Below are 144,179 nucleotides of genomic sequence, written 5' to 3' on the forward strand. Positions count from 1 at the left end.
CCAACTTCAGACTGTTCAATTTGGGGGTAACAATGATATTTGCTTCTAATATGAACCACTGAATATGGTTAAGTACTAGAAAGTTTCATTATTATTTCAGTTACCTTTGGGCTTTTGAATGTTTGACCATTGGAAGTGATCTGAGGCATTTTTCAGTCTTATCTTTGGAGCATTGTCCTGCAGTTTGACAATTTTGGTATATGCCCATGATGCATTTATGATATATTTTGAATTGAATATGTTTGAATACTATTTTGTGAAGGAATAAACACTGTCTTATAAGAGGTAAGACCTTCCTAATGGCTAACATGAGTAAGATAGATGGTCATTCTTTCCATACTTCACAAACCAAGGTCAAGTTCATTCTCATGATATGGAATATTGGTTGTGGAAAGAAGAAGAAACCTTCAACAAGAAAAGGTGAAATAGCATGGACAGTAAAAGATGAAAAGGCTCTAGCAATTATTGCTTTGGGTCTTATTGATGAATATATTCATCACATTGATGGGAAGGACACTTCACATGATGCATGGAAGACACTTGACAAGATATTTGGTGCCAAAGGTAAGCACTCAAAGATGAAGATACTTATTCACAAAATATTAGAATGCTTTTGTGGAAAGACCGGCCACATTGAGAAAGAGCTTGAAGACAAGAAGAAGATCAGGGAGAACAAGGAAAAGAACTACATCAACAAAGGTTTCAAGAAGAGCTTCTACAAATACAACATCAAGTATAGCAACACTTTTACATCCAACTTGGTGATATTGAAGCTTCTCTTTTGGAAGAGGAAAGAAATGGCTCCTACTACAACTCCAAGGAAAGTGAAGCATATCTTGTGAAAAAGAGATACATCAACAACAAAGAAAATATTGCTGAAGGAAGAACTCCATCAAAAAATGAAGAATCAAACTTTGTGGTAGAAGATAAAGACACTGCCTTTTGAGCACTTTGTCTTTTGGACTTTATTTATCATCACTTGGTCAAATTTTTTAGGTTCTCTGCCTGGAATAGTACCTAAGAGGGATTATTTCTAGCCTTATGCAAGTACAAGCAGAGCTTTATTGCTACTCCTACACACATATTCTGTTCTCCCTAAGTCCATGTTGGGACAGAGACAAGAAGGTTCATCTTCTAAATCTGCTTCAAGGACTTGGTTCCCTTCCTGTGGTGACGATGTAGGTTTTTCTGATTGTTCTAGCAAAATTTCCTCCATTTGCTTCGTCGGTTGTACCATCATTTCCTGAATTGCATCATTCCCTAGCATCTGTAGCTCATCTTGTTTCTGTCCTTCCTTCTCCGACATCTGCTCTAAATCTTTCTGTTATTCGGATATTGGAATGAAAATTTTCTCTCTTTCCTTTGGGTCGTTGGGCCTCTTTAGTGGAGCTTTTACCCTGATATTTTTCTATTAATCTTTGGCTTTTCATCCTAATTTTCTTGAATCTTGAGGACATCCAGAGGCTCTTGTAGTCCTTTGTCCTTATTATCCAAATACTCTCGAATTTCTTTTTCTGTTATCCTACCTTCAATAGTATCATGTTGTCTCAACACTGACTCACGTAAGCAAAGCACGAGCCATCCGTAAGTGTCACTCAAGCGACTCCCAGATTGTCACAATGTGTTTCCATGAGAGAAGGAGGGAAAGGAGAGAGGGGAGAAGAGAGGGAGAAGGGGAGGGGAATGAATGGGGATGGAGTGGCAAACACAAAGGCACTACAAAGGAAACAAGAGAGCATCCAAAAACACTCTTGGAAGAGAAGAGGGAGCTTACATTCCAAACTTGTGTATCCAACAATGAAGACCAAAGTCAACAACTTGGCCTTTTATACATTTCACCTTTTAAAGGGAGGGCCAACCCTATTCCCTTTACACCAATCTCTTCCCTCATTCTTTTAGAACCATCTTGGGCCTATTTGCATCCAAGGCACAATCCTAGCTCTATGAACTTGCCACTATCCATCACATGACATCACTAACCAGTAGTGGCATATTGTTAACCAATCGGTTAACATGCCCCCTTCCTGATCTTGATCTAGTCCTTTGGATCACGCAAAGTTCATGGTTGTTGATGTGAAAGTGCATGGACCGAGCTCTCCTATGGACCCTAATCTACTATAATGACAACACTAATCTAAGGTGGATGAATCCTAAGAGTGATCATGATCTATAACTCAAGTCAATTAGGTTCTAAGATAGATTAGCTTGGACTCATAAAGAGAATCTTGAGATAGTGCAAAGTGCTTGATTGATATTGCTTCAAATGAACCTCCCTTTTATAGGAGTGGGTACTTACATCCATATGCATGCTCACATATGGGATATTTCCTCCATGCCATGTGGCAGCTTGCCCTTTACTCATAACTTTGCTCTACATGTGCTCATGGCACCACAACCCTCAACACCTCCCCTTAATGCCATGATCCTTTGGCTACTGCAAGGTGGTCAAATGTGAGTTACAAGTTCAAATCCTCTTTTGGGTGCTTACATGGCTACTCTCAAGTGGTCAAGTTTGATTACAAGAATATGGGCTAAAGATGGAAAGGCTTTTGTTTCTCAATACATGTTGTTCTTGTCATTCTGCTCATGGCTTGATGATGAATCCATGTAGTGGACCTGCTGGTTCTTCAATCTGCAATCTTTTTCCTTGTGTCCCAACTTCTTGCAATGCTGACACTTTGGTTTGTTCTTCAGTCTGTAGTCACTTTGATAGTGACCCATCCTTCCACAATGGTCCAAGCTAGGTTTAGGCAAAATGTTAAGCCACTAGAACTTGCATGTCGATGCAATGATGGACATGTGCATTTGGCTAAATCAAACCTCAATTCTTTTAATTTCAAGCCTCATGGGAAGAATCAAGCATGTAAATTTTCTTGGATTTCATGATGGATTTTGAAATTTGGTGCTGCATGGGCAACAAAAACAAAGACACATTGGATTGCAAGCTATGGGATATTCTTGGACACTCTTTGTATCACACGTGCACTAAATGTTATCACATATCAAGATATCATGTGGACAAGAAGCCTTTTGTGTAATTCTCCATAAGGTGGTTGATCACCCACGTAACTGGATGACAATTGAAAATCTCATGGCATGTTTTCATGTCATTTCTTTAGTAATTATATCAAATGTCTATCAATAGTTTCTAATTGGCACTACAAGTAATGATGGTCATTATGCATGCTTTCTCATTCCCTAAATAACATAAACAAAAGAGTGGGTTTGATCATCCTTCCCTGCCCCATGTACATAGATATGCATTATGCTATGAATAAGTGGCCAAGAGTGTGAGGTTGCATGTGCATGAGAGTCCAAGGTGGGAGAGTAGTTAAAAATTAATGACAACAATGTATGTGTATGTGTATTGTATGTTTATGTGTGCATACATGTGTATCTATATGTGTACACATATACACATGTGCACATGCGTGGACATGTGTGTATGTGTGTATTGTATATGTAAATGTGTGTGTACATTCATGTATACATGGGTAGGTGTGTTGATGTGTACATGCATATGTACATGGGTACATCTGTGTACAAGTACATGTACATGTGGGTATGTATGCATGTGTACGTGTACATATGTACGTGCATGCACATATGTACATACATGTGTGTGTATGCGTGCACACATGCATGTGTGTGTGCACGCGTGCACATGTGGTAAACATGTACACATACACGTACATACATACCCACACGTACATTTGTGTGTGTGTTTGCATGCATGCATGCATATGTGTATGTGTGTGTGTGCACACACCTTAAACATGTACACATACATGTACATACATACCCACATATACATATGTGTGTACACACATGCAAGCACACACACAAATACATATAGTGTATACCAAGGTACATGTGCATACATGTGTACATATGTATGTAGGTACATATGTGTGTATGTACATGCATGTATATGTGGGTGTACATATGTGTATACATGGGTACATGTGTGATAAATATGTTACATGGGTACATAACCTATCATGGTTGCAATTAGAAAGGGCTTCTCAATTTCCCATATGTGCAACTCTTGGAGATATTGGACATGAGAAAAAGGAGTCAAATGTTGAGGTGCTTTCAAAGACTCTCCAATTGAGAATCACACTAGAATGAGAAAGGTCAAGAGGTATGCCTCTCCTCCCATTGTGAAACCCAATGTATCTTTAAATTGAGGCAAGTCATATAGCTCATCGGTACCACACATGGGTAAGGTTGTCTATACACCATCCCTTTAGGTGGCATTTCTTCTCCTTTGGAAAGCATAGATGCAAAAGCACAAAAGGAATTGTTTTCAAGACCCTCTGTATCAAAAAAGACCTTGGCCTAAAAAAAGCCTTACATTGAAGATTTAGATCCCCTAATTGCATTAAGGAATCAAGGTCTCCTAAACTGGCATCTATTGAACCATCAAGCCTACTCCATTTAAAAGCTTTGATTGGCCTTTTAAGCTGACTGATGCATTCCCTAGAGTGGCACCAACAAAAACAAACAAACAAGATTATGGTCAACATTACTGAGAGTGCTCTCAACGGAAGCAAGAACAGAAGAGGGAGAGAGAGAAACAGAGAGCCACACAAGTTTTGGTGGGTACAGAACACCCTAATCTTCTTTTTCATTCATTTATATATGTGTTTGAGTATTGTACATAACCGGGGTAAAGGCACAGTGACCTTTAACCCCCACAACCTCCCACTTAAAGGACGATGTGCCTTTAAGGGAGAACAACCAGTGAGCATACTATCCAATGCCCATCAATACACGACAATACTCAAACCGCTGACTAGGTAGACTCTTCGTCAGCATATCTGCAGGGTTATCATCTGTATGAACCTTGACAAGCTCTATGCGCTTGTCCTCAATTACCTCCCTAATGAAATGGTACCTGACCTCAATGTGTTTGGTCTTTGCATGAAAGACCGGATTCCGTGCTAGCTGAATAGCACTCATGGAATCACTATGCAATGTTGGTACACCTGTATGAATCCCCAAATCTCCCACTAGCCGATCAAGCCATATAGCCTCCTTGCAACCCTTTGTGGCTGCAACATACTCAGCCTCTGTGGTAGACAAAGCAATGCACTTCTGTACGCGAGACATCCACGACACTGCACCACCTGCAAAGGTGAGCACATAACCAGAAGTGGATCTCCTACTATCCACATGCCCTGCATAGTCTGAATCTGTGTACCCAAGTACACGCATGTCTCCTCTACCAAAGCAGATGCACATCTCCTTGGTACCCTTCATGTACCTCATGATGCACTTAACTGCCTCCCAATGCCTCTTTCCTGGATTAGCCATATACCGGCTTACAACTCCCATTGCAAATGCAATGTCTGGTCTAGTAGCTATCATAGCATACATAAGACTCCCAACTGCTCAAAAAATGACTTTTTCTTTGAAAACACTTAACAAGCTCTCAAAACCACTTCGCAAAACCAAAATGACTTTTCCAAAGGTTCCTCCAAGGTCTCTGCACACTCGGATGCAAGTAAAGTCACCCACAAAGCTTCCCGCAAAGCTTCTCCTTCCTCCCACAGAGTTGCTAAGCTTCTAGGCATTCACGCACGCTCAGCTAGATCACCCGGGCTCTGATACCAGTTGAGAGTGCTCTCAACGGAAGCAAGAACGGAAGAGGGAGAAAGAGAAACAGAGAGCCACACAAGTTTTGGTGGGTGTAGAACACCCTAATCTTCTTTTTCATTCATTTATATATGTGTTTGAGTATTGTACATAACCGAGGTAAAGGCACAGTGACCTTTAATCCCCACAATTACTTGCTTAACAACTACCATTCTAGAAGTAAGGTTAAGTTTAGTTGGACTCCAAAAGAGGAGTTTTATACTCTCTAACACAAGAGCTAAGTACTGTGAGGGAGGGATGCCCCACCGACTTGACAACCCAAATATTTGACAAAGACAACCCCTTTGGATCCAAATGAAACCAAAGTCAGCTCTCCAACCTAGTGTGTCCAGTACAAAATCCACTAGATTTACTCCAATGAATTTGTGCAACTATTCAAATGCAAAATAAATTCAAGGTTTTCTTGAAGGACGTAAGAGTTTGGGAGTGGCATCCAGAATGTTCTCATCCTACTTAAGGGAAATTCTTAGCCCAAAAGTATATGCCTAAGATCTCAGGAGTGCTCATTACTTCAACCACGAGTATGTATAGGAAAGAAATAGAGGGCATTGAGTAAGTACCAGAAAGGAAATATAGGGCATCTAGTAAGTACAAGAAGAAAATAGAGGGAATCCATGATGGCTTGATCTAGAATTGTGAAACTTCACTCCTCTAACCCATGTGATAAGCACTTGGCTATGGGTTGATCTGTAGAAGAAAGAAACCCCTCTGATTTAAGCATTTGAAAGACCAAACCATAGTAGGGTATCCTTTGAGAAATCATACTCTACTTTATTATAAGCTTTCTTGAAATGTAAGAGAAGAATGGCTAACCCTAGCTACTATGCATATCCCACTCCAAAGCCTCACAAAAGAAAATATATTATTGAAAATCCTTTGGCCATGCACAAAGTTAGTTTGTGTATTGTGGATAAAATCTAAGGAAGGGTTATAGTCACAAGCTAATTACCATTTGCCAAGATCTTATAAAGTGCCCAACACAATAATAGGCCTCCATTATGAATTGGTGACTGGTGAAAGGGGATCGACGAAGGATACAGAGGCGCAACAGGGATACCACCTGATGTGGCTACAGCAAAGCATGGGAGAAGAGAGATAGAATCTTCAGAATGCTCATGAGTTGTGAGAGCACTATTACTGGCTTCCTTGTAGTCCAAGGACTCAGCGGATTCCTGAGAGCAATGTAGTTCATGGTTTTTATAATGAGCTTCACATCACAGACATGTACCAAAAGGGAATGAAAACAATGTGGTTGTCAAAGTGTTAACGAGAGTTTTGCTATGTTAAGCGGTCTTATCGATACAACGTTTCACATACACAGCCGCGAGCCGAAAATGAAGCAAATGGGTTGGGCAGTTTAAGAGTACACATTCAAGTTGAGTTGCTTAATCACACAATGACGAAATATTGAAAAGAAACACTGTTAAACACGGAGACAAGGTTGGAAGCCGGAAACAAAAATGAGAAATACAGAGCTCACAGTTCCCTACAGAGTACTATGACTCAACGAACGGATCTAACTTAGCAAAGTCATTTGTATTTCAAAGAACAACATACAAAGAGGGGCAAGGTGCCCCCTACTTCCTGCCAAGATGCCGTGGGGTTTGAACTAACAACCGTTTGAATGAATGACTATGGCTGCGCAGGCAGCGCTGCATTAACCAGGGGCGATGCTGCATTGAACACGAAGCAGCGTGGCACTATCTCGGAGCGATCGCCCAATTGATTGCACCTTTAAAGGGCCTGTCAGAGGCGGGTCGGGTGACTCCGACGGTCGGACGTGCCGTGTTACTTGAACACCTTCCGATCAAGTTATAGGATCTCCAGTTGGATGAGTTGGACGTGTGGTTAACAGCAGATACTAGGCCTGCCACCACCAAGTCAGATCCGTTGATCTTTATTAAGAGAGATCCTTCCACTTGGCCGACACCCCTGCTCGCCCGGAGCTCAACATATCTTTTGACAAAGGGACTATTGTATTCCAAAGAGCAATGCCGGAAAGGCCTAGGCCTCCATGCAACTTGGAAGATCCAAGGACCCCACCTTCTTAAGCCGAGAGAGACACTCGGAAGAGCATCTCATCTCATAAGCTCTAAAGTTCTAGACAGAAATGGTAAGATGTGCAAACCACCAAGACTCATCCGATGCCAAAGCTGAAATTTCTGCTGATTTTATTCTTGAACCAATCAAGCTTTACCTGAGAGAACCTCAATAATGAACAATTTCTCCCCTATGGATCCACCTGATAGGAAGAGCAGAAGCTTTTAGGGAGTTTCTCCAAAGCCACCCTTGAGAGCAAAATTCTTGTTCCCGCTACACTCTCACCGGGATGCCTCACAAAAAACTCGGAGTGCCTCAAGGCTCAAGCATCCAATCCTACTTACCTGACTGAAGCATCACCCCTATGAATGTACCCATCCTTCATCCCAGCTTTAATGAAGCCAATCAAAGGAATTGTACACAAGGCAAACAACAACGGAGCCAAAGGCGCACTGAAAAGCGACCCACAACCTCTCCATTCAAGCAGAGAATGGCAGATGCATTTCCCATAAGTATTAACATCTTACGAACAAAATCGGCCCCAAAGCCCAACTGAAGCAAGACCGTCAGGATAAAATCCCATCGTATTTGGTATTATCCGCAAGGTGAAGAAAAAGGAGTTGCGAATCTTAATGGTGTAAGCTTGTTGCCTCTTGTCACACATCTAATCCATCACACATGTCTTTGTGGCTTAATCGCAGCTCTTTCGCTTTTGTTTCTTCACGCCATCCCTCTCGGAGTCTAGGATGAATTTGACACTCCACCATTTCAGGGGGCTTGACAATGCGGGGAAGACTACTATTGCGAATAAATGGGGAGGATACAAGTGGCATCAGCCCTACTCTCGGGTTCAATATCAAGACAATGCAATACAAAAGGTTTGCTTTTGATTCCATGCAGTTCCAATCCTGGCGCGTTCTGTTACAGCTTACAAGAACAAAAACCGGGAATCGAAGCACCATTCCATAAAAAATGTGATGCCTTTATGAATTAATATTAATCAGTCAAGCCGTTCGCACCCATTTAGACATCTTTGTGATGTGATGTACTTCCAAATCCTTCCAAATCCTCTTCTTACTTTGTTGTAAGAGCAAGGATTGAAGACCCGTAGAGAGGAACTCTTTGTTGCCACTCCCAAACAATAAGGCCTACAAGATCGATGATGAAGTTCATGACTTTCAAGGAACTGGGTGCTACATAAAAAGGGCTCCAATCAGCTGGCAATATAATGACTTGCTTGTATCGCATTACTTGCATGATGGATCTCTCTTTAAGAGGACATGGGTCCATCATTATTTTCTTTTGATTGGCTTTTCTCCGTACCGGCAACTAAGCCAGAGTCCACCTCTTCCTGTTCTGTAAAGTGATGGAAACTCACTATATTGGCCTACGTTTAACTGACTATATATTAGAGTGTCCATCTTTATAGTGACCTCCATGTGGATGGCTGAATGAAGGTGTCATACACGATTGTTTTTCATTTTGTGATTGATTATCAAAGGTTTAAAATTGCACTTTGTCTTTGCATCTACATGATAAGTTTGGGCATGTTCATATATGTGTTTATATATATATGTACATACCTCTTTGCGGGCAAGCATGAGCACATCTGCATATGAGGATGTGCACGGCTTGTTCATCAACTACAGATGTGTGAATACTAAATGGTCATCATAGATTTGATATCCACTTGTTTTGGTGCACTATTGGCACAATGAGGAGTTTAATTGCTTTTTTGGGAAAGGGGGAGAGAGAAATTCCTTGGATCTGACCATAAGGTACTATTACAGCTCCAAACAAATGCAGATCGATGCTCTGAATCTCGTAGACCCCATCCCCTATGTAGGGGGGCCACCAGATGCCCGTCGGGGGCATATCAAAAGCTGCTCATCTCGAACCCAAACAGTGCAAGTCAGGGTCTCGGTGCTTTGGATCTCATAGACCCCATCCCCCTATGTAGGGGGACCACTAGCGGCTTGTCAGGGGCCTATCAAAAGCCGCCCATCTGGGACCACTACCCACCTCCCCTCCTTGCGGACTATGTCCTATTGCTGTAGAAGGGTGCGCTGCATAGAGGGGTGAGGTCCTTATCCAAATGGATCTACGGGTGATCCCATAGAATTGTACACCTAAGTGAGCCCGAGAGTTTCTAAATTTGATGAAAAAGTCTGCTCTTGAGTGGGGTCCCATGCTATGTGCTAGGTGCCCTCAATCCCATGCCCCGGACTCCTAGGGTGGAAGCCACAAAGCTGGTATCATCGCCGATGGGAGTGGTGGATGTGTGAGGGATCCTCGGGACTCTCACGTTGAGAGCCTTACTGGCTTTCTACTACTGTTCTAGAATGGTGGCCAACACGGTGGCCTCCGCAGGCTCCCGTTTTGTGATGTCCACCCATTTGGAGAGACGTCAGCTACATGGTGGCTATCTGTGCCTCCATTGCTGGCCCACTGCTTGGGGCTGTTGCTATGGACACAATTTCCTTACATAGCTGTAGTACCTCCTAACTGAGGCTATATATAAAGTGATCTTGCTCTATTTTCTCCTGCTCTGTGTCTCTTGTTTACGTAGGTGATGAACCTTCAAGCTGCTTCCAAGCCTCGAGTGGAATTGGGTGTGCCCGAAGTGACTAATATGGGTAAGGCATGAAGGAGGCTGAGTGATTGGGGATAGGATCATAGGGGTGAGGATGGCTGAAGATTGAAAGTGGTGGGGACATCTGGGATATGGCTGAGGTGAGCCCGGATGTAGAGGGGACGGGTGGCTGGCTGAGGGGTAGGGGTGATAAGGAGGAGTACTGTAAGGACTCATAGAGGGTTTACTGTATGGCATGTCGGGGTCAGACTAGCAGGGCATGTTGGGCTCGGTATTGATGCCGATGCCGATGCTGAAGCTGGTGTTGATGATAATGCTGTTGCTGATGCTGCCATGGATGATGATGCTGATGCTGCCATAGCTGTGGGCTTCTGCACTGCCGTACTATCCATCTGCAAACTGCTTCGATTGCGGGGCTTGTTGATGTCACCTGTCCTCTGGGCTGTTGTTTGGCTTGTTGATGTCACCTGTCCTTTAGGCTGTTGTTTGGCTTGTATTCTTTCTTCTCTACTTTTGCCATATCGTTGTGCTGTTTTTTTTGCAATTTAAACCTGAGTTGCAAGGGGAACAGGGGCTTAGTGCCCTTCTTCCCCTCATTTCTGCAGGAGCACAATGGTGGACTTCTTGAAGGGGCTTTTCTTGGCAAGAAAAGGGCTGGAAATGGTCAAGGCTTGAATCCTGCAGAATGCAGAGGCAGGAGAGGGGGGGGACTGGGCGGGCGGAATGTTGGGGCTGGTGGCTTGGGGGTGGGGGGGGTGGGTTGGAGGGTTAAGCGTGGGCTGGGGGAGCAGCTAGGGGGTTAGTGGGTGGGCAGTGGGTGGAGAGAGTGAGGGGAGAACAGATGAGCAGCTAGGGGTTGAGCAGGGGAAGCGGTGAGGGGGTGAGTGGAGGAGCAGCAGGAGGTGAGTGGCGAAGCATGAGGGGGTGAGCGGGTGGGGGAGGGGGGGGAGAGAGAGCGAGACAGACAGAGCACGAAATAAAGTGCCTGGTACAACTGGGTAAGCCTAGTGCTTCTCTCAAGAATACTAGAAGGTCCAGCGTGAGGTTTCCAGGCAGTTTCCAAGCTAGAACAATGATTAGTATTGCTATAATATTTTTAAATCTGAGGAGGGACAGTTCTTAGTCCTATAATGGAAGAGTTGCAGCTAATGTCTGTAATCACCAAGGGCCAGCCTTGAATGCTATTAATTCTTTTTTATCGTTTTTGTGTGGAACTCATATCGTTTGTGATTCCTGTAGGTTGGGTAGTTGATTATGGTATGCTCTTTTGGAAGTCTGAAAAGGCTATGTAAACTGGGACGGCTTAAAGAGGCAGTGTGCAATATGGACCTTATGCATCAGCAAGGATTTAGCATCCCTGTGAATATTCTTTATGACCTTCTGCATGCGTGCATAAGAAAGGAAGACCTGGCATCAGGCAGATATGTGCATAGGCTGGTTGTGAGAGTGGGGCTTGAGTCAAACACGTTTTTGGGGAGCCACCTTATTCGCATGTTTGCATCATGCGGGAGTTTGTCAGAAGCAAACCAAGTATTTTGCAAATTGCATAGACCAAATATATATACATGGAGTGCAATTATTTCGGCACATACAAAGCTTGGGCAAGGTGAGGAGGCTCTCCATTTATATCATCAGATGCAACAGTTGAATGTGAAACAAAATGGACATTCATTTGTAGCAGTTATTAAAGCATGTGTGAGTACAACGACACTAAGGGAGATTCATGGTCATGTTATTGAAAATGGTTTAGAGTCAGACTTGTTTATTGGAAATGCCCTTGTTGATATGTACTCAAAATGTGGTTGCTTGAAAGATGCATGCAGTGTGTTTGGTAGACTGCAAAAGCGAGATGTGGTGACATGGAATTCAATGATTGCTGGATATGCCCAGCACGGGGAAGGCCAAAAGGCTCTAAGATATTTCCAGATAATGCAGAGTGCAGGCATAGAGCCAAATCAGGCCACTTTTGTTATTAGCCTGAAAGTGTGTTCAAGTGTAGAAGCTCTAGATCAAGGGAAAGCTATTCATGTCCGTGTTAATGAGAAGGGGTTTGGGTCAGATCTGTATGTCAATAACGCCCTTATTGACATGTATGCAAAATGTGGGGCACTGGAGGATGCTCGCATGACATTTGATGGCTTGCTAAATCGAGATGTTGTTACATGGAGTGCATTGATAGCTGGCTATGCCCAGCATGGATTTTGTACAGAGGCTTTTGAACTATTTGGTCAAATGGAGAAGGATGGTGTGGTACCAAACCAGGTCACGTTTGTTGGCATCTTGAAAGCATGTTCGGGCATGGAAGACCTAAATCAAGGCAAGTTGATTCATGCCCACATAATTGAAAGTGATTTCGAGTCTGATATGATTCTTGGAAACTCCCTTGTTGATACGTATGCCAAATGTGGCAGCCTTGAGGATGCACAAGCAGTATTTGAACGATTGCCCCAACATGATGCCATGACATGGTGTGCTATGATGGCAGGATATGCTGAGCGTAGGCATGGCCATGAAGCTCTTCAGCTTTACAACCAAATGCAACAGCTGGGTGTTCAGCCAGATGGAGTTACTTTTGCAAGCATTCTTAGAGCATGTTCTAGCATAGGTGCCCTGGGTCGGGGCAAGCTGGTTCATGTGCGCATTTGTGAAGGTGGTTTTGAGGAGGATGTATTTGTTGGGAGCACCCTGATTGACCTTTATGCACAATGTGGGTCCCTTGACGATGCTCGCATGGTTTTTGACAGATTGCCGAAGGAAAGTGTGGTTGTATGGAGTGCAATGATTTCAGGATGTGCTCAGCAGAATGACTATATCACTGCATTGCGGTATTTTGAGGATATGCAACATATTGGCCTGAAGCCTAACAAAGTAACATTTGTTTGTCTTCTCTCGGCATTAAGTCGTATGGGCCTAGTCAATGAAGGCTTTTGCTGGTTCAAGTTAATGATAAAAGGCCATAATGTTGTACCAACCCTGGACCATTATAATTGTCTGATTGATCTTCTTGGTCGTGCAGGCAGTTTGAATGATGCAGAAGACTTGCTCAAAAGCATGCCGTTTGGACTGAATATCATTGGGTGGAGGTCTTTGCTGAATCACTGTAAAGTATATGGCAATGTAGACGTAGGACATCGATGCTTTGATCATATTGCTGCAATGGATTACAGAGAAGCAACTGGGTACATTATTATGGCATATATTTATGCCCATGCAGACATGCAAGAGTATGCAGACAAAGTAGAAGAGCGGAGAAAATGTGCAAATGCATGGAAGGCACCCGCCCAAGCCTTTCTTGAGATTGACAAGAACATGTGTGATTTCACTGTGGGAGGCAAAAGCCTTCCAGACAGCTGTGATGTCTTTGCAAAGCTGAAAAGGGTTAATTTTGAAATCAAAGAGAAAGGGTATATGCCTTTCTTGGACTTTGTAGTGCCATCACTGTCAAAGGAAAAAGAAGATACATTGTGCAGTTTGAGAAATTGGCTCTAGAACTTGGGCTTATCAGTGTGTCTACAAATGCCATGCCGACCCAGCTCAACTTTGCCTGCTCAGTTCCAGCTCTGTTTGACCTGCGACGCCTGACTGGCTCAGCTCACAGTCGTCTTCTCAGTTCGACCTGCTTTTTTCCAGCTCGCCTCTCAGCAGAACTTGCCCAGCTTGAACCTAGTTGTTCCATAGCACAGTGCCGAAAGCGCAGCAGCTCGTTCTAGCCTCCATTACAACTCACCATGTGGGGCACGAAATTGAAGTCATTTGCTTAGGTGGTGGCTTCCCCCTGCCCTGGTATTAGAATGAGCACCCAGGTTCCAAGTCCGCACAGCAGATTGGGGGAGTTGAAGTGGAAGACCAGCAGCTCAAAAAACTCCATGGGATAGCGACAAATGCATTTATGCATTTATCTACTCTAGAGAATCAAGTCAACAAGCAGCTCTGCTTCAATTCAATCAACGAAGTGGTACATCAATGCATGAGTAACAACAACCCCCCCACACCCCGCCCGACTTTTATGGCTAAGCTTGATTCTCTGATCTCCCATAAGATTGAAACCAGGTCAATTCAACTATCAAAGTGGAAAGAGAAGCTAACACATTGAAAATCAGGGTAGGTGGACTCCTGACCTTTACTTAAAGCTTTGAACAGATGAAGGCAATGACACCAACCATCGAGTGGCCAGAGGATGACTTGATTAAAATCCAGTTAGATGGTACACTTGCAGTATTCACTGAACAGATGAAGGCAATGACACCAACCATCGAGTGGCCAGAGGATGACTTGATTAAAATCCAGTTAGATGGTACACATGCAGTATTCACTCCAACAAGAGCTAGTAGAGTTCATATTCTCAGACAATCCAACAAGTGGAAGGGTACGAAAGTATGGATAGCAGAGGATCCCAAGTTTGGCAAAAGGCCACTGAGTTAGCAAAGGTGAGGTCAGCTGAAAAGGAGGGTAAGTGGGCTGTCGATCATGAAGGCAAGGCTCTCACCAGGGTGGTAAAATTGAAAGCTAAAGATTCTTAGTCTATAAATGATGTTAGTAAGTAGGTTTGGGAGTGGTGACCGCGTTAGTGGCTCTGCTCTTCAATCTTTCTATTGTTTCGGTTTTTCAGTCTCATAGACCTTTTGGTCTCCCATAGACTATAAGATACTCTCTCTCTCTCTCTCTCTCTCTCTCTTGTAGTGAGCACTTGAAGGTAGGGAGATGTATAGATGCTGCTCTGGCTCAATTTCTAAAGAGAGAATTCATTCCTGCATTTTATTTGTTTTTATGTATGGTGCTAGACATGCAAATTGTAGTTAACAGTCATTGGGATCAAGCTATTGAGCTAATCCTCATTTTATATGAGCAGTTATGGATAGGACTCATTTTATATGACCCTAACCTCGGTAGAATATTTTGACTCATCTAGCTGCAAGGAACACAAAAATAACTAACCTGTAAGGATTGAGCTAGTGAGCTGAACTCCCAGCCATAGGTTTGCTGTTTCAGAACCCCCCTGAGAGTGAGGTAAGCCACACTACATGGGTGGTACATTACATGGCAGGTTTGGTGCCTTGAATCATTTGAGGTGCAATGTCGAAGTCTACACCACCTGTTTTATCCAGCAACATTTGGGAGAGGGCCCTGGTGGTAGGAGGCTTATGGAAAGCTAGTCCACTTGGAGGTTAGCTTATACATCCCATACCACATGCCCCTTTTGCCAGGCTTCTACTCCTAGGTCACTAGGTCCACATCTCTAGGAAACACAGTCCACATGCTTTATAAATAGAAGCCAAGGGCTCATTATCCAAAATATCGAGAAGAACTTTCAGACGTCATGCTTAAAGTAGCTTCACTTTCCATATGTCTTAAAGCCAAGCTTTTGCCCGAAGAGCTTGTTTTTTTGGGATTAGCTTTGTCTTTCTTGGATCAGTTCTATCCATAAGATCAAAACCTCATCCATGCTAGCACTAGTTTCAACCTTAGATTATTTGAAACTCCTAGTTAGACTATGCCCTAAGCACCAGCCATCATCAATAGTAGGTCATTTTAATCGTAATCTTGGCTATGACCAATTGTGGGCTAGACATACTTTTAACCCTAGACCCATTCCAGACCTTAGGTTATTTTAGAGCAAATCTTAAACTAAATATTTCAAAATAATTTGCTGTTTGCTTGTGTGAGGGGTATCTTGAAAGAGAGACAGAGAGAGAGAAGTATTATATATATTTTGAAATAATTTTTTGCTTGTTTGTGTGAGAGGTTTAGTTAAAGGAGAGAGGGAACGAGGGGGGGGGGAGGAGAGAGAGAGAGAGAGAGAGAGAGTTGCAGAGAAAGAGAAAGAGAAAGAGAGGGATAAAGAGAGTAGAGAAGACATAAATTTTGAGGGTCTATGGAAGTAGAAAGAGGTTGAAAGAGCTAATTTTAATCATATGGTACAAGGGTAGAAACTATGGAAGTAGAAAATGTTGGGGAGTGGGAGAGGAGGAGGACACCATGGAAGAGTGTGTGGGAATCAAATGGCAAAAATGTTCCATTGAGTTGAGAGAAGTCCTCTCTTTTATAGAATGTTAGAGAGGGTGGCCTAAATCAATGGCACCTCTCTTACATCAAAGGAGGTAACTCCTAAATCATAGGAACCCCACAATCATAGGCAGCACCCCATGTGGGGACCTTTGCATTACATCATCACCTGTGTCATGGCCTATGGCACTAAGTGTGCCTCTTCTACACACACACACACACACACACACACACACACAACCGTATGATTGCTAGTGGATGCACGCATGCACCTAGCAAGCCCTTGATCACACATATTCCAACATACCTCCCCTCAAGGGTTTGCCTTATGCTATGTCAAGGATATATCTAGTCTCATAGTTTCACATGCCATCTCATGGTGGTCAAGGATAAATCTATGGCTAGGATCTCATGCTAACAAAGGTGCCCAAGGGTCAAGGTTTACAAAAATGGGATAGACCCCCCCAAATGGTTATCTCCCTTGCATGTATAAGGATGAATCTTAGGCCTTTGTGTAGACCTAATTTCTCATGTTTGCAAGAGGTACCATGGGGTTAATCACATATCACATGGCCTACATCATATGGTGACCAGATGTGATTTACAAAAGACAAAACGCAGTTCTACATGCAAATTCTACATACGATTCCTACATGCAACTTCTACATGCAACTCCTACATGCAAGTTCTACATGCAACTCCTACATGCAACTCCTACATGTGAGTTCTAGATGCAACTCCTACATGCAACTCCTACATGCGAGTTCTACATGCAAGTTCTACATGCGACTCCTACATGCAACTCCTACATGCGAGTTTTACATGCGAGTTCTACATGCAACTCCTACATGCAACTCCTATATGCGAGTTCTACATGCAACTCCTACATGCGAGTTCTACATGCAACTCCTACATGCGAGTTCTACATGTAGAGAGAGAATGTCTTACAATTCCTACATGCAGAGAGAGAGCTCTCCAACTTGTATAAATACCCTATAATGGAATGAAGCCCACACTCTTTGTCTCTCCTTGACACAACAAAATGAAGACTGCTAATTTCAGGATCTGAACTCTTTGTGAAAATATCCATAAAAGTCTCTTTGTGTTGAGTTCTACTTTGGTATTCCAAGCAATTGTCTCAAGTGTCCATGCTTCCTTGCACTCCACGTCCAAAAGCATGTTCTAACCTTGCAACTCCTCCTCTCCTCTCCTCCAACCTTGCAACCCATTCTCTCTCTCTCCTCCCTCTCCCTCCTCCTCCTCCTCCCTCCTCCTCCCTTCTCCTCCTCCCTCCTCCCTCTCCTCCTCCTCCCTCCTCTCTCTTCTTTCCCCCATGCTCTTACACCTTCTTCCTCTCCCACTCCTATGCTCCCCCTAAACCCTTAGTTCCTCAACCCTTAATCTCCATGATCTACAAGGGAGATGAGTTCTCCACCATGTACTCTACCCTGAACCTTGGAACTTCTTCTAAACCTTGGAACCTCCTTCTAACCCTGGAACCTCTTCTAAACCCTGGAGCCTCCTTCTAAACTCTGGAACCTCCTTCTAACCCTTAAACTCCTCCTAAACCCTGCAACCCCCAATGAAGACGAAAGCCTTCATTACCTTAACCATGATGATACTGTTGAGAGTTCATGCTCAACGTCATGTGATCATGTGTGCATAGCACCATCACGTGATCATATGTGCACAGCACTAACCTTATAGAGTACTATAAAGGAAAGGGTTAGATCCCCTAACCCTAACCCTAAATGGGTTTGTATATATTCTATTTTTTCAACTAAATCTAGTGTACAGTTAGTCATTTGTGGTGTGCTCTCTAGGTGTGCCCTCTCTCCTCATCTCCACTCTTCTCCTCTCCCCTCTTCATATTTTGTCATGGTATCAGAGCTCCCTTGCCTTCTGCTGAGGCATTGTGATTCCTAAGAGTGCAAGAGAGATTGTGAGATTGAGAGTTCTCTTGAGTGATTGTGAGATCCTTCCCTTCACTTCCGTTGAGAGAAATTTCCGTCCATTGAGAGAAATTTTCATCCATTTCGAGAGAGATTTCCGTTCTCCTTCGAGAGATTTGTGAGAGTTTCTTGAAGAGAGCTCCCTTTACTCATTTGGTTCATTGCTTCTTGTGAGAGAAAAGATCTCAGCTCTTACAAGAGCTTGTGTGAGAGAGAAACAGAGGTACTTGTGAGGTTATGAGGGAGAAAGAGATCTTTTGAAACTCCTTGACTAAAGCTCCTGAAAGCTTCCTACAACCGTGACAACATGAACTTCAAGATAGTGGTCCAAGCCTTCGATTGAGGCAAATTGACTTCTCAGTTGCCATAGCCTACCTACTTTGACCTTCTACAGCTTCGAAGGTAGTCGAGCATCTATGGCCAGCTCTTAATCAAACTCTTAATCAAAGACTACTCTATCTATGACTCCTATAGGTCTCCTACAAGCAAATCTACACTCTAACAGTGCCCAAGCACCTCCTCAGACGGGGACGGGTCACCAACTACAGCACTTGCAAGTTGTAGCATCGTCAACAGCACCACAGCTGCAATGCGAGCGACTCCTCTGAAATCTCCTACCAGCTCCCAAGTTCAAGCAGCTCATAAAGGCCAGTAGCAGCAGCAGCAGCTCTAAGGCCAATGCCTCTCTAAGGCCAATGACTCCAAGCGTGTCTCCTGACATGGCTCCATCAGCACTCCCATAGCAACAATCTCCAGGCCTTGAGACGGGCGACCATAACCTCCTAATCAATAGCACCAACGAGCAAGCTCTAGCCTCCTTCTCAAGACGGTCAACAATGAGCTCTGCAAGCAGCCTCCAACGAGCTCAAAGCTCATGATCGGCTCTCCAACGCCCGTGACTCAAACGATCGGCTACTCTAACATTGCACGCATCCTCGACGACCTCTACAACAGTGCTCTAGCAAGGCGACTCCTACGGCCAGCCAGCTATGCCTTCAACCTCTAGCATACTTCGATGACTGCCTCTCCAGTGCTGCACCCATAACATACCTAACTATTCAGCCTCACGGGAGGCTCTCTGACAGTGCCACGGATGAGTAGCCAAGCCCCGGCTACATCATCAAGCTCTAGTAGCTACGTCTAGCCATTAATGCATCTCCAAGCCTCACGGGCCTCTCCAAGTCACACAACACTGCACATGATAGCCTCCATGCTCAAGGCGATCAGAAAAACAAGCTTCGACACCACACAGTGAGCATTGATGGAAATCCGCACGTGGACGAAATCTTTTTAGATTCTATCAGAATCTCCAAAGATTATGGTTGCTCTCTTAGCACCACGTGGTAGAGAGGGAGGATATCCCTTATCCTCAACCTCACCACACATTGAGGTGTGGTCAGCCAAGTGACACGTGGCCTATGTGCCACATCATCACCTTGTCTCCCACTGCCACGTCAGTAGCCCAATGAGGCTACCACGTCATCAACTCATCTGATCTACCATGTCACCCTGCCAGCTCAGCTACCACGTCACTTGTGCCATGTCAGCAAACACATCATTTTACCACATCATCAGCCACGTCAGCACAGACACATCATCATCGACTGACACATCATCACCGACTACCACATAAGCAAGCCCATCATTAAGCCATGTCATCATTGCCATCTCAGCTATCCAGTTAGCATTGACCCCTGCCAGGCACACACAATGCTCCACAGGCACTTCATGTGACCAGTCTTGCCACCTCAGCACAGGCTTCATTGGCACACCTCTTGCTAGGCACAGTACCACATCATCACTACATGTAACTCACAGTGACACATCATCATTAAGCACATTTGCACTCCTTTTGCCCCTCTACCTAGATCAAGTCATATCTCTTGATCCAGGAAGAATTTGAGGGTGCTCCAAAAAGAAAAGTTGCTCGTTTTTTTGTGCTCTATGCACTTGTCACATCATGCGCAATTTCGACGCAAGTTACACTCACATTTGAGCCTCGCCAACAAAACCACTTCCTTCACGCACATTTGCCTCTACATCAATGCATCTAACCTAGCACTTAAAAAGAACAAAAGAAAAGGAATTATTTACTGTTCTTTCATCGATCGACGGTTGGTTTAGATCTAGATCAAAGTAGACTAGATCACCATAGAGGGGACGCTTTGAATTTCCCCAAGTTGCCAATCTAAGCCATGCCCAAAATTCTTGACTAGTACCTACTTGGAGTCAGTCCATACGCTCACATATGGTTTCACATCATGAATACCAGAGAAGAAATGTATATTGGAATGAATATGTTCAGAAAAGTTAATGAAATAAGAATGACTGTCTTCTCGTATTTACCTATTTGTTACCTCCGATTATCTGTTTTCTGAACTTTCAAATTATAATGAGAGAGAGAGAGGTTTTTTCTATTATGTTTGAATTCATAATGCTTCCAATTAATATGGTAGATCAACGAAGACACATTAATCCTTCACCTTGCAACCCATTCCATCTGGACTAAATGCAGAGTACTCAACCCTATTAACAATTACATGCTGTTGATTTAAACGCAAATTATAATATCCAAGCATCTGACTTTCTCTATCTCACCAAATCCAAGAGTGCACATCCAACAGAATATATAAACAAACAAAAGTTTGCTACAATCACGACATTCTAAGGAATGGGTACGTGACTCCTATACAAATGTAAGCTTTCCTTGTCCTAACATAAAATGTTTAAAGTCCTTGGCCTCAAAATGATTACAACACATTTCCAACCAAATCCAAGGCAATCAATGTTTATTATTTCAATATACCGGACCAAGGCGTGCCACGTTCACACTTTCTTAAAGCACCTAGCACAAGTATTGCTTACAAAACCATCTAGTTACCTAACTTTTGCTTCATGAGATTTCAACATCAACATGCTTGAACATTGTCAAAAGCAAATGCAACTACCAAATCTCATGGAACAACATCATTTTCCCTTAGTAAACAAAGACCCAACAACAATCTATGGATCTCAAATTGACCATATGTGGACAAACACACCATATTGACCATAGTCTTGTTTACATTGCGTATCGATTCCCTCCATGCCTGACATCGTTTATGGCACCTTAAAATTCCATGCTTATGTAACTGAACTTGAAATGATCATGCCATGCTTCCATTATGGAACAATATACACACCTAAAATCCACTATGTCTAAACAAATACACCGATTACCGATAATTACTCTCCAATTACTTTGGAACAATAGATGCGCGAGCAATTTTTCCTAGCATTTCTAGCCCTCATCAGTTCTTGTGACCATCTAGCTACCCAACTTTTGCAGTGTGGCATTTCAACAACAACATGCTCAAATGTTTCCAAAAGCAAATACAACTAACAAAACTCAGACAGATGCATCGATTCCCAATAGTTGTGTTGAGACAATGCAAGTATACTCGAGTGCACCTTCCATTATTTATAGCACCTTGCAATTCCATACTTAAGTCCCCAAACCTAAAACAATCACAACACATTTCCAATTGACCATTAACAACTAATGTAACTGACAACCAAAGTACAAGTGATAGAACTAGTGCAAGAGATTGGAATTGTTGCAAAGATGCCAATTGAGATCTTGCAAAATGCAAATGTCATTGCTTGTTCAAGTGTAACCATGAGAACACATCAAATGCAACAACAATGCTAGTGAGTGCTTTGTGTGTTTTGGTTGAAGGGACCTATATAGGATATGATTTGCCATATTGCATAGCCAGTATTTTTAGTAATCTCATGTCGACATTGATGTAGTTAGTATTATTGGTCTTATGCCTAATTATTGATGTAGTTAGTATTATTGGTCTTAATTCAAATCGACATAGGCTTTTCTCCCAAGTATAATAGACTTGAAATTTACTCCATTCCACTATAATAGGCTTTCCTTTTCTCTCAAGTACAAGGCACAGGACTACACTAGCTTCATAGAATTCTTTGGGAGGATGTTAATGTGTGTCCAACATCAAATATAATATTATATTATTAGGGGAATAATAATCTTGGTCACAATTTAGACTTTCAGGTTGCTATCTCGTAAATTTACATCACTAATTTTTCATAATCTTAAATGAGGTGCACCTTTTACTCAAAGACAAAATGTGATGTATTAGAGTGATTGCTTATCTATGAGACAAATTTTGAGTCTTTAATTCTAATTACAATAGAAGTCCCTCTAGAAAAGAACAAACTAGATCACTCATCAATAGTATGAATTTATATGTGGATTTATTAGGCCCCTCCCTCATACTAGTCACGAGGAGAGTATTTAGCCAATGTCTTAATGCAATTTTCAATTCCTTAGTTACAGAGGTCATGCATTGCATTGTAAATCAATGCAATGCCACAAAAACATTGCACAAACTTTCCTACTTCCAAACCTCAAAAAAAACACTTTATTCTATAGTAGAATGGATCCAATTGTTGTAAACATCATATACATGTGCAACAATGCAATGCCACAAAAACATTGCACAAACTTTTCCTACTTCCAAACCTCAAAAAATACTTTATTCTATAGTAGAATGCATCCAATTGTTGTAAACACCATATGAATGTGCAACTTTTCCCTTTTCGCAATACTAGTAATTTCTATTATGATATTAAATTATATACCAAATAATAGGGGGTCATAGGTAACATGTTAAACTTCTAAGGAGAACCAAAGTGCCACACACAAATATATTAAACTCGTAAGAAGCAACAAAATATTGCACATAAATATATTAATCATGAAGGAAGGCACTACTTACAATGGCAAATTCACCTCCAAATAGCAATTCTTGCATATCATGCCTAGAATGTAGCACCTCACATCATATATTAATCATAAAGGAAGGCACTACTTACAGCAACAAGTGCCGCTCTAAGTAACAATTTTTGCATCTTACTAAAATGTAGAAAATGAAAAGGCGCATAAGTGGAGAGCATCCGTGGAGTCTCTCCCTCCCGACTGGGCATCAACTAAGTGCGCAGCTATTTGCAGATGACATGGTATCCTTCTTAGCTGAAGACCCAGATTGTGGTAAAAAATTCTTTGAGATTTGTCCCAATTCTACAAAACGTCGAGCTCACAATGTAGCCATGCCAAGACATATGTGATCAAACCAGATTGTGGACCTCACCCTCGTCTTGGTTGAAAGACCTCCAAGAGGGCATATTGTTCACTATCTTGGCACTCCATTGGGCATAGGATTGATAGTCCATCAGGATGGCCCATAGCTTGCATGGAATGCAAGATTCCTAATCATCCAACATATCCCTATGGCATCAATGGATTTCTGCAATTTAGAATTTTGCAAAAATTGAGAGATTGTTCATATCATTCCTATGGGTAGAGGAGGTAAATCTATCATTCCTATGGGTAGAGGAGGTAAATCTTATAAGGATGCATCACATACTATGGGACCCACTTAAAGCACCAAAATTACAAGGAGGTCTTGGCCTCGCTAATATCAAAGCTCACAATCTTTCATTAGTATGTACGTGGCTTTGTCCCCATTGATGGTGATTGTAAGGACTTCATCGAAGAGTGCAAGGGAAAAGGGATCAGATCTCTCTTAGTACGATCGAATTTGCTCTAGTTTCCCTATTTGAATTGTGAATTCAGGTCTTGCCTCTGGGCTCGCCATGGCTTGGTGTTAGCCTACTGCCTTGGAGAGGCTGTAAACGGGCTCAGAGGTGATTCAAGCCTTGCAAAAAGTATCTAGTGGAGCATGCCATTTAGGAAGGAGCCCTTTGGCCTACATGACATTGCCTGGGGGCCCCACAGAATATTTAGAAACGGCATCAAAGTGTGGGAGCATATTTGGAACAACCGATGTGCAAATTGGTTTTATGGGGTGTGGAGATGGCAATTCATAAATCGGGACCTATGACGAAGTTCTGTATCAAATTCGAATGGAGAATGGTAATCAGTGGGGATATTCTCTATGTGCCATCCACAATTGCACCCTACTGGCCCTTCATTCGTGCATCCATGATGCTAGCTAGCTATTTGGGAAACTTGCAATAAATTAGTCTTTCATGCCAGCGAGGGGTGGAAGTCTAGGGAACTTATCATCTTAATCTTCGTTAAGGTGTTACTTAGGGACTTTGGTTGGTTATTGGGTAGTTAGGATCCAGTGGTTACCAAGGACTAGTTAGTCCTGGGCTCTTTCATCTTGGTTTAATCTTTGCTGCGTGCAATGTAGGCCGAGGCTATGCAACCCTATAAGTTAGCTAAATTTTGTATATGGTCTCTCTTTTTGGGCCTAATCAACCACTTAATACATCCATCACATTTATTTATTTAGAAATTGTAGAAAATGAAATGACATTGTTTGGAATCAAGTGTCCAAAACTTGAAAGCAAACGTATTGCTTACATGAGATTTAGTTTGTGTGTGTGCATGCGTGCGTGTGCATGCATGCAAGTGTGTGTGTGTGTACATATATATATATATATATATATGTATGTATGTATGTATGTATGTATGTATGTATGTATGCATGCATGCATGTACACACACACACACACACACACACATCTCTCTCTCTCTCTCTCTCTCTCTCTCTCTCTATCGTTAGTATCTTAACTAGCAGCAACAACTCAACCCCTCTACACAGTTTGGCTGAATACATGCTTCAAAATAATAGCTAGCACTCAATGGCTCAATAGACACATAAATTTGTGCTTTCAAAGTCATGGTTGAAGGAAGGCCAAGCCATTTGCTCAGGTAGTGGCTTCTCCTCCCTAGGCTCATACCAGAATGAACATACATTATTGTATAGTCTACAGCAATAGGTTGGAGACCTCAAACAAGAAAACTTAGTGTCTCAAAACATATATGGTAGAGCTCCTATCCACCTTGGGGAATTAAATCAATGAATAATTTAGCTTCGATTCAATTTGGAAAGTTGTACATCAAGGAATGCATATGCCCCCCTCCCCCAAATTATTATTTATAAGCTTGACACTCTACACTAACAAGGTTCGAACCACGCAAGGGAAAGAAGTAAACTTAGCACTCAAGGAAGACAAGGGCAGAGGCCTTGAAAATTAGGGTAGTTGGATTACCTAAAGATTGGTATCAAGTGGAAGCGACATTCAATGCAAGCTATGATGAGATAAAGGTAGCAACAACAAGCATTCAATGGCTAGAGGAGGACTTAATTAAAATCCAATTAAAGGGGACTCATGCAATACTCACTCTTGCCAACAAGAGCTAATAGATTTCATATTCCGAGACAGTCTAAAGGTACAAAAATATGGATAGTAGCAAAACTCACTACATCTTAAGCTAAGTTAGTGAAGGTGAAGACAACTTTAAGGGAGGGCAAGTGGGTTGTCTAACATGAAGGCAAAGAACTCATTAGAGAATTCAAATTGAAACCTGAAGACTCCAAGCCTATAGTTGACATAAGTAAGTAGGTTTGGGAGTGGATGCTCGCTTTAGTGGTTCCACTCTTTAGTTTTTTCTATTGTATCCTAGTTTTCTCTAGTCCCATAGAACTTTTGGTCTCCTATAAACTATAATAGAGTCTCTCTCATCTCCCCAGCCTACCGGATACAGGGTCATAGCATTCAGAGAATTGCACTCCATGAGGCAGTCCCCCCTAACACCCTAGCTCCTCCTTCTCCTAGGGAGGATAGTGTTTGGGAGGTGGTAGCCAGCATCACGGCTTGGAACATCTGGGTGGCTCAATGCAATCTTCTGATGGGAGAGCACCTAGTTCCAACCTCAGCTACCTTGGTTGCCATCTGGCAAGATATCATCTACACTCTATAGTCCACCTAGGAGCGCGGGACTCCAGGCTCCAGGGCGACTATTGAGAGGCATGCTCATTTCTGCAAGGCTTGGCATGCAGGTGTTTTCTACATCTTCACTCCGCGAGGGATTCGCTGGCTGTATAGTCCCCCCACTTGGTTGTTAGCCCCAGTTCTAGAGATCCCCTAGGCAGTGATCCGGGCTTCTCTGGAATACACTGGTTTTTCTTTCAGCCTTTTCCGGTTTTTTTCATACTCAGCACCTTCGGGGCTGTTGTTTTGTATGAAATCTTTCAAGCATTGATAGAAGGTTCCTTTCTTTGAAAAAAAAAAAGACTCTCTCTCTCTCTCTCTCTCTCTCTCTCTCTTTGTAGTGTGTGTGTGCGCGCACGTGTGTACATGTATTACAATCTCTCTCTCTCTCTCTCTCTCTCTCTCTCTCTCTCTCTCTCTCTCTCTCTAGTGTGTGTGCGCGTGCACATGTGTGTACATATATTACAACGTGTGTGTGTGCACGTGCACATGTGTGTACATGTATTACAACATCAATTTCTATTGACCGAACTGAGCTTTGTTTTTAAAAATACATAGTTGATGAAAAAACACGGCATTGACCATAAGTCAAGTCCTTTGCACAGGCTATGATTTCTTATTAGGGGCCTCTTTTATAATAGGCTGAACGAGGCAAGGTGAAGTCAAGCACACTTTGCATTCACAAGAACAAATCAAGAACCTCCAAAGGGCGAACCATGAGTTGAAAATGTAGTTGGAGGATGTACTCAAGCACCTAGCCATATTACATACCCAACTAGAGAAGCAATCTGGCCAAGAACACATTCAAGTACTTGTACACTAGTGTGTGAGTGATCCTCTTCAGATGTTATTTCTAAGCCTAATAATTTGATCTCACATTTGATCTAATCAAAACTCAACAAGCATGTGGATTTAACATTTAAGGAGGAGAAAGCCTTGCACGTAATGTGCGAATCAGGGGTTTGCCTGAGGATTGTTGAAGCAAGGATTTAAAGGTTTCCTCGTCGTTTGAGGAATGTCTTGATAACATAGTGGATGCCATGCCCATGCTCACTTAGGGATACTATAGTAGTAGCTGAGGCATTCCAATGTACACCACAAAATTATGCTGTCATTACATTCAAGATATGAGATTACAGGTTGGCAATCGTTTGTCAATCCAAAGCCTTAATAGGCACCAAGGTAGTAGAAGATCTTACACCTCAACAACTTAAGATGAAGGCTAATGAAATTTAGAAGCGTGAAAGAAAAGCAAGTGGGTAGTAAATCATGAAGGCATTGCTCTCATTAAAGATTTCAAATTGGCTAAGATATTAACATAATGTGGAGACACTCGGTCCATAGTTGATGTAAAACATAAGTCTTTAAAGACACTAGGGTGGGCTCTTAGTCCAAGTCCTTCACTGATTCAAGTAACTTTAGTCTCATAAAACTTTCAGTCTTTTGTAGACTATAATATACTTTCTTTCTTTCTTCTTTCTCTCTCCATACCTATCTTCACCAACTCAAGTTTAGCAAGTATATCTAGGAGTACCTGTTTGATGCATTTTTGCATGGTTTCCTCAACAAGCATCACAAGGAGAGGTTGTTTGGCTTTGTAGAGGATTTATACATCCATAGTGTGACATCTAGCTTTTTTGGTACCCCTTTGGCATGCTATCTTCAACCAAATCATAACCATTCCTACAAGTAGAATTTGAGCGTGTGGGTAGTACCCAACATATCATTGAGTCCTTGTAACTCAAAACTCAGAGCCTGGAGGTTACTTGAGGTCGATAAGCAACTGGCCCAAACTGGTGGGGGCAAAACTTGGGGTTGGTTTCAAATGTCAAGGCTCCTCGAGCCCTACAAAAGTCAAAAAATTAATTGGTTTTCGACAAGGCTTAGGTTGGGTTGCCAATGAGGGGCACCTAGATAGAAATCTTGATATCAAGCAAGGGTTTCTTGCTTGAACATGGCCTCTTAGTGGGAGTTACTCAAATAATTCACAACCAAACATGTTGTTGTCAAATATTGTAAACATGCATTTGAAATACTTAATAAGGTGAAGGATTGCCTTTATTTCATAAGGTGTGTAGTTTTTATCTTATAGTATGAATGCTTTGAATTCCAAGGGAATCATGTGCGAAGACTATTTTGGAATTTCGAGGGAGTGCAAGCCCCAAGACTCTTTTTCCACAATACCTGCACACATATTTCATCTATAAAGTCACACACACAATGTAATACCTAATAAGTTCTCTCACGCATGCATAAATTAGTACATTTCATGGATGATTAGCATCACTTGGATTTTTTAAACAAATACCAAATAAAGATATCTAACTAGATTCACGTAATATCCTAAAGTAATAATTTTAAAAGCATCAATACCATATAGATTATGTAACAAATAACATATATCCATTGTTATAAAAAATTATACTTGTTATATTCAATCAAAGAATGCATAACCAACGTACTTGGATGCTTCCATCCAATGAACATTGTTTTTATCTCCAATTGTCATCCGAAGAACATAGTTGTCATCTCCAATTGTCTCTTTATCAACTTTCCATTGGATGTAAGGAATTTATAGAAATACAACTTGAGATCATGAATAATTGTTTTCAAATGTGACTTAAGTTTCAACTCCTCAAATCAAGTATTATCATCGGCATACATACCTCTAAGTTCATTCTCTTGACATCACATTACAAGGGAATCCATGCCCTATGATTCCAACACCTACGCATATATTTCATCTACAAGATTCCAATGCCTAATAAGTACTCTCACTTATGCGCAACCTAGTAGTTATGAACGATACACATCACTAGTTTAAAAAAAAACTCTTATTAGCTAACTAAACACACAGAATTTCCTAAAGTGGTATATTTTTAAAGCATCAATACATAAATTATAAAAAGATATCCATTGTTGTAGAAAATGCTACTTGGTATATTTTAATCAAATCATATATAAGCAATTTATACGGTGGCTTCTTGGCTATCGTATCTAGCTTCCTTCCCACTAATATATTTTATGAAATAAGAATCATTATAAGAGATTACCAGTACTTATTTCCAATATGCTTCAAATTTCCAGTCCCAATATCTTCGTTACCCAGATCACCATGGGCATACATATATGTATATTTATTTGTATCAACATCATATTCGACGGAGTCCATGTCTCATATTCCTAATCTAAGAGGCCCTTTTCGAGTTCAAATCTCACTTAATGGAATATGTTAAGGTGAACTATATTGGGTGGTACCCAAACAAGCACAAGCAAGCTTGCAGCCTTGAACCCCACGCCCACTAAAAGCACACTAGAGGAGAGTACATTAAATTTAATGTGCATAAGTTTGGGGCACTATGGCATGAAACTAACAAATGATGCTACTAGCATAGTGGTATTAGAGGACCCCTCTCATTTAGTCAACAATGCTAATAGTGCTTTCGTAACCAAGCACAATCAACATCCTAGCAAGTTGAATGCTCATTTAAAGCTAGTGCAATGTCATATTAGCACTCATTGGAGCATTTTGTGCTAGTAGTGCTTTCGCAACCAAGCACAATCAACATCCTAGCAAGCTGAATGCTCATTTAATGCTAGTGCAATGTCATTTAGCATTGCATATTAGCACTCATTAGAGCATTTTGTGATGGTCCCCAACCATGGACGGAGGCACTCTTGGCTATTAGAGTCACGGAGTGGTGTCAACACCACAAATCCTCCCAATTGCTCGTCTTATTGCCCTCTTGGTGGTAGCATGCAATGGTCCTCTTAGAGGACATCCCTAGAGGCTAGTTTAGTTATCCATATGATTTAATGTCCTCATATATGGATGCCAGCATTGCTATGCGTAAGTTGCGTGGTGGCTAGATTGGGTTTGCAAATTGGTTGATTGGAGCAATATAATGCCCAACAAAGCTATCTCATAGTTGTCTACTACTAGAAAGCCCATGCTCTCCAAATATTGGTTACAACTACAATGCCCTAGCTTTCTTGAGCTAGGGCCTCCCTTATGGTACGCGTGCTAGGAACTTATTCAATGACCACATTAGTTCCAATGATAAAGAGTGATAATTATAACAACTGTTGTCTTTGGATCTTGTTAGGTTGATGTTGGCGCATTCCAATAGAAAGGACCAGGCATCCCCACCTGGGTTGATGTCCCACCTTGTCAGCGGCAGCTTTGGCATTTTTCTAAAAAGGGGACGATCGTGTCTCATTTTCGGCCACTTGAGGTCTTTTGTGAACCCTTTCATGACATGGATCTCTGGTCCAGTAACTTTTTTCCACCTCACTTTGTTCGAGGCAACCTTTGTTTGCTACCTTAGGCTAGGTTCACACCACCTGGCAACCATCGTCCTATTAGGCCAACTAGGACAACAAGAAGTTTTGGGGACAGTGGCATAAAAGATTTGTGTCCAATGGGCCACACACTAAAAGGCCAACTCCAACTCCTACATGATTGCCCATTCCATCTCCTCCAACTACTCTACCAATCACATAAATCAGCAGCTTGATGGTGGCTATCGGCTCATGTGGACCACCACACCCGGCGGCCATCCTCAACTTCTATTTTCTCGTCCATGGGTGGGCGGGAGGTGTGAACCCTACACTAAGGAGTAGTCTAGGCAGAAAAACAAATGTGATCACACTGAGAAGGCGACTAGTGTGTTGAAGGGACACTCTTCTGGTGGGACCTTCGGCTCGTACGGTCCTTTGATTCGATCCTTCCAATGGGTCGTGTGGTGTGTGTCCATTCTATTAGAAGTTGGCTCTAAAGAATGTGCATAGAATTGGGAAAGCAAAAGAAAGGAACCTTGGCCGAATGAAACCACTTTACATAGAATTGGCCGAAAGGTCGAGTAGAGAATACAGAAGGTCAAGCACCATGGAAACAAAGCGAGGAGAGGATGGCGCTGGCGCTGGCGCTGGCGATGGCGATGGCTATGGCGACTGTACACGAATTCCGTAGAGCGTTTTTCTTTGCTTTCTCTAATAGAGAAACCGAAGCAGAGCCCTCCTCTCAGGTGGAAAATTGGGAATCTCTATGAATGGCAAAGAGCCAGTGGAATTTGCGGTGCGAAATCCTGTCGGCGAGAACTAGGAAGCTCATCAGCCGGCCGTGGCCCGTGACTCGAATGAGTGCTCGCTACAGTGGCTTGAGGTGGCAGCCACTCGATGGTGATTCCAGCAAGCGCAATGCTGCAGATCTGCGGTTTTTGATTTCTTGCTGCGTGTAGAGCTGCCGTTTCGAACAAGAGCAAGCCCGCAGTTGACGGCGAGACTTTGCTGCCATAAGCATGAGAGCCAGGTTTGAGAGCAAGATTGCAGCTTTTTGGTTGCTCTGCTTCCCTCTCTAGAATGCCTGATTCGAGCAAGCAGGGAAGGGGCTTTTCTTGCCCGACGAAAACGCTGAAGGATGCATCATACGGCTAGCAGGCATTGAAGTGTGATTGGAGCAAGAGCAGGACTGCAGGCGAGCTATAAAGGTTTTGGCGGATCGAGCGGTGCTAGAGCGGGAATGATTGAGTATCTCTCGGTGGGGAGGAGATTGAATGAACGTTGTGTTGGGACGACAGCCAGGGACCCACGGCGAATCGCGATTAACTAGGGGAAGAGCTTTACGGTGGACGCTGGAGTATCAGGAGGACTAAAAGGAGAAAGATATAGACAATGGATAGACGTGAGGCAAGTCTAAACTCTGGGGGATTGGGAATTGCGCAGAACGATGCGGCAGAGTGGCAGTGATTGCAACGGTACTGCTGCGTGCATCTGTCGCTCAGAAAGCGCGCTGCAGAGGCAAAAGTAGGGGCGACGGGGGAGGCAGCCTGCAGGGATCACGATTCACAGGGCAAGGCACAGCGAGGGAGTGTGTAGGTGGACAATGTATACGACCAGAGGAGTGAAGCAGGGAAGGCAAGCCATGGCTGCAATCGAAAAGCATCCGGATTGATGAGTCTGGAACGAAGAAAAGGAAGCGGTGCAACGGTGACTACCACAGCGGCAGACTGCAGACGAAGAGCATCCCTGCTATGGCGTTTGCAGCAGGTTAAGGCAAGGAATGAAGCAAATCCATAGCACACTTTCGTCTTCATCTACAACACCATCTGCTCCGCCATAGCTGCTGATTTTTTGCTCGCACCTCAAGCATTTTCCTCACCGCTCGCATTCTCCATCCCCTTCCCTCCTCCCTTTCACGTGTATGGCAAGCTTCCCTCGTGAGAGTCTCTGCACACCTCGCTTGAATAATGCCTCATCCCGCCCCGTTTCGCAGCTCCTTCATCGACTCACTCTTAGCCATTGCAACGATGGTCCCGGCTCCTGGCTTCCCGTAGTTAGTTTTTTCTTCTCTCCCGCAACACTGCAATCTCCTCCTCCTTCACGCAACGCTCGGTGCGACGAATGCCGGAATCCGCAATGAGGCACCGGAAACATCGCCTTCTTCTACCCTGGCTGCTCCTCTCTCAACGTCCACAGCGTAAGGCTTTTCTCTAACCCTCGGAATTGGTATCTCTTTGCCGTTTCTGTTTCTGGTTTGCCCCCGATGTCCGACGTTTCTGGCAATGCAGCTCTTGCCCGCCTCCTGCTACCAATTACTGACCCTTATGGCATAGTTACGGCTTTTCCGCTGCCGCACGCAGATATAATGCACCGGATAGTTGCCGTTCAAGATAGCCTACACAATGCGAACTTTATGAAAATGTACTAACGATAAAACAGGCAGATACTCGTGAAGCTTTTCGAAACCTAACAGTGTCATACTGTTTTATTAAGCACAAATCTAAGCGTGCATGTGATCCGCCGGCAAGAATTGAGCTTGCGTGGCAGGCAGAGAACACTCCAGGAACTTTGGAGAAGAGGTCAGGTCCTCCTAGAATGTATTGACAACTGTACAAATGCGCAAAGGCTAGTAGCACTCATGGCAATTAGAGCCTTCCTTGCGTTTGATTGTCATTTAATAATTAGGTTGACTGCATACATTTCGAATGGGAAGATAAGGTAGAGGGGACAGCATCTTGAAAGTTGGAGCCCGAATGGGAATGCCATTTGACAAGGTACATCATGAAGCTCACAGCCCTGAATTTGGAGCTTTGGAGCTGTCCTCCAGTTGTGATGAAGGCGTTCTAATATCTCAACGACGTGCTTGTGGAGTCTTAACTTCTCAATTTGAGGTTCAAACATGTACATGCAGCAGGGGGGACATCCCTTGTTCCCGAGTTCCCATTAAGGTGGGAACGCTGCAAACTCATATTGGCCGCTGCTTCCATGTGCAACAATCCAGAATATCGTTGCTTGATCATTTCTTTGTCTATTGGATATAACTCAGTCCTTTGTAAAGCAAATGGATATTGTGATCAAAGCTAACCACTCTTAAGACACATTTCAGAGCAAGCCACAATCATGCTTCAATGTGGTGACATCATTTGCAGTCCTAGCATGAAAGTTGATCACTGCATTTAGTCTAAGACTTGCGCTGTAATAATTCCATCATATTGTGGTTCCTTGTTGGGGCTCTTACATGCCCTGTGTTGGGAGGATTAGTCAGGGACTAAAGCTTCTATATTGGACCACTTCTAAAGAGTCTACATTTAAATCATGTAGATGATAATTCTTTTGGGAAAGAGAATAAATGACACTGGAACACGATGCCCCAAAGCTTTGCAAACTAAGGGGTGTAATGCTTGTTGTGTATTTCACATCAAAGTAACACATCTGTCGGGGACAGATTCACACTCCGAGTATTGCATGCTGGTCTTGTTTCATTGTGATTTCTGTGTGTGACAGGTTCTCTATCTGCATGGTTGCTCCTGTTATCGATATTGTCTCCAGGAATCCTTGGGCTCAGAGAAGCTGCAAAAGCATCAAATGCGCTATCTCCTGCAGTCGCCGATTCACCTTCAAGCCTATATCCGGCTAGTGCTCCAGACCCTGTTGTTCCTTTCTTACCATTTTCACCAATATATCCTTTCTTGCCCAGTGGACCTCCGACAACGGGTAATATATTCCATGTTTGAGCAAACCTCTTCGAGTCTCTCTGTTGTTTTGCATTTTTTATGCATGCATTCAATTCTTCACTTCCATCTTTCTGGGTCAAGTCTTGTTATAAGTGTAACCTTGTAGTGCAGCAATATTCCCCTTTGCGGGCCCTCTTTAAGAATTTTCAATTCCTGAAATGGAGGGAACATTGCTTTGCAGGTTATTATGCTCGTATAGGCTACTAACTTGTTAATAGTGTATGTTTGGTTTGAGCAGGTCTTTGCAACCTCAACTTTTCAGGTATCAGTCAGACGCTTGATAGAACAGCAGGAGACTGTACGGCACCTTTGGCTACGCTAGTTGGGAATGTCATTTGTTGCCCTCAATTTGAGAGCATGTTACGGATTTTGGAAGGAGAGCTAAGCCTGATGTCTGGCTCATTGGTTTTAAATAAGACGGACGCATCACACTGTCTTGCAGATATTGTGGGTTTTCTTGTCGACAATGGTGGGAATAATACAATTACCGAGCTTTGTCAGGTTCAATTCACAAACCTGACTGGAGGTTCATGTCCTGTGGCACGAGTGGAAGACTTTGAGCAGGTGGTAAATACAAGCAATCTGCTAGCTTCATGTTCTTCTGTCGACCCGTTAAAGGAGTGCTGCAAGTCTGTCTGCCAACCAGCCATTACGGATGCTGCAGTGCGGCTTGCATCCAAAGTGTCTAGTTCACTTGAAGCAAATGGGAGCTTAGCACCCCCTGGCATACAAGAAGCGCTGGACGATTGCCAACGTGTTGTACTGGCCTGGTTAGCTAGAAAGCTTGGGCCAGAGGTGTCTAATTCGGCTTTTCGAATCATCTTCAGTTGCAAAGTTAATCAAGGTTTGTCTTAATCTACGCTAACTTGTTAAGTCATGCCAGAGCTTGCAAAAACATTTTCAAATTCTCTATAGAATTTACATGCCTCTCTCTGCTACTTCGATGCTCTGGACTCCCAATGAGCCATGTTGTTGTCTTTGGATCGGTCAAATGTACACGTATTCAGATATCTTGATTGGAAAGATTTGTCAAAGCTTCACGAAGAGGTCTATCTTCCAAAGGAAACACTCCCATCTTCCCAAGCTTTCAGATTTGTAGGTCTCTCCTCGTCATTGCTTGATGTGTCAACACCAGATCCCTCCTCTTTGGCTATGCAATCCTCCAATGTTCTCTTCTTGTATTGTTTATTAGCTCAAGCTTGGTGGACTGATTACTATCATGTACCCTCCAAGTTCTTCATACTCATCTTCTGGTTTGTCACACTCTTATCACATTTAATCCCATCACAACTTGAAAGACACTTTTGGACTGATTACTATCATGTACCCTCGAAGTTCTTCATACTCATCTTCTGGTTTGTCACACTCTTATCACATTTAATCCCATGACAACTTGAAAGACACTTGCATACACCTAGACTTCTTCTAAGAGAACTCTGTAGTTTGTGCAAAGAAAAATAGCTTAAAATGTTGCTCCCCACCCATGTGGCCATCCATTTGGAATTGAGATTCTTTTGAGGTTTGCAAATATGTGGAGTGTGGCTACACGTTAAACCTTTTGCCTAATCAGCATTTGTATATTCTCTTTCGTTTTTGTTACATGCGCAATGATTTGGGACTTTCAACCCTTGGCAGCTGCTCTCCAGTTGTGCCAAAAGAGATGATTGTAACATGCAATGGTAATCTGATCGCGTAATTCACAGCAAGACCTTCTTTAAACTTTTAGCGAGGAATTAGCGTTGTACACCATAGAGAGAGAAAGGTAATGAGGGTAGAGAGAGAGAGAGTAGAGTCGACAACCGATTGGGTCCCTGTACCCACTGAGGGCCCCCTCCCCCAATTAGGGGGAGAATTTGCTTTATACTTGGAGAACTGAGAAAGACAAAGAACACTCTTCGAGAGAGCACGGAAACCACACTTCTGAAGAGCTCACTGTGCACACACATAGTAGACTGTGAGAAATCCCTACTTTTCGAAAATGCAAATGTGTGCAATGCATGCAAAATTTGAATGCCGATTGGCCCTCCAATGGGAAAGAGCGCCCTCGTGAGGGTACTTGTTTCTTTTTCGACCTACATGCAAGGTGGGAGAGAGATGACGGATGAATACAATGTGGTAGAGAGAATGCTACGTGAGATTTCCAATGAAAGGGTGATACCCTTTCATTAATGTCCAAGTTTTCGTCCAAGTTGCGGCCTGCTGGTATTGTGATAATTCTTTCTATCTTAAATGGTGCGTTGCCCTATCAGCTAGATTTAGATTTAGATGCTCGTTGGGGAGAGACTAAAATGAAAATGTTTAGACTTCACAAGCAGTTGTAGCTTGAATGAAGAGATTTTGGACTACCTTTTGATTAGCCTTCTCCTTTAGTGCTAGCCTTCATCATGGCTGAGTCTGCCCTTCACCTCCGGAGTGCCGACAGAAACTCAGTACGAAGACTTTGTATAAATGGATGCTCCAGTATGTGTGGGTGTGTGGATTTGTATGTGTGAGAGCATATTTTTATACTATGGTCTACACCCACTGTTGGGCGCTGATGACGTCAGTGGGGATGTCATAGTAGCTAGTCCCTGCTATGCATGATGGAGTTTATGGTTTTCAACCTTGTGAGTGACTATCATGAGATTGAAACTGCACTATGTTGTGTTTTTAGAGGATGAGTTTGGGAATGTTCCTGGATTCATCTAGGTATATACCCTTTCATTAATGTCCCTTGAGATCACTCAAGTTCCATCTTCCCATTTACACCTACCCTTATCCTATGACCCATGCACTTACCATTCAATGCACTCTAATGCACCCTTTCCCTTTCCTATTGCCCCTAGGACCTAGACGTGTGTGCACATCTTTATTACTAATCATTGGCCAATGTTACGTAGTTTTGGCGGTACTATTTACACCGCTTGATCGATCATAAATACAAACATATAACCGCACCATCAAATTGGCGCCTAACAATAATAAGGTTCTAATGACTATTAATTAACTAAATAATCATTTCTCTTGTCATGACACTCCCTCCTGCTTGAATGAGCAGAAGTCCTCTTCTGGATTATTGCTTGTCTCTTCCTCTTACGTGCACTTTCTCTTGTTATTTCCGCAATTGCATCGCCTCTTTATAATCTGCGAGTATCTGTGGAAAATCTGTAAAGAACTCTTCTTCCATCCATTGTGCATCACTAGCTGGCTGGTTTTTAAACTTCAGTAAATACATATATCTCTTCTTTCCACGAGTACTCTTCTCTTTATGGTACACGATCTGTTCCGGAGTAAGAACTTCAGTCCCATCTTCAAGTTCAGGTTCTTCTTGATGCTGAGTATCCAAAAACGCAAAAGTATCGCCATGGTATCTCTTCAAATTGCTCACATGAAAGATGTTCTTCATAGGCCAGTGGGCTGGTAACTTCAGCTCATACGCTCTGGATCCTTCTTCTGGATATAAAGCTGCTGAAATCTGAAATGGACCATAAAACTTCGGTGCTAACTTGACATGTTTTGTACTTCCTCTCACTGACTTGATTCTTCTTTTATCAATCTTCAATAAAACCCAATCATCCTCCTTGTTTATTTTCTTTTTTTATTGGCTGCCTTGGATTGTTGAACCTGGGCCTTCTTAATATGTTCTTTTACCTGCTCAATAACTTGTGACATATCCTCAGCAAACTGGTCAGCAGCAAAAATTCGCTCCCCCAAGTGTGTTATTGGAGTGGGTAAACATTGCCCATAGATGATTTCAAATGGGGCTTTTTGTTAGAATTATTGCTATAATTTAGCACCAATGTAATGTAATAAGTAGGTTAGGGGCACTTTTCCCTCACTTAGAGGTTTTTTCCCCTAACCACTGTTAGTTCACTAACTATGGTTAGTGAAGTGATAAGGTTTTGTCACTTAGACAAAACCCATCACTCCTTTCAGTTGTATCTCACTCATCTATTTGCAACTAAGCTTTCAGCTCTCACTCTCTCCTGCTTCTTGCTCTCATCTGCTCTCTCTCTCTCCCATTCTCACATTTGGTATTAGAGCTTCGTTGAGCTCTTGCCTCCAGCCCAAGCTCCTCGTGCCCGTACAGTTGGTGCTCCTGCTGTTACATCCCATCCGTACAGCCTCTATGTGCGTACCTGTTCCGTACAGCTGCGCTCAGCTCACGTGCGCCGGTACAGCTCCATCGCCGTATCAGCGCTTGCATCAACGTACGGCCGTACAGCCCCGTACGTACCTGCACACAATACTATCTGTTTCGTTGGTGGTATCGTCGATGTACAGCCTACAGCCGTACAGCTCCGTACACAGGCGTCGTACAGCCTGCAGCCCCGTACGTACCTACGTCGTACTACCTGCTCCGCAGGTATCTTCGCCATACAGACCGTACGGCTCCTGCACCAGATTCCATACATCGTCGCCAACCTTCGTCCGTACAACCTGCGCGTGTGGCGCCGTACAACCTGCATCGACCGTATAGTACCTTCCGTACTTTCTGCGTGCAGCCACTGTACAAGTCGTACAGTTGCATTTGACCTTTCCTGCAGGCACTCTTGAACTTGCAAGAAGCCATTGTTTGGCAGAGCAATCTTTGGACAGATTTGAGCACAACCTGTGAATTGGGCATTTTGTTAGATTTGGGGCTTTTGTCCATTTTTTGGCACACATTGCAAGCAAATTGCAAAGATTGGCCAAGAAATTGGGGCTTTTGCAGGAGATTAGCTATTTGGGTGAAGTTTGGCTCAATTTCAACTCGAAATTTGGGGCTTTTGTAGATCTAATCTAAAATTTGGGGCTTTTGTTCAGAAATTGCAGATTTGGGGCTTTTAGTAAATTTGCCCCTTTCTGGTTGCAATTTCAAGCCACAAATTGGGGCTTTTGTGTTGGGAGAGCAATTTGATAGGTTTCAGTTCACACTGCCTTTTTTGTGAGTGCTTTGAAGCGCTTTTGGCAGGTTTTGGGAGAGATTAGATGCTCTGGCATATTTTTGACAGAGACATTACAGAGATCTGAGTTGCATTTTTAGCCAGTGTTTGGCTGTGTTTTTTTTTTGGGGATTTGTGCACTCCATTCCTAGCAAGGGAATTCAGATTTGCATTTGTTGTATTTTCTTTCTCAGACATGGCCCAGCAAAATCAGAATGATTTCGGTTTCAGTGGTCTCTCACAAGAGGACAAGCTGGATGGTACCAACTACTCCCTCTGGAGTTTTATGGTACGCAATATTCTGATTTCTCGTAATTTGTGGGACTATGTAAGTGGGGATGAGTTCCGGCCAGCAAATGTGGCACCTAATACCCCTCCCCAACAAGGAGGCAGAGGTCGTGCACAGGGTACAGCTGCAGCACAAGTTATTGGTGCAGTTATACCTACCACTCCGTAGCAAAAGAGATAGGATTCACGTGATGCTTTAGCTTTGTCTTGTATTTCTCTTTCAGTGAAAAGATTCATCATTCCGCATATCCGGTCGTGTAAGACCTCAAAGGCACCATGGGATATTTTGGAGAGCATGTATGCAGCTCGGAATGATGCCAGGGTGTCTTTTTTGAAAAGAGAATTGTCTCATACACATATGGAAGAGGGTGACTCCATGTCAGTGCACCTCACAAAGCTACAGGATTTACGAGAGCAGTTGCTGAATATTGATGAGATCATTCCTAATTCAAAGATGATTACCACTACTCTGAATTCTCTTCCTGAGTCTTATCTCAGCTTTCATACCTCGCTGAATTTGTCTTTGAGGGGGGGTGCAAATCCTCTCACTTTTCACGGGTTGATAGGACTTCTGCTGCAGGAAGAGCAGACCAGGAAAAACATGGCTTCACAAGCAGGTGAACATACCATGCTCTCAAAATTCAAGCCTAAAGCAAAGGGACAGGCAAAGACTTCAGCAAATCAGCCTTCCAGTGGTTCAGGACAGCCTTCTCAAAAGGCTAAAGGTGATGCAGGTAAACCCAAGAAGAAGGGAATATGTCATTACTACAAAAAGCCAGGTCACTACATTGGAGAATGCAAGAAAAGGCTTGCAAAAGAAAAGAAAAACAGATCCGGTATGGCTGTCTCAGATTCAGCTCCTCATGCATCTGACAATGAGCCGGTTGATGCATTGCCTCCTCTTGAAACACCTCCTCCACATGCCTGTGAAGGGTGGATTCTTGGTAAAATGCACAGATCTCCTTTTAAGAAGGATGGATCAGTTAAAGCTGTTCGAAAATTACAGCTTATCCATAGTGATGTCTGTGGTCCCGTGAGGACTATATCATTGGGTGGTCATCTTTACTTTGTCACTTTTATAGATGACTACTCCAACTACACTTGGGTTTATGGGCTGAAATGCAAATCAGAAGTGTTAATGGTCTTCAAACTCTTTGGAGCCATGGTTGAGAATGAATCCGGACTCAAGATACAGACATTACGCACAGATAGAGGAGGGGAGTACTTGTCTGCAGATTTTGATGCTTTTTTGAAAGACAAGGGCATTGTACATCAGCTTACAGTGAGGCTAACTCCTCAGCAAAATGGGAAAGCTGAGAGAAAAAATCGTACTCTTATGGAGATGGATAGATGTTTGCTGAAAAGCAAAAAATTGCCTCACAAATTTTGGCTTGAAGGTCTCATGTGTGCCGATTATGTTTTGAATTAGGCACCCACAAAAGCTTTGAAGACCAAGACTCCCTATGAAGTTTGGCAAGGGAGAAAGCCTTCTGTGGATCATTTCCGTACGGAGTCTTTGGATGCCTTGCTTATGCTCATGTGCCTGTTGAGTTTCGGCATAAGTTGTCTATTAAGGCAATCAAATGCATTTTTGTTGGGTACAGTGCAGAGAGCAAGGGCTACTGTCTCTACAATCCTGTCACACGCAAGATCATTGTCAGTAGAGATGTAATATTTTCAGAGAATTCAGCTCACACTCAAGCTGAATTTGATATGTCTTTTTCTTCCGGTGATGTCTTTGAGGGGTTACTACCCATTGTCATGGGAGTCAGCCCACCGGATGGAGCTGAGGAGAGACAACGGGGTTCGAGGCTCAGGAGGGGTAGCTATCCTCTTCAAGACACATCTGATACAGCTTATATCGGTGGCACAGAAAGAGGAACATGCCCGACATATGTGGATACGGATCCAGCTGCCAGACTCCCATCCTCTCTTCATTGCAATCTGTTACTTCCCTCCCATGACGTCTCGATTGGGTGACACGCTCCTCTTGGGAGACTTCAATGCACGGACAGGGGATAGACAGGTAGGCCTCCTGGACTTCGCACATGAGGGGGACCCCCACCTAGTTCCAGAGCTCGATGCAGAGGAGCTTGGGATACTGAGGCACTCAGCAGACACTGCATCTATGACAGGATATGGACAGCACCTACTAGAGTTGGGCGCAGTAGACGATTTGATCATCTACAATGGCCTTCAAAGATGGCCATCATCTAGGGGACTCACATGTTTCCCCCATGGTGGAGGATCGAGCACTATAAACTATATACTACGGCCACGGCCCACTAGCCTTTGCGCCGAGGATACTCGACTTCACAGTGCCTCCGCCCCCACTCAGAGCAGACCACATGTACCTATCCTTCTGCATTTCTGTCACTATATCCACCACAGTGAGGGCCCCGCAGAAACCGCCAGCTATCCAGGTCCATTTTGATAGAGTACTTGACTCAGACCTACTCAGAGACGATGATGACATGGACCTAGCACATGCCTCAGACGTGCTGGTATCAGTAGTGCAGGAGGCTTCCATAAGGTCCTTCCCCGTGACCAGGCCCGCACGGCCCCGTGATGGGAAGATGCCACAGAACCCATGGTTTGACGACGAGTGCAGGGCTCTGAGAGCACACTTGATACGGGAACGCGCCTTGGGCCATTTGTCTGCATCTGCGGATTTATCGACGCCTGACACGGCGTAAGAGACGTGCATTCCTTACACACAGGATGGATGACATTATTAGCTTGTTCCGGGGGGGAGACCCCACCATCGGATGGGGGTTCCTATCAGAAGGGAAACCACCCATTCCCATCACTGGTGACTGACCCTTCTGTGTGGCACACATATGCATGCTCCCTATATGATGTCCCCGGGCAGGCACAACCTGACATGTTTGGTATGCCCAGGCCTACCACATGTTATTTGTTCACCACACAAAATGTACGGGCTGCACTACGCCGTCTACACAAACAAAGGCACAGGATGATGAAGGACTACGGACATAGCATTTCTCACATGGGGATGAGGTCCCGGCCCCGATTTTAGCACGGATGTCCAATCACGCAATATGCCTCGGTTTTCCACCTACCACCATCGTACCGATACACAAGGCAGGGGGCCCCATGGATACCTGAAACTACCACACCCTCATGATTGGTCATACTTTGGCCAAGATCTATGGATCAGTGTTGGAGAGGGAACTTAGCAGCCACATGGAGCTTCAGGGGCAGCGAGCACTAGGATAGGCAGGCTTTCGGAGACAGCACTCTACTTTGGATCACATCTTCACTCTACAGACTATCATTGAGGAGGCTAGGTCCAGACATCAGAAAGTCTAGACATGCTTTGTAGACTTTCAGAAGGCCTTCGATACCATCCCGCGATCTCATCTGATCACGAGACTACGTGAGCTACATATCCTGGACTCCATGATCTGGGGAGTCATGACCTATACGAGTCTGTTCGAGGGAGAGTTCGAGCCCCAGGAGTTATATCAGATTGGGTGGACTGTACTATAGGGGTGAAGCAGGGCTGCCCACTCTCCCCGACGCTCTTTGGACTCTACATTAATGAAATCACATCTTTCTTAGACCGTCTAGGGGGGGGGGGAGGGTTCGCCGCTGGCTGATCTCATGATGCAGATACTGTTATATGCAGATGACATAGTACTCATATCATCATCAACAGAGGGCTTACAGAGACATCTGGATGCCTTGGAGGTGTTCTGTAGAGAGAGGGACTTGACAGTCAACCTTGGGAAAACCAATGTTATGATCTTCAACACCTCACGGCCGGTGCTTCACCGACACAGTTTCACATACAGAGATGCCCCAGTGGAGATAGTGCAGTCCTACACATATTTGGGTGCGGTTTTCTCAAGACCCCTCTTCATGATGACCCACACTGCTAGAGCACGGCTCACATGAGGACAAGGCGCATTGGCCCGTCTAGAGAGAGAGTGTTTCCAAGCCCACTTTTAGGACCCTCCAACGAAGGGCTGCCTTTTTGACACCCTCGTCCGACCGACAGCCATGTATGATGCACCCTTTTGGGGGTGTGACCTCCCGATAGCGGAATGGAGGACATTTGAGAGGTTGCAGGTTCTCATGGGCTCCAGGATGATTCGGAGTAAGCCCTCAGTCCCACATGAGATCATACAGGCAAAGTTCACGATGACACCCCTTCATATTGATGCCATCTTCCAGACAGTGACATACATCCACAGAGTTTGGGCCCTACCTCACTGGAGACTACCAAGAGTGGCCTTACAAGCTTCCATACGCTTGGCAGAGAGCGGCGCAAACACCTGGTATGCACGCATAGGCACATGGCTGGCGAGGCATGGTATTTAGCTAGATAGGCTTCCCCCCCGTTCAGTACAGTATGGATCCACCCCTGGAGCGACTCCCGTGCAACGAGATCAACCGTATAATACGACTAGATCTCCTACAGCTTCACACATCACGGATATGGGGGGGGGCCAAGAGCTCCCCACTAAGGATACGCTTGGCTCCTGCGAGCCCTCCTCCCTCCTTCCCTAGCCTCTACCTCCCTACCCCCCTTCGCCTCACCCCCTCGCCCTCGCCTTACCCCCCTCGCCCTCGCCTCACACCCCTCGCCCTCGCCTCACACCCCTCGCCCCTCGCCTCGCCCTGCCACCACGCCCTCACCCCTCGCCTCGCCCCTCGCCTCGCCCCTCGCCTCGTCCCTCCGCCTCGCCTCGCCCCTCGCCTCGCCCCTCGCCCCTCGTCCCCCCGCCTCGCCCCTCGCCCCTCACCCCCCCGCCCTCCGCCCTCGCCCTTCACCCCTCCGCCCTCGCCCCTCGCCCTTGCCCCTCCCCCCTCCGCCCTCCGCCCTCGCCTTTGCCGCTTCCCCTCTCCCTTGCCTTCGACCTCCGCCCTCCGTCCCTTCCGCCCTCCGCCCCCGCCATCGCCTCCGCTTCCTCCGCCCGCCTCGCTTCGCCTCGCCTTATCCTTCTCCGTCACACCCAGGCTCCATCCCTCGTCTATCTCCCCCCTTTTTGGTGGCAGCCTCTTCTTCATCGGAGGTCTCGCAGTTTGTCTTGGCGGTATGGCGGCTCCCTGCCCGGAATCGGAGGCCCAGCCGGACCCTCCCTCTCCAGATGCCTACTGCGTGATCTTGACAGAGCAACAGTTGTCTCGGGTACAACAGGTTGCCAATGACTTTGCTCTCACTTCCGTCTATGGCAGAGTCATTGGACACTCTCCCTCCAGATCAGCCATCAGGGACTGGCTCCAGTCCACTCTTATGCTAGAGGACAGTCACATCGAGGAGGTGGCCCTTATGGGAAGGGGCATCTTCTGGCTTAAACTCTCCACTGCGAAAGCTGCGAGCAACCTGATTGCTGGTTCCCCCACATCTGTGGATGGAAAGATCATCATGATAGTCCCTTGGTACCGAGGATTCAGCGCAGCGGACTTTGATGCTCGCTTCCGCATACCTCGCCACCCAGTGACGCTAGTTTTTCCAGGCCTTGCTGCTGAGTTGCGGCCGATAGTCAGGGACCTGGGTTCCCACTTTGGCTGGGTGATGCATGACACTTTCGTTGACGCGGTTACTGCAGCAGGAGCTCCCAGAGTCTGTGTGGCTGTGGCAGACCCTGCGTCCCTCCCTGCAGTGATTGAGATCGTGACAGATGCTGGCAGCATTACTCAGAGCATGGTAGTCACAGGACAGCCAGGCCAGTGCCTGAGGTGTCACGGCTTTGGGCACCTGGCTGCTGCTTGTCCACGCTTCTCCAGCTCCTCTCAGCCCCCCCCGCCCCCCCCCTCTCAGCCCCCTCCCCCCCCTCCGGGCAGCCACGTCAGGAGGAGCAGAGGCAGCCGGAGTCCGGCCGAGAGGTGGCTGGCGGCTGGACCGAGGTCAGAAGCAAAAGAGGAAAGAATAAGAAGACTTCTGACAAAGGCAAGGAGGCAGAGGTTACCCAACCTGCAGCAGCGTCTCAAAGACCTGACAGGCAGCCGCCCTAGGGTCCTGGGAGAGCTTCTTCTTCGTCTATAGCCCGCTCTCCGCAGCCTTAGGTCCCCCTCTCTTTCGATTCCCAGCTCCCTTCCACTCAGCCCCAGCCCCTACCCCAGCGGCAGCCCCCTCTTCCCGACCCGCAGCATGAGCCCCCACCTCTTTCTCTTCAGCCCCCTCCTCTTCCTCTTCAGCCCCAGTCCCAGCTCCAGCCCCATTCTCCCTCCCCCGCCCCTCTCAGCTCTTCTGCAGTGCCAGCTGCACCGGTGGTTCCTCAGCTGCGGGCAGCCCCCACTCCCCCTCCTCCGCCCCCCCCGCTAGTCGCTTCCGTGGAGTCTGAGTCGCCTTACCCCTTAGCCTCCTTCCCCTTCCCCACCCCAGGCAGGGCATCCCGAGTCTGCACCACCCCTGGAGCAGTCTTCCGAGCACGGCAAACACCAGATGGGTCACAGGTTGTAGGGGCAAACCCTACCCAGAGGCAAGTCACGGATTTTTATACATTTGAGTCAGCCCCAGGACATAGTGGGATCGAGGAGGAGGAGATAGTTGATACGAGGACAGCATGGCTCAGCCACCGACGACCACACACGATGCGCATAGCTGCCAGACCGCGCACCATTGAGATACGACCCATTGCTACCCTCCTCAGAGGGGACCGCCAAAGGCGTGGGATCACAGTAGATATAGCCCGTAGGGTCCTTAGATCGAGACGATCGCGTACCACGCGAGACTACTCGACAGATACAGATCCGCGACATCTTCACGGCCCACAGGAGGGACGCTCTGATACCAGGTGCCGGATCTTGATACCGGGCCCTAGCTTGAGCTTTAGCTCCGTTGGAGAATTTGAGCTTGAGTTCTAAGTCCGAGCTAGGAGTTTTGTTTAGCTTGGTTTTCAGCAAAAGGCCCTAGCGCGCCCTTTTGCATCAGCCCTTGGTGGCATGTATGAGTTTCTTTTTTATGATGCTGTATCACTCTGTCCCATAGGCCTGCGAGGTCTTCCGTGGACGTTAATATATCTTTCTTTCTTTCTTTCTCTCTCTCTGGCATGGTGCATGGTGCTTTGGCTCGACTAGAGCGACAGTGCTTCCAAGCGCACTTCCAGGATCCACCGACGAAGTGTTGGCTTTTCGACACTCTAGTGAGGCTGACTGCCATGTATGTGCACCTTTTTGGGGGTGTGATCTTTCAGCACAGCAGAATGGAGGAGATTTGAGCGGCTACAGGTGATTATGGGCTCTAGGATGATTCGGAGTAAGCCCTCGGTCCCCCATCAGATAGTACAGGCAGAGTTTGCCATGACCCCTCTCCAAGTTGATGCCATTTTTCAGACAGTGACATTCCTCCACAGAGTTTGGGACCTACCTCGCGAGAGACTTCCAAGGCTAGCACTAGAGTCTTCCATACGACTAGCAGAGAGGGGTAGGTACAGCATGGTATGCACGCATCACCGCATGGTTTGCCAATCATGGCATTTAGATGGATCGGCTTCCCTCGTTTCAGTATAGCATGGATGCGCCCAAGTTGATCCCACGAGATGAGATTAAGTGCATCATACGGTTAGATCTCTAGCTCCACACATCTCGCACTTGGGGGAGGGACCAGGAGTTCCCCACCAAGATCCAGCTCTACTATGACCATTTTTTGAGAGTATCGGAGGATGGGCTCATCATCAGACCTCAATATCTGTGGACAGAGGAGTCTCACATGCGCTGAGGATTGCCATCGGACAGATGCGGGTATCGTCCCATCAGGTGAGGATCGAGGCAGGGAGAGCTACAAGCATACCCAGAGAGCAACGGACTTGCAGGTTGTGCACGATGGGGGCACGCGAGACAGAGGAGCACTTCCTATGTGTCTACCCAACCTACTATGAGATCTGAGGGCGCTACCAGTGCCTTTTTCAGGAGGGCCACGGCTTTGGCTTACTCTCACGACTGATCCACTTCCAGGATCACGTCTATATTGGGCTCTACCTGATGGAGATGCGACGACACTGAGAGACGCTACTACAACATATTAGAGAGCAGCAAGATGGGACCACCGTGTGAGAAGATGGTGAGTGAGAGAGAGCAAAAGAGAGTGAGAGCTGGAAGCTTGGAAGCTGAAAGCTGAGTTGCAATAGAAGAGTGTGAGAGTACAACTCAATGAGAGAAAGATAAGGTTTTGTCCTAGTGACAAAACCTTAGTAGTCACTAACCATAGTTAGTGAACTAACTGCGGTTAGGGGGAAAAACCTCTTAAAGAGGGAAAAGTGTCCCTAACTAGCTTATTATATTACATTGGTCACTGCTGAATTATATCTATAATTCTAACACCCCCCTGCAGTGCCAATGTCATGTACAAGGCTGATCAATCACCAAACGGATATAAGTTCAGGGCACTGCAAAATGCCTCAAGCTTTTCACGTGGTAGTGCTTTGGTGAAAATATCTGCAACGTTGTCATGTGTGGACACAAAGACCATACTGATCTCTCCTGCATGCAACTTCTCTCTGACGTAGTGATAGTGAACCTCAATGTGCTTCGTGCGAGCATGAAACACTGGATTCTTTGCCACTGCAATGGCACTCTGACTATCAGTGAGAATTGGAGAAGGACCCTCCAAAGACAGATGAAGATCAGCAAATAGACGTCGCAGCCAGACACATTCAACTGTTGCTGTGAAAGCTGCCTTGTACTCAGCTTCACATGATGAGGTAGCCATCATTGTAGATTGTTTCTTGCTCAGCCACGAAATGCAAGATTTACCCAAAAAGAAACAATTGCCACTAGTGGACTGCCTAGTGTCATAATCACCAGCCCAATCTGAATCACTGTAGGCATGCATCTGCAAGTCACCCCCCCTGGGAAATAGCAAGCCAAAAGACTTTGTGCCCTGCAAATAACGGAAGATGCGCTTAACTACCTGCCAATGCATAGTTTTTGGGCTGTGCATGTACCTGCTCACCTGAGATACTGCAAACTGAATATCAGGTCTAGTGTTGCAGAGATATATGAGGCATCCAACAGCCTGACTGTAAAGTGTGGCATCAACTGATTCTCCTGCATCATGCATTGTGAGTTTCAGCTTCGGCTCCATGGGAGTGGCTATGGGCTTATACTCATGCATGTTAAATCTGTCCAAGAGTTTCTGAACATACTTGGACTGAGACATAACAGTGCCACGTCTCTCAGGAGAGAACTGGATCCCCAAATAAAAGTGAAGCAGCCCCAAGTCTGACATGTCAAAGTTGGTCTGCAAATCAGCTTTGAAATCTGCAATTTTTTCTTCATTGGACCCTGTGAGCAGTAAGTCATCGACATAAAGAAGGATGACTAAAATTTCCCCCCCATCCATCTTGATGTAGAGGGTGCTCTCAGTAGGACTATTGTGCAGCCCCTTGCTGGTCAAAAAGGCATGTATCTTGGCATACCATGCACGAGAGGCCTGTTTCAGCCCATATAAAGCTTTGTTGAGCCTGCATACTTGAAGTGCTGTTTCAGCCCATATAAAGCTTTGTTGAGCTTGCATACTTGAAGTGCATTTGCTGTAACTTCAAAGCCCGGAGGTTGTTTGACATACACCTCTTCCAGCAAGTCCCCATTCAAGAAGGCTGTTTTTATGTCCAACTGATGAACATTCCACTCAAAATGTGCAGCCATTGCAATAAGTGATCGGATGGTGGTCATCCAGGATGTAGGAGCGAATGTCTCCTCATAATCTATGCCCTTTTTCTGAGCATAGCCTTTAGCAACCAGCCTTACCTTATATCTGTTAATGGAGCCATTTGGCTTCCGTTTGACCTTGAAGACCCATCGTGTGCCAATGGCATGTTTACCCTGTGGCAAGTCTACAACATCCCAAGTCTGATTTTTTGCAATGGACTGCAACTCATCGTGCATGGCATTCATCCAATGCACATTATCCTTTGCCTCTTCGAATGTGGCAGGCTCCTCCTCATCAAGGAGAGTACCTGCATATGCTGATTCCACTGAATTAGCACCTTCCATGTGCCTTGCTACACTGTGAGTCCTGCCAGATAATGAAGCATCAATTTTACTCTCCCTGAGAGTCTGTAACAGCCAGTTTGGGACTGTTTTTGCTGCATGTATGTCTGCAATTTCTTGCTGCACCACCTGTTCCACTGCATGTGGAGGGGGCAAGACATCCTGTGGCGGAACTGAAGCATCTAGAGGTTGCTGTAAATTCTGATTTGCATCAGAAAAATCAGCAGGGGAACCCAAGGCAATGGGTAGTAACCCCTCAAAGACATCCTCTGAAGACGAAGGCATTTGAAATTCAGCCTGAGTGTGAGCTGAATTTTCAGAAAATATCACATCTCTACTTACTATGATCTTGCGTGTAGCAGGATTATAGAGACGGTACCCCTTGCTTTCTGCACTGTAGCCAACAAATATGCATTTGATGGCTTTATCTGACAATTCGTGCCTAAATTCAACTGGCACATGTGCATAAGCAAGGCATCCAAAGACTCGGAAGTGATCCACTGAAGGCTTCCTGTCATTCCAGACCTCATAAGGAGTTTTTGTTTTTAAAGCCTTAGTGGGAGCCCGATTCAAAATGTAATTGGCACACATCAAACCCTCTAGCCAGAATTTGTGAGGCATGTGTTTGCTTTTCAGCATACATCTGTCCATCTCCATGAGGGTTCTATTTTTCCTCTCAGCTTTTCCATTTTGCTGAGGGGTCAGCCTGACTGTGAGCTGATGCACAATGCCCTTGCCTTTCAGAAAAGCATCACATTCTGCAGACAAGTATTCCCCACCTCTATATGTGCGTAATGTCTGTGTCTTGAGTCCAGTCTCATTTTCAACCATGGCTGAAAAGTGTTTAAACACCGTGAACACTTCAGATTTCTGTTTCAGCCCATAAACCCAAGTAAAATTGGAGTAATCATCAATACATGTAACGAAGTAGAGATGACCACCCAACGATGGAGTCCTCATGGGACCACAGACATCACTGTGTATAAGCTGTAATTTGCGGACAGGTTTAACTGAACCATCCTTCTTGAAGGGGAATCTATGCATCTTACCTAAAATGCACCCTTAACAGGCATGTGGAGGAGGTACCTCAAGAGGTGGCAATGCATCAACCATGGAAAACTTCTGAAGTGTCATCAAGCTGTTGTAATGCATGTGACCATATCTGGCATGCCATAATTCTGCATTTTGCATGGCAGCTGTAGGGGTAGAAACTGCAAGAGCATGGGCTGCTCTTTTCTCAAAAATATCAAGCTGAAAAAGCCCACGCAGCAGAGTACCAGATAACCTTAAGGCATAGTCATCTTCCCTGTCTCGGACAGCACATTTGTCATCCTCAAAGATGACCTGAAATCCCCCTCTGTTAAGAGTGGACACTGAAAGGAGATTTTTGGTTATGCCAGGCACATATAAGACATCTGAAAGTCTGAAAATTGAGCCATCAATGGCAGTGAGCTCAACCTCTCCTGTGCCACGTACTGAATATGATGAGTTGTTGGCACAAGTGACTTTCTTACCAACGGGAGGTCGATGCAAGGAAGTAAAGAGACACTTCCTAGAAGTGATGTGCTTGGATGCACCGCTGTCAAAATACCAAGTGTTCAGTGTTTCATTAACACTGAAAGCGGATGCATCTGTAGAAGAGTCATAACTGCAAGTCAAAAATGCATATGTATCATCACTGCAAGTGGCTGTACTATCCCGAGCATCTGGAACAGCCAACCTAGAATCTGAAATGCAAGATAAAAAGGCATAATCCTGTCCAACAAAGTTGGCTGCACTGTCAGATGCATGAGGAGCTGAATCTGAAACAGCCATACCTGAGCTGTTTTTCTTTTCTTTTGCAAGCCTTTTCCTGCATTCTGCTATGTGATGACCTGGCTTTTTGCAGTAGTGACAAAAACCCTTCTTCTTGGGCTTACTTGCATCATTTTTAGCCTTTTGTGAAGGCTGTCCTAACCCACTCGAAGGCTGATTTACTGATGTCTTTGCCTGTCCCTTTGTTTTTGATTTAAATTTTGAGAGCATGGCTTGTTCACCTGCACGTGAGGCCAAATTTTTCCTGGTCTGCTCTTCCTGAAGCAGAAGTCCTATCAACTCATGAAAAGTGAGAGGATTTGCACCCCCCTCAATGATAAGTTCAGCGAGGTATGAAAGCTGAGATAAGACTCAGGAAGAGAATTCAGAGTGGTTGTAATCATCTCGGAATCAGGAATAATTTCATCTATGTTTAACAATTGCTCTCTGAGATCCTGTAGCTTTGTGAGATGGACTGACATGGAGTCACCCTCTTCCATATGTGTATTACTCAACTCTCTTTTCAAGAAAGATACCCTTGCATCATTCCGAGCTGCATACATGCTTTCCAAAATATCCCACACTGCCCTGGAGGTCTTACACGGCCGGATATGCGGAATGATAAATCTTTTTACTGAAAGAGAGATGCATGACAAAGCTAAGGCATCCCGTGAATCCCATCTCTTCTGCTCTGGAGTAGTGACTGTAGCTGCACCAACAACTTGTCCTGCAGCTGCACCCTGTGCACGACCTCTTCCACCTCCTTGCCGAAAAAACAGTGCTAATTATATTACTTCGAGAACAAGATAGAAAAGGTCAGCTTGTAGCTGACGGGCTGCGTTCACAAATCGGACACAGCCCTAAAAGGTAACACAATAAATCACTCTCTCACGTCGGGATAAGGCGAGTGTGAATGAACAGCCATCGGGGTGGTGAGTAGCGCCACCGAAGGCCCTGCGAAGTCTGCTCGAAGAAGAGGCCCTGAGTGTTCCAAGCCCGGAGGAAGCGTCTCCGCTTCTCTTGACCGGACCGGGAATCTCCCTGAATCTGGTCCCACTGGCCTCTGAGGGTATGAATAATCTCGCACCAAATATCAGTCATGATCTGGGCAATCGATAAGGAGGTGCCACCGAGGATCTGTGCGCAACGCGAGGTCCAAATGTGCCACCCTGCTATGCTGCTAATAATCTCCCAGACTGGCTGCCTCTCCTGAACTCCTGTATCCGCCTCTGCTAGGTGCTGCGGGATACCCTCGAGCGGCCCCCATGTACCCTGCGTGATAAGGAAAGTGGGGTCCTGCTGGCATGCCTCGAATAAGTGATGTAGACCAGGTGCGGTGCTGCACCAACAGAACGCGCCCCACGTGATCAAGCCTAGCTCTGGTGCTGCGCGAGTGAGAATCCCGAAAGTCCACCTCCACACTTCCTGGGCGCGAGTGCAGCTCCACAGGCAGTGTTTTGGTGACTCCTTAACCTCATGGCAGATCTGACAGCGTCCGTCCTGGCCTATCTGTCTCAACCAGCTCCCCACCGGAAGACCTTTGTGGGCGAGAAGCCACAGGAAGTAGGAGATCTTCCGCGGCCGCCAGCTCTCCCACAAGGCCTTCCAGAAGGCCTGCAAAAAGAATCTGGAAATACCCTGTGTATACCAACTGGGCCGCTGGGTGGGGGGGCGGCTCTGCATCCTCCCAAGAACTCGCCTGCCCAAAGTCGTGCTGTAGGCAAAGGAGGTCGGCCCCTGTCCTGTCACAACCTCTGGCCAGCTCCACTCTCCTGGGTCCCAATCAAGCTCTGACAAGGCCCGCCCCTCCCAGAGCCAGAGTCGCCAAAGCTGCAGCTGATCCTGCTCAATGCTAGGATCGGTACGCCAGACCTTCCCCAAAAGGCCTACGATCCGAACCCTCTGCCATGGGAGTAGGGGGTCGATGAGTGCATCCTCTCTCCTGAGTCGTCCATCCCCCATAACCGCGAAGAAAGAAATAGAGGAGTCGTCCATACGTCCTGCGACCACCAGTGGGATGCCACGGGGGGTGAACTGTCCCAGCCAACGGTCGTCACCAGGCATGAGGATCTGAGGCTCAGGTGGAACCAACCAATCAGCTGGGATCGCGCCATCGATCTCCGTGCATCTCGCCTGGGCTCCACGTGCACCTCCAGCTGCGTCTGCGAGATCAGCCGTCTCCAAATGTCTGTACGTGTCCCTCCAAACTCGAAGGGACCGGGCTGGCCCCCTCATCCAATCATCCCACCTGATATGTGATCTCTCCCCCAACTGAAGGCCCTCGGCATCTCTGACTTGATCATTCCAGATAAGCGGCTGGCGATCGATCTCCTCCTGACAGCGGGGAGGGGACTGAATGAGACTGAGGCGGAGCCGCCTCCAAACCATGAGGAGGCTACGAACGAGTGGGGAACGGGGCTGAGTAAGCGGGGCGGAAGTGAAGATCCACCTGAGGGACGGGAGCCACTCTCCACCTCGGCGCGGGACACAAGAAGCGACCCCCTGCTGAAGTAGCATCTTCCACGTCTGCCCCCCCGGGGTCAAACCGTGGATGACTAACTTGCCTAACAAGGCCTGACTCTGCAGCTCTGGATCGATGACTCCCAGGCCTCCCTCAGCCTGCGGAAGAATAACTGTCTGCCAAGCAACCCTGGCTCTGGTATCTCTGAGGCCATCCTCCCCGGACCAAAGGAAGTTCCGAACCAGCCTCCTAAGCTGTGCCACATTGGATCTCGAGAAACACCAACAGGAAGCCACATACCAAGCCGTGGCAAGGAGGACTTGGTTGACTACCAAGGCACGACCTGCAAGGGAAAGCTTAGCAATGCTCCAGAAAGCCAGCTTCCGTCGGATGGAATCTAGCACCGGGAGAAACTGCTGAGCTGGCGTGATGTCCAGGCCGACCTGAAAACCCAGGTATCTAGCTGTCTGTCCCCGCGGGATCCACCTGAAACCCAAAAACATCCCCCACTGAGAACGCGCCCCGGGGTCTGTGAGAAAACCAACTGATTTGTTCCAGTTGATTTTAGCACCAGCAGCCGAGCAGAAGACCTCCAGGGCCATCCTCACCCTCTCCAGCATCAACTCATCGTCCTGGACATACAGGGCTGTGTCATCCGCGTACTCCGAGTCCAAGAGCTCCGTGTCCTCCGGAGGGGAAGGCGAACACCCCTGATCCCTGTAGACCTCCCCCGGAGGTAGTAAGTCATAGCCTCGGCGAAGAAGAGAAACAGGTAAGGAGCAAGGGGGCAGCCCTGACGCACTGATCTCTCCAAGCTAAAACGCTCACCCATCCTGCCTCCAATGATGACTCTGCTAGAAGCTGTCCTGTACAAAGCTGAAATACCCTGAATCCAACCTGCTGGGAAACCTAGCCGCTCCAGAGTCCCCTCCAGAAAGGACCAGTCCACCCGATCGTAGGCCTTCTCAAAGTCGAGAAGTAGGATGGCAAGGTGTGATCCGCTGTGCTGAGCCCACTCCGCCGCCTCTGAAAAGGTGAAGACATTATCCAGGATACTGCGATCCTGGACAAAGCCTGTCTGAGTGTCATGAATGAGGTCTGGAGGTAGAGGCCGAACTCTGGCGCTGATCATCTTGGCTAGGATTTTGTAGGCAGTGGTAAGGAGAGTGATCGGGCGCCACTGACGGATCTCCTGTCTATCTCCTCCCTTCGGGATGAGTTAAATCAGTCCCGAGGAGAGGCTCTCTGGCATATAACCGCTGCTGAAAATCCTCTGAAGAGCTGCTAGGAGGGGCTGATGGATCTGGTCCCAGAAGGAGGTGAAGAATGCCCGGGATAGCCCATCCTCACCTGGGCACTTCTGTCCATCGATGGCCATCAAGGCCTCTAGCATCTCATCCGTGGTAAACGGTGCCAACAGCGTCGCCTGCATGCTAGGCTGGACCAAGGAAGGAGTGTGTCTCCACACCTCCTCACGGGCACGACGAGTACGAGGAGCAAGCGGCTCCTGCTGGAAAAGGGTCCTGTAGAAGTCGGTGGCCAATCCCAAGACCTCTCCCGGATCCGTAACGATGTGTCCCTCCGCTGTCTTGAGACTCCGAAGCTGATCACCTGCAGCTCTGTGGCCATGTGTCCTGAAGAACTCCCTGCACATCCGGTCACCCTTTCGAGCCCAGAAGGAGAGAGAGGCGTGATAGGAAAACTCTGAGCGACGCTGGAGTGTCTCCTCAAGAAGGGCTCTGGCTCGAAGGGCCTGGATCCGAAGCTCCTCCGAGCCCGGGGATGCCTGCTGGAGCCGCTGAATGGAGGCGAGGTCCCTTCGAAGAGCTCTCTCTCTACCCCACCACTCCTGTCGAACCTGTAGGGCTGCAAGCTGGCAGATCTGGCTGGACTCCTGCAGAGCCTGCGCCACCGAATCAACCAAATCCGCGCACTCGCCCCAGTCTCTATCCCAAAGACTGCAAATACTGCTGCGCACATCCTCCCTCGAGAAAATGGAGTCGGGAATCCGGCATGAGCGGGAATGATAAGAGCACAGGCGCATGGTCGGAGAGTGTCATCCCTGGAACTATACCGGCCTGACCGCCTCTGCTGATGGCCCAATCACTAACATAAAATCTATCCAGCCTCTCCAGGAGTCTGCCTCCTTCCCTGCGGAAACCCCACGAGAAGTCCAAGCTCCCGTGCCAACGCTGGAAGGACGGGTCTCGCCAACAGTCCCTTCCTCCTGTCGCAAAGATAAAAGAGTCCCAAGCGGACTGCTCTGCCTGAGACATACCTGTAAACTCCGGTCCTCTGCCCTGCTGGTCCTCCAAGGTCTCCAAATTGTTGAAGTCACCTCCAACAATCGAGGAATCCATGTCTGGGAGAATCCCTGTAAGTGTCCTCTAGAAGGTGGCTCTACAACGGAGATCTGTGGGAGCATAAATGTTGAGGATTCCAACTCTGGAGCCCTCCAATTCCAGGCCTACCCAAAGGGCACGACCTGGAATCAACGTGCCATGACCGAAAACTCCCTGGGCTAGCTGCTCTCCCACGGAAGTACAGACACCACCACTCCTCCCCAGTGCGCCGATCAAGGGCTCCCAATAAGTGTGAGAGCGACCAGGGAGGAGCTTCCCGCATCTACGGGAGTGAGCCGCCGAAAGCTTGTGTTCCTGGAGCAGAAGTACATCCAAACGTCCAATCACTGCTGGCTGAAGTTCCTGTCTCAAAATGAGCTTCCTAGGACCACGGGTGCCAGAAGAGTGAAACCCGTTCACATTCCAGGATACGAGGTGTAGGCTCATGGTGAGGACTGGGAGGCAGCGAACAACTGTCTGCTCGTGGTCGAGGTCAAAGAGGAAGCTGACATTTCGGAGTGGAGGGGCTGGGGCTTATGGGAAGGTTTGGAGGGGGAGGCGGGGTCGTCCTGCCCGTCCTTCAACACCTTCAGCAAAGGCGAGAGGCCTTTGGTACCATGAACGAAAGCTTTCTCGAGCCAGCTCGAGATCTCTGAGGTGGATATCCCGTAGAAGGCACGGAGTTTCTGAGGAGTCCAGGCTCTGACATCTTGGGGGAGGGGCCAAGACAGGGGGGGCCTGAGGATCACAATCAGTCTGAATCGTTTGGCGGCGCAGCGCCATCGCAGGTGCACGTCACCCTCGGACCACTGAGTCTCGAGAAGCTGCCCACCGGACGGGCCTATCCAGGAGCAAATCTGAGCATGCGTCTGCTCCCTGAGAGCCTCCCAGACCGAGTCGTCTGTCCAAGTCTCGGTGCCGTCGCTAAGGAACGTGAAAGCAAAGCTAGGGCCATCCCTAGGGGCCAAGGCGGCTATCTTCCCATCCGCCCCTTTGCGGAGCAGGAAGATACTGATGTCGAGGCAAGCAGGGAAGGTCCCGAGGTCGGCCACATCCAAGTAGTCCCAGGGGCCAGATCTGTAAAAGTCGCGGGGGAGCTCTCTCCTGAAGCTGAGGCCCGTCAGAGTCTGCCACTGAGGGGCTAGCAGACGGAGAAGCCTGCTCTGGTGGTGGTGTAGACTCAGGGTGTCCTGCCAGCAGAGGGGGAGGGGGAGGAGGCTGGGGAATAGGCAGCTCAGACTCCTCAGGGGCGGCTAGCGGAGGAGGAGGAGGGGGAGCGGGGGCTGCCCTCGGCTGAGGAACCGTCGGAGCAGCTAGCTCTGCGGGAGAGCTGAAAGAGGCCGGGGGGGGGAGGGATGGGGCTGCATCTGGAACTAGGGCTGAGAAGGAGGGGGAGAAGACTGAGGAGGACGAGGGGACTGAAGCTGCGGGTCGGGAGACAAGGGGTGCAGTTGGGGGATGGGCTGGGGCTGGATGGGAAGAGGCTGGGGAGAGGAAGAGAGGGGGATCTGAGGCTGTGGAGGGCGGGCTACCGTCGAAGAAGATGCTCTCCCATGTCCCTGGGGCGGCTGCCTGTCGGGTCTCTGAGGTGCAGCTACAGGCGGGGTAACCTCTGCCTCCTTGCCTTTATCAGAAATCTTCTTGTTCTTTCCTCTTTTCCTTCTAACCTCAGTCTAGCCGCCAGCTATCTCTGGTCCGGGCTCCGGCTGCCTCTGCTCCTCCTGGCGTGGCTGCCCGGAGGGGGGGGAAGGGGGCGGAGAGGGGGGAGGCCGAGAAGAGCTGGCGAAATGTGGGCAAACAGCCGCCAGGTGCCCAAAGCCGTGACACCTCAGACACTGTCCTGGTTGTCCGGTGACTACCATGCTCTGGGTGATGCTGTCGGCACCTGTCACGATCTCGATCACTGTCGGGAGAGTCGCAGGATCCGCCACAGCCACACGGACTCGGGGGGCTCCTGCCGTAGTCACCGCATCGGCGAAAGTATCGTGCATAACCCAGCCGAAGTGGGAGCCCAGGTCCCTAACAATCGGCCGCAGCTCAGCAGCAAGACCAGGAAAAACTAGCGTCACTGGATGGCGAGGTATACGGAACCGGGCATCAAAATTTGCTGCGCTGAATCCACGGTACCACGGGACTATCATGATAATCTTTCCATCCACTGACGTGGGGGAGCCAGCAATCAGGTTGCTCGCAGCTTTCGCACTGGAGAGTTTAAGCCAGAAGATGCCCCTTCCCATAAGGGCCACCTCCTCAATATGGCCGTCCTCTAGCATGAGAGTGGACTGGAGCCAGTCCCTGATGGCTGATCTGGAGGGGGAATGTCCAATGACTCTGCCATAGACAGAGGTAAGAGCAAAGTCATTGGCAACCTCGTGAACCCGAGATGATTGCTGCTCTATCAGGATGACGCGGTAGGCATCTGGAGAGGGAGCGACCGTCTGGGCCTCCGGTTTCGGGCAGGGAGCCGCCATACCGCCAAGACAAACTGCGAGGCTTCCGATGAGGAAGAGGCTGCCACCCAAAAAAGGCGGGGGGGGTAGAAGCGGGAGGGTGGAGCCTGGGTGTGGCGGGAGCGGAGGTGGCGCGAGGTGGAGGCGTGGAGGCGGGGAACGGGTGAGGTGGGGAGGCGGGAGCGGAAGCGGGGGCGGGGGAGAGGCGGAGCGGGGGCGAGGGGGCGGACGGGGGGCGGGGGGAATGGAGGGACGGAGGGGGCGGGGTGGAGCGAATGGACGGGGGGGCGGGGGTGAAGGCGGGAGGGGAAGGCGGGGGTGGAACGGGAGGGCGGAGAGGCGGGAGGGGGCGGGGCGGGAGGCGAGGGGTGAGGGGGCGGAATGGGCGGCGGGGGTGAGCGGAACGGAGGAGGGCAGAGGCATGGAGCGAGGGGGTAGCGGGGTGGAACGGAGGGGGTAGCGGGGCAGGGGTGAGCGGAGGGGGTAGCGGGGTGGGGGTGAGCGGAGGGGGTAGCGGGGCGGGAGGCGTGGAGCGAGGGGGTAGCGGGGTGGAGCGGAGGGGGTAGCGGGGTGGGGGTGAGCGGAGGGGGTAGTGGGGCGGGGGTGGAGCGTGGCGAGGGGGGGCGGAGCGAGGCGGGGGTGAGGCGGGGAGTGAGGGGGGAGGCGGGAGGGGCTGCGGTGAGGGGGGGGGGGAGAGACGGAGGTGCGAGGGGGGGGGGTGAGAGCGGAGGCGGGGGTGAAACGGAGGAGGGGCGGGTGAGGCGAGGGATGGCGCGGTGGCAGCAGCGGGTGAGGGGAGGTGAGGGTGGAGGGGTAGGGGCGGGAGAGGGCGAGGCAAGGAGGGGCTAGGGGGAGGTAGAGATACGGCGGGGGAGGGGAAGCTCGCCCTCTTCCACCTCCTTGCTGGGGAGGGGTAGCAGGTGCAATATCTGCTGGTCGGATCTCATCCCCATTGACATAATCCCATAAATTGCGAGAAATCAGAATATTACGTACCATGAAACTCCAGAGGGAGTAGTTGGTACCATCCAACTTGTCTTCTTGTGAAAGACCACCGAACTGGAACTCATTCTGACTTTGATGGGCCATATCTGAGAAAAAGATTGAAGCAGATACAAAGCTGAATTCCCTTACTGGGAATGAAATGCACAACTCCCAAAAAACACAGCCAAGCACGGGCTGTAAATGCAACTTAGATTTCTGTACTTGCACTGTCAGAAATCTGTCCAAGCATCAAAATCTCTCCAAAATCTGCCAAAAGTGCTTCAAACACTCCAGGAAAGACAGTATGAACTGAATACTCCAAAAATTGCTCTCCCAACACAAAAGCCCCAATTTGTGGCTTGAAATTGCAACCAGAAAGGGGCAAAATTACTAAAAGCCCCAAATCTGCAATTTCTGAACAAAAGCCCCAAATTTCAGACTAGATCTGCAGATCTGTCTGCAAAAGCCCCAAATCTGTAATGTGTCTGTCAAAGCTCCAAGTGTATTTCCAAAATAACAGCCAAACAATGGCTATCTGCAAACAAAGCTTGCCCAAAAAACTAACTGCTCGAGTACCTGCAGAAGTAAAACTCTGCACAGAATGCCTGTAGCAGAAATGTACGAACAGTGTGCTAACAGTACGGAACTGTCAGTGTACGGAACTGTCAGGTACAGAATTCGTACGGAGTACGGAGTACGGACGACGGAGTACGGAGTATGGACGGCGTACGGACGATGGAGTATGGACGGAGTACGGAGTACGGACAACGACGCTGCCTACACACGTGGTGCAGATCTGTACGGAGTTGTTTGGCACAGATTTGTACGACGCTCTAATGGTGAGGTACGGAGTACGGACGGCGAGGTACGGAGCAAAGCTGTACGGCGCTGTACGTCGCAAATCTGTACGGCGCGCGGGTGTACGGACGAGCAGTACGGTACGCTCTGTACGAACGACCACAGAGAGTTGTACGGTGCTGTTTGGCGCAGAACGGTGAGCAGGTAAGCAGTACGGTGCAGTACGGTAGGATTCCGTACAGTCGTACGGACTGTACGGACGAGGTGTCGCAGACTGTAGCTGGAGCTGAACGAGGAGGTTGGAGTTGAAGGCAAAGAGCAGGAGCTGAAAGGAGCAGGGAGCACGGAGCTCTTGAACCCGCTCTGATACCAAATGTGAGAAGATGGTGAGTGAGAGAGAGCAACAGAGAGTGAGAGCTGGAAGCTTGGAAGCTGAAAGCTGAGTTGCAATAGAAGAGTGTGAGAGTACAACTCAATGAGAGAAAGATAAGGTTTTGTCCTAGTGAGAAAACCTTAGTAGTCATTAACCATAGTTAGTGAACTAATTGCGATTAGGGGGAAAAACCTCTTAAAGAGGGAAAAGTGCCCCTAACTAGCTTATTATATTACATTGGTCACTGCTGAATTATATCTATAATTCTAACACACCGCACCACAGGGTACTGAGGTAGACCGAGTGCACATACAAGTCACGGATTTCTATGCATTTGACTCAGCTCCAGGGCACTCTGGGATAAAGGAAGAGGAGCTAGCCGACATGAGAGAGATACGAATCGATGGAGAGAGCCGACACAACACTGCTGGATGAGGAACACAGAGACCATACATGATGCGATAGGCGACCAGACCACACACGATCGAGGTTCCACCTATTTCAGCTCTCCTCGGGGAGATCGATTGAGGCGAGGTGTCACCCTTGACATAGCCCATCGGATCCAAAGATCGTGGAGACCACGCCCTCCACCACCACGGGAGACAACCTGACAGATGTAGATACGTGAGCTCTTTGCATCTCATCAGAGAGCCACCACAGAGCCTGGATACGTGGAGCCGGTTCATGCACTTGGGACTCTAGCTCTGAGCACTTAATATTTTCATGCCACCCTCATGCTATTTTGCTACTTTTTTACTATTTTGTACTAGTATAGCATTTTAGTACTCAGCAAGGGCCTTAGTGAACCCTTTGCCCCAGCCCACAGTGGTCTATATGAGTTACTTGATTCCATACCTTGTCCCATAGGCCCGCAAGGCCTCCTGCGGACGTTAATATATCTTTCTTTCTTTCTCTCTAAAAACTCCCTCCCCTCCTCCCTCTCCCTCTTTCTCTCAAAACTCCCTCCCTCCCCCTCTCTCTCTCTCTCTCTCTCTCACACACACACACACACACACACACACACACACAACTCATATCTGGCCTTCAGTGTTCTTGCTACTACGCCAGTCACAGGGAGAGTTTCTACCATAGCCCATACCCAAATCCACTTTGACCGTGCCCTTGATCCAGTGTATGTGTGTCACTTAGCCAGAGAGCTTCCGGCCCTACTAGAGGGTGATTAAGACCTCACTCACGCTTCAGCCACCCTTGTCACAGTGATACAAGATGCTGCCACTAGATCATTTCCTACGACCCGATCTGCACGGGTACGAGATGGGAAGATGCCTCAAAACCCATGGTTCGATGATGAGTGTAGAGAGATGCGAGCCCACCTCACACAGGAGCGAGCCTTGGGCCAGGTTACGTCATATGAGGCATAGCGGATCTTTCAACGGTTGACACAAGCACTTCCTCACACACAGGATGGATGAGATCATCAGATCATTTCGAGGAGAAGTCATGACCACTGGATGACCTCTCTCCAGGAGTATGGCACATTTATGCATGCTCCCTATATGATGTCCCGAGGCAGACACTGCCAGACATGTCCTCTATGCCCAAGCCCACTACCTGCCATCTATTCACTACACAAAATGTGCAGGCTGAACTTCGCCGGCTCCACAACCGGAAAGCACAGGATCACGAGGGCCTACAGACATAGCATTTCGCACATGGGTAGGAGGTTCTAGCCCCGATTCTTGCACAAATGTTTAACCTTGCAGTTTGTCACGGCTTCCCACCAGCATGGAGCACCACCACTATCGTACCGATACACAAAGCAAGAGACCTCATGGACACTAGGAACTATCGCACCCTCATGATTGGCCACACATTGGCCAAGATCTATGGATCGGTACTAGAGAGGGAGATCAGCAGTCATACAGAGGGTAGGAGGTTCTAGCCCCGATTCTTGCACAAATGTTTAACCTTGCAGTTTGTCACGGCTTCCCACCAGCATGGAGCACCACCACTATCGTACCGATACACAAAGCAAGAGACCTCATGGACACTAGGAACTATCGCACCCTCATGATTGGCCACACATTGGCCAAGATCTATGGATCGGTACTAGAGAGGGAGATCAGCATGGAGCACCACCACTATCGTACCAATACACTAGGAACTATCGCACCCTCATGATTGGCCACACATTGGCCAAGATCTATGGATCGGTACTAGAGAGGGAGATCAGCAGTCATACAGAGGCACGGGGGCAGCGAGCACCAGGGCAAGTAGGATTCAAGAGGCAACACTCTACTCTAGACCACATTCACTTTGAGGGTCTGTCATTGAGGAGGCGAGGTCCAGACATCAGAAAGTCTATACATGTTTCATAGACTTTCAAAAGGCTTTCGACACTGTCCCACAATCTCGTATGATCAGGAGACTACAGGAGAAGCAAATTCCAGAGACGTTGATCTAGGGTGTGACAAACTTATATGAATTAGTCACGGATAGGGTCCGTGCTCCAGGCGGTCTATTGGATTGGGTCGAGAGCACAATTGGGGTGAAGCAGGGCTGCCCTCTCTCACCGACTCTCTTTGGACTTATATCGATTAGATCACATCTTTCATAAATCACCTAGGGGGTGAGGGTTCATTAGTGGGTGATCTCCTCATACAAATATTGTTATATAAGTAGATGAATCTAGGAACATTCCCAAACTCATCCTCTAAAAACACAACATAGTGCAATTTCAATCTCATGATAGTCACTCACAAGGTTGAAAACCAGCACAGACTAGCTACTATGACATCCCCACTGACATCATCAGCACCCAACAGTGGGTGTAGACCATAGTATAAAAATATGCTCTCACACATACAAATCCACACACCCACACATATTTGACCATCCATTTATACAAAGTCTTCGTACTGAGTTTCTGTCGGCACTTCGGAGGTGAAGGGCAGACTCAGCCATGACGAAGGCTACACAAGGAGAAGGCTAATCAAAAGGTAGTCCAAAATCTCTTCATTCAAGCTACAACTGCTTGTGAAGTCTAAACGTTTTCATTTTAGTCTCTCCCCAACAAGCATCTAAATCTAAATCTAGCTGATAGGACAACGCACCATTTATGATAGAAAGAATTATCATAATACCAGCAGGCCGCAACTTGGACAAAAACTTCACAAGGTGAAACTAAGGTTATGATCTTCAACACCTCACGAGTAGTGATTCGCCGACTTAGTTTCGCTTATCGTGGCGAGCCAGTGGAGATAGTACACATATTTGGGAGCAGTCTTCACAGGACCCATTTTCACAATGACCCATGCAGCCCAGGCACGGCTCACACAAGGGCGTAGTACTGGAGACTTTCGAGGTTGGCCCTAGAGTCATTCAGAGGGCTAGCAGAGAGCGAGGCAGACAATGGTATGCACGCATATCTACATGGCTTGCCAAGCATGGTATCCAGATGGATAGACTTCCCTCCTTTCAGTACAGCATGGATGTGTCTCATGAGTCAATCCCATGAGATGAGATCAACCATATCATACGGTTAGACCTCCTCCATCTTCATACATCCCGAACTGGGGGGGGGGGGGACCAGGAGCTCCCCACCAAGACCCAATTCTACCGCGACCACTTCTTAAGGGTATCAGAGGAGGGATTCATCATCAGACCCCAGTATCTCGAGGACAAAGGAGTCTCCCATGCACTAAGGATTGCCATTGGTCAGATGCAGGTTTTGTCCCATCAGTTGAGGATCGAGATAGGGAGAACAACAGATATACCCAGAGAGCAGCGGGTCTGCACACTATGTACTCTAGGGGCGGTTGAAACACAGGAGCATTTTCTTTGTGTTTGCCCAACCGGGGGCATTACTACTGACTCAACCTGGAGAGGACTGGCTTCGGCTCTCTATCACAACTACTCCATTTCCATGACCAGGTGTATCGGGCTCCATTTGATGGAGATGTGTCGGCACAGGAAGACACTACTACAACAGATCAAAGAGCAGCAGGGATGGTCAGACCACCACAAGACATAGAGGATGACCGGGCACAGCGACGCATCACAAACTTCTATACATTTGAGTCAACCCGAGGACACAATGAAGTGGAGGAGGAGGAGCTAGCCGACATGAGAGCAGTCTAGATTAGCAGCTGACACGGTACCACCGAGAGAGGGATGCAGAGACCACATGCGCGAGAGAGTCCCCAGAGACCCTAGCACCAGGTTTGCCGACTTGACCAGTCAACATAAAAAAAAATGATGAACCAACTAGCTCGTTGCATTTAAGAATGTTTAAGATTGTGAGTAGTGGAAATAAAAACCAGTTGGCTAAGCAAAGGACACAAAACCTAATAGATTGGCTAGCTTTATACCTAGATGAATCCAAGAACATTCCGAAACTCATCCTTTAAAAACACAACATAGTACAGTTTCAATCTCATGATAGTCACTCACAAGGTTGAAAACCATAAACTCCATCATGCATAGCAGGGACTAGCTACTATGACATCCCCACTAACGTCATCAGCGCCCAACAGTGGGTGTAGACCATAGTATAAAAATATGCTCTCACACATACAAATCCACACCCACACATACTTGAGCATCCATTTATACAAAGTTTTCGTACTGAGTTTCTGTCGGCAGTGCAAAGTGACACACACTGGCTACATCGACAAGTGCATATTAGTTCCCTAATAGGAGATTTTGTCGTATGTTGTGACCCCTTTGTGAGCCCTTGTCCAGGGACAATCAGGCACAAGCTAGGTAAGTAAGTCTCTCAGCCTTAGGTCAAGTAGAAAGATCAGTCCTTGTTCACTAGTACCCACTAGAGAACCGTAGGATAGTGTTTCCGTCTTAAAATTAGGGATAGGTTTAGGTCCAGCCTAGGATAGGAGCCCTTATGGGCCCCCTCAGGGCTGGAACAAGTGAAGAGAATGGCAGGGGAAGGGCTGCCTTTATAGGCTACCCTGCATCCCTCCCTAGGGCTGCCTTTATGGGGCCTAGGGCTGCATTTATGGGGCCTAGGGCTGCCTTTATGGGGCCAAACAACCAGCCCCAAAAGCCCTATAAATAGGGTGCCTCCAAGCCCTCTTTCCTCATTCAGTTCTCCCAGCACTTCAGCCTCCTACAGCTCCTCCTCAGCCCCCTCTGAACAGCCTGACACTCACCCCCAGTGGCCCTCTCTCTAACCAGCCTCAGCCTTTGGCATCAGTTCAGCCCTCTGGGAAGGTGTTCAGGCAGCTCATCAGACAGGGAGTCAGGACAGCGAACGAGTAAGGTTTGGGGTATGTTTCAGCAGCTCTTTTCAGTTATCTCTTCCAGTTTTACTCAGCTCATTCTCAGCTCTTTATTTCAGTCATCTCTCAGCTCTCTTATAGGATCTATCACTCCTAGCTTTCACTCTCACTCACGCAGTAACCGTGCATTCCGGTGGACACCACAAGCCTCTCCCTTGCCTTGCAGAAGTGTCCTACATCGTCAGTGTGGACAATCTATCACTCCTAGCTTTCACTCTCACTCACGCAGTAACCGTGCATTCCGGTGGACACCACAAGCCTCTCCCTTGCCTTGCAGAAGTGTCCTACATCGTCAGTGTGGACAGCATCAAGGTCTTGGTATTGGTCGGTGTTGCCTCTCAAGTCTTTGGGTCTGCTATACGTGTGCACAATGAGCTCTTCAGAAGCCTGTTTTCCGTGCTCTCTCGAAGAGTGTTCTTTGTATTTCTCAGTTCTCCAAGTATAAAGCAAATTCTCCCTGATTGGGGGAGGGGGCCCTCAGTGAGTACAAGAACCCAATCGGTTGTCGACTCTACTCTGTCTCTATCCTCATCTCCTTTCTCTCTCTATGGTGTACAACGCTAATTCCTCGCTAAAGGTTTAAAGAAGGTCTTGCTGTGAATTACACGATCAGATTACCGTTGCATGTTACATTGGTATCAAAGCTTCGGTCTGTATCCAGCTTGACTACCGCGAGTGTATGGTTGTGTTGAGATCCAAAAAGGACACACAATCAAGCGCCATGGAAGGGTCAAAAAATGGATTCCCTCTTGAAGACTTTGAAGAGGAGAAAGGCTACTAACAAGATCCACTTCCACCAAGTGCTCAAGAGGTGATGGCGAACCTTCTAGAGCAGAATTGGGTCCTCCTACAGCAACTCAAAGAACATTCATCCCAGCTAGAAGAAAGAAGAAGACAGCTGGACCAGACAAAAAAACATCTGGAAGAAAAAGAACCAGAAAAGCCACTGGAAGAAAGAGGAACCACAGATTTTGAAAAACTACTCTTGTTGATGCGTGAGGAACGCAAAAATGAGGAGGCACTGTGACGCGCAAAGCTCGCCCAAGCAGAGAGGCAACAAAAGCTAGACCGAGAGGCGATGCTTCTCCAACACAGAGATGTTAGCCACTATGCAAGCAAGTTTGAGCACAGCAGCCATCACCGCCACAGCTTCGTCATCGACAAAGGTAACACCACTCACTCGGTCCACTCCAAATTTTGTTAAGTATGATGGTAAGTGTGACCATTCAGCAATTTTGCAATTTATTCATTAGTTTGTAGCTCATTTTCCGGTAGCACGGATTCAAGATGAGCAAGACAAAGTCCACCTCGCAACCCCTCATCTTACGGGTGAGGCGGTGACCTAGTGGCAACATTGGGCTAGTAAGCATACTAATCCAACAACGTTTAAGACGAATTTCGTTTGGGCAACGTTTGTGGCCAACCTCAAAGCCCGTTTTCTCCCACCCCAATATATGCTTAACCTAGAGGATGAGTTTTTTCGTCTCTCCCAGAATGATTTGTCTGTGTTGACATATAGTAACAATGTCATCACGCTGGCGCAGTAGTTCGGCATGACGGAGAGCACCAAGATGAAGCAATTCATTCGAGGATTGGACACCAACATCCGCTATACCATTCAAAACTTCGACCCGCCGGATGACGAGGGAGCACTGACTGTCGCACAGAATCAGAAGATCATGCTGAACGGGGGAAAGCCCAAGCAGGTCCAAAAAGATTCCAAAGCCTAACAGCAGTCAAACAACACAGCAGGTAAGGATCAGAAGAAGGACAACCAGTTCCAAAAGATAGACGGCCAGGCTTTTGGTCAAAAGAAAAAGTCCAAGCCCAAGATGACTTCGGATGAGAAGGCTAAAGCAGGCATTACAGGCTATCTACAGCCCGACGAGCAAAAGTGGTACCATCAAGAACATCGCTGCTTTCATTGCCACCACATCGCTGGGCATGGCAAGAAGGATTGTCCGAAGTGGCTTGCCGAGAAGGCTGCGAAAGCACCTACTTCGTCTGTTGCCAATGTATTGGCGCTTCTAATCCCGCCTCCATCCTCAACTACGAATGCCTTCTTCCCTGCTTTGAACACCATTCTCACGGTGGACTTTCAAGGTAAGAAGAAGAGCGATTTCTCATATCAAAAGAAGGCGCTCATTCGAGCATACGGTGCAGCTAACGGGCATCATTTCATTGTCCTGTTCGATATGGGGAGTTCAGAAGATGCCATCTCCCCTCAGCTTGCCAAGACAATGGGGTGCACCTTGGTGCCTCCAAGCTTGCAATGGATAAGTTCACGCCTGGCTTATGCACACACATCACGCATAAGGCCATCCATTTCACTTTTTCCGTTCAGAAGGCCATGTTTACGCAGGATTTTATTTTGACTCCTTTGATGGGATGCGACATGATCCTTGGGATTCAATGGTTCTGTGAGTATGTACCGATGCCTGATTGGTGGTAAGACACCTTTACTATTGTGGAAGGTTTACCTGAGCCCGCCGTGATACGCGGCGATCACGGATTCCGTTAATCTCGCATATTTAATCTTAGAAGATTATCACATTGATCTACTTCCGGACTCAACACCTCCAAGTAAGTTCCCGTATTGACTTTCCAAGTCTATGGAGGAGGAGTTCGAGCAACAATTGTCTCAATTACTGCGCGCAGGGTTTATTAGACCTTCTTCTTCGCCTTTTACTACACCCATTCTATTTGTGGCAAAGAAGGATAAGTCCGCACGACTATGTGTCGACTACAGAGCACTCAACAAGCTTACAGTAAGCAACAAGTTTCCTATGCTCCGCATCGAGTACAGCTTGGAACGACTCAATGGTGCAAAAATCTTCCCAAAGATTGACCTCAAGAGTGGCTACCATCAAGTCCGAATTTTTAAAGCTGACATCCCAAAGACACCTTTTCGAACAGAGCGAGCTCATTACGAGTTAGTCGTCATGCCCTTTGGTCTGAAGAATGCACCACCAAAATTCAACAAGATGATGTCACTGGTATTTGCAAAGTATATTGGGAAGTGCATGTTCATCTTTCTCGATGATATCCTTATCATTTCCGCTACAGCCGAGCAGCATATTAAGGATGTGCGATGTACCCTACAATTTTTACGTGATAACCAGCTATACCTCAACGCAAAGAAAAGTGAATTCAGCTTGCTGGAAATTCAATACTTGGGCTACGCTATCCCCACGACGGCTCATGAGATCCGATGCTTTGTGGGTTTGTGTCAAGCATACAGCTCACACATGGATGGTTTCTCGACACACACAGCCCCTCTTATAGATTTACTCAAGGGGGTAAAGACACACAGACAAAAAGTTCAAGTCACAGGCAAAGCTTTGCAGGCCTTCCATGACTTGCAATGGCTGGCCACGATAGCACTAGTTATGAAGATCGCCTCTTGGGATGATCCCATTTTTGGTAATCACAGACGCTAGCAATGTCGCCATTGGGGCAGTTTTACAGCCCCGTGGCATATTACAGCAGAAAACTTAACGATGCCGAAAAGAACTATTCAGTTTTTGATAGAGAGCTCCTCGGTGTCATCCAGGCATTAAAACATTGGAAGCCTTTCCTACTTTCACGGTTAAGACAGATCACCAAGCCCTTGAGTGGCTTCAGACAATGCCTAGTGCACAATGGAGCGATCGGCAACAATGGTGGAGCCAGATATTCCCACATTTTGGGAGAATGATCGAGTACGTTCCCGACAAAAACAACCTGGGTGCCGACGCTCTTAGTCGGAAAGGTTCCATCTAGACCATTGAGCAAGCCACAGTGCTCGAAATCAAAGTAAAGGATCGTGATAGCATGAAGGCACAGTACGCGGAGTCAGCAAAGTTTGGAACGCAGTTCCAGTTAGCGGCAACGCTTGCTCCAGGCCATTACTCATTAGAGGACGGTTGGCTTTTCTATAAGAAAAGATTATGTGTACTCAAAGACAAACGGCAGTTGCTTCTTCATGATGCCCATGACGCCCTTACCGGTGGTCACACAAGTATCAACGGGACTTTGGAGAAGTTAGAGCGCTATTTCTATTGGCCAAAGATGTGAAAGGATGTATACGGCTATGTTTAAAATTGTTAGATATGCCAAAAGGTCAAGGCTTCCCACAAGAAAGCGGCAGGCTTACTTAATGCCATTGCCAATCCCCGACGGTCCTTTTCAAGACATAGGTATGGATTTCATGGGGCCACTTCCAACATCCGCACGTATGCATAATACTCAATGTCTTACTATTGTTTGTCACTTCAGTAAATATTGTTTGCTTATTCCCTGCAAACAAACGGCCAGCGCTGAAGATGTAGCTCTTTTGTTTATCAAGTATTGGTATCCTAGTGGAGGGTTGCCAAAGACCATCACATCCGACAAGGACTCCAAATTTATGTCTACCTTTTGGCGAGCCTTGTTTGATAATTTTGGTACTAAGCTGCAAATGTCCACAGCATTTTCCATCCGCAATCGAACGACGGTCCTTTTCAAGACATAGGTATGGATTTCATGGGGCCACTTCCAACATCCGCACGTACGCGTAATACTCAATGTCTTACTATTGTTTGTCGCTTCAGTAAATATTGTTTGCTTATTCCCTGCAAACAAATAAACGGCCAGCGCTGAAGATGTAGCTCTTTTGTTTATCAAGTATTGGTATCCTAGTGGAGGGTTGCCAAAGACCATCACATCCGACAAGGACTCCAAATTTATGTCTATCTTTTGGCGAGCCTTGTTTGATAATTTTGGTACTAAGCTGCAGATGTCCAGCATTTTCCATCCGCAATCGAACGGCGAGACGGAAAAGTATAATGGTGTGGCGTTTGATATTTTGAAAGCATATTGTCATGATGCTCAAGGAAAGTGGAAGCAATTTCTTTCACTTGTACAAGCCATTATGAACGATACCTATTCTTCGAGTCGCACACCTTATGAAGTGGCCTTTGGACGGCGGTTTACATCACTTCTCACCCGGATCGTGTCTCCATCACTTGAAGCCGAATCAATGGCAGAGATTACGGAGTCCGTGAAAAGCCACATCGCCAAAGCTCAAGCATCGTATATGCGCTAGGCTAACAAATCTAGACGAGATGTCCAGTATAAAGAGGGGCAATGGGTGTATTTACGCATTATCGAGCAAAGATTGATGCAGGTGGGCAAGCGATGCCCTAAGCTGTCCTTTAGGAGCTTCGGACCATTCCCTATTATTCAAAAGATCAATGATGTCTCAATGAAGTTACGTCTTCCAGACAGTTGGACTATGCACAATGTGTTTCATGTAGCTTGGTTGAAGCCATATTTTGTACCTCCTCTTTGAGAGAGATTTCCAACGAGCAACAACCTGAAGTTCTTAATGAAGCCGAAGTTTTGCAGCCATAACAGATCCTTCTTCATAAATTCAAGCATGGGTCAGGACGCAGGATCCGGGAGTTATTCCATGATCGAGGTATCCATGAAGTAGTGTGGTTGGACGAAGATTTTCTCCAGGAGTTTCCCCAAATATTGGTGGACTACTTAGAAGCAATGAACCTACCGCCAAGTTAAGGAGGGAATGTCACACCCCTGCACTTGGGCGCAAAGTGACACATTGGCTACATTGACAAGTGCGTATTAGTTCCCTAATAGGAGATTTTGTCATATGCTGTGACCCCTTTGTGAGCCCTTGTCCAAGGACAGTCGAGCACAAGCTACGTAAGTCAGTCTCTCAGCCTTAGGTCAAGTCAGAAGGTTAGTCCTTGTTTACTAGTACCCACTAGAGAACCGTAGGATAGTGTTTCTATCTTAGGTTTAGGTCCAATCTAAAATAGGAGCCCTTCTGGGCCCCCTCAGGGCTGGAACAAGTGAAGAGAATGGCAAGGGAAGGGCTGCCTTTATAGGCTACCCTGCACCCCTCCCTAGGGCTGCCTTTATGGGGCCTAGTGCTGCCTTTTATCAGGCCTAGGGCTGCCTTTATGGGGCCAGCCAACCAGCCCCAAAAGCCCTATAAATAGGGGGCCTCCAAGCCCTCTTTCCTCATTCAGTTCTCCCAGCACTTCAACCCCCTACAGCTCCTCCTCAACCCCCTCTAAACAGCCCGACGCACACCCCTAGTGGCCCTCTAACCAGCCTCAGCCTTTGGCATCAGTTCAGCCTTCTCGGAAAGTGTTCACACAGCACATCAGATGGGGAGTCGGGACAGCGAACAGAGTAAGGTTTGGGGTATGTTTCAGCAGCTCTTTTCAGTTATCTCTTTTAGTTTTACACAGCTCATTCTCAGCTCTTTATTTCAGTCATCTCTCAGCTCTCTTATAGGATCTATCACTCCTAGCTTTCACTCTCTCACTCACGTGTACTTGTCGGCGTTGCCTCTCAAGTCTTTGGGTCTATGTCATGACAAGAGAAATGATTATTTAGTTAATTAATAGTCATTAGAACCTTATTATTGTTAGGCGCCAATTTGATGGTGCGGTTATATGTTTGTATCTATGATCGATCAAGCAGTGTAAATAGTACCGCCAAAACTATGTAACATTGGCCAATGATTAGTAATAAAGATGTGCACACGTGTGTCTAGGTCCTAGGGGCAATAGGAAAGGGAAAGGGTGCATTAGAGTGCATTGAATGGTAGGTGCATGGGTCATAGGATAAGGGTAGGTGTAAATGGGAAGATGGGACTTGAGTGATCTCAAGGGACATTAATGAAAGGGTATCACCCTTTCATTGGAAATCTCACGTAGCATTCTCTCTACCACATTGCATTCATCTGTCATCTCTCTCCCACCTTGCATGTAGGTCGAAAAAGAAACAAGTACTCTCACGAGGGCGCTCTTCCCCATTGGAGGGCCAATCGACATTCAAATTATGCATGCATTGCACACATTTGCATTTTCGAAAAGTAGGGATTTCTCACATTTGGTATCAGAGCGGTGACGATCCACGAGCGGGACGAGAAGAGGGCGATAGTTGCGGACGATGGAAGTCGCAAGAGAAGTTGCGGAAGAGGATCACGACCGACCGATCTCCAAGGTTCTGAGACAAGGGATTTTTTCTGAAAATTTCTAGTATTGAATGGTGAACGGAATGTACCCTTAAAGTCCTTAAACCGTGAGGAAAAGGGATCCCCCGTTCTCCCCAACGGAAAGTCGGATCGGAATAAGATTTTAAGGGGGTGATCCACCCATCAAGTACCCCCTATAACGGTATCTAGAGCTCCAATCTGCTCAAAACAAGTAGCCCAAACGGAGCGTATCAGTTTACAGCAGAAATACAAGAAGAAAAGCTTGAAACATACCAGTTTACAGCAAAAATACAAGAAGAAAATCTTGAAAGAGAAGGGAAAGGAGGTCATTTTAAGTGTCTTCTCAACACAAACGAAGCGGGAGTCGGATAAGTACCACCAACTCTACAACACTTGACTTTTGCTGTAAAATAAACCTCTGTTTTTTTTGAAATTATAGCAACACATTTTCTCTCTTGTATTACTAAAAGGAAAGAATGGAAGGGGAAGGGACATATAACAATGAACTTATTCCTTTTCCTCCATTACCCCAAGGAGAGAGAGAAAGAACACCTTCACCCCCTCTTGAAGAGGATGGATTAGGTGAGAGTTATACACATCTTGAGTATGATAACCCACAAATAGATTTACAGCAGTCTGTCCTTCAAGAACCTCTTGATAGGGAGTTCTCCTTTCCTAATGAAAGAAGAAATGAGACCAGCCAAGAACAAGGTGATGAGTTCATGCCTTCAACTCAAAACCCAGTACACATGGATTATAATCCAAGTGCAAAAGGAAGAGAGGAGACTCCTATTGATAAGCTGATTTTTCAGCTTAGCAATATGATTGAGCAGTCCATTATGACAAGATTAGGGACTAAGAGGACTTTAAGCTTCGGGGATGAAGAGTTGAGTACCCCTTCTAAGAGGTCCAAATTCCAACCACGAGAGAGAATTGAGTTCCCCAAATATGATGGGGCAAGGGAGGCTGACAAAATCCTCAATTGGATTCGCCATTTTGAGCTATACTTTGCCCATCAAGACAAGACCGAGCAAGAGAAGCTTGCTCTTGCCACATTGCATCTGCAGAAGGATGCTCTGATGTGGTGGTCCTTGTCACAAACAGGAAAAGAGCCTATTCATGAATGGGCTCAATTCGTGGAGCAACTGAAAGCCACTTTCATGCCACCGAGACATGAAGAGAATCTAACCTTTCGTTGGGAGAGGTTTAGGCAGTTCGATAATGCAGATTTTACAGCCAGATTTTGGAAACTCTCTCTAGATTTACCCGAAAAGAGTGAGGAAGATAGGAGAAAGAAGTATTTAGCAGCTTTAAGCCCAAAAGTAAGGTACGAGGTTGAAATGTTTAACCCGACCACACTTAAGGACCGCACTAAGCTGGCTGAAATAGACGAGAGGAAATTGAATCCTCGTAAACCCTTCGATAAGGAGGATGGGTCATCATCTAAGACCAACAATATACCCACTTTTAGGAAACCAAAATAATAAAGGGAAGGGTAAAGCTCTTGTAAGGAATGTGAACAGCCAATCACATCCTAGATGGGTGCCATTTCCTTCTATGACTGACGAAGAGAAGAGGAAGTTGATTAAGGAAGGAAAATGTTTCGGGTGTAAGGAATATAAGCCAGGGCACATATGGCATAAGTGTCCCGTTCTCTTGGCTAAGATTGCAAAGACGAATTCAATAAAAGGGAAAGCCAAGGCATCCAAGCAGGAGGGTGAGGCTTCTACCTTGTCACCCTCGAAATCTACTGTGACTATTGAGCCAATAGTGAATGATGTCCATTCAGCCAATACCTTTGGGCCTCATGATCTTTTTAAGGTGTATGGATTCGTGAATGGACAGAGAATAGTGGTTCTCCTAGACGATGGATGTAATTATGACTTAGTAAGTGATAGATTGGTAAAATTACTCCATCTTAAACCAGAACCTATAAAAAACATGTCGCTTTCAGGAGCTTTTAGGGGACACAATGAAGAAGACACATCCATAGTACGGAATATTCCTTTTCGTATACAAAAATATAGAGATCGAAGGGATTTTCTAGTAGCCCCTTTACAAGACGTTGACATGATGCTAGGTAAACCATGACGATATGAATTTTAACCCTGCTATTCATCCTCATACTCATCATTGTTGCTTTGTACATAAGGATGAAAACATAAGGATCGTAGGGGATCAGGACGTGTATATAATTCCATTGATTACTCCTACCGAAGCGAAAAGATTGGTAAAAAGAGGGGTAGATTGTAATCTTGTGTATATACGGAATTCACGAGATCTTCATATCTCAAAAGAAGATCGGAAGAGAAATGAGTTCCTTAGAGCTTATGAGAATCGATTTTCAAGAGATGACTCATTCGAATTGCCTATGGAGAGAGAAGATGATCATGCCATAGACTTAGAGCCAGGAGCTTCTCCTCCATGTAGAGCCCCATACAGGATGAACAGGATAGAAATGGAGGTAGAAAAACAAATTGAAGATCTGTTGCAAAAAGGCCTGATTCGACCAAGCAGTTCTCCATTTGGAGCACCTATATTATTGGTTAAGAAGAAGGATGAATCATATCATATGTGTATAGATTACCGTGCTTTGAATAAACTTACGATTAAGAACCGGTATCCGATTCCAAGAGTGGATGATTTATTGGATATGCTTAAAGGTGCTAAAGTTTTTAGCAAATTGGATTTGAAATCTGGTTATCATCAACTTCGTATGAAAGCTGGGGATGAACATAAGACTGCTTTTCGCACTCTCACTGGACATTATGAGTTTTTGGTCATGCCTTTTGGCCTAACTAATGCTCCAGCCACTTTTAGGCTGATGAGAAGGGTTTTGCGACCCTACTTGGGAAAATTTGTCATAGTTTTTTTTAACGACATTTTACTTTTCAGCCAGAATGAGGAAGAGCATAAGGATCACCTTGCTAAGGTGATGGAGCTCCTAAGGAAGGATCGATTGTTCCTAAATACCAAGAAGAGTGAGTTCTTTAAGATAGAAATAGAGTATTTGGGACACATTGTGTCTACTGAGGGAATTCGGGTTGACCCAAAAAAGGTCAAGGCCATAATTGAATGGCCAATACCCAAAAACATACATGAGCTGAGATCCTTCCTAGGGATGTGTAGTTACTATCGCAGACTCATTAAGAATTTTGCACGTCTTGCTTCCCCACTAACAGATTTGTTGAAGAAGCATTCCTTATATGAGTGGGGAGAGGTTCACTAAGTAGCTTTTGAGGAGCTTAAGAGAACATTGGTCACTCCACCAGTGTTAACACTTCCGGACATGGACAAAGAGTTCTTTGTTGTATGTACGGATGCGAGTGGTACCTCGATTGGGGCAGTGTTGATGCAAGGAGGGCATCCCATTGCTTATGAGAGTAGAAAACTTCAAGGGGCTGAATTGAAATATATCACGTATGAGGAGTTATTGGCAATCATTCATGCTCTAAAGTTATGGAAGCATTATTTATATGGTTCTGCTTTCAAGATTAAGACTGACCATCAAAGTATCAAGCACTTGTTTTCTCAACCCATTGTCTCTTCAAGGCAAATCAAATGGGCTGAATATATTCAATCTTTTGGGCAACCAAATATCGAATATCAGTCAGGAAAGGAGAATTTAGTAGCTGATGCTTTGAGTAGACGGCCCCAAGTTAATCACATTTCTGTGATTAAGGAGAAATCACTAGGAGCAATGGTTGAAGCTTATCCTTTAGATGAGGACTTCGCTGACATTTATGGGAAGATTCAGCGTAATGAGGTTGGGGATTTAGAGGCTTATTCCATCGTGGATGGATACTTATTGATGTGCCATATGTGTACCCAAAACATTTCGGTATCTAGTCATGAGTGAGTTACATACGAGTCCATATTCTGGGCATAGAGGCATTAGAGGGACCATTGACAATATTGAAAGATACTTCCATTGGCCTAAACTTCGCAAAGAAGTTTCGACCTTTGTTCAACAATGTGACGTATGTCAGCGCATTAAATCTGACACAAGTAAGACTCTGGTCTTTTGCAGCCTTTGCTTATTCCCTCAGAAAGGTGGGAACGCATTACAATGGATTTTGTGTCCGGTTTCCCCAAGATTGGTCAGTTTGAGCAGATTTTCACTGTTACAGATAGGCTGAGTAAACAAGCTCATTTTATTCCTTGTAAAAAGGAGTTGTCTACTCCTGAAACAGCAAGGTTATTCATTAGGGAAATCTTTAGGTTACATGGGTTACCAAAATCCATTGTATCCGATAATGATGGCCGTTTCATTAGCAACTTTTGGACAGGCCTATTAGAGAATCTCGGAACCAAACTAAAATTTACTACAGCCTTCCATCCCCAAGGAGACGGACAAAGTGACAATGACAATCAAACCATAATTACTTTACTGCGAGCTTATGTCCATGACCAACCTAGAAGGTGGCCAGAGTTCTTACCCATGTTAGAGTTTGCTTATAATAACACTGTACATACTTCCACCAAGAAAGTGTGAGAATGGGAGAGAGAGAGCAGATGAGAGCAAGAAGCAGGAGAGAGTGAGAGCTGAAAGCTTAGTTGCAAATAGATGAGTGAGATACAACTGAAAGGAGTGATGGGTTTTGTCTAAGTGACAAAACCTTATCACTTCACTAACCATAGTTAGTGAACTAACAGTGGTTAGGGGAAAAAACCTCTAAGTGAGGGAAAAGTGCCCCTAACCTACTTATTACATTACATTGGTCACTGCTAAATTATAGCAATAATTCTAACACCCCACTGCAGTGCCAATGTCATGTACAAGGAAATGATCAATCACCAAAAGGAGATAAGTTCAGGGCACTGCGAAATGCCTCAAACTTTTCACGTGGAAGTGCTTTGGTGAAAATGTCTGCAACATTGTCATGTGTTGACACATAGATCATGCTGATCTCTCCTACATGCAACTTCTCTTTGACGTAGTGATAATGAACCTCAATGTGCTTCGTGCGAGCATGAAACACAGGATTCTTTGCCACTGCAATAGCACTCTGACTATCAGTGAGAATTGGAGAAGGACCCTCCAATGAAAGATGAAGATCAGCAAATAGATGATGCAACCAAACACATTCAACTGTCGCTGTGAAAGCTGCCCTGTACTCAGCTTCACATGAAGAGGTAGCCACTGTAGATTGTTTCTTGCTCAACCAAGAAATACAAGCTTTGCCCAAAAAGAAACAATTGCCACTTGTGGACTGCCTAGTGTCATAATCTCCAGCCCAATCTGAGTCACTGTAGGCATGCATTTGCAAGTCACCCCCCCTGGGAAACATCAAGCCAAAAGACTTGGTACCTTGCAAATAACGGAAGATGCGTTTTACAGCCTGCCAATGCATAGTCTTTGGGCTGTGCATATATCTACTCACCTGAGAAACTGCAAACTGAATATTAGGTCGTGTATTGCAGAGATAAATGAGGCATCCAACAGCCTGACTGTAGAGTGTGACATCAAATGATTCACCTGCTTCATGCATTGTAAGCTTCAGCCCCGGCTCCATGGGAGTAGCTATGGGCTTACAATCCTGCATGTTGAATCTGTCCAAGAGTTTTTGCACATACTTGGATTGAGACATACCGATGCCACTTTGCTCTTGAGTGAACTGGATCCCCAAATAAAAGTGTAGCAGCCCCAAATCTGACATGTCAAAAGTGGTCTGCAATTCAGCTTTAAAATCTGCAATATTATCTTCATTTGACCCAGTGAGCAGTGTTGGGGTAAAGGCACATTGCCACCCTTTTATTAAAAATATGACACCTATGACTGTCTTAGGGTAAAAGCCTAATCCTAATAAAACCTATGAGTTTGTGGTGTGGCTCAACACTTCACACCCACATCTTTTGTGTCTCTCTTTCTCTCACTCTCTCCCCGTTGTTCCACTCCCTCACTCTTTCCCTCTCAACTGGTATCAGAGCCTTCACCTCTCCCTCTCCCTCTCCACTCCTGTCTACCTCTCCCTCTACCCCTCCCTATCCCCTCGGGCCTCGTGCCCTCAGCAGCGGCAGCAGCGAGCTCAGCAGCGGGGCAGCGCGCAGGCAGAGCACGCGGGTAGAGCAGGCAGCGCGCGCGGGCAGCAGCAGGGCAGTGCGCAGGCGATGCGTGCACGGCAGCGCACAGGCATCGCGGGGCAGCGCGGGGGAGCTCGCATACGCAGCAGCAGCTAGCTGCTGCTAGCTGCGCACCGCACACCCTGTACGGTCAGGTACGGCCGTCTGTACCGCCGTACGGACACCGTACAGGTGGCCGTACTGTACGGACGCCGCCGTACGGTCACTGCATCAGGGAGGAGGCTGCGTTAGGGAGGAACAGATTGATTTTTTTTTCTCTTTGGATTTGTACCCTGCGTAGGTACAGCAGGTACAGCAAGCACAGCTGGTACAGCAGGTACAGCAGGTACAGCAGGCATTTTTTTTTGGGGGAAGAAGAAAAAGATAGAGCACTCTGCTCTACATTCCCGGTTGTTCAGTTCTCACAACTGTGTGTTGAAGGTACAGCAAGTACCCTCGTGTCCCTCGTGCTTGAGGTGACTAGTACCACAGTGTGTGGTGGTTGCACAGTTATCTTGTTTCGGGAAGGTCAAATGCCTTGATTTTGCAGAGGGCTTTTATGCTTTTGCTGAGTGCAAATCTCAGCTTTTGGGTGACATTTTCAAAGGGCTTTTGCCTGGAAGTTTATGCAGTGTATGCCTTGAGGCAGTGTGGAGCCAGGGTGCCCACATTGGTCTTGTTTCCGCAGTGTATTCAGTGACATTTCTGCTGGTCACATTCTGTGTACGACACCTTGAAAAATCTCAGTTGAGCCACGCTTGGCCAGGGCGCATCGAGTTTACTCGGTCCCTAACTGTCCATTGTTGACAGTGCTCAAAAGATTTTCTCTTCAGTGTTTGTACGTTGCGATCTGTGTTGTTACTGTGTACACAGGGCTGCTTATGCATCACATTGTCAGGTGAAAGTACCAGGAAAGCGCTGTATTTTGTATGCTACCTCAGTGTTGAGGTGTTTTTCACTTGGTACAGGTGTCAAATCAAGGGGCTTTTGCCCAGATTTTGCTTGTGAGCACTTGAGTTACTGTTTGAGACCTTCAGATGCCTTTTATCCCCTTGGCAGAAGGGTGATTGCTTGGGATTTGTCCCATTCTCTGTTGCAGGTTTGTGACAGGCTGAAGTGTCTGGAGCCTCTTTTCAGTGAACAAAACAGTGTATGACAAGTGGTTTATGCATATAAAATCAGTGCAATACCTCATCTGAGGTGGGAGAAGTGTCCAGGACAGCAGTGTTTTGAGCTTCGTCATCTGATGATGCACTGATAAAGCACTTGTGGAACAGCTGCAGCATTCTGAAATTACTGTTTTATGCCTATTTGAGCACGGTACAGTGTGTCAGAAGGTACAGTAACTAGAGGGAAAATTTTCTGTTTTGCTGCAGATTTTTTGACAGTAAAGACAGCACTATTGTGAGTGCTCCTGGCTCTTGATAGAGCAGGTTTTTCTGAGAAATCAGAATTTTATTTAGTCATTTTTTGACCTACAGGGAGTCAGGTACTTTCCTTATTTGATATGACATCAGGGGGAAGTGAATCTTCAATTCTGAACATAAAGAAATTGGAAGGGGCACACAATTATGCATTATGGGCAGAACAGTGTTTGAATGTACTTCTGCTAAAGAAGATTTCTAAGCCCATAAGGGTGAAGGGTGTCAAGCCATCTGGGATGTCAGATGATGAGTGGGAGGAGCTTGATTTGTCCGCTAGGGCTGCTATCATGCTTACTCTCAGTGATTCTGTTGTGTTCAATGTTCAGGCTGAAAAGACCTCTTATGGCCTATGGCAGAGGCTAGCAGAGTTGTATGCCCAAAAGAGTTCAGCCAGTAAGGTTTATTGGTTGAAGAAGCTGGTTGATCTTCGCATGAAGGAAGGTACAGCTATGACCTCACACTTGAGTGAGTTCAATGCCATCTTTAGACAGCTGATTGCACAGGGGTTGAACCTTGATGAGGAGTTCAAGGCTACTTTCTTGTTGTGTACCCTCCCTGAGAGTTGGGACACTTTCAAGACCACCCTGTCTAATTCAAATGTCACTCTTATGTATGCTGATGTGGAGAGCTCTCTCCTTATGGAGGAGATGAGCAGGAAGAATAATGCGGGCAGCAAGTCTTCAAATGCTTTGCAGGTACAGGAAAGAGGCAGGACTCAGTAGAAGGGGAGATCTGTTGGAAAGTCCAAATCCCGCAGTCAGTCCCGAGGTAAAAAGGATATTGAATGCTTTTACTGTGGCAAGAAGGGACATGTGAAGTCTAAGTGCTTCAAGTTTATACGGGATCAGAAAGCCAAGAAGGCTGAGACAAAGGATGCAGGCAGTGGAAGCAAAGGCAAAGGCAAGGCCAAGGCAGATGACTTGGATGCAGTGAATGTTGCAGCAGAGGACAGTCTTTGCTCATATACGCAAAGAACTGCGCACCAAATTGGAGCCAAAGTCTTCCAGATGCATCTTTATGGGTTATGGTGACGAAGGTGAAATGGGGTACAAGTTATGGGATCCCGTCAAACGGAAGATTATACGCAGCAATGATGTCATCTTTAAAGAGGATAGTGTACACAAAGAACCCGTGCAACCTGTGGAATACAGGATGGTTGTTTATGATGATGTCGGACAGCAAAGAATGCCCATTAATATGCAGCAGCAGGCTGCTGTAGATAACCCTGTTCAAGAGGGTATACAGGCTGAAAATCAGCCAGACAATTTTGCCAATGATGCACCACTGGAAATGCCAGCAAATGGGGCTGTAGAACAGCCGAATATGGTGGTACAGCCACCCGTCATGCATGACGAACAGGCTAGACAGCAGCCTAATCCGGAACATTTTGTTAGGAGGAGCACCCGTGTACAACGGCCTCCTGACAGGTTTGTTCCAAGAGCCAATAATGTGGCTGATTTTATCATGCTGACAGATTGTGGTGAGCCTTCCAGCTTCAAGGAAGCTATGGGAAGAACAGAGAAAAGGAAGTGGGAGAAAGCCATGCAGTCAGAAATGGACTCCCTACTTCAAAATGATTCATGGGACTTGGTGCAGCTACCTGCAGGCAGAAAGGTTTTGCCATGCAAGTGGGTTTACAAAGTCAAAGTGGATTCAAATGCTTTACCGAGGTATAAGGCCAGATTGGTTGCCAAGGGATTTAAGCAGGAGAAGGGCATTGACTTTGATGAGATCTTTTCCCCTGTAGTCAAGATGACTACTTTGAGAGCAGTGTTAGCTCTTGTTGCTCATGAGGACATGGATTTATGTCAGATGGATGTGAAGACTGCTTTTCTTCACGGAGATCTCCATGATGAGATCTATATGAGTCAGCCAGAGGGATATGCTGTTAAAGGGAAAGAGCAGCTTGTGTGTAAGCTCAAGAGGAGCTTGTATGGACTCAAGCAGGCGCCAAGAGAATGGTACAAGAAGTTTGATGCCTTCATGCAGTCCCAAGGGTATCATAGGTGTGAGACCGATCATTGCTTGTACACCAAACGGGCAAAGGATGGCAGTTTGATGCTCCTCATTCTATATGTGGATGACATGCTGATTGCCAGTAAATCTTAGCAGGAGATTAGTGCTTTGAAGAAACAACTGCATAAGTCTTTTGACATGAAAGACTTGGGTGATGCAAACCATATTCTTGGCATGCGGATTACTCGTGACAAGTCCAAGGGACTTTTGTTTCTGTCACAGAAGGAGTATATTGACAAAGTACCGCAGAGGTTTAAAATGGAGGGGGGGAAGTCTATTAGTACCCCGTTGCCTCCACATTTAAAACTCAGCAGTAAGGACAGCCCCAGATCAGATGATGATAAGGCTGAAATGGCCAAGGTTCCGTATGCATCTGCAGTTGGTTCTTTGATGTATGCCATGGTTGCCACTCGTCCGGATATTGCTTTTGCGGTGGGAGTCATCAGCAGGTATATGGCAAATCCAGGCAAGCGGCACTGGGAAGCAGTGAAAGGTGTCTTGAGGTATCTCAAGGGTACCAAAGACTTGTGCATATGCTATGGTAGGCAGGATGCATTGGTGCATGGTTTTACAGATTCAGACTATGCAGGGAATGCAAATAACCGGAAATCTACTACCGGTTATATTTTCACATTTGCAGGAGGTGCTATATCATGGGTGTCTCGGTTGCAGAAATGCGTTGCACTGTCAACCACTGAAGCTGAATATGTTGCAGCCACTGAGGCTTGCAAGGAAGCAATATGGCTTACTCGGCTGGTGGGAGATTTGGGCATTACAGGAGATATGCCAGTTTTGCATTGTGATAGTCAGAGTGCTATCATGTTGGCAAAGAATCCGGTCTTTCATCAAAAGACCAAGCACATAGATGTGAAATACCATTTCATCAGGGAGGTACTGGAAGACAAGCGACTTGAGCTTGTGAAGGTGCATACTGATGATAATCCTGCAGATTTGCTCACTAAGAGCTTGCCTACAGAGCGGTTTGCACATTGCCGCCACATCATGGGATTAGGATGAGACCATTCTTATTTTATGGTCTTGTATACAGTAACTGTATATTGCTGTAATTTTTATTCTTTTCTCCCCTTTAGGCACATTGGCCTTTAGGTGGGAGGTTGTTGGGGTAAAGGCACATTGCCACCCTTTTATTAAAAATATGACACCTATGACTGTCTTAAGACAGTCATAGGGTAAAAGCCTAATCCTAATAAAACCTATGAGTTTGTGGTGTGGCTCAACACTTCACACCCACATCTTTTGTGTCTCCCTTTCTCTCACTCTCTCCCCGTTGTTCCACTCCCTCACTCTTTCCCTCTCAAGCAGTAAGTCATCTACATAAAGAATGATGACTAAAATATCCCCCCCATCCTTCTTGATGTAGAGGGTGCTTTCAGTTGGACTGTTGTGCAGCCCCTTGCTGGTCAGAAAGGCATGAATCTTTGCATACCATGCATGTGGGGCCTGTTTCAGCCCATACAAAGCTTTATTTAGCTTGCATACCTTAAGTGCATTTCCTGAAATTTCAAAGCCTGGAGGTTGTTTGACATAAACCTCTTCCAACAAGTCTCCACTAAGGAAGGCTGTTTTTATGTCCAACTAATGAACATTCCACTGAAAATTTGCAGCCATTGCTATGACTGACCGGATGGTTGTCATTCTGGATGTAGGAGCAAAAGTCTCCTCATAGTCTAGGCCCTTTTTCTGAGCATATCCTTTTGCGACCAGCCTTGCCTTGTACCTGTCAATGGTGCCATCGGGCTTTCTTTTAACTTTGAAAACCCACCGTGTACCTATGGCATGTTTACCTGGTGGCAAATGGACAACTTCCCATGTCTGATTTTTCTGAATGGACTGCAACTCATCGTGCATGGCATTCATCCAATGCACATTATCCTGTGCCTCTTCAAATGTCTCAGGTTCCTCCTCATCAAGAAGGGTACCTGCATAAGCTGATTCAACTGAAAGAGCACCTCCCCCATGCCTTACTGCACTCCGAGTTCTGCCAGGTAATGGAGCATCAATTTTACTCTCCCTGAGGGTCTGTAACAGCTAATTTGGGACTGTTTTTGCTGCATGTATATCTGCAATTTCTTGCTGAACAACCTCTTCCACGGCTTGTGGAGGTGGTATGACATCCTGTGGCTGAATCGGAGCATGTGGAGGTATCTGAAAATTCTGATTTTCATCAGATATATCAGCCGGGTATCCTGTCACCGTGGGTAGCCCTCTCTCTGGGCTTTCATGTGTCTCTGTGTAGAAAATCATATCACGGTCAGCGTAGGTCTCCAAGAACCCTCCTGGGTCAGACCAGAGAGTGCCATCACAGTTCCAAACTGCTAATTTCAGCAACTTCTGTGTGCCCAGCCCATCATTTCTGAACCGTCATAATTCCCCCTCTTCTTTATCCTCCTCATCGTCTCTATCTGATCTTATTGTCCTCTCGCGTATGACCACTTTCCCATCTCTGTAGACCGCCCATTTTCCTTCCTGTCTTGCTGCCATTACCTTCACCCTCCCTACGATGTTCCTGCTGTAGTATGGTGAGATCATCGTCTAGGAAGGTCCTCGTGCCCTTCAGCGTAGCTCTTATGCTCATGAAAGTGGACCTGTCTCCTTTAGTTCGGAACTTGATCACTAGTGGCCTTGTGGGGGCATCTGCTTTGCCTACCCTCCAAGCAGCCTCGCATGTGATATTGACTCCCATTTTGGTAAACAGAGATTTCGCATCATCCATAGGGGTGTCGCCCAATGGTAGGCCTCTAACAAGTGCATTTAATGCCTTGCTGTCCCGCCTTTTGTCTCTTCAAGGGCATCTGAGATGATCTCTTTTTTAGGGGCTGCTGTGCTTTTCTTCACCACGTCCTTCCATTCTAACATTTTGGCTTCCCCCTTGCTGATTTGCAGTTTTAATTCAACGTGCTTCCCTTGCATAGTGGACTGCATAGCCGCTATGTCTTTGCGGAGATTGGCATTCTCAATTTTCAGCTCATCCATTTCATTGCATGTGTCCTCAGGAATCCCTTTCAATTCTTTGAGCTGCTGTATTTCCAACTCCATTGCTTGCATCTTATCTGTGAGGCATGTTTTCTCTATCTCCCATTCGTCTCTCTTAAATATTTCTCTTCTCCATTCTTCCTGGAGTTTCCCCTTGTGTTTCTTCACCTCGTTTAGCACTTTATCCACGGCTGACTTTTCACTAAGTAGGGCCACATTAGTTGCTTCCAGTTTTTCTATTTTCTCAATAAGAGTAGTGCAGATTTTACTGAGGCTAGCTAGGACATTTGCTGCTGTCTTATTAGTTGTGCCAGATGAATATGTCTGCATAGCGCTGTACAAGGCCTGTTTTCCCCATTTGTCTTCGACACAACCTCGTGTCGGCTGATAGCTGCAACTGTAATCCCTGTTTTGTACTTTATTGTGAAAGCAGAAAATAAATTGACTTACATGCTGTCATATCTTCTTCTTCATTTCTGCATTTCTGGCATTTTTTTTTCCTTTCCTGGCATTCACTGACATGGTTGGTCTACATTCGAGGTCAAGGAGGGGCTGAATGTCATGAAGTGGTGGGAGCCCTGGAGTGAAGCTGAGCTGAATTGGTGGGGGGGGCGGGGGGGTGTGTTGAATGGCAGGGCTGCTGGTGGTGGCACTCAGCGTTGCTGTTGGTGGCCCTGCATGTACCAGGCGGCTGCTGCTGGTGGCCCTGCGTGTACCAAGCGGCGCTGCTGCTAGCTGCGGCGCAAGCAGACGGGACAAGGCGGAGCTGCGAGAGGCAGCGGGGCAGTGGGAGAGGCGGAGCAGTGGAGCAGGGGCAGGGCAGTGCGCAGCGCACAGGGGGAGCAGAGGCGGAGAGAGAGGCTAAGGGGCCACGAGGCTAGGCGGTAGGCAGAGGCAGAGAGGCTAGTCGGGGGGGAGAGCTCACAACACATGCACCTCATACACATTCAAAATCTGTAAAAACTCAAGGCACACAGTAGGAAGCATTTGAGCTGCTGTACAAAACCTTTGTCTGCTCAGAGAGAGAGAGAGAGAGAGAGAGAGAGAGAGAGAGAGAGAGGCTTGGTGTGTCAATGAAGCCCTCCTTTGAGATCCGCAAGCAGTGGTCCTTGAAGAACTTGAGCTTCTTGTTAAGCTTGCTATGTGCCAACCAAGTCTTGAATGTTAGTTGACCTTGTGATAGGTGAGCAGAACAGAAGGGGCCTCAATGCTATGCTGAAAAGGATGTAATCTATCCATGTGGAGCCCCAGACTCTCAAACCATCTGCGTGTATGTGCGTATCAACAATTGTGATCGCCTTCAGATGGATGCAGATAGGGCCAATGATGGTAACATACGTCGCCCTTAGATAAAAGAGCCATAGTCCCTAACTCGGTAGAGGTACTTGATAACCTAGAATGCCGCGTCAAGCTATGGTGGGGATGTGTTGAACTTGGCCAAAACTATCAATGTGGAGCTCGAGACTCTCAAACCATTTGTGTGTATGTGCGTACCAACAACCTTGATCGCCTTTAGCTCCTAAAGTTATGGATGAAGATAGGGCCAATGATGGTAAAATATGTCGGCCTTAGATATATGAGCTGTAATCCCTAACTCAGTAGAGGTACATGATAACCTAGAATGCTGCATCAAGCTATGATGGGGATGCGTTGAGCTTGGCTGAAACTATCTACTATGGCTTACTACGGATCAGCCGCGACAACAAGAGAACCTGAAGCTGCTCCACTTCTACATCTAATAGATGAGGCCTCCAACAAGGACTGCCATACATACCCATTGTGTAGACCCTGATCTCCTCTGGCTGTCCCACACCCTCCGTACCCTACCTGAGACCCTCTCATAGAGTACATAACTGCCCAAATGATCTTGAGCTCTATAAACCGGCTAAACTCTGTGTCGAGCATTGATGCATAGATTTTGGACATGACATGCATAGGTTTCCGGGATCATGGGATCCCTTGCCTTGTCAATGGGAGTGATGGTGTTAAAGGTCCAGATGTGAGGGAAACCGGTGCAAAGTGCCTCCTTAAAACTGCTAAGATTGGGGCCACAGTATTTATTCCATATGCAATGAATTGGTATGTCCCTCATGATCTTTCGCTTCCCATACTGAAGCTTCAAAGCTGCATATGTGACACCGTTGGCTGTGAAAAATGAAGAGGTAGGACTGGATAAGTGTAAGAGGTCAAGTGACGGCTGGTGACGAATGCCACTTAGAGTGCAGGCATAAGAGCGCGATAGCGTGGTGTTGATGAGAGAGAGAGAGAGAGAGAGAGGAGGGAGAGAGAGAGTAACCTTTGCTTACTTCATGTATTTGCAGTATGTCCACTCGCCTTTGATGATGTCTCATCAGTGGCAAAAGCTTGTATGGGTGTGTCTCCGTCCAAGTCTACTTGTTGTAGCTCTCTATATGCTTACATCTCAAGGATGCAACAACAAATGCTCATTACAAACGTACAAGCTCTAGATTGTGTGACATTGTTTGGCTCAATGCTCCAAAAGAACGGTGTCACTGCCAATGTGTACAACCTATGCAAAGTTGACCTTAAAGATTTCAGTCTTCAAAGTATGAGCTGTAAGTTGCACTCCTACCTCTGACTCAAATATCTTAGTATTGGTTTTATAATGAAATGGCATTGCTATAACACTTTGAAGTTTTTGTGAATTTGTATGTGACTTGTTTCATTGTTTGACATGCATGGATATGTGGTGTGGCATTTTCCTTGGAGCAGTATATGGAGAGCAAGGTATGCACAAAAGTTCAACTTTCATTGTAGTTGAAAGTTCTTCGAAAGTATTTCTGTGTCGAAAGTATTTCTGTGTATCATGAAGTGGAAGCATTTCAGCTGATTGTAATGTTGAGTAAATGTAAAAGCATGGGATGGGTTTTTGTAGATGGTATTTTGTCCAGGTGGCTTTCCCCTTTGCATACTTGCTAGCTTTTTCATTCCTCTCCTCATTTTCAATTCCTTCTCTGTTTGTTGTTGCTGTTCTTGCCTTCATCTTGTTCTTCATCTTCTTCTCTGCTTTGCTTCTAGAAATTGCTATATTGTGTACAAAGGTGTAGATTTAGCCCAGATGCCTTCTTTTGGAGAAATCTGGTTTGCAAACCCAATGATAGGCAAGGGGAAAGGGAGACAATGGGCCATAAACAGGGGAGGATAGGGGTGGAAGGACAGAACGTAATAGAAGAGAAAGATATGTTACAGACCACTAGTGCTGGTTGCTGCTCTAGTCATCCTCTTCTTCTTTTTCCTTTTAGGGATTGTGTACTTGTCTATGGATGTGTAGATATAGCGATGCCTTTTCTTTGGAAATCTGGTTTGCAAATCTAATGGGAGCCAAGGGGAAGGTGGGATAATGGGCCATAAAGAGGGGAGAATAAGGGTCCAAGTAGAGAGTAAAATAGAAGAAAAGAAATGTTAAAGAACTAGTGCCAATTCTTGTTCTTTGCCAAAATCATAGGATTGCAGTAGTGCCCAAGATTCTGATTTTTTGACCTATTTGCAGTGTTATAAAATTCCCAGGTTTCATGCGATTTACCTTAACTTCAGTTCTACTACCATAAAGGTAAGGATCTACGGTTGACTGATTATCATGATAAGAGGCTTACTTTTTATCAAGGCATTACTCCCGAATGCAATTACCTCATCCTGCCATTTGAGGGCGGACCCCGAACCATTTCACTGGCATCTGCCTGAATTATCAACGGTGAGAATCAAGGTGTAGGCTTCTGTATTTGTAAACAAGGCCAATTTCAGATCGTAAAAGCTGGCATGTGCATCATTGGACCAGGGCTGGACAGCTCTTAAATGATTTATGAGAGGTTCATGGCATTGCATAATGCCTTGTAAACATTTTGCAGAAACAAGGTAGTCTATGAGAGGCACCCTTTTAGCTTAAAACTGATGCAGAGCTTGTATGACATACTTGACGTGATCCTGTTTCCTCTGTTCTTAAGAGTATGTCATGAAAGAAGGCTGATACATGTTGCAAGAGATGAGGTTAGAGGGTTGGGACTGGTTGCCAGAACCTTCTGATGATGAAATTGACTGCTGCAAGAGCTTATCGGCTACTGATCCCCCCGCCATGGATACAGCATTGTGCCAATGAGCTTTGGCGGTTCAATAAATCTCTCAAATGGTGGACAAGATTGCCTGCGTACCATATGGAAGAATGGGCTTCCTCTCAAGCAAAAGGTTTTCATTTGCCGTATTGCACCTGCACATTGTTTTTGTTGCTCTTCTGCCAGAGAAACAGTCCTCCATCTCTTGTGGACCTGTTCAGCTACTAAGAATTTCCTTGCAACCCTATCCGCCGGCCTTTGGATTCGCTTCCCTTCGCATAGTTTTCCTAAGCACTTTTGGATATCAAAAGGTTTTCATTTGCCGTATTGCACCTGCACATTGTTTTTGTTGCTCTTCTGCCAGAGAAACAGTCCTCCATCTCTTGTGGACCTGTTCAGCTACTAAGATTCTCCTTGCAACCCTATCCACCGGCCTTTGGATTCGCTTCCCTTCGCATAGTTTTCCTAAGCACTTTTGGATATTTGGAAGATTCCACTGATCCAAAGTCACCATCGATACTGACACTATCGACCTCGACTTTGATGTTGACATCAGTGGACGGAGAATTTGCAAAGTCCAAATTGCCAAAGTGCAATTTTCAAAGTCTAAAGTGCCAAAGTGCAAAAGTTTAGGGCTTTCAAGTTTTCACATAGTTTCAGGAGTGTCTAAACATGTCTTAACATAAGATACGTGTCTTAAGTGTTGTATCATAAGACACGGGTTTCTTAACAACCATGCTCCATGGGTCAACTCAGGCACCTAGTGCACAAGTCTCGGAGCTGACTCAAAGAAATAAAAATCAGTGGCGTGTCTCTGTGCTTGATCAGTGCCTCGTGGTGCTATCTCCTCCTGCTGTCTGATCTCGTGTAGCAAAGTCTCCTTGAGCCGCCACATCTCTCAAAAAGAGCCCAACACGCACCTGATCATGGAAGTGGATCACTCGGGAGAGTGGTCCAAATCCGCGCCCCTCCTAGTAGAAGCAGTGGTAGTGTCCTCGGATCTCATAATAACCACGGCAAATGCATAAGAACTATGCCTCTGTCTCCACTACTACCAGTGTGCATAACCTGCAAATTCGTTGCTCCCTAGGTGTGCTTGCGGCTCTTCTTGCCTCGATCCTTAACTGGTGAGACAAGACGCGCATCTATCCTATGGCAATCCTCAGCTCATGGGTAACTCACCTATCCTTCCTTAGGGTATCAGTCCAGCATCTGATACCCTTAGGAATTGGTGCCGGTAAACTTGGATCTTGGTAGGAAACTCCTGGTCCCCTCCCCAAGTCCGTGATGTATACAACCGTATAATGCAATTGATCTCATCTTGTGGGATCTGGAGGGATGGGGAGTTCAAACTATACTGAAAGGGGGGAGATGGTCCATATGAATGCCTTGAGACTGAACCATTTGGAGATATGTACATACTAGTCTCTGCTGATCCCGCTCTCAGCTAGCCGTATGAATTACTCTAGTGCCAGCCTCGGAAATCTCCATCGGGGTAAGGCCCACACCCTGTGTAGATATGTCATTGTTTGGAAGATGGCATCAATCTGCAATGGTGTCATGGTGAGCTCAGCCTGTATGATCTGGTGAGGAACTGATGCCTTACTCCTGATCATCCTAGACCCCATGACAACATGTACCCTTGTGAATCTCCGCCACTCAGATGTCGGCAAGTCACATTCCCAAAAGGGTGCTGCGTACACGGCCGTCGATCACACTAGTGTATCAAAAAAGCCACCCCTTTGTCGGGGGATCCTAGAAGTGTGCCTGGAAGCACTGTCTTTCCAGCCGAGCTAAGGCTCCCTGCCCTCATGTGAGTTGTGCACTAGCTGCATGTGTCGTCGTGAAGATAGGCCTTACGAAAACTCCTCCGAAATATGTATATGTCTGTACTATCTCCGCTGGCTCTCCTTGATACATGAAGTTGTGTTGCCGAAGTACTGCTCCTGAGGTGTTGATGATCATAACCTTGTTCTTACCAAGGTTAACCGTTAGGTCTCTCTCTCTACAAAATACCTCTAGAGCCTCAAGATGCCGCTGTAAGCCTACTCCAAAGGAGGAGATGAGAACTATGTCATCTGCATATAGTAGGATCTGTATCATCAAATCTGCAGGCAGGGATCCATCTCCTCCTAGGCGGTCAATGAATGTTGTGATCTCGTCAATGTAGAGCTCAAAGAGGTCGGAGAGAGTGGGCATCCTTCCTTCACCCCAATTGTGCTCTCAACCCAATTTGACAGACCTCCAGGTGCTCGTACCCTCCCTCTGACAGACTCATATAGGCTCATCACACCCTAGATCATGTCCTCTAATATCTGCATCTCGAGAAGCCTCAATATCAATCGGGCTCGTGGAACTGCATCAAAAGCCATCCGAAAGTCTAGGAAGCAGGCATAGACTTCCTGGGATTTGGACCTCGCCTCCTTAATGACCGCCCGTAAGGTAAAAATGTGATCTAGGGCCATGTGCCTCAGTATAGAAATTGATCTCTCGCTTTAACACTGATCCATATATTCCTGCCCACATTGACAAAAACCTAGATCAAGCCCATTAATATGCGAACAAGATCAATTGAGCATTACAAATTGATCAAGGCTAGTTTGATGATGTCCAAGCTGTCCAGGATTGTCATGGATGGGGAAATCAGCCAATGGGTTCAAATGTCATCAGAAAAGAGGCAAGGGCAAGATGGTTTCTGCAAGGTGCAAGTGACAGAAGATTTGAGATTCTAGGTATCCTCGCAGCAGAGAGTCAACTGCAATGGAGAAGGCATATTCTACCGATTTGTTGACTTCAGGCTGTCATTGTTGGATTAGGGTTGGTCACCTCACCATCTGTCAGCCCCCAAATGAAGAGAGCATGGGGGAGGGAGACCTAGGGCAAGAGCTGCCACATGGACATCTGATTGGATGCCATGTCGGCAGCATGCCCAGAAAGGAAAAGAAAAAGAGGGGGCTGCCACATGGGCAGCACCTCACAACAAATACACTGCGGGTAACATCAGCAAAGGTATGGAGAGGCCACATAGGCTGTACGGATGCTACATGGCAGAACAGACTGCTGCAGACCGGGGCTGAGGTGGCACAACTGTACGGACACATGGTGGGATCCCTGGTGCAAGTTCTGAGGCAGTTCTTGGGCTGGACAGAGCCAGAAGATAGGTGATGCATGCAAGGTATGGACCTTGTCTGGGACTTAAAAAGGCCTTGGACAGAGGCGCAATACAGTTTGCTCATAGGTGCCTGTTTGATGCAAGGCATAGGGCCTGCAACAGGTCTGGGATTGAGGCAAGCCAGTAATGCAATGCCATGGCACGTCGGGGGTGCAGTGAAACGAACACTGACTAATCTCTCAGCCTATCTATCGATTCACGTTCTAAGATTCACAGGCGTAGGCATCACGAATATCCTCCCAGCCTATCTCATGGATCGCATGTTACAACAGATACATAATTCAATTTCTTTTCATGCATATCCACAAGCCCACAACTCCCTATATGGTTCCCTCTGCCACATGTCATCATTCTAGACCTTTAGCTTGGTACACCATCTACCCCTCTCTTGGGGCACAATTAAACCATTTGCCCCTTGGCATTTTTACACATTTAGGTGCACCTAGGCCTTAGCACTCAGAACCACCTAGTCGATGCCATTACACCCTTACCTAGGACCTTGGCAGTTACTTCCCTTGACCATTTAATTTACGCACATGAAATATTACAAAAGTCGGTCATCTAAGAGAAAATGCCCACCGATCTTTCCGAGGTCATGCTATCTCGGCTAGAGCATAACATTCGTTCCCTCTTCAAGCATCAGCGTCCTCGATGATGAAATCGGGGAACACTCTTTGTAACTGGTATACGGATTCCCAGTTAGCTTCCGACAGAGATAGACCATGCCATGCAACCAATACCGTGGGTATCTTCCGATTGTGCACTTGCATTGTTCCTCGGTCCAGGATTCTTGTTGGCTTGCGTCTTGCATTATCCTCTATCTCCTGAAACAAAACTATACCTTCGATTAGTGAGTCACCAGTATGCAAAAATTTCTTTAAACGAGAAACATGAAACACTGGGTGCGCCTTACACCCCGGTGGTAATTCTAATTTATAGGCTACCTTGCCTATTTTTTTTAGAATTAACCATGGCCCACAATATCGAGGTGATAACTTAGGACACTCTCTTGCAGTCAAAGACTTAGAGTGCGAAGGAACTCTGAGAAAAACTTTTTCTCCTTCCTTAAATTCTCTACTGGATCGGTTTTCATCCGCATATGCCTTAGCTCTATCCATAGCTTGGCGGATGTTAGCTCTCGCAAGCGCTAGCATCTCCCGCATTTGAACCACAAAGTTCACGGCACTAGGTACTTTCTGAGGTATTCTAACTATAGTTGGATTCGCTGGTCTATAACCATAGTTCAATTCAAACGGACTGAACCCTGTAGAGGAATGTTTTCTATCATTGTAGGCAAACTCCGACAATGGCAACCACTTGTCCCATGTATGTTGCCTTAATGACACATATGCTCTAAGCATGTCCTCTAAAATTTGGTTGATTCTTTTTGTCTGACCATCCGTTTCTGGATGATCCCCACTACTCATTTCCAACTCAGTCCTTAGTGTCTGAAATACCGCAGTCCAAAAATGACCGGTAAATTTGACATCTCTGTCTGACACTATGGATCTGGGTAATCCATGCAGACGAAATATATGTCTAATAAACAAATCCGCTACTTGCGGGGCACTAACAGACTCCCTAGTTGGAATGAAGTGAGCCATCTTGGTAAGACGATCAACCACCACAAGGATAGAATCATATCTACCTTGTGTCGTAGGCAGACCTATAATAAAGTCCATGGAAATGCTCTCCCACTTACTTAGTGGCATCTCCAAGGGCTGTAAAAGGCCGGGTGGCTTCACCCGCTCTGCCTTACTTACCTGACACGAAAAACAACGTGTCACATATTCATGAATATGCTTTTTCATCTTTGGCCAAAAGAAATCTCGCTTCACGAGATCATGTCTTCTCGACTCCTGGATGTCCCGCACATGGGCTATCATGGCACTGTCAAATGACTCTCTACCTGAGATCATTCTGATTAGGTACTACTACATTGCCATTTCTTTTCAGCATACCATCCCTTATGGCATATCTTGCATACGTTTGGCCTTTTCTGGATGCCAGGTCATCCTTTTCGTTTTCCCCGGGTTTTAACATATGAGCCTTAGGCCAAAGGCTGTGGACAAACTCGTCCACCTTCTGAGTTTCTCTAATCTCGGCCATTAGAGCACTCTCTAATACCGTGAAACTCATGTTATGCATAATGCGTGACAACGCATCAGCAACTTTATTATCTTTTCCTCTTCGGTACCGAATCGTCAAATTAAACTCCTGCATGAGTTCTGCCCACCTAGCTTGGCGGCCTCTCAAGTCAGGTTTTCAAGTTAGAGTATCATGATCAACATGCACATAAAAGTCGCCATGTTTTCAAAGCGCATGGACAACATCATACAACTCTAATTCATGAGTTGGCCAATTCCTTTGAGAGGGAGAAAGCTTCTTGCTTTCAAAGGCTACTGGCCTTCCCTCTTGGAGGAGAACTGCTCCTATCGCAATGCCACTTGCATCGGTTTCAAGAAACAACGGTTTCTGGGGATCAACTATTTTTAACACCGGTCTTGTGACCACAGCTTGTTTTATGGTGTTAAAACTTTCCTGTTGATTCTGTCCCCATATGAAAGGTACTTTATTTGAGGTCAGATCAGTCAATGGTGATACTATTTCGGAATATCCTTTGATATGCCTTCGATAAAATTGGACAAATCCCAAGAATGATCGCAAAGCGGTCAAACTCTGAGGGATTGGCCAAGTCAGTATCGCTACCACTTTCTTTATATCCATTTCTACCCCCTCTGGAGTAATTATTAATCCTAAGTATTCAAGTCTAACCATACACAGTATAGTTTTCTTTTTATTTACGTAAAGACTGGCTTTCCTCAAAGTACTGAACACTATTCTTAAGTGTTCGCGATGCTCAGTAATACTTTTACTGAATACTAGAATATCGTCAATAAAATGTACTACAAACTTTCCGATATACGGATGTAGTAAATCGTTCATAAGCATGACGAATGTAGGTGGAGCATTGGTAAGTCCAAAGGGCATTACCAAAAACTCATAATGACCAAACCTGCTTCTAAAAGCGGTCTTATGCACATCCTCGGCTCTAATGCGGATCTGATGGTAACCACACTTAAGATCTATCTTATGAAAATTACGGCCCCATGTAATGCATCTAGCAAATCATCGATCCGAGCCATCGGATACCTGTGCTTAATAGTGATATTATTCAATGCTCTGTAATCTATACAGAGATGAAAAGTATCATCTTTCTTCCTCTTTAATATCACTAGTGAAGCAAAAGGTGAAAACCTGGGTTGAATTTGCCCCAGCTTGAGGTATTCTTCCAGTTGTCTTCGCACCTCAGCTTCTTTTATAAAGCTTAATCTACAGGGAGGTCTATTTACAGGTTCTGCTCCCGGGATAAGCTCAATTTTATGTTGAACATTCTGCTCTGGAGGTAATCCATAAGATAACTCATCCCTAAAACAATCATAGAACTTCTCGGATATCTCTTTAGCCAACTCGGCCATTTTCCCATCTTGGGTAGCCTCAGTGCTAGTCGACGCATCATCAATCGACTCTACCGATGCTATACACAGACACAGAAACTCTTTCGGAGTCTTCCAAATTTCCATGGCTGAAATCAATGGTCCTCGAGGTAAATCCTTTTCACCTCACAAAACATATTCTACCCCGTTCATCTTGAACTGGTAAATGTGCTTTTTCCAATCAATGGCTGGATTTTTTCAAAAATGCCAAGCCATGCCTAGGGCTATATCTGTGTGAGCAAGCCTGGTCAGTTCAAAGTCCAGCTTCTCGACATAGTCCTGAATTCAAAGTTCCAACTGGGTAACCCTTTGGTCCCATACTTCAGTTGAACTTCCGTCCGCCATCCTGACTGTATAAGCATAGTCAGACGGACTAGTTTTCAACTTGAGCCTCTTAATAAGCTTCGAGTTAATTACATTGTGCGTTGACGTTGAGTCAAACAACACAATCACATCATGATTGGCTACTTGTCCTTTCATTTTAATCAACTCGGGCTCATCGAAAAACGTATACCCCGTTGCTGCGGGCTTTGAAAGGATGTTATCAGGTGCACTGCTTACTAACTTAGTAACAGACACACTTAACAACACAGGTACTAACCTCTGAGAAGGTCCCGCCAATTGCATCTGCATATGTTCTGCATTGGGGCTCTCCTGCATTTTCGCGTCGCATTCAGGTATTATCATATTGGCCATGCGACGGTCTTTGTTCAGTGGACAATCTTTCCACCGATGTCGCTGAAGGCAGCCGAAGCACAATCCTTCTTTTCTAGCTTTCTCTTTTTGCTCCGGGGTCAACGAGGACTTTGACCAAGCCCGGGCTGCCATTGGAGTTACTTTTCTTTTCACTCCAACGGTGGTACTTGTCTTTGCTAGTCCCTCAACCGGCTTCACGTGCTTGGTTTGACCACTTGGCTGCGAGACACTTGTCTTTGAAGTCCATTTCCTCTGAAATCCCCCTTTTCTCGGGTACTCATGCTGAGTCCCTGCCTGCACAAATCCACTAGATCTGCCTCTAGCATCCTCATAGTTCAGGGCTACTGCAATAGATTCATCTAATGTAGTCACATATTTAGCCCGAACTTCCATTTTAATCTTGTCATTTAGTCCATATATATAGTATTTTAACTGAACCGACATAGGGAGAGGGTATGTTATCTTCATAACACATTCCCTGAATTTGTCAGTGTACTCTGCCACCGACAAATTCCTCTGGCGAAGGTTTCTATAAGCATCCCAAGCTCGGGACTCTTTGTCAGGTGGAAGAAAGTGTTTCTTAAATTCAGCCTTAAACCCTTCCCAGGTGGTAGGGGCAACTTGATCTTTCTGTTGCTTTATCCACCATCTATCCGCTGCCTCAATAAACAGGTGAGTGGTCTCGCGGATTTTCTTTATATCAGATCTGATTTCACAAATGGCGAAGGCTTCTTCCCACTTGTGTAACCAAACCTTGATCACATTAGAACTGTGCTCGGTCATCCGACCAGCGTACTTCTCCGGTCTATAGTTGGCAATATTAGGTACCTTGACCTTCGCACGCTCTGATGAGTGTATACTGGGCTCTGGCTTCGCTGGAGCTTTGCCCTTTTCATTTCTAGATGGTCTAGCTGACGAGGCTTGCACCATCTCCCTAATTTCATTTTGACCAGTGTTCACTTGAAGCTGCTGGTTCATGATTTGCTGTAAAGCATCTTCTAGTACAGAAATCCTACCCACCAGAGTAGGTGTTGTGTGATGGGACACTTGTTGTGTAGACCGTGCTCTAGATTCACTAGGATTCACCCTGGAATCTTGTCCCTCTGCCTCCATTGTTTCAAAAGGGGAAAAATATTTTTTTTTTTTCCACTTCAGATTCCCCTTTGCTGTACAGGAATAATAAACTGCAACCTCTGCTGTACAGGAATAAATCGCCTGCAAACTGGAAACTAAAATTTGATATAGACGTAAAAAAAAGGATGCTCCCTGGAGTAAATCGTCGGAGACGATGCTGAGACCCAAAAATCACCCGTCACTCCTCCTGCTAAACTGAGGGCTTGTTTTCACGCGCAGGGCTTCATGCAAAGTGATAGGTACAAGCGAGATCGAGTGGTCCAAAATCAGCATAAAAAGGTTCATTGTCAATGCTGAAGCAAATGGCTGGCCTCGGTAGCCACGATGCTTTGAGATCCTCCGGCCTGTGCCAAACGGGAAAATATAGCTTTTGTTTGATCACCTCCGATATACCTATAGCTTTCGTCTGATCACCTCCGATATACCACTCCTGTCCATGTCTTTCTGATCATTTCATAAACTACGCTTTTCCAACTTCAATTTGCTGCTGTTTCGCAGATTTTTCACCCAGCTCCACGTATCGCCTCTGGATTTTCGTCAACCTTCCTTACGGGAACCAAATGATACATTCACAACTGATCTCACGTTCTATCATCGTTTATCGCGTCTCCGTTCACGAGCCTTATTGTTCGTCACTTCTCAGCTATATCCCGGAATCAGAATTCCTTCTCTTGGTTCTCGTCGGATCACGTATCATCGTCGAGCGTCACGCCTTCTCTAATTTCCCAGGTTTCTTCTATCACCTGCCTCCGGAAACCTTGCCCTGCGCCATCTTACAAACCTGTAGCTGTACCCGCTCCATCAATGGAAGCTCGTACGCCCACTGGGTGTTTTGCTTCGTCAAAAGCCTTTATACGTAATCCCTTCGTTCAGCCTGACGGCTCTAATACCAAATAAAACGAACACTGACTAATCTCTCAGCCTATCTATCGATTCACGTTCTAAGATGCACAGGCGTAGGCATCACGAATATCCTCCCATCCTATCTCATGGATCACATGTTACAACAGATACGTAATTCAATTTCTTTTCATGCATATCCACAAGCCCACAACTCCCTAGATGGTTCCCTCTGCCACATGTCATCATTCTAGACCTTTAGCTTGGTACACCATTTACCCCTCTCTTGGGGCACAATTAAACCATTTGCCCCTTGGCATTTTTACACATTTAGGTGCACCTAGGCCTTAGCACTCAGAACCACCTAGTCGATGCCATTACACCCTCACCTAGGTCCTTGGCAGTTACTTCCCTTGACCATTTAATTTACCCACATGAAATATTACAAAAGTCGGTCATCTAAGAGAAAATGCCCACTGATCTTTCCGAGGTCATGCTATCTCGGCTAGAGCATAACATGCAGGGGCCAGCAAACAGGCTGGTAAACCCGCCCCCAACCAGATCAGCCAAATAGACCCCGGGGGTCGGGATGAGGGCCTGGAAAGTCAGCCAAATCCCCTACCAAGTTGGTTTCGAGGGGGGGGGGGGTGAATTTTGGGCCTATAAAAGGGGGCCCTTGGGGCCTCCATTGGCATCACATGGAGCAGCCATTGAAGAGCAAGAGGGAGCAGCAGAACAGCCTCAAATGGGCGTATGATTAGGAGGTGAATTGGGCTGAGGAGAGCTGTAGACTTAGCTCAGAAGGTGCGGCCCACCTAGGCTGATTACCCAAGCAGTAAGGCGGAGGGATCACTGGACAGAGAGTCTATATAAGCTCAGAGGAGCACACGGGCTCAGAGATCTAGAGGTGCTAGGTAGATAGTAGGAGAACTTTTGGTAAGATCGGAGGACCGCGGTTTGGTGGCGCTCCGCATTTCTTTTTGTATTGTGTCTGGGTTTGGACGGAAATATATCCTCGTAGCTTCTAGATTTGCCATGGATGCATTGTCTATTTACTGGCTTGCACACACATATATGAGTTGTGAAGTACACACAAGTTAAGAAAATATGCCTTTCGGGGCTCTACCACAGCAAGAAAATACTCCAATGCATACTTTCCAATGCCATACTGTTTCCCATATCTGGTGGATGTCGAGACTCCAGACCAGCAAATGTATTGCAGGATCACTTGCCAATCAACAATCAGTCGGCTAAAGAAAGGACTACCGGGTATGTTTCCTAGAAACTGGTGTCCCAATAACCAAAAGCATGTGTACGAACCTTAGTGCAACATTCCAGCCAGCATATGCATCCATGGCTCCCTTTGAGCTGCAAAAGTAAGTATCATGGTAGCTTTCAAATGATAGTGTATGTTTCAAATGATAGTGTATGTTTAAAATGTTGAGCCCTGCATGCATTTTGGAGAAAAAAACTAGCGCGACAGAGAGATTTCTTGTGTTTTCTTGTTTTTCAAAAGGTAATATCTGGTGTGCTGTTTGTTCCAAATCTTTGCAAGAATTTGCTCTCAGTGAGTCAGATGGATAAGCATAAGATGTCAGTATTCTTCGCAAATGGGAAAGTCACCGTCACTTCCAAGGAAGACGGACACGTGGTGGCCCAAGGTGTTGAGGAGGATGGCATACCAGTTACATGATTTAGTTGTTCACGGGCACTCCAAGTTGTGGTATGAAAGGTTTGGTCATGTCAATTACGGTACTCTTACATAAATGCAAAAGTCCAAGATGGTGGAGGGACTTGCACCTATCAAAAGTGTAGATAAAGTCTGCCAGCTTGCTTGGAGGGCAAGTAACATTGGGAGCGATTCCCACAGGAGGCTACATTGAGGGCTAAGGGACAATTAGAGCTGGCCCACTCCGACATTTGCAATTCCCACAGGAGGCTACATTGAGGGCTAAGGGACAATTAGAGCTGGCCCACTCCGACATTTACGGACTGATGTCAACTAACTCATTTGCAGGGTCCAGGTATTTTGTTCTTTTTGTGGATGACTTGGATATACTACCTGGCCAAGAAGTCTCAGGCATTTGAGAAATTTAAAGAATAGAAGGCCAAGGTAGAGAAGGAAATAGGGAAGGATGTCAAAGCATTCCCCATTGATCAAGGGGGGGAGTTAACCTCCACAGAGTTTAACACGTTCTGCAAGAAGCATGGGATCAAGCGTTAGCTTACTTGTGCTCGCGCGAAAGCACTGAACAGTTACAGAGATGAGATTGACTATGATAGGGAGGGATCTCTTGAGAGCTTACTGGGGTGAAGCAGTTAATACTGCAGTTCACATCCTCAGTAGGACCAAGACTAAGGAAATTGCAGATATGATGCCCTATGAAGTATACTACGGTAAGAAGCCGACTATCTCTCATTTGAGAATTTTTTGGTTCTGATGCATTCGTACATGCATGCATAGAGACGACAGGTCAAAGCTGGATTCCAGGAGTTGGAAGTGCGTCTTTCTCAGACAGCGAAGATTCTAAGGCATACCGTGTCTACGACCCAGTGAAGAAACATATATTGATCAATAGGGACATGGTCTTTGAGGAAGCAACGTCCCAGGCCGAAGAAGAGGTCATTAAAGTTCCCAAAGTTCCGACATCCAAGTTGACCATTACAAAGGTAGAGATGACTGAAGATTCCGAGGGACCAAAGGAACGAGAGGAAGAGCCAGATGCACCAAAGCCATGTTCCAAAGTCAACTTCTGGTGATAGGAAGTTGCCGACGTGGTATCTAAAGACCTTGTAGGATGCGCAGGTCATGGAAATTCCTGAGTTGAGTTTTGGAGTTCGATGGTCATGACGAAATGTGCCCGCACCCTTGGCCAACTCACCATGGTGGCTCTGCTTGACGAGCAGCGGATCTTTGAGGAGGCGAAAGTTATACCGGAGTTGTAAATTGCCATGAAGGCATAGAGGGATGCCATTCTGAAGAATGACACCTGGGACTTGGTGGACAGACCCTACAAGCGGAAGGTAATCCGTACCAAGTGGTTGTACAAGCTAAAGTTCAAGTCTGATGGGAGCTTGGACAAGTATAAAGCAAGATTGGTGGTGAAAGGCTATGCTTAGTCAGAGGGACTTGACTTCGACGAGACTTTTGCCCCCACAGCACTCTTGAACGGGACCTTGGAGGAGGAGTATATGTAGATCAACCACCCGGTTTTCAGGTTTTAGTGTTTGCTTCAAAGGCATGTAGACTAAAGAAGGCGTTATACGGGCTGAAACAGGCCCCAAGAGCGTGGTACCAGTGCATCGATGCGTTCTTCTCGAAGATCGGGTTGAATCAAAGTCCATCTGATGCAATCCTCTATCTCTTTTCAGAGGGGGAACAAAGGCTGGTTCTGATCCTATACATGAACGATCTGATCCTTACCGGTGACCATATCAGGAAGATCTCCCAGGTCAAGAATGAAGAGTTCGAGACGACAGTTTTGGGATCCCTCCACTACTTCCTTGGGATCGAGGTCGGGTAGAACATGGACATATTTTCATCTTGCAGGAGATTTATTGTCCGGAGATATCAAAGCGGTTTGAGATGGAGGACTGCAAGGAGGCTGTGATACCGATGGATGTCGGGCAGAAGTTGATCATTCATGACTCTTCATATTTGGTAGATGCCAGCAGGTATCGACGGCTGGTGGGTACTCTGCTTTATCTAACCAGCACCAGGGCAGACATCCCTTTGCTGGTGGGCTCTTAGTTTTCAGCTAAACCCAAGGCGAATCACTGGAAGACAGATCCAGGGGTGCTGAGGTATCGAAAGGGTACTTGCACATACGAGATTACATGCATCACAGGGATTGAGTTAGGCGGAATCTGTGACTCAGATTGGGTAGGTGACAGTGACACCAGGCGTTCGACTTCAGGGTACTGTTTTGTGTTTGCATCAAGGGCTATCTCTTGGCTGAGCAAGAAACAACCCTCAATTGCCCTTTCTTCTACATAGGCGGAGTACTGAGTTGCTTGCACTGCAGCATGTGAGACGTTGTGGCTCAGGTGGATACTTGAGATAATAGACGTTAACTAGGATGAAGCGATGGTGGTCATGTGCAACAACCAAAGTTGCATAGCCATCGCGAAGAGCCCAATGTTTCATGCATGGATGAAGCACATCGAAGTCCATTACCACTTAGCACGGGAGCTCATCATCGATGACGTCCTGGAGCTGATGTCCTTTCCGTCGTCTTCATGAAGGCTCTCCCATGGGAGCAAATGGAGCACCTCATTCAACACATGGGGATCGGCCCATAGTTGTGTCATTGAGAGGGCGTGTTAGAGATCAATGACCCCACTTGTGAGCACCCGATTTGTTGGGACAAAGGTGCATTGGATCTTAGGGGGTTTGGGGAGGATCTAGGGCTGTGTGAAGGCACCTCTAGATGCACATCTAGGGGCTGCATATGCGCAGGAAGGCAGCAGCCCAAAGGGCCCTGAAAGATGCCCTTTTATATGGCAGATAAGGCAGGCCAGGAGCCGACCTCCTAGTCGGCCCTTAGGCTGCTCAATTCAAGGAAAAGGCAGGGGGTCGGGTCCCTTGCTGGTCGGTTTTGCAGGCTTGGTTCAGGGGCTATGTAAAGTCCGCCGTACTTCCTCATTTTGGCATCAGCCACATAGCCACTGAAGCCTACAGAGGCAGCGTGGAGCAAGATTAGGAGAGTTCTCAGCCTTCTTGCTATCCAGCCCTTAGCTGGTTTTCTTGTGCTCATCCTGAGCTTGGTTTTGCCCACAGTTTTGTGGAGGAATACATCTGAGTTCTCTCTCATATTCTCTCTCTTGTATATGCTGTCTATACTCTACCTTTTGAGTGAGGTTCTCTTGTGTGCTCTACATCCTTGAGTGCGTGAGACGGAGCTGTTCCTTTTCCATAGAGGTTGTGAGATTAGAGTGATTCTATCCTTCATTTCCAACAAAACACACACTTTTTTGTGAGAAGAAATCTTTTATTGCTGTAAAATAATTACATTCATAGTTACTTCGAAAATGGAGTAACTATTACTCAACTAAAGATCTCAATATAAGCTGTATACACATCCTGATCAATCAAACGAGTCTGAACACAATCATAGAATGATTGCTGCAGAGATCGTTTGAAAAAAATAAAGGATGAAAAAAGTGGATCACCAAAGACTCTATGATTTCTGTCCATCCATAAAGTCCATAGTGCCCAGTAGCGTACCCATACAAAAAATAAGTCAAAACCCTATCTCGTTGGATGAAAACCAAACAACCAGAAAAGCCTGCCAAATGTAACAGTAGGAAATCTCGCTCGAAGCCTCTGTCGGATGAGAGCGATGAAGTCACAAGTATGTGGACATAACCAAAAGATGTGCAGCACAGATTCAGTAGGGTGTAAGCATCTGTGACAAACAGCCGGAGCAATATGTCTGTGTGCAAGTAGCTGACCGGATGGAAAAATGCCAAGCAGGACTCGCCAAAGGAAAAGCTGTTGTCGAAGAGGGACTTTGTAATGCCAAAGGAGACACAGTCTTTTTCTCTACCACTTTAGTGGGCGATCCATATGCCAAATAGTATTTGCTCTTTCAGAGATCCAAGGCGGAAATAATAGCACTTTATATAGTGATGGCACTGTGATATGTGAGAGCTTCAAGGGACAGGCTGAAGAGGAGGAAGAGCGTAAAATCCAATCCTCAAGCCTATTTTGAAGTTCCAAGCGAGGTACCGGCAAAACGGTTGAAGCATTGCTGAAATCCTATGCCATAAAGGACGATAATGAGCTCCTAAACCGTATTTGCTGGCAGTCATAGAAAAAGATAAAAGTGTGCCATCATCCTGAAGTATATCCGCCACAGATGTAATGCCTTTAAAGGAGAGAAAATAAGAACGTCTTGGTTCTTGAATGGCCAAAGAAGGGTGGAATACTTTAGACCAATAAAGATTCTCAGCCCTCAAAGAGTTTCCCGACAAAGAATCTCGACCATGCCATTCCAAGTGGAATAAGATATGTTTCCAATCGAGAAGCAGGTGAGAAACAAAAGGGCAGCCTCTGATCTTGCCTTGGATAGAGCCAAATATGAAATCCCACTGAGTAGGCTGCCAATGCCCAAAGGCAGAAGTATGAATATGTAATAAGAGAGAGCGGATCATGAAAGCCCAAGGCTGATCTCCTTGCATAAACTGCAACATCATTTTTCCCCTGTGAGCAAGTAAATGCATTTGAATATTGAGAATGTTCAGACCCCCGTGCATCTTTGGAGAACAGAGACGATGCATAGAGAGTAATCTGAGACTTTTCTTACCATTTTTTGCACACCAGAAAATTTCCATGATAGCTGACATAAAGGAAGTCAGCTCTGCCTTAGTGAACATAATGAGAGGCAGATAAAATTGTATGTATGCTATCAAAATGGATTGTGCGATTCACAAACGAACATGTAGTGGCCAAGTTGCAAGCTTCCAATATTCAAGTTTCGCCCTCAACTTTGTCAACACCCAATCAGTTTGTTGGGAACGGGTGAGTTCCCAACCTAGAGGATAGCCAAGATGTCGAATAAATTAAGAAGCGGGGACAATTTCCTCAGGCCACAGAAGACTGTGTCATTCCTGTTCATGCAACGGCAAGAATTTTGATTTCTGAAAATTTACCCGAAGACCAGCAGCCAATCCATATGTAGAAAGAGCTTGCATAATCATGGACAGATCACTCCGAGTATTTTTTGGGGTAAAGAATGAATCATCAGCATATGCCTGAGCGATCATGCTGTGACTGCCAGCAATCTCCAAACCATACAACTAGTCAGTGTCCTAAAGGTGGTCCAGATATTGAAGCATTGGATGAGTGGCTATGGCAAAAAGTAAAGCACTTAGGGGACATCCTTGCCTAACAGAACAACCAAGAGTCCAGGATGTAGAAATATCCCCTGAAAGTATGCAGGCAGCTTTACTATCTTGATATAACCAAGTGATGACTTGCTGCATTTTTGTGCCAAATCCCAATGCCTACATAGTCGATGAAATAAAATCCCACTTAACAGTATCAAAGGCTTTGGCAATATCAACTTGCAATAATAAAACATCCTGTTGCATGTATTTGGCATATTCAATTCCAACATAGGCATTAGCAATGTTATCTGTGATATGCCTACGCGGGATAAAACCATATTGAGCAGGATGCAACCCATCATGTAAAAACTCTTTTAGCCAATCGACAATCATTTTTGTAGTGACTTTGTAAATGACTGGCATAAGGGTGATAGGTCTCCAATCTGCCAAAGATTCACAAATTTGTTTTTTTGGAAGGAGTTTAACAAGACCTCTCTTCCATGTGTCTGGCATTTTTTGATTTTGCCATGCAGCATTCACCACACACACACACACACACACACACACATACACGCACCAACAAGAGGCGTACATTCCCTGCTAGAGAGAGTTTGGTTGAGCCACGGTACAAAATCTTGCTCCTCACACTCTCCAAGCGCGAGGGCCACTTGTTGCTTTGCTGAAATATCAATGTCCACCTGACAACGTAAGTACCTTGCTGTGTGCCCTCGTAGAATCAACCGAAAGCCAAGTGTAGCCTCCTAATCCTTGGTCTCTTAAGCTTCTTAGTCACTGTGAGGAAGTCAATTGATTTAGTCCAGTTGACCTTGGCCCTTGAGGCCAAACAATAGGTCTCTAGGGCTCCCCGGACTCCCTTTAGGCTCTCTGCATGCCCTCCACAAAGAGTGCCATGCCATCTGCAAACCTTGAGTCCAACAACTCCTCCATGTGAATCTGGAGTCACATCCCAACGAGGCCCTACTAAATGGGAGCGTAAAAAGTAACCCAGATCCTCTATCACAAAAAGGAAGATGGGAGCGAGCTTGCAACCTGGACAAACTGAGCATGAAGAGCAAAGGCCTCCTGTGTGACCACGAATGAGTATCTAGCTGGTGGTCCCTGCATACATAGCGAAACTTCCAAAGCCGTGTATCTTAAAAGCTCAACTTCTACATTGTACCCTTTAAAATAGACCACTCCACCCTGTCATAAGCCTTCTTGAAATCCAGAAGAAGGATTGCATTAGGCTGAGACTCCTCCCAAGTCAATCAACTGCCTCCCAAAAAGTAAAGATATTGTCTAGGATATTGTGGTCCTGAAGAAAACCCATCTATGCGTTGTGGATGATATCAACGAGGTGGTGCCACCACCGCAAGCTCAAGACCTTGGCTTAGTTTTGTAAGTGGTGTCCAACAAAGTCTTTTAAGCTCAAGAATGTGGCTAAGATCTTGTTAGAGAAGTCTAACAAAGTGATCGTCTCCGTTGGCGAATGTTAGACCTATCCCTTCCCTTCGAGACAAATCCAACCTAGACACAAGGATCGTGAGAGAGTTGGACGTCGGAGTGATCTGACATCCTCAAACTTGGCACAATCCCTCTGTACATCGTCCAATCCTCCACATAGAACCTATCAAGACTCTCTAACAGGCCATCGTGCCTTTGCTGGCTGAAGGAGAAGAGAGGTTGCTAGAAGTTTGAAGAACTCCATCTCTCTCCACGGGTCATGACCATTGATCGCAAAGATGAATTTCTCTCATGTGCTCCTCTTAGCCACGAGCATCCCTAAGAGGGAGGCTCTACCTTGCTTGTCCTCCTCAAACTTTGCGTTATGGAAGTCCCCTCCAGCAATCCAAGAGTCAACATCCAAGAGGCTCTCAGTAAGCCGCCTCTCCAGAAAGCAGTGCGTTGCTGTTTGGAAGCCAAGATGTACACTTTTAGGATCCCTTGACGAAGTACCATGTGCTATGACTGCTGTCGTGTACGAATGTGATGCTTGTGTACGTTCCAACTCACCATGGTCCAACTCATGGGAAGGGGGAAGGCGTGGAGAACAAAGACCTCCTATGAGCATTGAGTGGGAGCCTTCGATCGTGCCTAATGCAGGGGACCAAATTGGAGGGCCCCTCCCCAAGTGAACGTGGCGTCGGTGTCTGATATGTAGTGTTGAGATAAATGTGTTCCTGAATCAAGTGAAAATTCGCTGCTCGCTCTACCACAGTCCTCTCTAGCTCTTGACGAAGTACCATGTGCTATGACTGCTGTCGTGTACGAATGTGATGCTTGTGTACGTTCCAACTCACCATGGTCCAACTCATGGGGAGGGGGAAGGCATGGAGAACAAAGACCTCCTATGAGCATTGAGTGGGAGCCTTAACGACAATCACAGATTTCTGCAACTTTGATGAGGTTTTGGAGGGGGAATAGTCTATGTCCGTGGAACAGCACACCAAAGCCATCATAGGCTCAATGCCTTTCTTCGGAACCTATTGTAACATGATGGATACCTCTATATCAAGCCGCCTAGAGCTCTGTTGTAGTGTCCAGTGCAAAGCCTGCTTGACTTGGGGTTGGGGGAGAGTAGTAAAAGAAGAAAGCAATGTAGAGAGAGAGAGAGAGAGAGAGAGAGAGAGAGAGAGAGAGATTGGCTCAGAGTGCATATGCTTTTCTTCTTCATTCAATTCAATTACTCTTTAATTTTTGCTTGTTGATTGAGAATCAGTTTTTCTGCATGTGACATAGTTTAAAGCATTTATCGTTTGTTACATTTACATTTTTAAATCTTTGTTTGTTTTGCTTTCTGTGTGTTACATCATTTGGTTGAATTTGTCTTTTTCCAGGCTGTTTGCTTCGGTCCATACCCACGGATGTCGTTTATGACAATGCTTCTGGCATCAGCTTTACATGCGACTTGAATGACAATATCCCTGCACCTTGGCCTGCGTCTTCCTCCTTGTCATCTTTCCCACTGTGTGCTACCAGTAAGTGCTTTCGCACAAAACAGTACCCCCCACCACCCATCTATCCAGAATGGAAAATATAATAACTTGGGCTTCAATATTGCCATGTACCATAGATGTGCACGTTTTATAAAATAGTTTTGTGTGCTTCTGATAAAATGATGGTTATTTAACTTGCTGTTGAAATTATGTTTTTTTAGGAGATTCTCTACCTGCTCTCCCAGTTCTCGACACATCTGGTAGTTTGAGTAAGCAGTTCCTTTCTCTTTTAAAGGAGTTTCTGCATGTACTTTTTTCATGATACATGGGCTGGTCAGTGTATAAGCGAAAACTCAATTAAGATGCTTATTTCACTATGTGAACTAACGTGTTGGTGGTGTGCAGGGAGACAGGCATCGAACGTGTTCATCCTCTTTCTTGTGCTTCTATATACTTTAGAAATCTTTACAGCATATATGAAAGTATAGGTTCCTATATTATTTCTATGATCACCTGGATCCTTACGAAATGATTTTGTAGAGAGCTCCTCATCCTTAGCTGAAGTCACCTTTTCTATATGTTGCTTTGTCTCCGTCACACTAGATGTCAACAGATTAAGGCTCCTTAGATGGCAACATTGGTTAATGCTAACAAACATCATGAGAACTATAAGTTTCAGAAATTCCAACATTTTTGTCACAAAAAAAGGACTCTATGCTTTGCAAAAAAGCTCTTTGGAAATTATATATATGCACTAGGAGGAATTGCCACAAGGGAGGCTTCCGTGCCTCGGAGATTTCGGTGAACCAGCTTGTCATGACATTGTAAATGTAAATAATGCATGGTATCAAATCTTGAAAATTGAGATATGGCTTCATAGCTACATTTTTTATGTATACAAGTGTGTTTTATCAAAATATCGGTTACTTTATTATTCGAAGATCAGCTGAGTGATCTGGAGGAAATGATTTTGTAGAGTGCTTCTCGCCTTGGTTGAGAAAATGCAGGAAAATATCATGTAAATTATGAAGAAAAAATCCTTTAGTCATGAACACATCTTTCTTTGCAACTTACATGGCAAGTATCGAGTCACGTTTTTTGTATATTGCTCTCAATCACCCTAGATGATGAAAGGCAAGATTTTGTAGTTGGCAAGATTGGGACATGCTAACAAATGTCGTAAGAACATTAAGTTTCAGCAAAAGAGAGGACCTATTGTCTATTGTTGGAGATAACCTTGTCCTATGTTTTGTTACTCTTCTCATAGGCTACCACCAGTAAAGTATATTGAAAATAAGTAGATTTGAATTTTTAAAGATGTAATATTTAGTGAAACCTGACTTTTAAAGTCACTTCTATACAAACATTGTAAACTTTTTTTAAGACTACTAGAGACTTGGATGAATTTTGATTGTTCACCCTTAGTTTCACTTATTTGGTGTAAGAATTGATTCAAAATATATTTTAAAATCTTTTGTAGCATTATAATTATTTGCAAGCAAGTTTAGTGAAGAGACAAGTTTTGGTATGTATCTCTGGTGAGAGTCAATGTTTAGGCTTTGCTCTATACATGAAGGAGATATGGTGTTGATGTGGGATGGATTTGCTACATATTTTAATAATACTACAAAAAAGATCATCATCGAGGCTTTCCTTACATGAATCTCCCACTTACAGATTGCCTTGCCGAAGGCTTTTGCTAGTTAATAATAGTTATATGGAGCATGTTGACTTTAAAGCCTTGGTCTCTGATGCTATTCAGCCTCTCTCTCATCAGATACATATTGGTTTGGATTATGCGTGGCATGCTTTTGTTGCTCGGATGCAAGCCGTTATTCGAGATTATGGCAAATCCTATATGCAAGCCACAAGGGAGACTGTAGCACATGCCAAATTTACTTGTCAGAGTTTGACTGAGCTTGCTCATCTTCGCCCTTCGTCTTCAGAGGAAAGCATGCTCTTATGTCAGGCTCAATTCTCTCTTCAATCCAATGATCATAGAAAGCTTGCTAAATGGGAAACTCGATCCAGACAACGGGAATTTTTGGATAAAGACTGCTCTTCCAAGCAAATTTTTAAGAGTTTACACTACAAAAGACAGGCTGCCAATATCTATCGAATCTGGATGCCTGATGGCTCTTGTTCAACATCTCGTTCAGAGCTTGCTGATTTATGTGTGCAGCACTTCTCTACTCATTTTGGGCATGTGGATACTCTTTCTCCTTGGGTCGTGTTTGCAGGTCAGCCTCTTTTGCAGCATATTCATCCAATTCTGTCTGATGCTCAGGCGTTGGAACTTGAACATCCCTTCATTGAAAGGGAATTGTCTGATGCACTGAGATCCTGTGGCAGATGGAAATCTCCAAGATGGGATGGTCTCATTGTTGAATTTTTTCTTGCATTATGGGATCTTCTTAAATTCACCTTGCTACAAATGGTAAATACAGCATGGCAAAATTAGTAGATGCCTGTGTCATGGAAAAAGGGTCTTCTCAAGCTGATTCCAAAAAAACAGCTATGTGATTCATTTGGTGATTGGAGGCCAATCACGCTCATGCCAGTCATTTACAAGATCATTTGCCAAAATGGTGGTTGATTGGATTAAAGATTATTTGCATGATGGGTTGCATCCCTCCCAATATGGCTTTGTTCCACGTTGCCATATCACATATAACATTGTCAAAGCTTATATTAGGATTGAATATGTCAAATACACGCAGCAGGATGTTTTACTCTTGCAGGTAGATATTGCAAAAACCTTTGACACAGTTCAATGGGATTTCATCTCGCAAACTATGCGAGCTTTCGGGTTTGGACAAAAAATGCAGCAAGTTATTTACTGGCTTTACAGAGATAACAATGCGGCTTGCATTCTTTCTTGGGATATCTCTGATGAGTGGACTCTTCATTGTTCGGTCCACCAGGGATGCCCTTTCAGTGCTTTACTATATGCCATTGCTACTCATCCTATGCTGCAATATGATCATCTTGTGGTTACAGGATCACTTCATGGCTTGGAATTGGATGCTAATCGCAGCATGGTTGTTCAAGCTTATGCTGATGATTCTTTCTTTACCTCGAAGAATACGACCCATGATCTCGGTGCCTTGATGCAGGCCCCCTCTGTTTATGGTTTGGTAGCTGGTCTTCATGTTAATTTTCAGAAGTCTAAGCTGCTCCCTTTGCATTCCAAAGACTGGCATAGTCTATTATGGCCCGGGGATATCATTCCACCCACTCAGTTTATTCATCATCTTGGTTACCCTTTGGGGTGGAAACTCACTCGTTGACAACAAAGTGATTGGGTTTTGGCTAAGCTTCGGAAAAAGCTTGAGTATTGGAAACTGGCAACCTGGCTTTGCACGTTCGTCTTTGAATAGTGAAGTCCATCCTTGTGGCATATATTCAATTTTACTTGCCATTGATCATGTTCACTAAGGCAGATCTTACATCTTTCATGTTTGTCTTTATGGAAATCTTCTGGCGATCTAAACATGGCAAAAAAAGTCTCAGGCTGTTTTCGATGCATCACATTTGTTCTCCCAAGATGCATGGTGGATTGAACATCACAGATATTCATGTGCATATTCTTGCCCATAGGGGAAAAATGTTGCTCCAATTTCTGCAAGATGATCAGCCTTGGGCTCTTATGATTAGGACTCTGGTCACTCATATCAGTATTTCTGCGTTTGGTCATTGGCAACTCAATCAATGGGATTTCTTTTTTGGCTGCACTGATGGCACTTTGCCTGGCTACCCTTTTGTCTCCGCTTGCTTTTTGACTGGAAGCATGTTCTTTCTCATTTGGAATGGAATGGACGGCAATCTTTGCTTGGGAATTCTTTGAGAGCTGAAAGCATTCACTGATCGAAAGTCTTTTAGCCTCCCTTGGCTTTACAGGAATCTCGACGTTCCTACTTTGTCTCGTTTAAAGGCATCACCTCGGTTGCTGATGTTATAGATAATGCTGGTACTGTGCTCCCTTTTTCTCTAGTAGCCACTACATATGGATTGGACTCTCGTTATCGTCCTTTGTGGTGACAAATTACTTCTATGCTTTCGCCTTTTGTTTCGATTCCTTCTTTGGAACTCCAGGACCGGCTGGAAGATTGGACTTTGACTTCTTCAGGGTCCTCTTCTCATCCTTTGAGGCTATCTCAAATTACTGTACCTGCATTGTATAAAATCCTTTTGCCTCAACCTTGGGTTTCAGAGAGGTGATTCTGTTTGGCGAATGCATCGCCCAGCCAAGTGGTGGAGAAAAAGATTACAGCAACCTAGTACTACTTCGGCAATAGGTTTTCTTTTGGCGAGTTCTTTTGGGAGTGTTTTCATCTGGACAGCTATTAGCTCATCGACACATTGCTCCTCCACTTTGCCACAGATGTTTTGCTTCTTCGAAGACTGTGCCTCACTTGTTTTGGCATTGTCTGTGCTATCGTGCGTTTTTTGATATGCTTCGACAGTGCCTGCGAGCGAGATTCCCATCTGTTCATTTGGGATTGTGAAGTCTTTGGTCATCCTACTTTCTCTTTGTTTGGCTTTTTTAGGCGTTCTTTGCAGCAATCTTTCTTTGATTGCTTGCAGACCCATTGCATAGATCATGAAGTCTTTTTGGCATATACTGAAATTTTCAGTTGATGTAATTGTAGCACCTTATTTTGAGGTTGCTACTCATATAATATAATCAATCAAAGATTTCACCAAAAAAAAAAGTGTGTGTGTGTAAGCCAACTTTGAACTTAACTTATCTACACTTGGTTTTGCTTATTCGAGAAAAAAATTTATGATGGTTTTACAATCTTGATCGTCACTCTAGGTAACTTCTACTCTTGATCACCTATTTTCAGTTTAGAGTTTGTTGAACAAATCCAATGCATGTTTTTCTAGTTAAAGCACTTTTTTGGTGTGTAAAATTTGATATGTAATATATTGAAGCAGACTTGAAAGCTATGAAGAGTCCATTGCGTTTTTCAAAGCACGTTAGCATACTTGAGATTAATGACAGGTCCCTAAGTTTCAAAGCACCTGCAAAACATTTGATACTACAACCCTCGTAGGATAATGCAATGAAATATTGTGTGATATAGATTGACATAGGTAATATGTCATTCTTGACTACCCTTGATATAGATTGACATAGGTAATGTAATTCTGAGCTTAGGCTCACATGCCTTAGAAATTGTTTGGAGGGATGTTGTTAGCAACTAGTCCATAGTCCTCTCAACCGAGCAAGTGAATATAGCTCTTAACAAAGCCACTAGTAATCGGAAGAAGTCAAATTAGTTGTACCTGTAGTTGCATAGGAATTAAGGAGGGTTCCCACAATTTAGGTCATGTCTATATTTTTTTAGGGGATCCATAATTAATGCATGCATGATATGTCATCTTGTGCAAGGTGCTAATAGTTCTCAACATCGTTCTTGGGTGTAGGCCCACCCCTCATAGCCTAATGTCGAAATTAAAATGGCTAGTATCATAGAATAATAGTATCCTGGCCCTTAGCACGAGGAGCGCCACGTCGCAATGGTAGTTGACTATAAACCCCACATTCAAATGAAGATGAAATAATATAAATGGTATAACCCCCTTTCTCATATCCCTACGAGCTATTTTTCTATTGAAGGGAGTTAGTTAATGGGATGAGAGCCCTAGAGACCATGTTACCTAGTCACATTGAATGAGGGTATCCATGTCGTTGGGACACATGGCCCCTTTGGCACAACACAATTTGTATGAGAGGTCAAGTCGTGTAGGGTTAGGTGGCTTGGATTTGGAGATGATGACCTTTTGGTTGATGGGATCATACAACTTGTATGCTTTGCTTTCTTTATTATAGCCAACCATGATGCATTTGTGTGACTTCGCATCCAATTTTCTGTGATAATCGTCATGTATGTGGGCATACACTATGAAACCAAATATGCAGAGATGCACAATGCGTGGATTGTGTCGAGTGAATGCTTCATAAGGTGTCATACCCTGAATCTGTTTGGTCGAAAGCTGATCAAGTAAGTAGTTTGCAGTGGTAATTGCTTTTGCTCAATACTGATTCAAAAGATGCTTCTCACTGAGCATTGCTTTAGCACTGTCTGCTAAAGTACCATTCTTCCTTTCAACTCTTGCATTCTGCTGAGGATTATCTACACATGTGAATTGTCTTCGAATGCCATTATTGATGCTGATGCTGATGATGATGCTGATTTTGTTAATGACTTTGTTGTTGATGATGACCACTTCGCTAAAATGCTCTCCTCTACCTCTGCTTCTATCTGAAGCTGTAAATGCTTGATCATTGGAATGAACTTTGCGTGCATGAATTGCTTGAGTCCTGAGTTCTTCATGAAGTAACACTAACTGTAGCTCTTTCAGTTTTTAGAATTTGCTGTTGAATGCAAATACTTTGGACCAGATTCTCATATCCCTCTCCTAGTCCATTCAGGATGACTTAAACCATTTTTGTGATTTAGAGTTTCTCCTGCTTGCTGCTACGAGTTGATTGTTGTAATTCTTGATTATGAGTATGTAAGCATGACCAGTTTCATTGCTATTGCGAAAACTCTGGTTTATCTGGTTTCTCAGTGTGAGAATCCTGGAAGTGTTCTTAGACTCGTAAAGAGGTGTAAACATCAAATAAATCATTTTCTTTGTTAGTTTTCGGTACTGGGTCAGATGCGTTGATGTAGAGGCTAATGTGCATGCAAGAAGTAGATTTGTTGTCATGCCGAGGCTCAAAAGTGTGTGGTACTTGTGCCAAAATATGTGCGTGATGTGATGAGCACATAGCACAAAAAATAAAACGTTTTATCTTTTTAGAGCACTCTCAAATTCTTCCTCGATCAAGAGATACGGCTTGCTCTAAGTTGAGGGGCAAAAAAGGGTGCAAAATGCATAGTGATGATGTACCAGGGTGAGTCACATGCAAAGGTGTGCGTGCCAAGGGATGTGCCAGTGGAGCACTGTGCTTATGTGGCAAATGTGTGCATATGTAGTGCTTTGCAAGAGGTAAGTGTGGCTAGTAAGAGGCTGGGTGGTAGATGAGGTGGCTAGTCCACATGGCTTGATGACATGGCTCTTGATGACATGGTATTTAATGCTTAGGTGGTAGATGATGATGTGGCAATCGACATGGTAGATAGGGCTGTGGATGCCACATGGCAAGATATTAAGTAACCCTATCCACACAAAAAATGACCCATGGTTAACTTCACTTGAGGTAGCTTGACTCAACTCCTAATCTACATGTAGGGTCAAGAGACTAACACGTGTCAGCCAATTGGCCACCCTTAGGTGATAAGGTCAGAATCTTTCTTGGAGCATCGAAATCTTGCAAAGATTTCTATTGACGTAATGGATTCCCTCACTGTAGCATCGTTGGATGTGGAGACGTCCGACTTGTGAGCGAAACGGAGCTGTGAAGGAGCCGTGTGCTTCTTGGCTGTGATGGAGCTCGTGGATGTGCCTTTTTGTGGGAGGAGTGCGTTGCTCGTAAGCTCGTTAGAGCCGCTGGTCCGTTTCAGTGGTTGACTATGAGCCCGTGAAACCTTGCCTTAGGCAGATCGGCTGTAAAGTAGCTATCGTCGACTCATTTGCAGGGTAGAGAGTCGAGGCTTGACATCGTTTAGGAGCCCGTGGGCTTGAGGAGCCATCACATGTGCAGGTCGCTATAGAGACGTGAGGGTGAATGTGATGCAGCCAAGGTAGGCCATTTGGATTCGTTTTGAGAAGGAGTCGTTTCCATGCACGTTTGGAGCGGTAGAAGGCGGGTGCTGCCGCCTTTTGCTGTGAGCTCTGGTCCGTCGGGTGTTTAGTATCATTGTAGAGTCCCGAGCTATAGAGCCGCTTGCTATGAGGAGTCCTCGTTGATGAAGGCATTGGTGGCTGGCTGCAAGAGCCGCTTGCCTTGAGGCTCGTAGGAGTAGCTAGTCGGGTAGCTACTGTGGGAGCAAGCCGTGAGTCGCTTTGGTTGTAGGAGGTTGATGAAGCAACCATGCTGAAGTCACTTGGGAGTAGCTGCCAGTAAGGCTCGTTCGTGCATGCCTAGCTTGTGTGTTGACAGCCGTTCCAGAGTCGAGGGAGCCTTTTTTGTGTATGCGGAGGAGCCGAGTCTGCAACAGTAGTGCTGGATGGAGAAGGCGCTGTAGAGACTTGCTTGCTGTAGGGTCTCTCCTAAGGAGTCAGGGTGCTCTAGATGAGCTTATTTTCGCTACACACTCCTCTCATTGAGTACAACTCTCAGAAGTAAGAGAGGAGCTCTCTCTTAGTGAAAAGCAAAAGAACTTCTCTAAGATTTCTCTCAGAGGTAATAAAAAACTCTCAAGGAGAATAGTCTTCCTCTCTCTCGCATGGACGGAATTACGTGAAAGAAATTTCTCTCAAAGGAAATCTTTTATCATCAGAATGAAAGATGAACTCTCAATGAATCCTTAAGAAAATGAATGGACGGAGAAATGAATGGAAATCTCTCTATGGAAGTGAACGGAAGCACTCAAGAGAACTCTCAATCACTATGTCTCACACTCTCAAACGAATCACAATGCCTCAACGGAAGGCAAGGAATCTTTGATACCATCAACAAATATGGAGAGAGGAGAGGAGAAGAGTGGAGATGAGGAGAGAGGACAAAACTAAAGAGCACACCACAAATGACTAACTATACCCTAGATTTAATTGAAAATGTAGCGTATATACAGACCCCTTCACATGGTGTGTGGTGAGTATGTGCCCTTGTACACATAGTCCCATAGGGGCATAGTGTTGAGGATTCATCTTAACATCATGTGTCATAATATGTGCATAGCACTAACACATAGAGTGCTAAAAGGCACAAGGTTGGAAACCCTATCCCTAACCCTAAAGGGGTTTTTATATATTTTTTATTTTCAACTAAAACTACTATACAGTTGGTCATTTGTGGTGTATTCTCTAGCTATGCCCTCTCTCCTCATCTCCACTCTTCTCCTCTCCCTCTCCATATTTGTTCATGGTATCAGAGCTCATGGTTATTCCTTCTACTGAGGCATTGTGGCATTCTTGCCACCCTACTTCAGCATGCAAAGCTCCTCCAGCTCGTAGCAAAGCTAGCCTGAGGCAACTTCAAGGAAGCTCCTAAGGCTATCTACACCGACCTACAAGCTACTGCAATTAGCGCAACACCCCAAAGGCTCCTACAATGACTAAGGCATCCTAGGCGAACCGACTGCTATATCTTAGGAAGGCAATGACCCTTCAACAATCGGGAAGCTTCAACCTATAGATGGACACCAAAGCAAACAATCGACTCCACAACTAGCAAAACCACGATAGCCTTAACTAAAGCCTATAGCGTAGTGCCATTCCAAGCAAAGGTGAACCAAATCAAGGGCGGTTTACCCTATCTACAACATCGTCTACTAGCCATCTACAAGCAAATAGGCTAACGACATCTACTAAAAATTGCAGCTACCTACGTATCATCGCTGCTCTCATATCGACTTCTTCGATGAGCTCCAACGACCCAAAATGGCAATGCTACTACTATAGCAAAGCAAATGTGAGCCAGCCCACCACAGGCAACAATGAGCAACACGTCCTACAACACGATCAACACCCAGTTCTATGTTAACAAAACTCAATAACTCCTGCCGACCTACAATAGTAAAATGAATGGTAGACTCCTTTACCTCAAACTCTGCTCAAGTATGACATTCTGACAGCTTCCACACGCAACACACAATAGCCCTCTAGTAGCCTTGATTGAGTGCAGCTCTTCTTCAGCAGATGTCTGACCAAGGTTCAGCCTACCTAAAGATACATCACAACTACGAGGCAAATCTATGACCAACTAATGCCTTCACCAACTGATGGCATCACCAACGACCTTAACCTATCCATAGCGGCAACAACAAGGTCGCCTATGACTCCAATGGCCTACACAACAAACTCATGGATGGCAAAGACCAATGGGCAGTGCTCATGAACGCCATCGGCTACATGACAAAAGTTCAATGCCTTAATAAAATCCTGACCCAAATAGAATCTTCTTAGATTTTGATGGAATCTTTAAAGATTCTAGCGAATCTAATCCCTTGACACATGGCACTACCCTTACCCACACCCAAGTTCCTAGAGCATATTGCTACTATCATTCCCGGCTTTAGATGTAGGGCCTAGTGCAATCCTGCTGTATTCTTTGGACTTGTTGGAATTGTTATTGTTTTGCTACATATCCGGTGTCTTTTGTCAATTGCTTTGAAGATGTGTGGATCTTATTGAAGCAATTTTAAAAACCTCTTCGATACTTTGGATTTGCTACTTTGTAAGTTCCATACTTACAAAGCAACTTCCCCTCAAAAACAAATCTTTGAGGGGTGCAATCCAATAGTTGCATAATGGTTAGAGATATCAATGAATTCCCTCCTCCTACAAAGTTCTCCTTAGATGGAATGATTGCTTTTGCATTGGATGGGAAAGAGTGGGGTGATGGTCGCAAATTATTAGCATGATTAGGACCACAGTGAGAATTCACCTCATCATTTTCTTCCTTGCATATCAATTGCTTGCTTTGCTGCAAAGACAAATGTGTGGCCAAATGAGGTGCTATTTGTTACAGTAACATTATTTGAAATGGAACAAAATACTATCTTTCAATAAATCAAATAGTTTTGCAAAGTATTGTTTATAATGCACATTGTAATTGTTTTTTGTTTTTGAAGCACATCTATATTGTCACATGATAACAAACAATGTTTAAATGCAAATTTTTAAATTTATTAAATAAATCAATTCTTACATTGACATGGTATTGATTGTTCAATATGTTCACAATGAATATATTCTAAACAAATTCCATACAAATAAAATTGCATATCATAAAAGAGAAGATTTGTTCATATGAAAGCATAAGCAACTCTCAAAGACTATGTTGTTGTCAATGAACTCAAAGTTGTGCAATTTTGACATTGGACATGACTAATCTATCACAATAACATCGCTAATGCCTCTTTTGGGTGTGGAAGTTTTGTGGTCCTCATGTTTGGATTTTTTAGATGAACTTCTACGTTGCACATGAGAGGTTATAGTAGACTTAAAGCTAACATGGTCCGGGTTTTCGCGAAGAAGCTTCTTCACTGATACACAAAAGAAAAAAAAAAGACTAATCAAACACCATTTTTCTTTAAAAATTAAAGCAAAAAAACAAAGTCATGCAATCACCTTGAGCATAGGCCTCTTGGGCCACTTCTTGGAAGGAGTTCTTTGGCGTGGTGTTTTCTTGATTGGAGAATTCTTCAAAAGATTCTCCTTTGGGGGCTTGCTTGAAGTACCTAACAACATTGGAGTAGACCTTGGACTAGGAGGGAATGTGTTCTTTTCGGCATAGGAGCAAGCAGAGGTGGCATGGAGACCTTAAAAAGCACTATGTTGTCAAGCAATCTATTTCAAAACAATCTTTAATTGATGGAAAATGAAGATGAAATTGTATTTTATTTGAACTTGTTGTTTTCAACACAACTAAAATATCTCTTCCACAAATACTAACACATAAATAAAAAAATTTCAAACCAAAACAACCAATTTTCTCACGATCAAAAGGTTCCAACAGTCTTACAAGTTTTGTAAAGAGATTTTGCTAGTAAATAAGTTCCTACAAGACGTGGACTTTCAAACCCAAACAAAGAAAACATGCAGGTCCGAATGACTGTGGCAGGTACACGACGAGCTGCAGCTTCATCAAATTCATTACTGCTGCTCAAGTTAACTAGTGGAGCAGAATTTTTGGCATGACCATTGAGAACAACTCAAACACACAATAAGCCCTTGCTATAAACAAACAAATTTCGTGTATATGGTGGAGAGGCAGAAATCACAGTAGGCTCTTGAAATGATATTCCTAGCATGTGTTTGGTATGGCACGTTTCTATCACTTAAAAATCAAGTGGTCTCAAGCACGAATTAGTATCAACTAGAAAACAACAAGCGAATGAAACCAACATCAGATCACGGGAGGACTGACGAAAGCAACTACCATCGAATAAGTTTGGCCTTCATATTACGGAGGACCGACAAAATGAATAGACAAAAAACAAAGGCGAAGCAGAAGGCGGCCTATTACAACTGGGGCAAAAGAAATCTGAGAGACTTGGAGAATTGAGCGAACACACAAAACACAGGCTTCCTCAAATGAAAGTGCGTGGATCTTGAGAGTGCTCTCAACAAAAGCAGAACGGAAGAGGAAGAGAGAGAAACAAAGAGCCACACAAGTTTTTGGTGGGTGCAGAACACCCTAATCTTCTTTTTCATTCATTTATATATGTGTTTGAGTATTATTCATAACCGAGGTAAAGGCACGGTGACCTTTAACCCCCATAACCTCCCACTTAAAGGACAATGTGCCTTTAAAGGAGAACAACCAATGAGCATACTATCCAATGCCCATCAATACACGACAATACACAAACTGTTGACTAGGTAGACTCTTCATCAACATATCTGCATGGTTATCATCTATATGAACCTTGACAAGCTCTATGCACTTGTCCTCAAGTACCTCCCTGATGAAATGGTACCTGACCTCAATGTGTTTAGTCCTTGCATGAAAGATCAGATTCCGTGCTAGGTGAATAGCACTCATGGAATCACTATGCAATGTTAGTACACTTGTATGAATCCCTAAATCTCCCACTAGCCGATCAAGCCATATAGCCTCCTTGCAACCCTCTATGGCTGCAACATACTCAGCCTCTATGGTAGACAAAACAACGCACTTCTGTGCACGAGACATCCATGACACTGCACCACCTGCAAAGGTGAACACATAATGTTTCACATATGGAGGCAATGGAGTATTCACTGCCTTCCCCCCCTCCATATTGAAATGCTGCAATACTTTTGTAACATACTCCTTCTGTGAAAGCCAAAGGGATTTCCTACTCCGATCACGCGTGATGCGCATACCAAGAATATGACGTGCAAATCCCAAATCCTTCATATCAAAGGCCTCATGCAACTTCCTTTAATGCATCTAGCTCGTAAGTATTCTTGCTAGCCAATAGCACATCATCCACATATAGTGCCAGGAGTATCAGGCTATTATCCTTAGCCCTTTTAGTATAGAGGCAGTGATCAATTTCACTCCTTCTAAAACCCTAGGACCTAATGAAAGCATCAAACTTCTGATACCATTCTCTAGGCGCTTGCTTAAGACCATAGAGACTCTTCTTCAGCTTGCAAACTAAATGCTCTTTGCCCTTTTCTTCAAAGCCTTCCAGCTGCACCATGTAAATTTCCTCATGCAGATCCCCATATAAGAAAGCTGTCTTAACATCCATCTGCATAAGCTCCATATCCTCTGCTGCCACTAGTTCAAGCATGCATCTAAGTGTGGTCATCTTCACAACTAGAGAGAATATCTCATCAAAGTCCACACCCTTCTCTTGCTTGAACACTTCAGCGAGACCAAACGGGCCTTGTACCTAGACACATCATCACCTGTGACCATCTTGCCCATTTACATGGCAATGCTTTCTTTCCATGTGGCAAAGAAGCCAAGTCCCAAGTCTTATTCTTCATAAGTGAACTCATCTCTAATTGCATAGCATACTCCCACTTGCGTTGATCCTCGCGAATCATAGCCTCTTTGTAGCAAGAAGGCTCCCCGCAATCAGTAAGCATCACATAGTCTACCCTGGAACAAACCTATTAGGCGGTCTAGACACTCTAGATGATCTTCTCAAGGGTATTTCATCTTGCTGTCCCACCTGCATATCAGCCACATTTGGCTCATCATTTCCACTAATAGATGATCCATCATCTACCCTTGATTGTATACTTGTGGGAGTACTTGGTGGTACCATTTCTTGCACATTTGGTGCATGGACAGCTTGATGTCTATCAACATATGTGGGTGGATTCACATCCTGGAAAGTGATTCTCCTCATTTCCATATCCCTCATGGGTGCCTTATACATCTTCTTCTCATTGAAGGCTACATCATGGCTGCCTATGATCTTCTTTGCTTCTGGATCCTAGAGATGATAGCCCATCTCTCCACTTTCACCATAACCCAAAAAGATGCATTTCCTAGACTTAGGATCTAGCTTCTTTCGAAGCTCTTTTGGCACATGTGCATATGCCTCACACCCAAATATACGCAAATGAGAGTAAGAGGGCTTCTTGCCACTCCATGCCTCTTCAGGAATACCACCATCCAAACTCTTACTAGGTGATCTATTGATCACGTGCACTGCAGTCTTCATTGCCTCAGCCCAAAAACCACCAGAAAGACATGCATTGGAAAGCATGCATTGCAACCTTTCTTGAATGGTACGGTTCATCTTTTCTGCAACTAGATTTTGCTCTGGTGTACAAGGGGATGTAAGCTCCCTCTCAATCCCATGTGTATCACAGAAATGCTGAAAGTCATGAGAGAGATACTCTCCACCATTGTCAGTCCGTAAGCATTTAAGCGTTCTACCTGACTAATTCTCAACCAAAACCAGCCAATTCTGAAATACCTGGAACACATCACTCTTCCGAGCTATAGCATAAGCCCACACTTTCCTAGTTGCATCATCAATGAATGTCACATAGTATTCAGCCCCAGCATGTAGGTATGGGACCACATACGTCTGAATGCACTAAATCAAGCTTTTCAAACTCTTTCTTTCCCCTTCTTTTATGGGCTGATTTAGTATGCTTCCCATAGAGATAGTGCTCACAAAATTCAAAATCAGAGGAACTCAAATGCGGTACATAACCCAAATGGCATAAGAGTTTCATCCCATTTTGGCTCATATGGCTCAACTGGCAATGCCATAAAGGAGTGCTTGGCTGCTCGGTTATTGCAACAACATGATCAAACACCCCTGATACATGTAAGGGATACAAAGTCCCACGCTTGGCACCCCTGGCGAAAAGCATAGAGCCCTTCTGAATTTTCCAACTCCCAGAACCAAAGATGGTTTGAAAACCAACATCATCTAGCTGACCCGTTGAAATGAGACTCTTGGTCAGCTTAGGCACATGTCTCACATTTTTCAAAATAAATGCAAACCCATTTGCAAAATAAAACTTTATGTCACGTACTCCCACTATGTCACATGCATAGTCATTTCCAAGATGCACACAACCTATCTTTCCACTGTCATAAGTGGAGAACCATTTCCTATCCAATCGTGGGAATATGCATCATCTGAAGTGGTAAGCAACTCTGCAGATAAACTAAACATGAAGAGAATGTCATTGCCACTATCATGTGTGATTGCATTGATCTTCTCGATCTTCACTCCTCTCTTGGACTCTCTTCCTTCGAATTTGCACCCCAATTTGCATTCTTTTTCTTATCCTTTTGCTCTCTTTTAAGCTTGGAACAATCCTTTTTCATGTGGTCCTTTTTGCCACAATAGTGACACTCAATGTTCCATGCCTTGGACTTGCTACGGGACTTCCCTCTTTCTTGAAACTTCCCCCTGGACTGTGATCTACCCCTTTGCACATTTAAGGCTGCATCCTGCTTGTTGCCTTCCATTGACTTCCGTCTAATCTCCTCGGCCAACAAGCTACCAACCACATCACCAAAGTTCAATACTCCACCAGGTACAGAGTTACTGATAGCAGTACAGAAAGTATCCCATGAGGATGGTAATGATCATAAGAGAAATATTGCCCTCATTTTCACATCGAAATTCAGCTTTTGAGCTTGAAGCTGACTGAAAATGATATTAAATTCATTCAAGTGCAAAGCTATGGATACTCCTTCATGTGCAGCTCAAACAATCTCTTCATGAGATAGACTTTGTTTGAGGCAGTCTCTTTCTCATATGTAGCACACAACTTTTTCCATAAAGCTTCCGTAGTCTTTTCAGTGATTACTGTGAAATAAACTATCTCCCCAAGATGAAGTCTAATGGTAGACTTTGCTAATGCATCCAACTCATTCCATTCATCTGTAGACATAGCTACAGGCTTAGCTGCAATCCCTTGCAAGGGTTTTATCTGCTTCTTTTGAATAAGCACATCCCTTATCTGTTCTTTCCACAAAGAAAAGTTTGTCCCATCAAACTTTTTAATGCTAAAAAACTCCTTTTCAGACATGGAAGTGGATGCCATGATGCAAATAAAGCAAAATCCCAAATGCTAGTGCCTGCAAAAGAGAATAGGTACACCCAAATGTGTATGCCACAATAGAGTGAAATATCACCAAAACTCAAACCTCAAAGCATCAAAAGATACAATTGACTCATGTGCATGTATTATGCATCCATATGAGCAAATCTAGCCCAAAAGAAAATGCCAACTGCAATGGCAATCCAAAATGCCAATAAGTGCCAAATGGCTCAAGCATAAACACCGTCCATGGGCATATGCATCAACAATATCTCATCCAAGAGAGCATAACACTATCAGTGCATTAACTGCAATGTGTCAAAGCTATCCCTCAGCATAAAATAGCATCCATGTGTAAAGCGTCCATAAAAAATAGCATCCCACAAGGCAATTTGGGCCTATCAGCGCATCTAATAAGGATCGCAATGCATCCAAATGGCCTATAAATCATCCACTGCAACCCAATGCACACCACGAATGAGCGCACACAGCTTAAACTGCAACTAGAGTGATCTGCATAAGGTATGCTCAAGAAATCATGGTCCCATGGTAATGACCGCTACTGAAAATAGAACCTGAGATGCCTCAAAACATGAGCGCCATTGCATAATTGGACTCAGCAAACAATGTGCAAATATCTCTCTTCTGTTGGAACTCCAAAATCCCAACCGATGAGTGAGAAATGGGAGTCAACACTTATCCACTGCCATGTGGCATAAATCTAAGGTTTCAAAACCTTAGAATGAAAAATGCATAACAGAGAGACGAAATCAAATACACATAGATCTATAACTCTAAAAATACTCCACCGAATCATGCAAGAACTGACAGGTAGGGGTTTTTAGGTGTCCGAAACGCAATGGGACAGACGGTTTTGGAAACTGTGGTCCCAATCACTGGGTCCAACACACAGACTGAAAAACGTTTTTGGAAACTGAACTGTTTGTAAACTCCACCGGAGTGCGAATGATGTGCAACATAGAAGTTTTAGGACCTTCTAAGTCCATCGGAATTGACAGATCTGCAAATGGTTGCTCCAAACTTGAGTTCCAACACCCGAGCAGAAAAACGTTGAAACTGACACAGTGAGTCAGAAATCCAATGAAATGATCCCAAATTCAAGAATGAAGGTTTTTCCAAGCTCTTGAAGTGAAATGGACACCAAAAGCAGGCAATGGTTGCCTCTACAAGTCAATACAGAGTCTCTGTGGTCGAACAGAACAGGGAAAAGCTCAAAAAATGACTTTTTCTTTGAAAACACTTAACATGCTCTCAAAACCACTTCGCAAAACCAAAGTGACTTTTCCAAAGGTTCCTTTAAGGTCTCTGCGCACTCGGATGCAAGTAAAGTCACCCACAAAGCTTCCCACAGAGGTTCTCCTTTCTCCCACAGAGCTGCTGAGCTTCCAGGCATTCACGCACGCTCAGCTAGATCACCCGGGCTCTGATACCAGTTGAGAGTGCTCTCAACGGAAGCAGAACGGAAGAGGGAGAGAGAGAAACAGAGAGCCACACAAGTTTTTGGTGGGTGCAGAACACCCTAATCTTCTTTTTCATTCATTTATATATGTGTTTGAGTATTGCACATAACCGAGGTAAAGGCACAGTGACCTTTAACCCCCACACATCTGCCTGCAAACGCGCCTCCATCCGCCAACATAGATATGAGTAAAAAATACTTGTGAAGCAAAGCGAATTCATTGCATGCAAATACCTTCGATCCGATCATGTGAATTCGAAATATTTTCCCTTTGTTGACCTGCAGATAATTTCGCAAACACGGGGTGGAAGGAGATTCCAATACCTCAGGGTAGGCTTTGGCAAGACTTGCCATCAATAACAACCATGTAAGCTTGAAAAGTGCAAAAGGAAAGAATGAAAAACGATATCATGAAGGCAACGAACGAAGAAAAGGCAGCTTCCTCCTGCAAACCTCTCACAAATGCACAACTAGTTGTCTCCATGTAGTCAGTGGAACTAGCCATTGCACCGATTCGGTATACGAGGAAACAAAGAACAGAAATCGCTACACAGCAGTTCGACCACGTGCACTTAAATAGAAGGAAGTCATAATTTCCCCCACACAAGAACTCCGTGATAGGGACTGCAACAAAATCGTTTCCATCTTCACAACTGATAGATTTCTTACAATTAAATCTCTGCAGGAGGAACAGTGCTAAACAAAATTCATGAGAGCAACAGTCCAAAAATCCATCGAAAAACATCCCTGCCTTCAATACAGAGAATATGCAGGATCCTATCATTGAAAGCAGCATACCACAAAGCAAAACCCCGCATTGCACGTAGAGGACGCCAAGGGAGAAAAACCCTGCATCGCATGTAGAGGACACCAACGATACATTTGAGAACTTAGAGAACCCTTAATCGCCATGCAGATGACGTCAAAACGAAGGCAAGAAAACTCTTTAAGTGTACATGCATAACTCCTGCACACCAACACAATGAACACGCGTGGACCAATCGAAAATTAAGCACGCCAAAAATCCAGAAAATCAATATTTTCTGCTTTGCCAAAAAGCAGGCGTTGCTTCAGGCTTTGTGCCTGAGTATATTTGAGAAAATGCTGTGGAATATATTTCAAGATTCTGTATCCGTCATCGCGATTTGGCTGTTATGAGCGCTTTTCCTTCAAATCAAAGACGTGTAGGTCTTTTTATGAGATTTCCGCGAAACATTACAGTTAATGAGATTGAGGCGAATAATGTCAAACGCCCACCAGGTGACAATAACCATTGCGTTTGAAACTGAAGGCTACTTGCCGGGACTGGTGTGGCCAAAAAGCCTTCCTGCAAGGCTCCGATCGCGGCGTCTGTTTGTTCACAGAATCACGACGGTCTTCCCAAAGCAACAAACAAATCCGCCAAACCGATAAAGTTTCGCACCTTGCATTGGACTTAACTACAACTTAATGAGCCAATTCGAATAGCTAACTGCTGTTGGTTTTGATCCACTCCAAGGAATTGACGAGGGCTCATAAAACAGGCAATTCTCGACTCTGATTTCTCAGCCGCCCATCAAACTCAGGCTGTTCATTGCATTTGATTTCTCGAATTTCAAATTTGGCGTTACTCTATAGCTATTTGGGATCCTTTATAAACGTCAGCTCAATCATATTCCCGCCGCAGAATCAATAGTTCATAGTTCATGAATCATCACCCCCTCTCTCTACAAAGCAAAAGTTGGAACTTTCTTTGCGCTTTCTCAGCCTTATCATCCTTATTCTTCTTTTACTCTAAAGAGTCCCTCACTTTCACGTTAAAGTCCTTCTATGTCTTTAGCCCCTGCTACAATCTTTCCATCACTCTTCCCTCTCAAATAGGAGTCATTTCCATGTGCTTCATTGCAAGATGCATGAAGTCCTGCTCCGACAAGGTCTCGAGTTGCCACCCACCCATCGTTCAATCAATTGAAAACAAGAATTTAGAAATCATGAGTACTTGATCGCTTCGGAGTAGAGAACTCTACTCCTAGCCTTTTGACCATCTCTTACAAGTCAATGCATTTTTCGATAGACTCAAGGAGTGAGAATTCTGAAAAGATCTTGGTTACCATGATCTTGCTTCGATTGGAATAAACAAGGTTTTATAGCCGTTTTGCAACCACTGGGGACCTCATCAGAATAAGAGCCCTATATGTTTGCACAAGCACCTAAGGTTTTGTCGGAGAAGGATGAGTTGTTGGGTGTATGTGTCCTGGCACATATGCAACTTGTTCCTAAATTTGTGAAATTTGAAGACATGGGTCTTAAAAGATAATAAAATATTTTAATATATCACGATTTATTCACACAATTACATATTAGATTTGATGGTGTATGCACGTGTGTTGGTTCGAAGGTGCAACTGACTCAAGATGTGGTATGGTGATTACCCCCAAATTTCGTAAATGTGAAATCATTTTATAGGGAAACTGTCTTGGTTTCCTCTAGAACATCTATTTTTTTTACATCTTACAGTTCTTGGGGCTCATTGTAAGAACAGATGCACGCGCATACTTGCATGCGAGGATCCTTGGGGAGTAAGGTAAATACTAACTTATTCTCGACAATATCCACAAATGATAATGGTGAACATTAGGGGGTACCTTTGTATTTTTTGGATTTAAAAATTAGAATTGATTGAGATTGAGCTCTACAAAAGGTGAGCAGGTAACATCAACGACTCTGATATGAGTTATAGAATGGTGCGCGTGCTTAAGATTCTTTCAATATATGCTTCAAAAAATCGCATCAACCATATTATATATTCACCAATGCAATGACATGAGTAGGTTGTGAGTAATTTTTCTTTGTTTGAATCTTCCCTTTAATATGTGCACGATCAAATTTTATGTTTGTCCATGCCATTCCTTTTTATATTGACCTCTGCTTAATGTAATGTTGTTGTAGATGATAATCCTAGCTTTGTGCTAAAATCAAGAACATGACAGGTATGAGTGATTTTAAAAATGCCAATTGACATCAAATGCCTGCGTACTTTATCGATCCACACAAATAAGTGTGGATGTCGTGTCATTCACGCTTGTTTTCAAAATCTAGAGCTATGCTATAAGAGAGATTCACATGACATTTAATATAATATCACCATAAGAAGTGCATGCACTAGGTTTACTTAACATTGATTCAACATGGTCTTGATTTACACATAGGCTAAGAAATATAAGCATTCTTCAAGTTGCTTTCCTCATTACAAGTTGATCATGGAACACTAATTCTTTGTTGTGTCATAAGTGGACAAAGCTTATCATTGGTTTTTTCTATTTGATCATTTGTGGTTGACATGATGACACGCTTGGTATGCCACGCCTTGATATAGGGACATCTAATTTTAAAATCGAAAAATCATATAGTTTTTAAGTCTTTGAACCGTTTCAAAGAAATCCAAGTAGATGTTTTGGTTTCCAATGACAATGATGTGATTTGCAAGGATGAAGACCAAGTGGGGGATTGAGAATGCTCGAAGAGACATCAAAGATGAATGGGGACCTTGCTAGTGATTTTCGTAAATGGTTAGGTCAGTGACATCTCTTGATACTAGAATTCGCTTCAATGGTTTCTACTTTATTTTTAAATACAACTTTCATTGACCAAACTCTATCGTGTGCTATGACTATTAACCATTTAATGGAACTTGAAACCCATTTGGCAATGCAAGGTGAAATAGGTTAGGTTTGTGACATCTCTTGATATGGAATTTACTGCAATCATTTATATTTTTTTGATTAATTAAATAAATAAATGCTAAATATATTATGGGGCTGGTCGGCGGGCCCGGGAAAAATACCACTTATAAAAATTGGTCGAATGAGAATGGGCTTATCACCCTCGACTTATGCTATAAGCAACCTAAAAAAAGTTCCCACGTTCACACTACATCGACTTCTAACAACCACTAGCTAATTACCAGATCCTTCCTACCCACCAGGCACCCCATGTCTCTTAGGAGACCCTTGACTTGTGAGATGATAACAAACTCTCTAAACCCTACCCAATTGAAGCATGAAAAACGACTTGGTTCCATCCTCCACCAAAAAAGAAACTAGGTCATCCGCAAAAAATTGGGAGGAAAGCTGCTCCTTTGAGGGCAACTTGACTCCCTTAATTTGACCCGACTAGATATTGTGCTTAAACAAATGTATTAAAGGAACCGTTTCAATGGCAAACAAAAGCGGAGCCAAGGGGCACCCCTGAGGAACATATCTCTTCAAATCATAGCAACCTACTATGCCTCAATTGAGGCAAAGAAGGGCAAATGCATTTTCGAAGAGAGCGACGACCATATCTAGAAACTTCTTTCCAAACCCAAGCTTGCTCAACACGTGCAAGAGGTAGTCCCATCTAATTCTGTCATAGGATTATCTAGGTCAAATCCGAGTAACAAGACACTTTGGTTAGAGTTGCATGCTTGATCAAGAGCCAGAGAGATGTTGAGGATATTCTAAAAAATATCCTGCCCCTTGACAAACCCACACTATTCCCGGTCTATTACAGACATGCATAGCTCTCGAATCCTTAGGGCAAGTGCTTTCACTATAACTTTGTAGGAAGTATTCCACATACATATTTGACACCAATCCCCCAACTTCAAGCGGACTTGCCTTTTAGGGAACAACTTTACGAGCCCAACATTCACATCCAGGGAAAGGTAGTCTCTAGCATTGTAGCATTCACCATCTCGGCCATGTCCCCACCAATCAAGTCCCATAACGCTTTGAAGAATTCCACAATTAATCTATGAATGATTTATGTTTTGTTTTTAAAGACAATTTTGATTAACTGTATCTATCATGTACTATGAGTATTAACATTTAATGGGACTTGAAACTCATTGGGCAACGCAAAGTGAAATTTTGATTTACCACCATACCCAATGACCAATGAGGGGCTCTTGAGTAGGTACCACACTATGTTATCAACGATAGAAGGTGTAAAAGGTGGAGTGGCACAACAAAATGATACAATTCATGGACCCTCAAAAATGGAGGTACAAAAGGTTTAAGACTATTAAATTTTAGCACATGGTGGAATGTTAGGGAATTCTAGGTGAGTCCTAAGGAGTTGAAAGCTTTTGATTATTTGAGTCTATCTTTTTACTCTAATTGTATTCAAATGAAGAATTTTTGTTGAGGAGTAAGTATGTGTCCTTGTTTGAGAATGAATAGTAGAAGGAGGGTTTAGAGAACTTCTAGTTGTTTCCAACTACCAAGGCTACAGGTTGCTATAAAGAGTGCATGGTTTTGGCAGTGGTTTTGCTCCAAAGGTTGATTCCATAATTGTATGTGGTGGGTTTCCTTCAACGGGTAGGTAGGGCAATTGTTTTGATGACTAGGTTGGTGGACCAGCTAACTAGAGTCTAAGTTCGGTTGTGGAGGCTTTGGTGTACGATCTGAACGTTGCTTGTAAAGCGTTGCCCACCTTATTCTTTTATTTGTAAAAAATAATTTACTTTCTTTTTTCGAAAAAAGTTTCCCCTATTGAGTTTAGCTTACTCTAATGAAGGGTTTTTGTGGCAAGATGGACAAATTTATAAGGAACTTTATACCCACACATTTGGTCCTATCTAGGGGCACTCGACCTTAAACCTACGCACCACACTACAAGAGTCAAATGCAGGCCGCGGCCTAGGTAGGGAGATAGGGGTGTAGCGGAGTCTAATTTAGAGGGACGTTGATTGTAGATTAGCAAGATGAGATCAAAAGAAATTTGAAGAGATGGTCAATGGTGAGTTAAAAGCGATAGCGGTTAATATAAAGGGGTGGCAAATTGCAATTTAGACGGGGTCAAGACTCAAGACCTACGCACTAACGGCAACCGTTAGGTACGGGGCGCGACGCCAGCGGTCCCGCTAACGGCCGCCGTTATGTTCGGGGGCGGGGGGCCGGGGCGGGGCCAGGCTGGAAGGGTGGGATCGGACGGTGCAGGGGGGCCAAGGAACCAGGCTGGAGTTGCGAGGGCCGTCGGATGGGGGGAGCAACGGCCGAGCAGGGGGGCCGCGGGGACACGTCGCCATCCGCGCGCCAATAATATGGAGGCCAGGCTGGCGAGGTCAAGGGGAGGCGGCAATGGCGGCGCGCCACGTGGGTCGCGCCAGCTAAGCAGCCGGCGAGGATGGGATGGATGATGATGATGATGATGGATGGATGGATGGTGGTGGGGGGAAGGGTCCCCATGCAATCTGAGCACTTTTGATTTTTGGTCGTCTTCTTCATAAGGCCCGCCTCTGTTTACGCAGTTTGTTCCGCCATAGCTGGCGGTCCGTCGACCTTCCTTCCTTAAACCCTTTGTCTCTCAAAATTTCTTCCCTGCCCACGCAACGCAGCTCCTCGCTGCTTGCTCCCCTTCCCCTTCCCCTCTCTGTACATAGTCCCCCTCCTCCTCCTCCTCCTCCTCCTCCTCCATAGCTTCCACAATTCCACCTTTCCCCCATGGAGCTCCTCCTCCTTCCTCCTTCCTTTCCTTTCCTCTCTTCTTCCCCTTGATCCCTTCCCTTCCCCACACCCTTCTCTCTCCTTCCTTCGCCTCCTCCCTCCTCCCGTACCCTCCCATGGCTCTTGCTTCCCCTAAGCCCTCCGCTTCCGATGAGCTTGACCGAATTAAGGGCCCCTGGAGCCCTGAGGAAGATGCCTGCCTTCACCGCCTCGTTGAGAAGCATGGACCTCGCAATTGGTCGCTTATCAGTAAAGGTATACCCGGTCGCTCTGGCAAATCTTGTCGCCTCCGCTGGTGCAACCAGCTGAGCCCCCAGGTGGAGCACCGGGCCTTCACCCCTGAAGAGGACAAGGCCATCATCGATGCCCACGCGCAGCACGGCAACAAGTGGGCGACGATCGCCCGCTTGTTGCCGGGCCGCACCGACAACGCCATCAAGAATCATTGGAATTCGACGCTGCGTCGCCGCTGCATGGCGGAGAAAGTAGCCAAAACGGAGGAGGCTGTGGCTTACTGGGTAGGCAAGCCGGGGAGCAGAGAGGAGGAGGAGATCTGCAGCTTTGACGGACGGAAACGGAGCAGCAATGAGGTTTCCCATGACGGAAGTTTGCAAGACGATAGCAGCTGGGAAGCTGATTCGCGCAAGCTGATTAAGCTGAGTTTTAGCGCAGACTCTCCGGTTGGCTCTGATCGCAGCGATGTGAATATGCCGCAGGTGTTCAAGCCGGTGCCAAGGCCCTCCGCATTCTCGTCGTATGGGCCGGTTCCTGTAAAACAAGCAACGGAAGCCTCAAGCTCAAGTACTGATCCTCCTACGTCTCTGTCGCTTTCCCTGCCTGGCAGCAGCACCAATAGGATGGAGGGCGTGGTTTCCATTGCCAAAGCCGACATTGATCCGCAGCAAGCTTGCCCTTTCGGCCATGCGCGATCAGAGGAGAAGGAAAAGCATTGGCTGACGTCTGTGCCCGATCGCCCGATGGAGCAGATCCCTTCTCCCGTAATCTCCTGCATTCCGACGTCACAACAGCCCCCTATGATTCCAGTGCTACCAGCGGGAAGCTACCTGAAAGCCGAAGACGCGATGGAGTTGATCAGTGCCGCGATCAAGGCGGCAGTAGCGCAGGTGCTAGCTCCAATGACGCAGACCCCGCCGGGATGGACAGCGGTCGGGCTGAGCGGGGAAGGAGCTCTGAACGCTGGCATGTTGGCGGTGATGAGGGAGATGGTGGCGAAAGAAGTGCAGAAGTACATGGTTTCCTCTGGGCAGCAACAGCAACAGCAGGCAACTGCGAGCTGCATGCCGCGGCAGGGCTTCTCTACGGAGCACACATCGCTGGGAACTTACGGCGAGTTGTTTGGAGTAGTAGCTCCTCCTGCGCATTCCGTAAGGAAGGTGGGGTGAGAAGAGGGACGAAATTACCAGCAAACTCAGTGTAATAAAATTTGCACTCTGGGCGAGAAAGAAGTTCGTCGAACGGAGAGCAACGAAGGTTTTAGCAACCGAAGAACGAGCTACAAAATCAAAGGAAAACCTTCTCTGATTTCTCTGGAGCATAGCCTCAAGGGAAGAAGGGTGATGATGCATGCGCTAGTTTTAGGTAGCTCTCATCTCTGGAGCTTGTTAGATTAGATTTTACTGCATGCATTTGGAGAGAAAGAGAGGAGCTCCTGCACAAAAGAATGGTGGGTGTTTATGTGCATCTGTGAAGCTTAATCAGAGGCACTGCGGCAAGACCCTCTCTATCTCTCTGTGGTAAGTTGCTTCCTACAAGCAATTTCTTCTTTTCTGTTCTTCTGTGCAGTAGCTTCTTGATTATCCGTTGCCTTGAAAGCTTGCTTCAAAATTTCATTCCCATGCTTTTGGTTGCTTTCAAAGCTTGCTCCAAAATTTCATTCCCTCTCTGGATTTCATTATTGTTACCCTGCTTGCTGTGCATTGTCAACTCCAAGAACAATTGCAAGAAAGCACGCTGCTGCATTAAACATTAGGCAGCAGCAAAGCTATACCCTCCAACCTCCAAACATGAGGCAGTTGCACGCTTCATCAAGCTACCCCCAAACATGAACGCAGCAGCAAAGCACGACATTGCAGGAAATTCCAAGTGCATCTTCAGTTAACCAACGCACCCCCTCAGAAACAATCCATTGAAACTCACATAACAGCTTCATAACACCAAATTAACCCTTTCCCAATGATAAAAAACGGTGAAGAAAATCTTCGCCAGGAATTTACTATAGACGTCTCCCAGCACTCCAATTGTAGTAGAGGTCCCTCTATTTCCAAAATCACAATTAGGTTTGGCAATGTCTTGTTTCGTTGATAAGTCAATAGATGAACACTTCGGGTGGAAAGACAATGGAGTTGCACACCTTGCCCTCGATTGTACCACATTTTTGGGGAGGGGTTTTGGAAATAAAGGGTTTTCATTATTCCTTAATGCAAAAGCTGAATATTTCTTTCATAGTATAAGCCGAACATTTTTAAGAAGCAGCCTCTAACTTATTTTTATTTAATATGCTAAAAAATAAAAGTTGGCTTTTATTGGTGTATCGTTAGGTTTGCAAGAAATGAGTCTTGAATGACTATGTTTGAAGATGATGAATAAGAGTTGATAGTACAACAAAGTTTGAACTTAGAAAAGGTTAATGGAGGACAGAACTAACCTCAAACAATGAAGAACTACTTGCGAGATCTTTAGAGCTCAACAATGATCATGCAAGAAAGTACACTAAAGAAAGTGACTATTTGCGTCCACCTCTTTGATTACAGGTCTATTTCTAGATCCACATACTGCTTGATCTATTGCATGCCTCGAGTAGGGATAGATTGCTTGATCTATCGCATGCCTCGAGTAGGATAGATTGAAGCTACTATACAGATGAGTCCCTGTGTACCCCCTTAGAGTGCTCTGCATCTAGACGCACATGGGAAGGCCATCATAAGGCTAAACCTTCTCACATCCATTTCTTGAGGTCACCAAACTCCTCTAGCTATTGGACAAATCTAGAAGAGGGGTCGCAAGGTTTAATTGAGCTGCCACACAACATCAAACACAAGGGATTAATGTCAAACCACTTGGTTGGGCGCCCTTGGAATGGGGAACCATTTGTGCATGAACTTCCTTCCGAAGTAGGAACTTAGCCTTTCCCACTTGACAGAACGTCTTGGTATTCAACATTATTTATGTTCCACTTCCTTCTTAAATTCAATGTGGGCACCAGAGAGCCTTGAGATGACATATGTCTCTAGAGAACACTTATAGTTTAGGCCTTGTGAATGCCACTTCACCTCCAATCACCCATTGGTTCCCCTCTAGTTTATGGAGGTTATATATTTGGACTTAATCTAGCGCTTTCATCGGGGCAAAAAGAAGGCATTTTAAAATCAACCCCACGACCAATCTCCAGTCAATAATACTTATATTTCATTGCTACTCCCACATACTAATAGCCTTCTTTTGAAGACTCAGAGTGCTAGACATATCCAACTCGCCTTAGGGTTTCCCATCGGACACCATAGCCCTATTCCACCACACTTCTCTCGGAAATTGGCATCCCCCCTAAGTCCATCTCACGTTTTCCACATGAGGACACTGCCAACGTCCTTCCAAGCTCTCACCAGTCCCCTAAGGATTCAGAGCTATAAATTTCAAGGGAACCATGAAAGGATTCTGCCATATCAATCAAGATCTTGCCAGATCCCAACTCTGCACCCTTCTCCCTTCAACCATACTATCCATGGTACAAAATTGATAAGCATCCCTCGGAACGTAATGCACACTTCCCTTACCACCACCTTCTGCGCAAAGAAAGTGCTTTATCGTCCTTTCGACTTCAATCTTCAGGCATCTCGTAACAAAAGCAGCAGATTGGAAAAATCAACCAATATCAGATATTCATGGTACAGAAACTCATCTGCACTAAAGGATGGGGTCCGATATTGTGACATCGATAACAAGTGGAGCTTTGCATTGAAGCTTGTAGTACCACAATAAAAGGTTTTTGTTCTAACATATCTTATTTTGTGGATGGATGGAGGTGGGTTGAGCTCCTTTGATATCATTTGCTACAACACTTGTCAGATTTGATATTCCTTAGCAATGCAAGATTCTATTGTCAAGTGGTGTATGAACCATATTTTGTCTTGTCTCCTCTGTCATTCATTGGTGCATTTGTCTATTTTTGCAGAAGTTAAAAGTGGGGTATGTCAAGTGTCTTGCAAAACACACACACACACACACACACACATGCACGCGTGCACACACACACACACACAAAAACAAAAAAAATAGAATCACACACGCACTTGCACACTCTCACATGCACGTGTGCGAGCGCACGCGCATGCCCATGCCCACGTGCGTGCACACATACATCTATGTATGTATGGATGTATACATACATATATGGACAATAGATAGGAGGTAGGAAAACAGACAGATAGACAGAGAGACAAATAGACAGACATACAAACAGAAAGAAAGAAAGGAAGAAAGAAAGAAAGAAAGAAAGAAAGAAAGAAAGATAGATGGATGGATGGATGGATAGATAGATAGATAGATAGATAGTAGATAGATGGATATATGTGTGTGTGTGTGTGTGTGTGTGTGGAGAGAGAGAGAGAGAGAGAGAGAGAGAGAGAGAGAGAGAGAGAGAGAGATGGTAGAGGAAGTTCCCTTTTCTACTTTAGGGCATCTTCTATGTGAGCATAATAGCTAAATATCTTCAATTGTGTGCAACAATCCTTAGCCCCCATTCCACATAAATCAAGGCCCGATATTTGATTTCGAGATTGTGTGACTCATATGCATGGATCCTCCCAATGAAGAAAAATGGAGGGTTGGCACAAAGATACTTACCACCTCATTTTACTTTTCCAATTCTATGATAGTATCCCTTGGACTATGCACATCCACCTATTCATTGTACACATGGGGTCATCCACAAGCAAGGGTTGGCACATGGGAAATCTTGCTACCTCAAACATGAGCCCTATGCCTTCCTATTCTATATTATTTTGATGCATGATGTTGTACAAATTCATATAAACACAATATTGGGCATTTTTTACAAATCACATTTCCACCTGATTTGCTATAGGATGCAAAGCATTTCTATGCTTGGGTCAATGCTATAAGCTCTTGAAGATACTTTCTTGTATCTTGATCATCATGCACACTTGAAAAGTTACATTATCCTTGAAAATAATCCTTTCATCTCTTTTTCTATTGATTTCATGGATGACGATGCTATAAGGATATGGGGAGGATGTGTTGAAGGTATTTCCTACTAAAATCAAGGGGAGTGACTAGCTTTGTGGTTCATTGATGTAGTAGCATATCTTAGTTTTGAAATCCTTGTGAGCTACGAGTACGTATATTTAAAATAGAATCTGGTTTTTGATCAAGGGCGTGTGGATACAACAATAAGAACATGCATGTTTTTAACTGAGACAAATCTTTCCAAAGTGGGGGTGAGTCTAGCATCAGTTTAAGTTATTTTAAGTAGTCTTATGTAGCATACATTTATAACTTGGGATGGTCAGTAATTGGAATGGAGATGCATTTGGGGTATAATTGATTCCAATTGACTGGTGTATTTTTGAAAGCTAGTTGTTAGTGTGAACCATCTACCTTAGATCATCCATTTGCGTCTTGCCAAGAAGGCGTGTGCTCTTATAGAGGCTAAGTAAAGCTCTAATGGTTGTGAGAAGCTTAGCAAGAAGATGCGCACTCTTATAGGTGGAAGGACAAGAGGGAGGTTTTAGGGAGGAGGTGGAAAGACAAGAGGCAGCTTTAGGGGCAAGGAGGAGATAGAAGGTCAATGGAATGGAGGAGATGAAAGGTCACCTTCGGGAGGAAGGAGGAGATGGAAGGTTAATGGAATGAAAGGAGCCATGGGTTAAGACTTAGCCAAAATGTAAGAATCAAAGATCCACCTTTAGATGGGGAGTGGTTGAGGATGGTCATGCATCATTGCCTGTGAAAAGCACGGGTTTAGTACAGACATGGAGGCTTGGAGGGGGAAGGAGGTGGAAAGACAATAGGCAGGCTTTAGGGAGGAGGTGGAAAGACAAGAGGCAGCTTTAGGGGCAAGGAGGAGATAGAAGGTCAATGGAATGGAGGAGACGGAAGGTCACATTTGGGAGGAAGGAGGAGATGGAAGGTTAATGGAATGAAAGGAGGAGATGGAAGGTCTCAGAGCCATGGGTTAAGACTTAGCCAAAATTTAAGAATCAAAGATCCACCTTCAGATGGGGAGTGGTTGAGGATGGTCATGCATCCTTGCCCAAAGCACGAGTTCAGTACTCGTGTCATCAAATTGAGTTGCATAGGTGGAGGAGGGCCATACCTTTGAATACTTCTTCTTCAAGCGCTTCCAAGGGGGAGTCTTTTACATACATCTTCTCGACATTAAAATTTTTTATCTCAATGTCCGATTTTCCAAGAGTTCAACGTGTGGGGGATTAAGGCACTCTATTTGATAAATCCCTATTTGATTGCCCTTTTAAAGCATGTAACTCGCAATTATAACCTAACCCAAAGTGTAGAGGGTCTAGCTTATGCTTCCAAGAGCTTTGAGTAAGTAGGGAAATACCATCACCCCCTTTGACATATTTATAGACCACAAATCTCCTCTCCTTTGAGATCAATTCAAGTCTCTCTCTCTCTCTCTCTCTCATAAGGGTCCTCTTCTTGTGTGGTATTCCCTCCCTATATTTGCATATTCTAAGTTTGAACAATGTCTAGGATTCTTGATATATTATGTTCTTCAACACCATGCATTAATGTTCTCTTACCACATATTGCATGCATTTTCAAAAAATTATATAAACCGCCAATTCCCAAAGTTTTTACAAGTCGAAGGTCCTTTTCCATATCCCTTGTTTTCTCCTTACATTTCCATTACCACCAACAATTTAATATCTCATATTTCTTTCATTGTGCCACCTAGTTATGCTATTGCAAGAACGTACACAATATTGGAATTGGCTCCAAAACTAGACAAGATGTGCTTATCTACTTTTAGCTCTTGTAGCATTATTGCATTCTGTATGCATTTGTTCAAACACAATTGTTTTTTATGATGACAAGAAAGTTTCTCTATATACTTACTAATGAGCTTGGTATCCCTCCACCACTTGAATGGATGGATTTTCGATTTTTTGCCCCTCAAAGTTTTAAAGACATTAAAAGGTAAGTAGATCACAAATGAAACAATTCACCTTGATCTATCTCTTATGTGCAATTAACCATTAACTCCCCTCAACATGAGGACATTTAACATACTTGTGTTTTTCCATTCGAATCCTTCTACATCCTCATGAGGTCATATCATCTCTTGACCTCCCTTTTGAGGATTAGATGTGGATAAGGTTTCTTCATTGAATGCTTCTTCCAATTGCATAGGATCCTTCTTAGAACTTTGGCACTTCTTAATTCGTTTTTCTTCCGCGTCTCTCTACTTTTAGAGCCTTGAATCCAAACTTCAAGGGACTTGGCCCAAGTTTGTTCGTCTTCCAATTCTCTCTCCTTCTAGGATTTAAACCCAAATTTACAGTCATTTGGTCCCAATTTGTTTGTGTTCCACTTCTCTCTCACCTTCTCAAGAATTCGGTCCCAATTTTTAAATTCTTCTTTATTTTGATCAAACTATGGTACCATTTTCCCTTCAATTTATTTAATCCTAGTTTTTGAAGTAATATATCATTGTATTGTGAACAAATAAATGAATTGAAAGAAGCAAATAACGTATAAAAATTACATTGCATGTGCAACCTTACATCATGGATGAACCCTTTGTGCACACAATACATATGCAAGCATGCATGCTTGCAACTGTACACACACACAAGCTAGAATACGAATGATGACATAGTCATGGGAATAACTACATGCTTAAGAGTCAAGTGCATGCATGATGTCTGTGTCTATATGTGAGAACAGAGAAAAGTTATAAACATCCTTGTCCATCCCTATATTGATTGGGAGCCCACCAAAAGTCTAGGAGTGTCCTTATTACTCTCTCAATTCTTTGAGCATTCCCTTTTTGGTGGAGGGGGGGAGGATTTTTTAAAAAATGATTAAATGCTGAATATATTAATAGGGTGGTCAATCCCCAAAAAAGTTGAATCTTATGGAAGTGTCTCCTAGATTTGGATGCTCCGTTGAAAGAATTTGGCTGTGTCCAGTGGTGAAAGAGGTGTGGTGGCCGTCAAGTGTTGTAGAAATCGGGAGGTTTTGGTAATGATCCGGAGGTTGGCTTAAGACCTTCCACTTGAAATCTCTGAGTGTAATCTTAGAAGTATGAGCTAGTGTTGTTAGGCCTTGCAAATGCAATCCTAGCTCTTTAGTGGGGGGGAGAATTTTTAGATGAGAGTGTCTTTACTACCTTCTTTTCTTTAATTCTCTTTCTTTTTTAAAGTACTCTCTCAAATCTTGCTCAAAGTAAACCATGACTATGCCCAAGACGAAGAGCATTCCAATTTTTTTCGTTGGGGGGTTGGATCCGGGGATGAGCATTCATTTGGGAAGGGAACAAGCGAGGAGCTTTGAGCTTTGAAAATGAGGCTGGGGAGTGGGGACTCGGGAGAGGGTGGTTTTATTGGAAATTGAGAGGGCTGTCTGACGAATGAACGTCCTTGTAAGGCTGGGCCCATTAGCACGCCACGTCATGCCAGGACCGAGCCAGCTGTGCAGCTCATCATTCGCAAGCTGTGACGCAATTTCGGGGCTCAACTAGACAGTGTACACTGGGAGGTTTTGGTTAACGGACAGATTAGCTGGACAATCTATTGATTCAAGGAATTGTCCCCTGACAGATCGGCTTCCGAGCCGCTAGGACATTTCTTCTATTTTAGCTAATACGCTGTTTAGCGGGGTCAATGACGATGACCTAAATTTGGCGGGGAACAGATACCGCACGTGCAAGATGAGCTGTCCGATGTCAACATCAAGTGGCGATGGTCGAGGAGATGCATGTATATATATGCATAGATGTGAATGCATGAAATGATTGAAACTGATGTGTGGGATGGGCCAGATTGTCCATAAGCATAATGTGTTACATGCAGGGTCTTTGGAGGAGATTCTTATTGGGTTTCTTTTAATAGTACTTTGCGTGTTTCAAAGGGGGGCCAGTTGGCAGAAAAGCTGTTTGGATTGCGATCTCTCTAATAGTCTCTATCAGCTTTCCGTTGCACCTTTCTAAACGTACAACAGCACGCGTGCTCCCCTCCATTAACTTGGACATTGTACCTTGCATTTTCGCAAAGACTTTCTTTTGCTTCTTGCCTCTTCCCCTTTGCTTACTTTTACATTCACCTGTTCGCTTCACGTACGCCTTTCTCTCTCGGATTGGTTGCCCTTCCATTTTGCAATAGGCCTCTCCTCATACTCGCTACAAAGCTTTTTTTTCTTTTTGGCATGCCCTACAAAGCTAAAATAAGGGAGTTTTTAAAATAAGGTTCTACTTTGGCAAAGCTAAAATAAGGGAGTTTTTAAATTTCTTAAATTCTAGATTTTTCTCATTGGTCTTTGTTAAAGCTGTCAGCCCAATAAATGGGGCAATTATGCACAACTAACTATTTTGGGTTTCTCTCTCTCTCTCTCTCTCTCTCTCTATGCTTCCCTCACTCCACCACTCGTCCCTAGCGCACCCACCCTTTACTCCCCATTCTCTCTCTTAGCTTCCCTCACTCCACCACTAGTCTCTCTCTTAGCTTCCCTCAATCCACCACTCGTCCTTAGCCCCCCCCCCTTCACCTCCCCATTTATTTTGGGCAAGCTTATTGAATGACATGTGTCATTTATCTTTTTTCACTTGTTTTATAAAGTAAACATGCCGGATGTATTGATCACACCCAAAACAGGACCATATAGGCTCTGGGTGTGTGGCCCTTTTTTGTCACTACATTGTTAATTGTTAACACTCATTATAGAGTAGGGAAGGGGGGCGCGGATGCCTTTCCAAGCACGCGGCCATTTTATGAGGGGGAAGGCGAACTCCCCCCCCCCCTCGTCAAAGGCTTGGGGAGGGGGCCACATGTTAGATCCTAATTTTGGGAGGTCTCGATTTACGCTGCATACTTTTTTTCCATTCAATGGCTTTGTTCTTCTCCATCATGAGGAATTTGATGAGAGGCTTTATTGGCACTAGGCAATATATCATACTAGAATGAAATCTAAAAGTTAGAGGTGATGCCTCTTTAGTTAACCATTTTTATACTATTAGAATGCATAATATTTTTAAAAACCCAAGAGACTACAAAAGTAATTTTTTAAATGAAAAAAACTACCAATTTGTGTTAGACGTTGATCAAACTAAAAAAGGCCTTGATTATATTTTAGACCTCAAAAGCCCTACTAAGCAAAAGATCAAGATCTCAAAGCCTTGACTAGCCCTTTAATGCATCCCTAGCTAAGTCACCTTACTTTCCTTCAAAAACTAAATTAACATTCCCTAGGAAATTTCATAGCATCCCTCTTGACTTCATTAGTTGTTTGCTAAGACAAAAGAGCCCCTCCTAAAGACTATGCTGTTCCTCATAGTCCAAATAGCAAAGAGAGTTACTTCTTTGACTACTAACCAAATTTGGCAGAGATCAAGGTGAAGAAACATATGTCCTCGAAAAGTGCTGGGAAGCTGATGAAACACTACATCAATCCTACAAGAGAGATAGAGCGCTCTCTTATTAGTAATCATAACTCCTTACTAACCTAGCAAAATATGCATGCCTCTTGATTTCATCAGATGTTTGCTAAAACAAAAGAGCCCCTCCTATAGACTATGTTGTTCCTCATGGTCCAAATGAAAAAATATCATGAACTTACAACGTGGGCAGCATCTTGTTCATCCATTCCCGACCGAGTTATATCGATGGAGCTTTTGCTCTCATCAATTGCTAGAGGTGGTGCCGATGATGAGGCCTCTATAGTATTCTCAAGTCTTTGGCATTTCTGTGCCCTCTCTACCTCTAATCTTTCTTGGACCTCACAGAACTCCATCTTTGTAATTGCTGCATTAGTAGAGTCATGCATTTCCTCCCACACAGTTAAGATATGATGCTCCAAAGTGTTTACAAGTGCCATGTGGAAGATGGCAAGAACAGGCTGTCTAGGAGATGAGGACAATAAAGGCTATGTCATACCTAATGGCCCTTGATATACTTGACTTTAGTCTCTTCAAATACCTTAAAAGTCTGACTACAATTTAGGTAATAAAATATTGGACAATGTAATATATTGACCTAAATAATTTGCCATCATATTCCACTCCTAGGCTCCCCCACCACCCAAAATAATGGATTTTTTTTTTGGAATTTAGGGGGCCCTATGTTAGTACAAATGACATCACACTTAACAAAACTATTACAACACAATTTCAAAACTTTTACATTTATTCAAGTGCTATTACAGCACACTTCAAAAACTATATCATATTTTCAAAACTATTACAACACACATAAAAAACTACTAATTTTATTAAGTATACTCATTGCCAATACAAATGACATCACACTTCAAAAACTATTACATTTATTCAATACTAGTATGAATGGACAAGTTACAAGGAGGCTTCCATTTCTCAAGCATTGATGTTCCTTCAAGTTGCCTTCTTACTATCTTCCCATTTAGTGTAAAGAAAAAATCACTATCATCAAAGGTGACAGCAATGCATTCTCGAACATGCTTCAAGCTCCAACTACCCGTGACCTCAAGATATTGGATATCCCCATTGGGCATATGTACCTCTACCTTTGTGGTGTCCACTACATCACAATCCATAGGTATC

The 144,179-nt window shown here is 45.0% G+C and overlaps 3 protein-coding genes across 5 annotated transcripts; all 3 read left to right on the plus strand.

Moving 5' to 3' along the window:
* The first annotated feature begins 7,843 nt into the window (after nt 1–7,843).
* LOC147884658 (pentatricopeptide repeat-containing protein At5g27110-like) lies at nt 7,844–14,820 on the plus strand. Of its 2 annotated transcripts, XM_087397112.1 has the most exons (3): nt 7,844–8,336; nt 8,474–8,579; nt 11,534–14,820. In XM_087397112.1, exon 3 carries the CDS (start codon nt 11,549–11,551, stop codon nt 13,781–13,783), a length of 2,235 nt encoding a protein of 744 aa, XP_087253238.1. In that variant the 5' UTR covers nt 7,844–8,336; nt 8,474–8,579; nt 11,534–11,548; the 3' UTR covers nt 13,784–14,820. The 2 variants fall into 2 exon arrangements, with proteins under 2 accessions (XP_087253238.1, XP_087253237.1); XM_087397111.1 differs by having other exon boundaries at nt 7,844–8,579.
* Nucleotides 14,821–30,929: 16,109 nt separating this feature from the next.
* LOC147884659 (putative GPI-anchored protein At1g61900) lies at nt 30,930–109,303 on the plus strand. Of its 2 annotated transcripts, XM_087397386.1 has the most exons (9): nt 30,932–31,935; nt 31,968–32,542; nt 33,850–34,059; nt 34,318–34,923; nt 87,504–87,758; nt 87,916–87,930; nt 108,257–108,397; nt 108,577–108,624; nt 108,761–109,302. In XM_087397386.1, exons 2-9 carry the CDS (start codon nt 32,467–32,469, stop codon nt 108,841–108,843), a joined length of 1,434 nt encoding a protein of 477 aa, XP_087253512.1. In that variant the 5' UTR covers nt 30,932–31,935; nt 31,968–32,466; the 3' UTR covers nt 108,844–109,302. The 2 variants fall into 2 exon arrangements, with proteins under 2 accessions (XP_087253513.1, XP_087253512.1); XM_087397387.1 differs by having other exon boundaries at nt 30,930–32,542; nt 87,504–87,749; nt 108,761–109,303.
* Nucleotides 109,304–132,202: 22,899 nt separating this feature from the next.
* LOC147884660 (uncharacterized) lies at nt 132,203–134,756 on the plus strand. Its single transcript, XM_087397483.1, has one exon. The coding sequence runs from the start codon at nt 132,502–132,504 to the stop codon at nt 133,786–133,788; it is 1,287 nt and encodes a 428-aa protein (XP_087253609.1). The 5' UTR covers nt 132,203–132,501; the 3' UTR covers nt 133,789–134,756.
* Nucleotides 134,757–144,179: the final 9,423 nt, after the last annotated feature.

The sequence above is a fragment of the Dipteris shenzhenensis genome, chromosome 26 (assembly GCF_047967505.1).
Source record: "Dipteris shenzhenensis isolate YYH24624 ecotype China chromosome 26, Dip_SZ_1.0, whole genome shotgun sequence".
Lineage (NCBI taxonomy): Eukaryota > Viridiplantae > Streptophyta > Polypodiopsida > Gleicheniales > Dipteridaceae > Dipteris > Dipteris shenzhenensis.

Bases quoted from the DNA above. Each gene is read 5' to 3' on its own strand.
- LOC147884659 (XM_087397386.1), top strand. From the start codon at position 32,467: ATGCCGGAATCCGCAATGAGGCACCGGAAACATCGCCTTCTTCTACCC. The intron at 32,543-33,849 runs GTAAGGCTTTTC...TGTGTGTGACAG, and splicing joins CCTCTCTCAACGTCCACAGC to GTTCTCTATCTGCATGGTTG. The intron at 108,625-108,760 runs GTAAGCAGTTCC...GGTGGTGTGCAG, and splicing joins CGACACATCTGGTAGTTTGA to GGAGACAGGCATCGAACGTG.
- LOC147884660 (XM_087397483.1), top strand. From the start codon at position 132,502: ATGGCTCTTGCTTCCCCTAAGCCCTCCGCTTCCGATGAGCTTGACCGA.
- LOC147884658 (XM_087397111.1), top strand. From the start codon at position 11,549: ATGGTATGCTCTTTTGGAAGTCTGAAAAGGCTATGTAAACTGGGACGG.